The 101,254-nt window shown below is 40.7% G+C and overlaps 1 protein-coding gene across 1 annotated transcript; it reads right to left on the bottom strand.

Annotated features, from left to right (window-relative positions):
- Nucleotides 1-5,025: 5,025 nt before the first annotated feature.
- Nucleotides 5,026-74,599, bottom strand: prss56 (serine protease 56). The gene is made up of 18 exons (XM_060834444.1): nt 74,426-74,599; nt 73,756-73,891; nt 61,316-61,474; nt 56,688-56,882; nt 56,339-56,392; nt 46,145-46,331; nt 45,030-45,138; nt 41,284-41,443; nt 37,544-37,686; nt 32,026-32,185; nt 29,133-29,321; nt 20,462-20,632; nt 18,002-18,095; nt 14,375-14,534; nt 13,922-14,060; nt 12,308-12,397; nt 8,412-8,518; nt 5,026-5,199 (listed from the first exon to the last, which is right to left on the bottom strand). The coding sequence occupies exons 1-18, from the start codon at nt 74,597-74,599 to the stop codon at nt 5,026-5,028; spliced, it is 2,601 nt and encodes an 866-aa protein (XP_060690427.1).
- Between the last annotated feature and the right edge of the window lie 26,655 nt (nt 74,600-101,254).

Genomic DNA, 101,254 nt, shown 5'->3' with positions numbered 1-101,254 from the left:
CTAAAACTCAGGGCCAGACCATACAGGAGGGATGTTAAGAAGTATTTCTACACACAACACTATTGTTTACAGGGCACCCAGCCAGGTCCAATCTCTCTCACACTTCAGCCCTTATCCCCTCACTTGCATCCTGCAACAGCAATAGGTTCCCCCTTGTCCTCACCTACCATCACCACTCCAGCATCCACTTCCAGAGGGTCATTAGCTGCCATTTCTGCCACCTCCAGTGAGGTGCTACTACCAGACACACATTTTCCTTCTGTCCTTTCTCAGCCTTCTCCAAGGACCATTCCCATCGTGGGAGCCTGGTCCACTCTTCCTTCATTCCCAACAAACCCCCACAGCCTCACGGCACCTTCCCCTGAAACTGCTAAAGCTGTAAAACCTGCCCATTTGCTTCCTCCTTCCTCAGTATCCTAGAGCCCAAATTCACCTTCCAAGTGAAGCAGCGTTTTAGCTGCATTTCACACAATCTAGTCTACTGAATGTGGTCTCCTCCACACTGGGGAAATGAACATAGACCTATGTTCTCTGTCCCTGAGCTTCCAGTTGCCTGCGACTTCAACACACCACCTTTATTCCCTGGCCAACATCTCTGTCTCAGGCTTGCTGCAGTGTTCCAACGTTTCTCAGCAAAGCTGGAAAAACAGCACCTCATTTCCACTTGGGGACCTTACAGCCTTCTGGACTCAATACTGAGTTCAGTAACTTTCAGGCTTGAGGTTTCCCATGTCCTTAGCCCAACACCCACACATCAGGTCTTGTTGACACAGCCTGCTATTATATACAAACCATTGTTAGCCACTAACAGTCCCCATCAATAGTTACCTTTTCTAGCCAGATTGTTATCTACTCTCTGTCCAACTGTTCTCCCCTTTCTTTGGGCTCCATCCCCACCTATCATTTACTCCCTAACCTTCCACCCCACCCCAACTCCCCTCCACACTGCCCTACCTTCTGCACATAAACTGACATTTTCCTAGCTACCATCTGTTCTGAGGAAGGGTCACTTAACCCAAAATGTTAACTCTGACTTCTCTCCATGGATGCTGCTAGACCTGAGCTTTTCCAGCCATTTCTGGTTTTGCTTCTAAACACAGGATAGTAGAGATTTGGAACTCTTTTCCACTAATGGTAGTTGATGCCGCGTCACCTGTTAATTTTAAATCTGAGATAGCTAACTGATTGTTAAGCAAAAGTATTTGTGGTTTGTATGTATGGGGAATGAATTGCCATAGGAAGTGGTAAATGCAGGTACACGTACATAATTTAAAAGACATTTGGACAGATGCTTGAATAGGAAAGGTTTAGAGGGCCATATACCAGCAGATTGAGTCTGTTTAGTTTGAGAAACTGATTGTTCAGTCCAACTTGTCCATGCCAATCTGTTTCATGCTGTATGACTTTATTAGGGACCTGGGCCAAAAACAGGTGTATGGAATTAGGCTGCAGATCAGACATGATCTCAATGAATTGTAATACAGGATCAAGGGGCTGAATGGCCCACTGCTGATCCTTTGTTCCGAAATGAAGATAAAATAAAATAGCATTAGATTATTAATGTACTTTAATAACAGTCTTTCAGCTATGGGACAAACAGACTGAATTCTATCAAAGTGAAGACAGTAATAGGTACAAACGCGAGTTTTCTCCCGCAATAGCATTTTCCCCTCATGACTAATTAGATATACAGAGAAAACAACAAAGTCAAGAAAGAGATGGATTAGATTTTTTTTGTATCTGATGGCAGGATTTGTATCAATTGGAAAATAATCATAGAACCATAGAATCCCTATAGTGCAGATAGATAATGGGGATCCTGATCACATCTCAGATCAGCTAGATCTGAAATAAAAAAAGTAAATTACATTCACAATTTAATCCTGGTTGTACATTAGTAGAAATATAAACAAAACTTTCATGAAAATTCTTGATTTCAAGATTCCAGTGCCCATACTGTGCGCAGTCTTCTACATTTCCTTGCAGGAATGTTTGTAAAACCAAACTTATCCAAATATGTGTTGTCATATCCTTTATACATGCCATTTAATGTGATGACATATGCAGCGTGATGGATTTTCTCCGAGATGGAAAATAAAATGCATGTTGCTTCTTTAAGTTGCTTCCCTATTTCAGTCTTTGAAATCTGCATCCCCACTTAATCAGAATGAAATAACTACACAGAAGCTGGTATCCCATCACAACGTCACCCGTATTTACTTATGCACAGATCACTGGCTGCAGCCAGCCAGCTTGAAGTTGTCCCCTGAACTGAGGAGATTCTCACCTGGTCATATTTTTTTCCAGCCAGCTCAGAGTCAGTCCTCAACTGAGGAGATTCTCATCTGGTTCTATTAGTCAGTCAAGGCTTTCCAGATTTGGCCAATCAATGACCTTGCATTCGATAATGTCAATCTGGTTCCAATCACTACACAGATCCTCCAAATTATGGAGTTCCTAGAATAAATGTTCTACCTGTACTCCATAAATTCTGAAGAACAAGCAGTCTTGTCCACCACTAAATCTGGCTTGACTGTCAATCATCAGTGCACCTCATTCTTCTTGATCAAATTCAACTACTCCAGAGTCAATAGAGTAGAGAATAAATGAGAATCTGTAACTCCTGTTCTGAATGAAAAGCTCTCTAACTTCCTTCACAGCTGAAGAAACTTTTTCAATATCCAAATCTGGAGCTAAACTTTCAGATAACATTCCTACTATGCTGCAAAGTGATTTGTTTGCCTATTGCCTCCTCTGTAAGGCATCTTGGATATGGTTCCCATGACACAAAGCTATATAAATGCAAGTCAGTGGCAAAATGAGATGGCGGCATTATTTTAAAGAATAATCAAGTTTGGTCTGGGTGAAATTGAAGGTCAATTAAATTATCAAATCTGAGGACATTTGCTTTACTAACCCCTTTATTTTCAGTTATGATGCCTTTTCAGCACAAATGTAAAGAAATTGCATCAAATACATTGAACAAACAATAAATAAGTGTCTTCACAGCAATACCATCATAGCAGCAGTGATTCTGTCATGTTGCACTTCAATCTATTAACAAAAGAATGGATAAGTACCATTTATACATATTTATATATACAGGTTTTTTTTTACAAAAGACGGAAATGCTTTGAGAAACATTGACCTGCGCTTCCCAGCATGTGCTGACTATTGCATTTAGTACTTCAAAATTTCTGAAAGTAGCAAGAATTTAGCAGCTTTCTAAGAAAATAAAAAGTAAACAAACCATAAACTGGGACTAATTTTCTGGCAAAACCAAGCTATAATCCAGGGCTGTTTTGAGGATTGAAGTTGACTTGTTTTATGGATTGTATTTGTTGAGGAAGCTTAAATATATACATCCTTTTGAGTTAATGATCTGATGTTTTACAGTCTACTTCGATTGGATATGTTACCTGTGAGCATCAGAAATCTATGGAGCAACTGACTGATTTTCACATGCATGAATGTGGTTGCCAGTTTAAGGTGTGAAGAGGGAGTCTACTTGATGCAATTTTCAGGTGTAAATGCAGATGGAGAAGCAACATGACCATGGACTATTTCAATCGTCGTGTGTGTGTGTGTGTGTGTGTGTGTGTGTGTGTGTGTGTGTGTGTGTGTGTGTGTGTGTGTGTGTGTGTGTGTGTGTGTGTGTGTCTGTCCGCCATCCTGCGGTGAAGGAAGACAACTTCCAAACACACCCCAAAAGGTCTACTTTTCTGCCTGAGATCAACACAAGTGAATAATTTTTAACCCAACATTAACGTTACTATATTGTACTTGAATGCATTTTGACTTATTAACCTCATCAACTAACTGTAAATATACAAGAAGTTATATTTGTACAATGTAGATAGCCCAAAATATCTGAAAAATTAGTAATGTCAGAATTTGTGGGTTGTAAGCATTTACAATTTAAAGTAGCAGGTAGTTTTTTTTCACCATTTGTAATCAATAATTTGAAGTTTGTCAAAAACTTAGGGTTATTCTACAGAATGAGGTTGATTAACCATTTTGGAAACATACTACAAAAGATCCCCTATCGTCTTCGAAGTCACCAAGTTTAACCGACTATTTTCCACACTATTTCTTGTCTTTAAGCACAAATGCAGGGAAAATATATTAATCACAAATTTACTCCACACAATGAAGTTATGTTTCTCATATCAAGGTGACCAAGTTTGTAATAGTACTTGTTTTAGGAAAACTAACAATACTGAAGACATATTAATTTCTTCCTTTCTCTTAATTCTTCCCACAAGATATCTGTAGTGACAAATAATTGTACAGATGATGTATTTTGTATTGAACACAATTGGTGTTCCAGCAAAATAACTTCTGATGGCTACCCAATGGGTTTTGTTGGGTGGTAGACTAGCTCAATTGGCTGGATAGCTGCCTTTCAATGTAGAATGATGCTAATGGCCTAGGTTTAATTCTTATACCATCTGAAGCTATCATAAAGGACTCTCATTCTCAACATCTCCCCTTACCTGAAGTAATGGCCCTCAGGTTAAATTCACCACCAGCTGTCACTCTCAAATGAGAAGGCAGGACTATGGTGGCTTTTCTTTCAGTTGACATTTTTCATAACTTATCAGGACCAAAAACGAGATATTTAAGATATTCCATTTTTGAATTTTGGTCAACAGCATAAATAACTTTACTCCTTCAGGTTCCAAAACTGAGTCTGTGTTACTGAGAAGTTCTAAAATCTTTGAAAAAATAATCCAAACATTTCAATTTAATACGAAACCTGTTGGTACATTGTTTTTGACCACACAGCAGTCACTGCATTTGAAAGTAATTCTGTGAAAGGCCTTGTAATGTTTCATGGAAGTTTTAATTCCTTCCTCATTTTCCAACTGCTAAAAGTTGTGGAGGTGCTGCAACCAAAACAATGTAGTAAATTCTCCCTACATTGTTGAATTTTTCATATTACTGGAAACATGCGCGTATGTGTTAACATCAGAATCCCAACAAGAGAAACAGAGTTGCAAATACCCCATTCATTGCACTGCACTATGTTCGTAAAGCATCCAAGCCCTGGCCAATAACCCATGCCATGCTTCTGTAAAAGGAGTCATTCTCCAATCCAATCAGACTGTTAAAGGTTGTAGGCCGATCTCCAACCATAGCTTTCACCCGTGCCTTAAACAGCCCTTTCTCATTTTTAGAAGCCATGTCTACCAGAACCTGGACAAGAACACAAATGCAACAAGTAAAGTTCCATTGAGCAAAAAAATTGCATTTATCAACCGCTATTTAATTAATATAAAATTGACTGAGAGAACCATATCTATTATCCACAAGAATCTATGCCAGATGATTAGTGTCTAATTCAGTCTAGGATTGTAGAAATATCAGACAAAGCTAAATTACTAGAAAAGAGAAACAATAACACAGGAGAGTACACACGCACATTTGTCACTCCGTAAAAAAGCTACAAATGGCAATGGAAAAGTGCCAGATGATGAGCAAGAAGAAATCATGTTGATAGAAGAAAAAGCAAGGGATCTGAGAGGAAGGTAACCTCTGAAAAGGAGTGGGTATAAGGGAAAGTATATTTGATTGTTTTGAGCTTGTTATAAGAGATGAAAGACAAAATGATGAATATATAAACTAACAGAATGTACAGTGAGAGTAATTATAATTCACTCGATGCCATGATACAATACAGCACCATGTGTCAGTATTTAAATACATGTTTTGTTGCATTAGACAACGTTTGCTTTTAATTTTTTCATTAGACGTGAGTGTAGCTAGGAAGGCCAGCATTTATTGCCCATTCCTAATACAGAGGAACCTCTATTTATCCAAAAGAGATGAGCTGGCACTGTTTCGTTCAGATCATCGATTTATTTGGTTAATCGATTCAATGCCTTTGCTCTGGGGCTCAGAGTTTTCTGTAAAGTCTGCTCCCTGTTCAGACTAGGCAGCAGCACACCGCGCGTGAGCCCTTGCCCCCAATCCCATCCAACACTGCCCCTCTGACTGCCCCCCCTCCAACACCGACCCCCACCCCACCCCCGCCCCGTCCAACACCACCCCCGCCCGCCCCAAATCTTTCCAACACTGACCCCACCCCCCAATCCCATCTGCTCCCCAACCCGTCAAACATAGACCCTGCTGCTACTACTGCCTTTTGGAAGGTGAGTCGGCAAATAGCGTGTATATACACACACACACGCACAATTTACTGCAACATTTTGACAGGTTCCACCATTGCCCTGTACAGGACAATGTTGAGAGATTATCTGGGGAAGGGGTGGTTTAGGGTACACCCCTGTGTAGAATTCCAGGGAATGTGTGAGGAGAGAAAGAGGGTGGGAGGTCCGTCATTTAGAGACGGAGCCTGTGCTCCCATCAATCTAGGATTGTTCTTGGCAGCATTGAGTGCACTTTTAATCACTGTAACCTAAAGACGCGTCTTTGATGTAATGTTTCTGACGGGACCTCAAGATCTCCTTCAGATAATCCAATATTTGAATAATCGAGATTCCACTGTACTCCTTAAAGAAGGTGATAATGAGTTGCCTTCCTTAACAGCTACCGTCTGAGGTATTGATATATGCAGAACTGTGAGGAAGGGTTCCAGGATTTTGACCCAGTGACATGGTGAGGTGACATATTTTCTAGGTCATGAAGGGTTGTGATTTGCAAAGGAAATTGTAGGTTATGGTTTTCCCACCACAACGTTATAGATGGTAGAATTCATAGATTTGGGAGATGAATTGCAATAGTGCACCTTGTGGATGGCACACACTGTGGCCATTGTGCATCAGTAATGGAGTAGGTGAATGCTTAAATGAGGGATTGGGTGCAAGTAAAGCAGAATGGCTTTCATAGATGGTGTCCAGCTTCTTGAGTGAGAGCTATGATGTCATAGAGCATAGTGCTGGAAAAGCACAGCAGGTTAGGGAGCATTTGAGGAGCAGGAGGGTTGACATTTTGGGCATAAGCCCTTCATCAGGAATGAGGCTTGTGTGCCAAGGGGACTGAGAGATAAATGGGAGGGTGAGTGGGGCTGGGGGAGAGATATCTGGGAATGTAATAGGTAGATGAAGGTGGGGGTGAAAGTGATAAGTTGGAGAGGAGGGTGATGCAGATAGGTCGGAAGAAAGATGGACAGGCAGGACGGTTCAAGAGGCCGATGCTGAGTGGGGAGGTTGAGATTGGGATAAAGTGGGGGGATGGGAAACGGGGAATCTAGTGGTGAAATCCACATTGATCCTGTGTGATTGGAGGGTCACGATGCAAGATGAGGCGTTCTTTCTCCAAACATCAGGTGGTTAGGGTTTGGCAATGGAGGAGGCCTAGGACATGCCTGTTTTTGGCAGGGTGGGAGGGGGAGTTAGAGTTTAGCTACAGGGTGGTGGGATTGTTGGTGTGGGTGTTCCAGAGATGTTCTCTAAAGCAATCTGCAAATTGGCGTCCTGAATCCCCAAAGTAGAGGAGACCACATTGGTTGCAACGGATGCAGTAGATGACGTGTATGGGAATACAGTAAATTTCTGTCGATGTTGAAGGATCGTTTTGGATCTTGGATAAAGGTGAGGGGAGAGGTATGGTTGAGGTTTTGGGGAGGGCTTTCATTTGCTGTAGGGTTCACAGGCTGTCCATTTATACTGCTCTTGGCCCTACAAATGTAAATGAAAATTTACCTGCAGGAATCCTCTTCAGTTGATACTGGATGGAGTGTGTAAGGTACACTAGACCCAGTAACAGAAAAGACTTTATATAGAAAATCAGAGGATGTCCAAAAATACTTCACAATCAAGTGCTTTTCAAGTGTATTTACTGATGTAATTTAAGAACATAGCTGCCAATCTAAACACATGGCAGTGCCAGAATTAACAATTTAATGGTGACTATAACATCAGTTATAGTTAGTTGAAGAATAAGTTTAGCTCAGGATATTGGATGTAACATCTTTACTGTTATTTTGAATAATATCATAGAATCTTTTATTTTTGTTTGAGGGGACCTTGCTCTGACATCCCTTGTGGAAGATGCTACCTTCAACAATGCAGCAGTACCTCCGTACCACAGTCTCTGGAGTTGGAATTGAACCCAGAACACCTGGCTCAGTGGAGAAAGTGACCAATGTCTGATGAACAGTATCATGCTGGAATGCTAATCAAGACCTTACATATGTCACAGGAATTAAGCTTACCCACTGTAAACCTACCACTTTACTTAGATGGGTGCTTAAATCGTAAGCCCTGAGAAGACATGGAGAGCCATGCATTTGGCAGAAAATAGGCTGTAATTTATATCCCTCCATGTTCAAGGAGTTCTTTACCATTTCACATTAACAGGAAAAACTCATATGAATATTTCAAATTTTAATTTGTGCGTATAAATCCTGTCAATGAAAGCTTTTATGCATTAAAATTGATACATACCTCTTGAAATCTCATTGACAATTTCTCTGTTGGTATAGATAGAATCCATTTATATTCATCCATCAATAAACTGACATTGAACAGTGATTCATTGATGCTCTGACAACCTAAACAGTGAGAAAATTAAAATGATTATTCTTTGTTACTGACTCAAATGGGAGAGCTACACCAATTATCTCTAGTGAAAAAGTGAGAGGGAAACTAATGGTGTTAAAGGCTAATAAGTCCCTTGGACCTATGGGATGCATCCTAGGATCCTTGAAATCCTGATATTCTGGAAAAGACACAGAATTGACAACCTGCTAATGGAACACTTTTATTTAGAAAGGGAAGAAGACTAGTTATCTTAGAGTCTATTATAAAGAATGTGATGATTAGAAATGTGATGATTAGAAATGCTCAATATGATAAAGTAGAATCAATGTGGCTTCATGAGAGAGGTTACATGCCTAACAAAGTTGCTGGAATTCTTTTGAGATAACAAGAATGATGGATGAAGGAGAAACCATACATCTAATACATTAAGATTTTCACTCCCTTCATAAGATGCCACACATTAGGCAACTTAATATGATAAGAGTTCATAATGTTGTAGATAGTATATTAGCATGGATAAAGGATTGGCTAACTAATAGAAGACAGAGTTGAGATGAGAGAGCTATTTTGAGGATGACAATTTGTAACTGGTGGTGTGCCACTGGGGTTGGTGCTGAAGTCACAATCACTTACAAATAGAATAGGAAATGACATAAGTAGATGGGAAGGCCAGTGGTGAGGATGACCAAAATAGTCTGAAGGATATAGATAGGTTAAGTGAGTGGGCAAATACTTGGCCGGTGAAATATATTGTGGGAAAATGCCAAGTAATGTCCATTGTCAGGAATAGAGAAGCTGAATATTATTTACATTAAGAAAGGTGGCAGAAAGCAATAGAACAGACGGATTTGAGTCCTTTCCCATGAATCACAAAGAACTTGCATCCAATTTTAGCTGATATTAGGGAAAGCAAATGAAATGTTGACATTTATTGCAAATGGAATGGAGTTTAAAGGTAGGGAGGTTGTGCTGAAACTTACCCATCTTACCCCAGTTCCAACCTTCCAGCTCAGCACCGTCCCCATGAGCTGTCCTACCTGCCTATCTCCCTTCCCACCTAATCCGCTCCACCCTCCCCTCTGACCTATCACCTCCATCCCCACCCCAATCACCTATTGTACTCTTTGCTACCTTCTCCCCAGCCCACTCCCCCCCACCCCCACCCCCACCCCCCATTTATTTCTCCACCCTGGAGGCTTCCTGCCTCTATTCCTGATGAAGGGCTTTTGCCCAAAATGTCGATTTTCCTGCTCCTCGGATGCTGCCTGACCTGCTGTGCTTTTCCAGTACCACTCTGATCTAAACCCAGGTTTTGCTGAAACTATAAAGGTAAAGTCACCATAGTCCCAGAGGACCATCAGGCTAATATCTTATCAGAGAAAGACGACTGCTGGTAAGTTTAACCTGAGGGTTACCCCACCTCAGGCAAAGGGCAAGGTTGAGAAGATGGAACCTTCATGGTGAATTCAGTTGGTATGGGAACTGATGTTGTGCTGTTTGGTGTCAATCTGCATCACGAACTAGCCATTATACAGGCTACTGGTCAGAACAAAGCTGGAATAGTGTGAACAGTTTAGGGACCCCTATCTGAGTATTGGATACGGTTCAGAGAAAGTTCACAGGGCTGATACAGATGGTCCTGTGAGGACAGGTTGAGTAGATTGGGCCTGGCTTGATGGAATGTAAAAGAATGAGAGAAGTCATTATTGATTCTTAGGGAACTTGACAGGGTAAATGTAGAAATGTTGTTTTCTCTTGTGGGAGAGTCTAGCATCAGAGGGCATAATCTCAGAATAATGGGTTGGACATTTAAGACAGCGATGAGGGGGAGTTTCTTCTCTCACAGATTTGTGAATCTGTGGAATTCTGTTGAGGCTGGGTCATTAAATATATTCAAGGTTGAGATAGATGGATTTTCAATTAGTAAAGTAACTAGGAGTTCTGGAGAAAAGGCAGGAAAGTGGGTTTGAGGATTATCAGCTATGATCCCATTGAGTGATGGAGCAGACCCAATGACTGAACTGAATTGTCTCCTCCAGCTCCTACAACTTCTGATCTGCTAGCTGCACCCATTCTTGCAGAAATGACACATTTATCTGGTTGGTCAACCAACATCTGTTACGAATCACAAAAAATATTGTGAACTATCAGCAGTTCTTGGTAGTTACTAAATTCCACAGAATGTGCAAAACTGGATCAATTATTTGGTCTAATTGGTCTGTGCAGAGTTTATGCTTCACGCAAGCCTCTGCTCACTCTTTTTCATCTAAATTTATCAATTAAAACCTGCTTTTCTTTAACACCTCACTTGTTTATTTATTTTCACTTTACATGTAAATAATCTATTCATCTTAGTTAATGCTGAATTATGGAAAGAAATCTATTGTTTTAAATCAGTTCATTTAAGTGACTGGCTCAGAAATTCCAATGGGCAGTAACAGCTGGAGCAGCCTGGAATGGCATTGCATGTTAAAACCAAGCAGAATTTCCTTTGCAGCTGACTCCGAAGAAAATTGAATTTTCCAATGATTAATTCCCTTACATCGATAATCATCTGAAATAGCCCGTCATTGTTGAAGGTTCCAGAGGGCTCTGGCAATTAAGCTTAACAATAACCCAGGAAAAGGCAGAGGATTTAAAACTTGACTAACTTATGGGTAACTGCTAAAGAGGTCACTGACACACCATTAATGCTCCTCTAAATGTTATCCTTCCCTACGTCCAACCACCATTGTGCCTGATTCAATCCTTTTGGAGCCAATGTTTTCCCAGCCTGACTCAGGTGGGCCCAATCATCACATCACCCCACCAACCACCACCCCCCCGCCTACCCCCCCCCCACACTCACCCCCACCACCGCCCATCCTCTTCCATTGATCCAACTCCACTGAATCCAGTTGCTACCAACCCTCCCGGCCTGACCATGCTTAGTCCGATTTCCAATGTACCCATCCAACCCGACTTTCCTCAGCTAACCTCTCACTACCCTCGATCCCAACCTGACCCACTGATTCAATAACCTTCTGCCCCTGAACCTGGCCCTAACCCAACCACCACTGGCCCACTGATCTGACCCGACAAGATTGGCACCTACTGCCGTTGACTCAACTGACCCATCCAGTTCAGCCGTCTGGTCTTGCCACTTTTATTGCCAATATATAATCTTTTTATTCACAGCATTGGCCTTTGGCTGTGTGCAGAATTTGTCTTTAGCATGCACAATGATTAGAGGTGTTAAATGGAAAATAACTGTTTAATTCTAAGAATTCTGAGGATGTAGACATAACTGGCAAGGCAATATGGTTCATGTTGATGATATCACAATATCATTTATTTTTAAGAATTTTTGGGATTTTAATCCAACAAAGATAAAAGGATGGTGGAATCCCAGTGGTGTGTGACTTGGAGTAAACATGATGATGACATTTCCATTCACCTTATCAAGGGAAGATGGATAGGCTGTGTGAAGTGGTCACTGGCTGACACTTGTGAGCCACAATGTTCTCTAGGATTTAGGTATTGGATTAGAAAGGACTTTAAAACAAATAAATTCAAATATCCTTGCATTTTAGGGGTTAATTAGTTGTGCCTCCCTCTCAGTTAAGTACAAAATCCATACTTAAGTTCATATTTAATGTTGTTCTCCAGTTTATGTCTAACTTTGATGCTAATCTCACAACTCAGACCCAAGCAAAGATTACATTCAGATTTGAATTTCAGTGAAAGCACCTTTTCCTCTAAGTGATGATTCCTTTCAAAATTTGCTGACATGTTTGTTTGTATACAAATTGACAACTCACCGTTGGCCTTCAAAAACACTCCAGCGTCTGGTACAACATTTAAATCATCTTGTTTCTTCACCCTCAAGTCATTTTTAGATGAATTCAGTCCTATTAAAAATAGTTGCTTTCAGTTATATTTCTTTTATAAGCATTTCTGAAGTGTTTTCAGAAATAATGAAGCCATGGCTTTTATTTCAAGTCAGCAAATGAGTTGAATTTAACTATACTAAACTTGCTAATCCTTTTGCTTTCATATCATTTCCCTTCTGCAGTTTAAAGGACAGAGAAGTGACCACAACCTTTCTTTATACAGTCTCTTTCTTTGTTCAAAAGACAAGTGGATGGAGACCACTCTGGTTGGGAGAGGAGGCCAAACAACCCATACTGTCCTCCAGCTGAAGAGAGGGATGACTAACTTCATCACATCTGAGAACACAGATGAGACAAAGATAGTCTCCTTATTCTTCTGGTTAAAATTTCTCACTCTGTTGCAACTAGGTAACAGGTTGGTGTGCTGCAAAGGGTAAAGGGTTAATTCTATCTTCCCTGTAAGGATAACCACTGAGTATATGCAAACGGAAGCATGTCATCATAATGCCAAATTACATGGAACTGAAACTCTGGTCTGTAGGGCATCAGAGGCATAATGCCCAATACCATACCTTGTAAATGCCTTTGTTTAATAAAGTCTTTTGAAGTTCACTAATACGTGTGCAAACCTCTTGCATGTTATATTAAAACAAGGTGTCAAATCTAAGTGGACAGTCCTGATACCTCACTCTGAAGAAGAGTCACATTTGACCTTTTCAAATTAATTTTTGGGAAGTGGGTGTTGCTGGCTAGGACAGCCTTTTTTGCCCACCTTAATTGTTCTGGAGAAAGTGGTAGTGAGCAGTCTTATTGGGCTGCTTTACCCACAGCGTTTGTAAGGAAGGGATTTTGACACAATAATAGTGAACCACTATAGTCCAAGTCAGGATGCTGTAAGGTTTGGTGGAACTTGTAGGTGTTGGTATTCCCATAATGATGATGACACAAAATGTTAAGTCTGTTTCTCTGTCTTCCCAAATATAAGCAGATCAACAGATAGAAAATCCTTTATCTGAAATGCTCGGACCAGCTGTTTTTCGGAATTTGGAATTTTTCAGTTTTCAGAATAAGTGAGTTTAATGGTGAAATTTTAAAAATCTGACTGGAGAAGCAAACTCCTAAGTAAGAATGTACTTGGCCATGCCCCCCCTCCACCCCACCCCCCCACACACACACATCTAAGCGACACGCATAGAGTGGGTGTCGACTTGGGTTAACTGTTTGCTTGCCAAACAACCTTGTTAATGAGAAAAAAACTTCAGAAAAACCTTCGGATTTCCAAGCTTTTTGGTTTTTGCATGTTCAGATTAAGGATCTTCTACCTGTACTAACTTTTCCCAGCATGTGCAGTTTTAATTTCTGATTTCTCATTTGCCATATTCAAACTTGTTTCCTTCTGCCTAACAATAAGACAGACTGATAAATTCACAAACCATCTTATCTTTATGTGGACGCGGCAATCTCACAAAAGAGAAAGAATGTAAACGTAGAGTTGTGAATTAAGTTCAACAACTAGTGTGACTGGAAGTTTTTAAAACATACCATTATCCTTCAAAAGTGTTGGAGACAAACTCTCTGCTTCATATGGAGTTTTCTGCATGTAGGATAGTATCTCATCTATCTCAGGCTGGGAACTCAAGCTCCTCAACAGACTTTGAAGATCTCCTTTCAGTGATTCCATCTGTTTTTTGGAATTTTAAAATAAAATATTGGCAAACATCTTTCACAAACATCTTGTGATGAATAACCACTCCATTTACCACTTAAAAGGAATAATGAAGAGTTAGGAAATAATTGAGGGAAAAGAAAAGGAAATGGGATGAGGAAAGCCAACACTAGCAGTGCCAAGGCAGACATATTCATCTTGCATGCTATAAACTTAGCCTCTATAAAATTTACAATGTTGCCAGATACTGGCTGTACTCTACACTTGTAGAATTATTTGTGTTCAATACTAATACTGCAATGGAACTATGAAATTCCTGGCTACTATACCTGGAAAAACAGTTGCCCTTCTTTTCTGCCTGTATTGTCCCGTTCTCTGTCCTCATCAGTGAAATCTATGTTCTCAGTAAAATATTTGATCCAATTGTCCAAATCAGGTCCAATACCTTTGAACAAGTTTTGAACGTCTATTGTTCCCATTTCTACAGTTCTTGAAAAGAGAGGAATTCAGGTAAATGTGTGTTTGCTTTAGCCAATAGTTACTAAATAAAAATAGTGAACAGTCTTCTACTTTATGCCACTAGACAACATAGAAATTACTTACATATAACAAAAGTAAAACTTGCATAAGTTGTTGTGTACACAGCATTTTCTGCATAGGAAAATGACATATTCATTGTAAATGAATTCCATGCAGGCAATTTTGGGAGAGCAATCTTTGATCATTGTTCTATGTATAAGTTAAAACTTTTTGTAGGAGGTTGTGATTCATCGGATTGCAAGTTCTAGATGCAAGCAAAGAAACTCCAGCTCATAGTGTTACGGTCATTGCTAAGCAATGGGTGGAGCTGACTTCCAACTGGCAGGGTAGTCCATTGTGCCAGTTCTTATAAGGTCAATGAAGTCAGTAAGTGAAATTCAGTCTGGAGCTGATATCTCTCTTTCTCACCCAAAATGGGTGGCCTTTGTCCCTGCTTTGGATGTCTGCCACTATTCTGGAGATGCTGGCCTCAACAGGGTTACTGGCATTACTACTGCGACATTGTTACATAGAACATTACAGCTCAGTTATGTTCTATGTAATAATGTGCCCTCGATGTTGCGTCAATCTGTGAAACCAATCTGAAGCCCATCTAACTTACACTATTCCATTTTCATCCATATGTTTATCCCATGACCATTTAAATGCCCTTAACATTGGCAAGTCTACTACTGTTGTAGGCAGTGCATTCCACGACCCGACTAGTCTCTGACATCTGTCCTATATCTATCACTCCCAGTTTAAAGCTATGTCCCCCTCCATGCTTGTCATCACCATCCGAAGATAAAGGCTTTCACTGTCCACCCGATCTAACCCTCTGATTATCTTACATGTCTCAATTAAGCCACTTCTCAATCTCCTTCTCTCCAATGAAAACAGCCTCAAGTCCCTCAGCCTTTCGTCATAAGACCTTCCCTCCATACCAGGCAGCATCCCAGTCAAGCTCCTCTGAAATCTTTCCAACGTTTCCACATCCTTCCTGTAATGTTGTGACCAGAATTGTACGCAATACTCCAAGTGCGGCCACATCAGAGTTTTGTACAGCTGCAACATTGACCTCATGGCTCTGAAACTCAATCCCTCTACCAATAAAAGCTGACACACCATATGCCTTTTTAAAAACCCTATCAACCTGGTTGGCAACTTTCAGGGATCTACGTACATGGACACCAAGATCTCTCTGCTCATCTACACTGCCAAGAATCTTACAATTAGCCCAGTACTCTGCATTCCTTTGTTCCTTCCAGAATGAATCACCTCACACTTTTCTGCATTAAACTCCATTTGCCACCTCTCAGCCCAGCTCTACAGCTTATCTATGTCTCTTTGTAATCTGCAGCATCCTTCAGCATTATCCACAACTCTATTGACCTTAGTGTCATCTGCAAATTTATTAACCCATCTTTCTATGCCCTCATCCAGGTCATTTATTAAATGACAAACAGCAGTGACTCCAAAACAGATCCTTGCAGTATGCCACTAGTAACTGAACTCCAGAATGAACATTTTCCATCAACCACCACCTTCAGTCTTCTTTTAGCTAGCCAATTTCTGATCCAAACCACTGAATCACCCTCAATCCCATGCCTCCATATTTTGTGCAACAGCCTACTATGGGAAACCTTATCAAACGCCTTACTGCAATCCATATATACCTCATCAACCATTTTACCCTCATCCACCTTTTTTAGTCACCTCCTCAACGAACTCAATAAGGTTTGTGAGGCATGACATACCTTCAAAAAAACCGTGTTGACTATGCCTAATCAACCTCTACATTTAGAGCACAGTGGCATAGCCCAGTACGTGCAGATCTATTCCACCTTTGGGACATATGTTGTCAGTAATTGACATCACCATTTGCACGTTCACAGGCAGCCAGTTCAATGGCCATTTGTACATTTTGAGCTATTCACTCTATTTATAAAATTAGAAATCTGTGGTTTATTATAAATAAACAAAGAATCTATAAAACCATATCATATGTCCCAATAACTCAGATAAATGGTTCTCAGAGATATGATTTAGCATAGTTAATGTAAACTGGCAATAGTATAGTACAATCAACACTACTAACACAAATCACTGAAAGAAATGACTATTGTGTCTGCCTTACAGAAAATAGCTCCACAAGGCTGGAAAACTTCAGCCCAAATAATGGAACAAATATCAAAAGCATCAACAGTTTTTCCCTCCACAAAACTGCCAATCCTACTAAATATTTTAACATCTTCCACTTTTATTTCAGATTTCCAGCAGCCACAGACCCAGGTTGACTGCAGAGAGATGGAAGAAAGCTTGGTTCCACAAGTCTGACCTTTAAAAATGGCTGCCTAGACATTGGATGTTTGGTAGGGTGGTGGGAGGGGCAGGGGAAGTTGGGGATGAGGGCCCCAGAGGTTTGAAGGCTGGCTACATGGCAGACCTAGCTTGGGAATCGTGCCCTGTGTCTTAAGTTTTGAAATAAAGAATAAAACATGAAACATCCCTCCAATCCTCTTTCTTTACATTACTAACATTCTTCATACCCTATCGATGTCAACACTTACCTCCATATGCCCCCATTTGCTCCAAAGCATGGTGTCAGTCATGCCAAAGTATTCCCCCTAAAGAGCCACAATGGGCGCCATGCTCTCAAGGCCAGGCCGTGCATCCACCCACCTTGTGCTGCCCCTCATACCCTCCATGCCAAGGTACCTCTCTCCCCAACCATCCACATCCCACACCCCACATATATTCTATGTCAATTTATGCTCCTCCATTCACCAGTTGAGATCTGTATATCAACTTAGTTCTAAATTACGGCAACCCATGGCCCCCATCTAGTACATTTACCATCCATAAACTAAATAATGCCTTATAACAATGTGAAAAGGAATGTTTTCACCTGGTAATGAATTGTGATTGATATATCAAAAGTATTTTGAAGCTAGGCAATATCACAGATTTCACCTCTGTTGTTTTTGCTGAGCTCAGTGAAAGTAACAATAGGAAACTACAACTTTCTAGACAATGAGGCAGGAAGTGTACCTGTGACACTGTTAGTTTTGCTATCCAATCACTTCTGTTGGAAAGTTAGTTTGTGTGAACATCATAAAAGGACATAAAAACATCACAACTTAAATCTACCAAAGGCCATGTGAATCGTTGAACCTACTCCTCTCAATAAAATCAATGCTGACCTATTTCATCTCTCCTTTCTCACCTTATCCCTATGTCCCTTGATCCTTCTGGAATCCAACAAGATCAGAATCAATCCATATAATCCAACAAGATCAGGCTTTGTTAGGATGCCCTACATCATTAAATAACTTACTGAATATGCAGTCTAAATTCAAACATGCAGAAATACTGTTGGGCCATTTGAGATGGTTTGGGAAGGGAAAGGAATTTAAGTAGTAGAAAAATGTGCTCACCTGTTGCTGATATTCTGCTGAATATTTGACTCTAAATTAGTTTCCAGCGACCGTCCATGTCTTTCTTCTAACAGATCATTTGTTTGTATCCATTCTTTTAATTATTTAAAATGTATATATTAATTAACAAATCAAACTTGAAGCATAATTTCACTTTATAAACTTTATAACTTGGTAACTGTGATTTGAAACTAGATTGTATATCTTATGGTGGCGTAGTAACAATGAGCTATTACAAATAAGAACCTAATTCTTTAGCTCAGCCAAAGCACTGATGGAATGGCTACTGGTTATAATTATAGCAAAGGTCCTTTCAGATCATACAGAAGTTTCTGGGCTCTAATTTATTTATTAGCCATCCAACTCTGGGCAGTTGGAGGACAAAGTTCCTTTTTAAAATTATTCCAAATATTGGGACAGGGAGGAGAAAATGATTGGCTAATTATCAGTTCAACTTACTTGGAGTGTTTAACATTTCAATCCTTGACTTTACTATCCAATATTGGCTCCCAAATGCATGGGAAGCCTTTGAACCTAGCATTGTGTAATGACACTGGTGGGAAATACATTTGTTACATATTCTCATTGTTTCCACTGGCCTTTTCAAAATGGCCTTTCTGTGCATGCCTCTGATGTTATAGAATCTCTACAATGTAGAAGCAGGCAATTTGGCCCAACAAGTTCACACCAACCCTCCAAAGAGTAACTCACTGAGACCCATTCCTCTGCCCTACTATTCTACATTTACCCCTGATTAATGCAGCGAACCCACACATCCCTGAACACTATGGGCAATTTAGCATGGCCAATTCACCTAACCTGCACATATTTGGACTGTGGGAGGAAACCAGAGCACCCAGAGGAAATCCACGCAGACATGGAGAGAATGTGCAAACTCCACACAGACAGTCGCCTGAGGCTGGAATAGAACCCGAGTCCCTGGCGCAGTGAGTCAGCAGTGCTAACCACTGTGCCACCATGAGCTCTTATTTTAAAGTTTGGATTTTGGTGTATCTGAACATCCTGCTGTGGAGAGAAAGGATGCTTCATTAATATATTTATATCATGTTCTCACAATGTATTTGGGATTGCAGTTTGAACTTTGTCATTACTGTACATAGTGTCCAATGAAATCCAACAATGAAAGGGAATATAATGTGCACCTTTTTTGATCCAAGGGAACAGCATTTCTTGTCATATGCCCTTCAGACATTTCTGATCTTCCACACCCCTGCTCACCAATAAAGTCATAAGAAATAGGAGCAGGAATAGGCCATAAATATTGCTTCACCATTCAATAAGATTACAGCTGATCTGATTGTGGCTTTAACTCCACTTTCCTGCTTGTGTCCATTAACTTGATGATCAGAAATCTCTCCATTTCAGCTTTGACTATCTTCCTTGATGCAGTCTCCACTGTTCTCTGGGGAAGATAATTCTAAAGATTAACAAGTCTTTGAGAGAAAAACTTCTCCTCATCTCAGTCTTAAATGGGAACCCCCTTATTTTTAAATTGTGTCTCTAGTTCATCTCAAAATCTACTGCACTGAGCCCACTTAGAAGCTTATATTTTTCATTATGGTCATCTCTCAGTTTTCTAAGCTCCAATGATTATAAAACCAACCAGCTCAGCCTTTCCTCAAATGAAAACTCCTTTATCTGAGGGATCAGCCTCCTCTGAACTGCTTCTAATACTCCTCGCTCCTCAGGCAAGGAAACCAAAACTGTACACGAGATATAAGACGTGTCTCAAATATCATGCACAATTATAAGAAGACCTTCCTATTTTTAGACTCTGTCTTCCTTATTAGAAAGGTCAACTTTCCATTTATCTTCCTAATTACTTGTTGAACCTGCACACTGACTTCTTGCAGTATGTGTTCCAAGTCATATTTTCCCACCAGCTCTAATCGACACACTCACACTACCAAACATGACAGGGAACTTCCCTCCAGCCCTCCAAGTGGCATGGCATCCTTCCTCTCCTGCTGTCAATGCGTTGTTTCCCTGGACAAACTCACCAATTGCTACATTAAGGGATATCCCTAATGAAAGGCAGAATTGCAATTATATTGTGCCTTTTGTGACCCATGACATCCCAAAATTCGTCACAGCCAATTAAATACTTATGAAGTGTATTCTCTGTTATAACACAAGAAATACATCATCCAACTAATTCAACATCGCTAGGGAAAACTTCTGGAACACTCTCCCTAACAGCATCATCTGTACGCACACCACATTCACTGCGCTCGTTCAGAATGTTGGCCTACCACCACCTTCTCAAGGGAAATTAGGAACAGATAATAAATGCTGGTCTAGTGAGCATACCTACATCCAATGAATGATTAGTATAAGTATCAGAGAAGCTCTTCTGTTTGTGCAATTAATGTGCAAAATCTGAATTAAAACAAAGATTAACTTTGATAACCCACACAATCCCATCACTTCATTGTATACCTTTCTTATGATTTGCTAAGTGCTGTCCTTGGGTTGGAAAAATGTTTGTGTAAATGTTCTCCATGAATTTTGGAACTGTCTCTGTGAAGAAGGAGAAACTGTCTCGAATGCGGATAAATTCTTCCACTGGGTGAAGCAGGTCCAGCAGTTTCTGCAAAAATGTCCTGAGTTCTGAAATAAATAAAGTTGAATGAATTGAATACTGCAAGAGGACTAAAGCTAACAATAATTTAAAATAGGTACCTATTTCTTTTCATGACTATATTCTTTTCCAAAAATGTACTTTATTCATAAAATTTTTGAAAGTACATTAATAGACATTTTGAATTGAAAATTACAGAAAGTGCAACAGAAAAGAAAGTACCTTCGCTATTATTGTCAAAAGTCAATAACATTGCCAGAAATATGCAGAGGCTGCTATTCAAATTCTCGTGTTACAACCCAAGTATGTTAGAATGTCTCCGTTATGTTTGCTGACATTAAAGTCAATTCATGAAAGCCTTCTCATAATCTAAATTCTTAGTGTTATAAATACAATGAAATGTAGTCTTGACATACATAAAGGATTGCACCCCTTAATAAACTGTGCCGATGATAAATGTCATGACCATAGGTCAAAATCCCAAAATACCATGGACATTTTAAATTTTTAATTCCAAAATATGTGTAGATATGGGAATTAAGTAGCTGTCTGAAGAGATACATACATAGAATGTCACAAGAATATGTGAAGCTCCACTAAAATGGCCACAGTATTAATCTGTTTTCACAATCACTTCAATGATTGATCCATACATCTGCTTTTCATAACTTTATCCTTTTGGACTTACCTCTTATTTCTAATCTGCATGTATGTGTGTTGCATTACTAATTATTTTTGTGGGATGTGTGAATAAACAAGGAGGCCAGTTCACCCGGGAGCCTAACCATTTGGGGCATGCTGTCTGGAACCATAACACATTGGGCAACCTCACCCATCCCAGTCTGGAAGCAACAACCATCATCATATTTGATTTCACTTGGAAGCCATCTTATTTCATTATGTCAATTAGCACATGTCGAATTAAGTGGCTATAAGGTCTGGGTCCATTCAGAAATGCCAATTTATATTCTCAACGACTCTCAAATCAAAGGGTCATGTCATTAGGTAAGAACTGTGACCCAGTACACTTCCATCAGGGGCTGAATATTCAATTACAAATCACATTAGTACATAATCCAGACATGCAACAATTAAACCACAAGGGTTGTGTAAAGATTTGTAGCTTGGGTGTTGGTTGCCGTGGTTGTGGGTGTGCTTGCTGAGTTGAGAAGTTGATTTGCAGATGTTTTGTCCCCTGTCTAGGTGATATCCTCACTGCTCTGGCACGCCCTGTAGAGTGCTGCCATACTGCGCCTTCTGGAATTTATTTGGTTCCATTCCTGCTGCTTCCAGTTGCTGGTTCCCATTGTTTGTTGTAGTGGCCGGTATATTGGGTCTATATCCAAGTGTTTGTGGATGGAGTGCATGGATGAGTGCCATGCTTCTAGAAATTCTCTGTCTGCCCTCTGTTTGGCTTTTCCTGTGAATGTTGTGTGGTCAAATTTGTGGTCCTTTTCATCTGTGTCTATACTACTAAGGACGGCTGGTCAGGCCGTTCAGTGGCTAGTTGGTGTTTGTGGATGCGTTTTGCTAGTTGTCTGCCTATTTGTCCTAGATAGTGTTTCGTTGAGTCTTAGCATGGAATTTTATAAATTACATTTGTCTTGCACATGATGGGTTTAGGGTTTTTTGAACTGGTGAGTTGCTGTCTGAGCTTGGCTGTCAGTTCATGGGTTGTCATGAATCTGAGTGGTCAGAGAAGTCTGGCTGTCAGTCCCAGAATGTTTTTTATGTAAGTAGAATGGTTAGAACGTTGGGTCGTGGCAAGCTCTTGTCATGTTGTTTGTCTGGTAGGCATCTACAGATGAAGTTGCGGGGATATCAGTTCTTGGTGAACACTCTGCAGAGGTATTCTTCTTCTCTTCGCAAGTTGGGAGTGCTGCAGTGTGTTGTGGCCCTTTTGAACAGGGTCCTAATGCAGCTTCTCTCAACCACCCAAACATACACTCCAATCACTTGGATTCATGACAGCTCATAATCTGACAGCCAAACTCAGACAACAACTCACCACAACTCACCCTGTATGCATCATGTGCAAGATAAATATAATCTGTGTGATCTTGCACTCAGCAGGACATAAAGAAGAATGCTAAATTTCAAACAATCACATTACATTATATTACAAGAGCTCAAGTACAGTCTGCACTCTGCCTTTTATGATAAGTTGAATGAACATGTTGCCACTGCATAGTACAGTGAAAAATATGAATAGTAGATGCAATTATCAATCTGAAAAATGTCTACCACACAATTGAGCAAAGTCAAGTATAAATTTCAGTGTCAGTGCAATACCAAATACATTGACCCTAATTCCAATGTTTGGTTAACTGAATAAAGTAGGCTCCTGCCCCACTGAACTCATCGCTGCATATCTTGACATAGTCCTGTCCCCCTTAGTCCAAGAACTCCTCACCTACGTTCAGGACACCATCCACGCCCTCCACCTCCTCCATGATTTCCTCTTCCCCGGCCCCCAATGCCTTATCTTCACCATGGACATCCAGTCCCTATACACCTCCATCCCCCATCACGAAGGCCTCAAAGCCCTCCGCTTCTTCCTTTCCCACCGAACCAACCAGTACCCTTCCACTGACACCCTCCTTTGACTGACTGAATTGGTCCTCGCTCTGAACAACTTCTCTTTCCAATCTTCCCACTTCCTCCAAACCAAAGGAGTAGCCATAGGCACCTGCATGGGCCCCAGCTATGCCTGCCTCTTCGTCGGATATGTGGAACAGTCCATCTTCCACAGCTACACTGGTAGCACCCCCCACCTTTTCCTCCACTACATCGATGACTGTATCAGCGCTACCTCGTGCTTCCAAGAGGAGGTTGAACAGTTCATCCACTTTACCAACACCTTCCACCCCGACCTCAAGTTTACCTAGACTGTCTCAGACTCCTCCCTCCCCTTCCTAGACCTCTCCATTTCTATCTCGGACGACCGACTCAACACGGACGTTTATTATAAACCGACTGACTCCCACAGCTACCTAGATTACACCACCTCCCACCCTACCCCCTGTAATAACGCCATCCCATATTCCCAGTTCCTTCATCTCCGCCGCATCTGCTCCCAGGATGACCAATTCCAACACTAAACAACACAGATGGCCTCCTTCTTCAAAGACCGCAATTTCCCCTCAGACGTGGTTGACGATGCTATCGACCACATATCCTCTACTTCCTGCTCCTCTGCCCTTGAACCCCGCCTCTCTAATCGCCACCAGGACAGAACCCCACTGGTCCTCACCTACCACCCCACCAACCTTCAGATACATCGTATCATCCTTTGTTATTTCCGCCACCTCCAAATGGACCCCACCACCAGGGATATATTTCCCTCCCCTCCCCTATCAGCATTCCGGAAAGATCACTCCCTCCGCGACTCTCTTGTCAGGTCTACACCCCCCACCAACCCAACCTCCACTCCCGGCACCTTCCCCTGCAACCGCAAGAAATGCGAAATTTGTGCCCACACCTCCCCCTTCACTTCCCTCCAAGGCCCAAAGGATCCTTCCATATTCACCTGCACCTCCACACACATCATTTACTGCATCTGCTGCACCAGATGTGGCATCCTATACATTGGGGAGACAGGCCGCCTACTTGCGGAACATTTCAGAGAACACCTCTGGGACACCCGGACCAACCAACCCAACCGCCTGTGGCTGAACATTTTAACTCCACCTTCCACTCTGTCAAGGACATGCAGGTCCTTGGCCTCCTCCATCGCCAGACCATGGCAACACGACGCCTGGAGGAAAAGCGCTTCATCTTCCGCTTAGGAACCCTCTAACCACAAGGGATGAATGCAGATTTCTCCACTTTCCTCATTTCCCCTCCCCCCACCTTTTCTCAGTCCCAACCCTCGGATTCAGCACCACCTTCTTGACCTGCAATCTTTTTCCTGACCTCTCTGCCATCACCCCCTCTCCGGCCTATCACCCTCACCTTAACCTCCTTCCACCTATTGCAATCCCAAAGCCCCTCCCCCAAGTCCCTCCTCCCTACCTTTTATCTTAGCCTGCTTGGCACACCCTCCTCACTCCTGAAGAAGGGCTTATGCCCGAAGCGCGATTTTCCTGCTCCTTTGATGCTCTCTGACCTGCTGCTCTTTTCCAGCAACACATTTTTCAGTTCATAACTGAATAAAGTAAACAATCAATTTCTACTTGCAAGCCCAAGACAAAATGTCTACTGTTGGAGGTGATTCCCCAAAAGAACAACACTTGCTTTCTCCATGATAATACTTTGGTCAATCAATGTCACCCTGTTAAACAATCAGCACCCTTGTTCTCTAGTATAAATTGTCATGACTGTTTGAAATTTGCCATTCTTGAGTTTGTCCTAAGTGTTAAATCAAAAGCCTCAGCAAAAAGTCTCTCTTTTCAGCCAGTGTTAAACTAGAAAAGAAGTTTTCAGTTAGAGGCAACCATCCTCATTAAAGTATTTAAATAACCAACCTGGAAGCAAGGTTGGTTGTCTGACAGCTGACCAACTTCTGACAAACTCAGACGTGGGTAGTTTTGGTTACTCATTCAAAGTCATGGACATCATGGGCTGGGCAAGCATTTATTGCACTCCTAATTGCCCTCAAGAAAATGGTGGTGATGCGCCTCCTTGAACCATTGCAGTCCATTTGGTGCAGCGACCACCCAGCTGCTGTTGGGAAGAGAATTTTAGGATTTGATCCTGCAACACTTAAAGAATGGTGATATATTTCCAAGGTTGAAGGTGAATGTCTGGAAGAGTAACTTGTCAGTGGTAAGGTTGCTATCTATCTCCTGTCTTTATCCTCCTAGATGGTTGCTGTCAAAGATTTGGATGGTGTTGTCCAAGGAGTTTTGGCAAACTTCTGCAGAGCATTTTGTAAATGGTACATACTGCTGCTACTGTGTGAAGGTGGTGGAGGGAATGGATGTTTGTGGATATGGTGCCAATTAAGTGGGCTTCAAGATGCCAAGCTTCTTGAATGTTGTTGGAGCTGTTCTCATCCAGGCAAGTGGGAAATATTCCACAATATTCCTAACTTGTGGTTTGTAGATGGTTGACAGGCTTTTGGAAGTCAAGAGGTGAGGCACCTGCTGCAGGATTCCTAGCCTCTGATCTTCTCTTGTAGTCGCAATATTTGGTATTCGATTTGAGACTTTCAAAATGTTAACATCTGATCTGATCCCAACACACAAATTTATACGATGAAAATTTTCTCCCTAGAGACAGCCAGGTTGTAGAACTAGATTGTTGCATTGTAAATCCAGGTGGTTGATTCCTCATAATCAGTGGGCAGAGTTCAAGTTGAATATGCTATACATGGACCGGATTAACAAAAGATTTGTATGCAGGAGTAAATATGATTAACTACATTCACATAGACTCATAGAGTCATAGAGATGTACAACATGGAAACAGACCCTTCAGTCCAACTTGTCCATGCCGACAAGATATCCCAACCCAATCTAGTCCCACCTGCCAGCACCTGGCCCATATCCCTCCAAACCCTTTCTTTTCATATACCCATCCAGATGCTTTTTAAATGTTGCAATTGTACTAGCTGCCACCACTTCCTCTGGCAGCTCATTCCATACTTGTATCACCCTCTGAGTGAAAAAGTTGACCCTTAAGTCTCTTTTATATCCTTCCTCTCTCACCCTAAACCCATGCCCTCTAGTTCTGGGCTATCTCACCCCAAGGAAAAGACTGTGTCTATTTATCCTGTCCATGCCCTTCATGATTTTATAAATCTCTATAAGGTTACCCCTCAGCCTCTGACATTCCAGGGAAACAGCCCTAGCCTATTCAACCTCTCCCTGTAGCTCAAATCCTCCAACCAGGTAACATCCTTGTAAATCATTTCTGAATCCTTTCAGGTTTCACACCATCTTTCCAATAGGAGGGAGAATAGAATTGCATGCAATATTCCAACAGTGGCTTAACCAATGTCCTGTACAGCCGCAACATGACCTCCCAACTCTTGTACTCAATACTCTGACCAATAAAGGAAAACATACCAAATGCCTTCTTCAGTATCCTATCTATCTGTAACACCACTTTCAAGGAGCTATGAATCTGCATTCCAAGGTCTCTTTGTTCAGCAACACTCCCTAGGACCTTACCATTAAGTGTATAAGTCCTGCTAAGATTTGCTTTCCCAAAATGCAGCACCTCACATTTATCTAAATTAAACTCCATCTGCCACTTCTCAGCCCATTGGCCCATCTGATCAATATCCTGTTGTAATCTGAAGTAACCTTCTTCGCTGTCCACTACACCTCCAATTTTGATGTCATCGGCAAACTTACCAACTATACCTCTTCTGCTCATATCCAAATCATTTATATAAATGATGAAAAGTAGTGGACCCTGAACCAATCCTTGTGGCACTCTACTGCTCACAGGCCTCCAGTCTGAAAAACAACCCTCCACTACCTTTCAGCCAGTTCTGCATCCAAATGGCGAGTTCTCCCTGTATTCCATGAGATCTAACCTTGCTAATCAGTCTCCCATGGGGAACCTTGTCGAACGCCTTACTGAAGTCCATATAGATCACATCTACTACTCTGCCTTCATGAATCCTTTTTGTTACTTCTTCAAAAAGCTCAATCAAGTTTGTGAGACATGATATCCCACACATGAAGCCATGTTGATTATCCCTAATCAGTCCTTGCCTTTCTAAATCCTGTCCCTCAGGATTCCCTCCAATAACTTGCCCACCACCAATGTCTGGCTCACTGGTCTGTAGTTCCCTGGCTTGTCCTTACCACCTATCTTAAACAGTGGCACAACGTTAGTCAACCTCCAGTCTTCCGGCATCTCACCTGTGACTATCAATGATACAAATATCTCAGTAAAAAGCCCAGCAATCACCTCCTTAGCTTCCCACAGAATTCTAGGGTACACCTGATCAGGTCCTGGGGATTTATCCACTTTTATCTGTTTCAAGACATCCAGCACTTCCTCCTGTATAATATGGACATTTTTCAAGATCTCACCATCTATTTCCCTACATTCTACATCTTCCATGTTCTTTTCCACAGTAAATACTGAAGCAAAGTACTTGTTTAGTATCTCCCCCATCTCCTGGGGCTCCACACAAAGGCCGCCTTGCTGATCTTTGATTGGCCCTATTCTCTCCCCAGCTACTCTTTTGTCCTTAATGTAATTGTAAAAACCCTTTGAATTCTCCTTAATTCTATATGCCAAAGCTATTTCATGTCCCCTTTTTGCTCTCCTGATTTCTCTCTTAAGTATACTCCTACTGCCTTTATACTCTTCCAAGGATTCCCTCGATCTGTCCTGTCTATACCTGACATATGCTTCCTTCTGTTTCTTAACCAAACCCTCAATTTCTTTAGTCATCCAGCATTCCCTATACCTACCTGCCTTTTCTTTCACCCTAACAGGAGTATACTTGCTCTGGATTCTCGTTATCTCATTTCTGAAGGCTTCCCATTTTCCAGCTGTCCTTTGACCTGCGAACATCTGCGCCCAATCAGCTTTTGAAAGTTCTTGCCTAGTACCGTGAAAATTGGCCTTCCTCATACTGTGCTTTGTTAAATCCATAATAAAAGAGTGAAGTTGGCCAGGATGCTTTGACTTTCACATTGAAGGTAGATTATTAACAGTAAATATATAAAGGAATTTTATTCTAACTACCTGGGCAGTAATCGAGTGGAACATATTTATTTATTTATTACAAATGTAAAGTTCCTATATTCTTACCAGGCCATTGAGCTGTTCTCTTATTAGAGACATGTGACTCGTAGTGGTTTAACTTGAGTGTCACTATGCCTCAGGCAGATTATGAAAGAGAATCCTTCATTTTGACCTCAGCTGGTACAGAATCTATTGGCTTCAATGGAATAATTGAATTTGATGGGTTGAAAATCAGATAGATTCTGTCTTGAGTGATTGCTCCATTTCACCAGTTTATGGCTCAAGTTATAAAGATGAAAATTGACCTGATCATAGAATCATAAGCAGCTAAGGAAGACATTTGGCTTATTATTGTTGCACCAGCTGTTTGGCATAGCCATCTAATTCTTCCCTTGCCCCATTCCGTCTTGATAGCTGAAACAAAAAGATCTTTCCCTTCATTGTATTTATTCAATTTTCTTTTGAATGCTTATGTTTTCTATCATACCCTTTCAACTAAATTACAGATCAAAGCAATTTGCTGCATTTAAAAAAATTCCTTACATTTCCTTTTGCTCTTAGTCGATCATACTCAATCACTCTCCACTGGTTATTTCCAGTTCTGGAATTAGAAACAATTTCTCCTTATATATTGCCTCAAAACCTTTCATAATGTTGAGCATGTCTGTCAAACCGCCTCTCAACTATCCCAGCTTCAAGGAGAACAATCCAGCTTCTCCAGGATCTCCATATACCTGCAAATGTTCTAAGTGTCATTGTCCTCTGTAAACTTTGATCTCCTCAATCATCCCTCCCACTCATCGGAAAATATCAAAATACACCCATGTTCCAGCTTGCCTTTTTTTAAAAAGTTAAATGCAGAAACCTGCTTACCACAATTTTTCATTTTCACTTTGCATCTTTCCTCAATGTATCGGCTGCAAGCTGTTGTTTTTGATAAAGGTGGGCAGAACCTCCGATAGAATGCACAGAGTCGGGTAACTTCAGATTTTCGCTGTGCATTCTGCATCTCCAAGAGTTTTTGAAAGTCAAAGCAGGTTGGCTCTCGACTTCCAGGAGATTCTGGAAGGACACCAGACAGGACATTAATTTACTGAAATAATCCCTATTGGGGCAGGAGCATACCATTAGCAGAACCTTCTACCACTGCAAAGTATAATAATCTTGCAATTATTTGTTTTCTGTTAGAACTGGATCTTGAACCAGCACAGAAATCATTTTTACTCACAATTGTTTCTTTCCTAAATTGTAATACTCAGTTGGAAAAGAGTTGCAGCTTGATGAAATTAATCCCTGAGTTTTGCAGTTTTCATATTTCTTAAAACTATCCACATATCAAAACTCATTTCATGTTAATATCAGTTTTTTTAAAAAACTCTGTATTGTAAAACATAGGAATTATAGAATGTTCTGAAATATGCTCTGGCAGTTTTGAGAGGTATAGAAATTGACCTCTGGTGGTCACGGTAATGTGTCTTAGCTATTCTGTCTGATAGACGTACATTAAGTGCAGGTTATTCACTGTACTAGCTCACTTACTTTCCAGTGGCAAGGCAAGAATATAAGAGGCCAGTTCAGTTAGCTTTTGGTCTTTTGCTGAAGTCATGCTTTAGTGTTTTACAGGCAAAAGGCAAACACTCACTGAAGATTACAGGACAGTTCTCTTCAGATGTGAGCAGAAGTTTAAGTATTGCCTAATTCATCATTAGATGACGATACAGACTAAATACCTAACAAAGTGGAAATGTCATGTAGAACTAAGCAGAATTCTCCTCCCAATGGTTGTGATTCAGACAGTTGCCAGAGCAACCAATGAACAGTAAACAAAACAATGTTGCATCAGCTCCTAAGCTCTTGGCTACAATTTCTAATTGTATTCTCTTTCCCTTCTACAGCAGATATGCAGTATGCGCACATTAATATGAAACTATTATAACCTACAATAGTTCTCTGATTGCACAGCTTGGCTTTGTACATTTATACACTTTAATCTTCAGTATTTCCAGCTCCAGTCAGTACATTAATGATTTTTTGACAACCGCCCCTTCAGACCAGTCCACTCTCCCAACATTACAATCTCTTAGCCCTGCCTCTTTTACAAACACATCGCACTTCTAATATTAGCAGCAAAAGCAACATTGGCCAATTCAGACAACAAGCTGCCAGATTCAAGTAAGGTGGGAGGAAGGGTAGAATGGAAGAAGAAATGAGTATCAATAAAGAAATTAAAGTAGAAATAATTTGGATGGAAAGAAAAGGTGATTGTGGATGGCAGAAAGAAAATGTTTGGGACAATGGATATCAATGAGGTTCAATACTTGGAAATAAAAGTGAAATATATGAAGAGAGAGAAGTTGCAAATAGAAGGGGAGAAAATAGGCAGTACAAAAGATACAAAAGAAGACGAAAATGGATATTGGTGAAGAAGAATAGATGTAATGAAGGAGTGAGGAGAAGGTAGGGGGGAATAAAAATAATGCTAATGATGGGATTTTTGATAGAAATAGAAGAAAGAAAATAGTTGCATATAAAAAATGAGAAGGCAGTTAAAGTAAAAGCGAAGAATGCAGAATGAACTTAGGGAAAGAATAGTAATGTCAATATTGCTAGGAGTAGGAGAGAAATGTCAGTTTGAACTGAAGAGAGAGAGTTGTATCTTCCACAGAGTGTAAGGAAGATGAGAGCAAGGTTGAACAGAGTGTGGAAAAAGTTGTCATTTTGAATGGAGTATGTGGAAGAAGTGTTGAGGAGGTTTAGCAAGGAGATGGTGAGCTTGAACAGTTTATGGGAAAGAAGATTGCCATCTTGTATGGAAGAAGATGAAAACCAACTGAAACCTGGTTGTAGGATGAAGTATAAAATTGAGTTGAAGGACAACAGGGAGAAATTTGCCGATATGAATTCAAACATTTGAAGAGGAGTGAAATACAAGTGGGTGGTTGCAATGTTCCCTTTAAGCTGTGCAGATGCCCATTGCAGCATTGATTTCTGGTTCTGGAGATCGATGTCACACACAGGCCTTGGAGGCTCGCACAGCTGGTAAGAAAATTTGAGGGAACGGTGGTTAGTTGGGACAGAGCACTGGAGCAGTAAGGGAATGATGGGGGAACTTGGATGTGAGAGGCTGTCTGTTATAGAAACCTCTAGGATATTATAATTTGCTTGTTTAGTTGAAATTCCAAACATAATTAGATTAAATATGAAATCTAACAGCACCTAAAATGAATCAGAATGAATCAAATTAATGTAAACATAGAGGAGCATGCCATCAGATTTTCCTAGAAATATATTGCTTGTTTGTACACTGAAAATTCAGTTTTCTCATTTCAGGTTTTCATGTCTTGCTGTCTTTTTGCTTTATTGCAATTTGAGGAATATTGGGTATACTATATATAAAATTACTTTACATTTATCAGCTTGTAATCAGGTTATTCTTGTCAGTTTTCTGAGAGATGCTGTCAACATTTTGAAACTCTTGGCTACCTTCAGATGTTTTTCTAGGCTGACATTGAATCGATTTTTAGAGTACAGAATGAAGCTAAGTGGCCAAGTATGTTTGTACTGACTTTGAAAAAGCTATCCAATTAGCCCTACTCTCAGTCTTTCCCAAAGGCCTGCATCATTTCTCCTTTTATAGCACGGTGACTTCTTCCTTATGTCATTGGAACAGTATATTCATCAGAAGCAACCTTTTCCATAGCTCACAAAAGAGTTTAGATTAGAATAATTGTAAAAGAAGCTTGTGATATAATATAAAGATATTTACTTTTTATTTCATTGTTGATCCAGTTTATAAAACTTGGTACCCTGGAGTAGACCCCTGGTTTTCCTGGCTGTCCACAGCCATCACCCCAGGATGTAATCCCATACAGATAACACTGATTAGATACAGGATCTATGCAGGTCAGTGGTCCTCCAGAGTCTCCCTATAAAAGGACAAGACAACAGTATACATTATTCAAGCATTAATAATTCTTAAAGATTTACAAATAATCTTTGTTCAAATCAAGCTTTTCCCTCCTTTCCACTTCTAAAGATAAATTATTTCTCAAGCTACAATTATCTTCCAATCCCATGGCTTGCCCACGTTATTTGTTTTGGAGCCCAGACAGCAATTGTCAGGAGTCTATTTAAGTTTTAGTTTAACATGGAACTGTCCTTTAATTATCTTTAAAGATGTGCATAGTTCCAGGAAAAGCTGCAGTTGTGTAGCCAGGAGCACTGTTTGCTGTCCCAAATGAGAGCTGCTAGTATCAGTTCTGGTGGTGATTTTGGCAATTCGTTATGAACAGCTAACTCAGTAGGGAACAGAAATCCATCCTGAATCTTTATGGTCTGTATGACTCAGCTGGTCACCAAACCTGAAAAATGTAGAGAAAACTCAATCTTGTCATCTATTCACGACAATAATATTTTTAACAGTAAATTTATGCCAAGTATATACTATTTTAACAACATAATTTACATCATTATTCTGTTCTTAGAAATAATATGACTTGATGTTGAGCATCACATTCAATTCAATTTATTTTCCAATTACTCTACTGCACAATTTAAATTGTGATGGATTTTACGTTTGATGCTTTGCAATATAAAATTTTATTGGATGGGAGCCCATTGTGAGAATTTGGATGCAAAGCCTGCTGAATTCCTTTTATATCCATTGCAAACAAATTTCTCCCATGTTATTAGACAAGATTTGTGACTTCTACCACTAAGAAAAACAACAGCAGCAATCCCATGGAATGTCAGCACTTCCAAACTTCCCACTATCCTGATTTTGATATACACCCTCATGTCTTCCTTAAAGCTGGGTCAAAATTACAGGGCAACCCCTTCTCTTCCCAACACAATTGTGGGAGCACTAACACAAAAGGACTACAGTGATTCTTGGAGAAGGCCCAGAACTACATTTCTGTAATCACTGACAACAGCAGTAAAAGTACGAGGTTGCCAGCAACACCTATATCCTGACAGTAAGTGTTTGAAATTAGAATGCTCTTGCCCAAGTGTCTGACTTTCACAGCATGAAACTTGAACACTAGGTTGTGAAATGTGGTCTCAAAGTGTTACATTTTTGGGTTAGTTTCTGTAGTATTGTTTCAGATTCCAATATCTCAGCTCTTTCTAAGCAAATCTTTGCCCACTATGTTTTCAAATATGTCTTTACCTTGCAATTGTGCGCAGTTTTCAACTCAATGCAAACTGAAATTGATTATGAGGTTTATTGAACTTTGTAATGTAGCAGTCTGCTGCTGACTAGACAGGGAGCCTTTCTGGCTCCTTAATATCTCACCGCAGGTTTGTTGACTGCTCTGGTGAATTGCCCAATTTATGAAATTAAAATTAAATTTGATCAGGATAAACAAAATTGAATATGTTTCTTCATTAATTAAAAACAAAGACTGAACAAACAGATACGAACTAAAATTCATAAAAAAATTGAGGTGAATGAGATTGCCCATCTCTTAAATGTGTTACATTGTTGAATACAATTTTTTTTTGCGCATTAAAGCATACTAGGCCATTATTTGAAATGTGGTGCTCGAAAAGCATAACAGGTCAGGCAGCATCCGAGGAGCAGGAGAATCGACGTTTCGGGCATGAGCCCTTCATCAGGAAAGGCTTATGAAGGGCTTTAGCCCAAAACATCGATTCTCCTGCTCCTTGGATGCTGCCTGACCTGCTGTGTTTTTCCCGCACCACACTCTCGAGTCTGATCTCCAGCATCTGCAGTCCTCACTTTCTCCCATTATCTGTGAATGAAGGCTATGGCTCATTGTATGACTTCACAGCCTAAGCCTGAAGCCTCAATCACTGGGAAACATTAGAAAATGATGGGCACAATTTGCCCCTCCGCAGATTGAGATTGGTGTGAGTGCAATGATTTATTCAGGCAAGTGTGCAAAAGTCAGATTTTTGCTTTCAAGTCAAGCTTTCACAATTAAGCCCTCCCTCATCATATGGAGAGATCAGTGTCTTGTCATTAGGTTGCAAGAAGACTGTATACATATTCTTGCATCTCATAATTAGCCTTCTCACCAAAGTTAAATTCTGCTTCCCAATTAACTGCTGCCCACTTGAGATTATGGTGCTTCAGAAATTCAAGTGCAAAACCAAGCATATACTTAGTGTTTTTCGCTCGCTGCCTCCTGGATGTTGCTGCAAAAATGGTTCTTGCATTAAAGATGTTTGAGTCATATTCCATGGTGGATACTGCAGAGTTGTTCCATATCCTGAGACTTTTCCTGATGCACCTTACATCCTCAATCACCCTGCAGTGCAACAACTACAATGAGGCCTGAGCAAACTCTCACTGACAACTTTTCCAGTACAATGGGCTGCAAAGTGTGCACCTGTTTCCTCCACTTAGCTCCACAATAATGATAAATTCATTAGAGTTTACCATTGCCCACCTCACTGCCTAACGTTCTAACATTCCTCTGAGAACCCCAGGCACATGACAGACCTTGCCTTCCTTGAGCCAGTAGATACATGACAGATTCCATTGTTGTCTCATAGGGTGTGTGTGCGGCATTCAATGATTGGGCATTTTAAAGTCTGGTTCCTCCACAAGACTATTATTACACTCATTGTCCCTGAGATTCATCTGTAGTGCCTTGACTGCAATCCCCACCAAATAGGTGCGTGGCTCCCTGATGGATGAGTCGATCTCTAGTCGCCCACTTTGCTGTTTAGGACAGAGGTTCCAATATGTGGCAGTTATAATAAAATCCTCCTTTTTCTGGTTGAAGTTGCTCCATATATTTCAATTTGGAGAACCTTATCTTGTCCAATTTAGACAATAAACCCAGAATAGATGGTAAAATACAGCAAATAAATATATATTTACAAATTTGTTTATTCTGCACAATGATTGAACACCAACATTTAAAAGGCATCTGGATGGATATATGAATAGGAAGGATTTAGAGGAATAAGGGCCAAGTGCTGGCAAATGGGACTAGATTAGTTTAGAATATCTGGTCGGCATGGATGAGTTGGACTGGAGGGTCTGTTTCTGTACTGTACATCCCTATGACTCTATGCCCTTGATGCAACCTCTGAAGTTTGTTTGACTCCTTGAGAAGATGGTCCACTTGGAGTGAGATTGGAACTAAGCACCCATGGCTAAAATGATGGTGGGCAAACTCGGGTGCATATCTAACAACCACTGAACATTCTACTGGCTCTGGGTCTCCCTTTCAATGGAGGCAGCCAAGTATTGGAGTCACTACAAAAGTGAGAATGTGGACTATCTTTCAGTCCAGCCTGCCAAGGGTCTGTGCCACACTTGCCCTGTCTCTTCCTGCACATTTTAGATTAGAGTGGTGCTGGAAAAGCACAGCAGGTCAGGCAGCATCCGAGGAGCAGGAAAATCAACGTTTCGGGCAAAAGCCCTTCATCAGGAATAGAGGTCCCCACATGTCCTTAAAGGCTGGAACCTGGATCCTGCACATTGTCAGTCATGGATATATAAAGAGGCATTTTAAATCAGGAGGCTGAGCAAATGCCTGGTCTTCGACAGTGTCAGAGACCATGGATATTTATTCCACCACAGGCCGTGGATAGCTGTCAGTGATGTGCTCACCAGTTTGTTTAATCTAGGTAGATTATACATAGAAGTGACAGTCTGAGTTGCTGGCATTTGCATATGAATGTCATCCCAGTGCATCCTTGAGGGTTCACAGGCTTCCTCCTCTGAGGTGAACCTGGCACTGAGAGGCTCAGGCAATGGTCTTTTACACATTGAGAATTCCTGGGTGTTACTTGTGCCTGTACAAGAGAATGCAAAGTATTAGTTAGTGAAGATACAGAATTGCTTAGGCACAGCAAAGTATTTGCCTTTGTGTTCATCCAAGAAGAGCAGAGCATGACCTTGCTTACTTGATTGTTGACCCATTGGTATCTTCTCATTTCAACAGGAAAGGTTCTGGTCTTTCTTCGACAGCCCAACAGCTCTTTACTCAAACTTGATAACTGGTGACCCCACCATCTTCTTCCAGTCTAGGCTCCTTTGGCCTGATTGCGGGCCAGCTATTCCAGCAAGGAAAGATAAGAAGTATGATCGACTGTGATGGGAATGGGTGCAAGAGCCAGTTGTGAGAATATGTAATCATGTGACGTGATGAGCCATCTGTTGGAAGCATTATGGGCAGGAAGGGTTCATAGTTTGAGAAGATTGAATGAGTATGAACCCTTGAGAGGACTTCTGTGATGCTAAGGCTTGTAGGCTATGGCCATTTGTGAGATGCCTGTGCAGTGGCAGAGTTAGACTAAGTGATGCCCTGTAGGTGTGAGGTAACAGAGATGGTGCCACATACTTTTGTGTAGCACAGGAGATCATTAACTTTCTTGTGGTAATGTTTTCCAACCCTTTTATTGGGCCGGTAGCACTGACCCACGCTGCAATCTCAGCCCAGCTTGGATGGATCTGATGGAATGGCTTTCTAATGTGGTCACCCAGAAAGAAAGCATCCCTTCTGTTAGTGACACCATCAAGCTACATCCTCCAGCTTTGATGAAGCAGGAGGCTGGCTTAGATTTCTTAGGATACATCTCTGGGCAGACTGAGGGGAAATTCCTGGCTTGCAGCAGTGGTGTCTGAAGTGGTGTCCAACTGGCATCTGAATCTTCGACCCACCTTGCTCACCATGTGACTTGGCAAGTAATTCACGAAGCACCTTACTTGCACCTGTGCATTCCCAGTAGTTTCAATCCATTAATCGATCCTGGGGAGCTTGCCCTTTATTTGCTGATACATGCTCCCAATAACCAAAGTTCCCAGTCTGGACAGTATTTTATCCAATCAACCTTCTTTTTTGAATCCTCTTTATATTTTGACAAAAACCTGGACTTGCACATATACGTAAATCTGTATTAATTAGAAAAGATTCTTCAATGTTAAACAAGACCACTTGGCCGATTTTTTGTGCGTTACCACTAACATCACATTCGAATTATCCATTTTAATCCCATTTAACTCTTTAACAGTCAGGTTTAAAAAATGTTAATGCAATGAAAAGTGTGGTTACATCCTTTTCACCTTCCACTGTCACATGTGAACCAACCTTTTTGATATTTTAACTAAAACTACGAGATGTTGGAAAAATCTCAACAGATCAGGCAGCATCATTGGAAAAACAAAGTTTATGCTTCAGATTGATGAACTATTAGTGTGACTTCTGTCTCCACAGGCACTGCCTGACCTGCTGAGTACTTCCAGTGCTTTTGATTTTATTGCACATTTCCAGCATCCTGTATTTTGATGGTTGACAGCTTACCTGGCAGGAATCTACATTGCCGGATAGATACCCAGCACAGAACATTTGGTTGGTGACCAACTCCTTCCCCAATGCAGATTTACACGTACTCTGACCCAGCAAAGGCACTTTTGCTTCTACCAGCACATCTGCATATGGTCCATCTGTTTATGTGAATAAAAGAGGACCAAATTCAACAAACATTTTTAACGTTTCATTCCTGGAGTGTTGTCAATCCAGGTGCACAATTTTCCTGAAGTTAGTTGTAAGTACAAAACTTGAATATTTTAAAAAAATAGAGATTGTTTGCACTCACAAAGACAAATGCAAGAATATCAAATTTCAAATGATCACAATAACTCATACAGCAGGAGAAAATGGTGTTGATTAGAGGAGACATTACTATGGAGATAAAAATGGGAACTATGTGTTCTCATAACTCATGGGTAATTCAGAAAAGGCACAAGGGTTAAACATTCTTCCTTAATTTGCAGAGAATGAGTCCCAGTGTATTCAACAAATGTTGCCCAAGTACAGATTTACATCTAATAGGCGACCTTTTGCTTTCGGTTTTGTGAAATGGTCTGGTTGAGTATTGTACATGCCTACCACTGAAGAAACATTCCATTTGATTTAATCAAACAATCAATCATCCATTAAGATGTACATTCTTAGTACCTAGCATTATCCTGTCACTGAAATTCATATATATGGTCTGGCTCTATTGTGTGTTTAGCAAAACATTTTTTTGGTCTGATGGTAGTATTCTGGTAATGGAACATTGATTCAAGTAACATTTGCATCGCAGCAGCATGGAACATCTTGCATAATCTTTTGGAAAGTTTGGAGTTTTTTTGCCTTTCCAGGCAAATTGAGATGACTGAATACACATCAAAAGAAGCAACCTTTTGGTCCATTGCAAATTTGTATAATTTCACAGCAAACAATGGTGTGATCAGGACAGTGATCTGCAGGATAGCTTTGATGTGCCAGAATTCTGCATCAGGCTGACAAGGAGAGCAAATGGTGTTTTTGTTTTAACAAGATTGTGAATAAGACCAGTCTTATAGCAAATAGAGTTATAATTTAAAATAATCCATTGAGTTTATAACAGGCTCATTTATACTTTCTGGAAACATAATGTGCAAGGAGCCAAGGCTGAGGGTTGACCTTATAGCAGTTTATAAAATCATGAGGGGCATGGATAGGATAAATAGAGATGGGGTAGGGGAGTTCTAACTAGAGGCCATAGGTTTACGGTGAGAAGGAAAACATATAAAAGAGACCTAAGGGGCAACTTTTTCATGCAGAGGGTGGTACATTTATGGAATGAGCTGCCAGAAGAAGTGATGGAGACAAGTACAATTGCAACATTTAAAAGGCATCTGGATGGGTATATGAATGGGAAGGGTTTGGAGGGATATGGGCCAGGTGCTGGCAGGTGGGATTGGATTGGGTTGGAATATCTGGTTAGCATGGATGAGTTGGACCGAAGGGTCTGTTTCCATGCTGTACACCTCTGTGACTCTATGACTCTATTTGGGAAGCAAAGATAATATGCTCAAGCTTTCTGCCTTTACTGAATTGCATAAACTTGGGAATCCTATGGTTCCTTGTTGCTTTCTCCATGGCAACATCTCAGCCAATTAGATTCAATTTGCCATCCAGTCAGTGTCAGTTTCTCCTCCAACATATATTGTGGTCATTTGAAATTTGCCATTCTTGCATGCATCCTGAAGAGTATGTGACAAAAAGTATTGGCAATGTTTTTTTTAGAAATTTTCCTTCAGTTCATGGCACTTTTAATATATAACCAACTTTAATGATGTCAAGGATTCACATATTTTTGTAATCAGAACACACATTTAAGCAAACAAATATTTCCAATGAGTAGGTGGGTTGGGAGAAGGAGGAAGGTGGGCGTTCAAAGTTACACTACAACTGACATATAGGGGGAAAAATGAGGAAGGGGGCAGAAAGCAGATCAACAGTCTTTATTTGAATACCACTCTTAAAATTATGTTATAACGTACAAATCCTTATAGCACTTATAAACATATAAACATTTGAACCAGAGGAAGGTGTAAGCCAGTCAGCTCCTTAACCCTGCTCCGCTATTCAATAAGATTACGATTGATCTGATTACTCCATATTCCTAGTTAAAAACAAGGCCTGCAGATGCTGGAAACCAGAGTCTAGATTAGAGTGGTGCTGGAAAAACACAGCAGGTCAGGCAGCATCTGAGGAGCAGGAAAATTGATGTTTCAGGCAAAAACCTCCATATTCCTGCCTACTTATAACAACCTGTCATCCATTGCTTAATAAACATCTATCTACCTCAGCCTAAAATATATCCATAGACTCTGCTTAAACTGCCTTTTGAGGAATAAAGTTCCAAAGGTAGATTTATGTCCTAATCTGTCTTAAATGTGTGACACTTTATTTTATAACAGTAACCTTTAGTTCTAGACTTTCCCACAAAACAAGACATCCTTTCCATTAGCATCCTGTCAAACTTCTCAAGATCTTATGTTTCATTCAAGTCTTCTAAAATCTAATTGATACAAGCCCAGCCTCTCCAATCTTTCCTCATAAGACAACTTGCCTTCCCAGCCTTACTCCAATAAATCTTCTCTGAACTGTTTCTAATGCATTTCCATCCATTTTTAAATAAGGTGATAATATTTTACACAGTGCTTAAGATGTGGTCTCACAAAGCCCTGTACAATTAAAGCATGACTTTCCAAATTTTGTATTCAGTTCCATTTGCAATAAATAATAACATTCTAGGTTATTATTTATCCTAGATGTCCTAATAATAACATTCTAGGTTATTATCTGGATGTCCTAATTACTTTCTGTATCTGCACGCTAGCCCTTTGTAATTTATGCACAAGGAAATCCAGAACCCTTTACATCCCACAGCTATGCAATCTCTCTCTATGTTGATAATATGCTTTTTTATTCTTCTTGTCAAATTGGATAATTTCACATTTTATCACATTATATTTCATTTGCCAAATCTTTACCTACTCACATGACCTCACAAATCCTGTTGTAGTACCCTTATATCTTCTGCACAACTTACTTTTCTATTTATTTTTAGATATTTAGAGAATTAAACAACTACACCTTCAGTATCTTCATCCAAATTGTTTATGTAAATTCTAAAAGCTGAGGCCACAGCGTGGATCCTTGCAGCACCCACTTATTATATCTTGCCAACTATAAAATGACCCATTTACACCTACACTTTGTTTCCTGCTAGCCAGTCTCATGCCAATTTGCTGCCTTCAACACCATGAACTTTTATTTTCAACAATAATTTTTGATGCAGCAAAAGTATGATTTGTAAGTGGGTGTACCATTGTGGATAAAAATTAATATAAAAAATGTCCTTTCACAACGACAAACAAATGACTGACGCAGGTACTACATGGATGGGATTGTGATAACTAAGAATAAACATTTGAACAGATCCAGTGGTATTTGTAATTTCAGTGCTTAACAGAATGATTTTGAAATAACAATGAACACAGCAAATATGTTATTAAATGCAATTGTTGAATCAGTACAGCACAAGAAGAATAAACTCGTAAGTCCTTAGATGTTTACATGGCACAAGGAGGCCATTTGGGCCATTGCATCTGTACTGTTCTACAAAAGTCAGACTACACTAATCCCATTTTCCAGCAGTGATTATGATAAGAATTAAACCAAAAGCAGTCTGTCAACAATTTGATCTTGCTTTTCCATCTTACCTTCATAAAGTGACCCCCAGCCAGCAATGTAACACATTGTCCCAGGAGGAAGCTCTCCTACACTTTCTGGCAAACACACAAAGTTCACATTCTCTGATATGGTTATAGGTTCTGTCAGTTCCAGGAGGGCAATGTCATTGTTGAATGTCCTTTGATTAAACTAGAATAAATAAACATATAACATTGAATATTTGTGATGAATCTCACTCTGAATTCAGCATTTTCCATGAACGTGAACTGTTTCCTCACATTCTGAGTTAGCTTTAATGCTATTAATCTTAATCCAGACATTGTGAAAGGAGTTTCAATTGCCCAATGGGAGAAAACATGGGAGCAGTATGCTTTGAAAATTACCCTCCTGGCTGGCACGTCTATGCCCTGACATCTCTGGAATGCTTTAGAATTTTCAAAGCAAGGTAATTGGTGAAGTCAGAAATCTACTTGACTTCAATTAATGTTCCATGTAAGTTATTTGTTAATGGGTTGTGAAGATGTAGAAGACATTTTTCAATGTGTAAAACATCAAACTTGAACGATATGGTGAACAGCAATACACAGTTGTTGGGTTCAATGAATTAGGAAACCTTTTGAGGTGGAAGATTACTACATTTGTTTTTCAGAAGGTCATAGATAATAGAGGATATGATATGGTTATTATTATGGAATCATGTGTGATGGATAATGAGTGAATATTTCAAGTTTCTGGGAATAATCAAGGACAGTCAATATAATGTTTTCAAAGCAAGTTTCGCTGGTGAGCATCTATGCTCCGCTCATATATGTCACCTCAATGTGAATGGGTTGAACAGTCATGAAAAGTCCAAACTTACTTTCATTTTTAAATTCCAATTCAGATATGCCATCCTAGACCTTTTATGAGAATATGAGAAAGTAACAACATGAGAAAAAGGAGCAGGGAAGACCATACATCTCATTTAGCTTATTCAATCAATCAATAAGAACATGGATGATTTTGAGATTTAACTCCAGTGTTCTCCCTATTGCCCATATCTCTTGATTCCCAATGAGACCAGAAAGCTGTCTTTATTTGCCTTCGATATATTTGTAATGAAGCATTCAATTTGCTTGAGTACAGATTCAATACGATTTGCATCCTTTCCAGTGAAGAAACTTGCTCTCATATCATTCCTCAATGATTGGCCCCCTGGTTTGGTACCTGTCCTGTCAAGGTGCTTCATAAGATCACCTTTTACTCTTCTAAACCCCAGAGAATAACAACCAAATTTACTGAACCTTTCATCATAGGACAACTGTCACATCCTATGAACCAATTTGTTGAGCTTTTGCTGCACTGCCTCTGGTAAGTGTTATTCCTCCTTTCATTATGGACAGCAAAACTGCACACATTTTTCAGGTAATGGTCTCAGTAAACCTTTGTGTCATTCTGAAAAGACTTTCTATTCTTGCATTGCAATTCCCTCTTAATAAAGGCCAATTCTTTGATTCCTTGCCAGAGTTACATCTAACTCTATCTGAAAATCAACATTTACAAGTTCAGGCTTTTAAAAATCACTTTCCTTGCTTTGAAACCAAAGTGGATAGCTTCACATGTTCCCACATTTTATTCCATCTGTCTCATATCCACCTATTTAAATTGTTATTTTTTGTGCCCTTCACACAGCTTGTGCCTCCACTTAGCTTTGTATCATTATTACATCACTCTCCATTTCTTAGTTTAAGCATTTAATATAAATTTAACAAAGGCCTCAGCACCAATCCATACAGCACTCTATTGGTCACAAGTTTCCAACTTGAAAATGCCCCATTTATCTCTACTTTCTATTTCCTGTTTGTGAACCAATCCTCTATTCATGGATAACTCCCAACTCCACAAACCTTACCCTGAGTATTAATATTTTGTGTGGTACCTTATCAAATGCCTTCTGAAAGTCCACATTTGCTACATCTATTGGTTCCCCTTTATCTTACTGGTTACATCCTTGCAAAACTAATAAACTTGTCAAACTGATTTCTCTACCATAAAACCATGTTGACTTATTTTAACTAAAGTATGCTCTTCTAAGTGTATTGTTAAGACATCAAATTCCAACACATTCCCAATGATTGACATCAGTGCTAAGGGGCCCATAGTTCCTTTCTGTCTTTGAACAGTGGTATTACTTTTACTAACTTGTAATCTGCTGTAAGTGCTCCAGAATCTAAGGATTTTTGGAAGTCATAGCTATTGCGTCCACCATCTCAGCATCCACCACTTATAGAAACCTAGGGTAAAGGGCCTGAGGTCCTGGGGATTTGCTGGCTTTGAGTCCATTAAGTTTCCCCAGGTTCGTTGTTCTGTAAATTGTAATCATGGAGAACTTTATTTTGTGCAATGGGAATACTTTTAACAATTATAGGCCTAAAGCCCACTTTTCAAACAGCTGGGAGACACTGGTTGTGAGTACATTGCTTTTACCTACCTAATCCTCATTTCTGTATCCTGTTCAGCAGCCTTCAGTATTTTCTCGATACTGAATGGTAGTGATATAGTCAATCAGTGATAGTTGTAAGCATTCTACTCCAAATGCTTAATGCACATCAGTAACATATGGATAGTCAATCAAATAAGACTTAAAAAGAAACATACACACATAGTGTAATTATTTTGCAAAGTCTTCTTCTCAACTTTTCAAAGGGCCTTTTTTGTACTAACATGGCTGATCTTCCTCTCTCTGTGTATATAATGTGTTGCTATTTAAAACTTATAGTATGCATGCTTGGCAATGAAAAAAGCTTTTATTATTCATTACATGTCCACAAATCAAGCACCATCACTTTGATAATGTTGTTTCTCTTAGAATAAAGCCTCAAAGGTCCCTAATTGTGCCATGCTTTTCTTTATAATGTTTCCTTTTAACGTCTTATCACTAATTCAAATTCTGCATGCAGTGCATTTTATTTCCCCAATTCCTTTTAACTTAATTAACAACTGAAATTTTCCATTAAATTGGTCAGATTGGTCACTTTCTTTACAGTTAAAAAACTCAGGGATCCTCGAGTGGATAGGATAAATAGACAAGGTCTTTTCCCTGGGGTGGGCGAGTCCAAACTAGAGGGCATAGGTTTAGGGTAAGAGGGAAAAGATTTAAAAGAGACCTAAGGGGCAACTTTTTCATGCAGAGGGTGATGCATGTGTGGAATATGCTGCCAAATGAAGTGGTAGAGGCTGGTACAATTGCAACATTTAAAAGGCATCTGGATGGATATATGAATAGGAAAGGTTTGGAGGAATATGGGCTGGGTACTGGCAATTGGGAGTAGATTAAGTTGGGATATCTGGTTGGTTGGCATGGACAAGTTGGACTGAAGGGTCTGTTTCCGTACTGGGTGTCTCTATGACTCCATGACACTAAGAGGCTATATTTGCAAATCTGCTTTCAAAGCTCTGTGTCTTCTGACTACCAGAATACAACCTATCCAGCAGAAAGAAACCCTGCCCATTAATTTCTCCAGCTGAAATTTCACCTTAATAGCCTCGTAAAGGCCGCTTTATCAAATACATTATGGAAGTAATGACGGATGTAGGGCTACAATCATTTGACAACTTAATGAAGGTTTCAAAATATTCAACCAAATTAGTGACACAGAACCTGCATTTCCAAAAACCATCCTGCTATTCCCAATTACCTCTTCTCCATGTCTGACTAGAGGCTTTCCTACCAAATATTGAATAAACGTTCAAGTCAATAAAATTCAGGGTGCAAACTTTGAATGAACCACTTTACCTTGGGGTGTGTGATAATCCGGTTGATTTGCAAAGTTTTTTCCTCAGTATCTTGCTTTTTCAAGTCATATTCACCAATGACTACTTGCCAGTAATTCTCATTTCTGTTCCTGAATGAAAAAGCAAACAAAAGACTTGCATTTATGTTTCACCTTTCACAATCTTGGGATATCCCAACTACATGACAGACAATGGAGAACTTATTAAGTTTGGACATATCATAGAACAAATGGATATATACGTTATTGAACAGAATAGGGCTCTTTTTGCTGTAGTTTAAGAATAGGAGAAATGCCCTTATGGAAATATATGGCCTTCCTAGAAGGGTTGACAATATAGATACTAAGGCACTTTACCTTGCTGGAGAGTCGAGAAAAAAGGGATAAGGAGACAGCAGGTTAGAACTGTGATGTGGGGATATCAGTGGGTTGTTAACCTTGGGAATTGTCTACCTCAGTGAGAGATGAATGTTCAGACATTAAATATTCTCTAAATCTCAGGACTCATTTAGATGCCACATGCAAAATCAACAAGAAGCAACTGATGTATTCCAGAGACTGCCCTCTAAGATTGATCTGTCATGACAAAGATGTCCTATGACAAGAAAAACATGGAGACATTGTGCCTTGGCAGCCACAATATTTATTATGTATCCATAGCAGGATAGCTTCAAAAAAGTGTAAACTTGTCTTTTTGATCCCTAATCTACTTGTTTACTGGGTTGGCCTGGTAAGTAATTTATTGTCCCATGTCATTCATGGCTCCAAGTAAAACAGGAGTGGGGTCACATTTCTTTCACGTGCATATATTAAAAAGGATCCCTGTTGGCTTTGTCTGGGTTCTTGCTGCTTGTTGAACACAGTAGTTTAAGCTAGGACCAAGTCAACTCCTGGGGACTCCAGGATGGGTAAGTAACTTCGGAAATTTCCATTGGACGGGTAACTGTGCCAGCCAGACCATCTCCCCATGTAAACTTGCTAATGTCATTAAACTGGTAAATGACATTAATCAACTTACAAAGTTACAAGGATATCAATAAATAATAGTTCTTTATCAGCTTTTGATTCATATTAAATTTATTTCTGGTTGTTCTCATAGCATCAGTAACAATCTCACCCTGTGAAGCAATGTGCTGCTGTAATAATCCATGAATGCTGCACCAACACGCCTCCACACATCACATTCCCATTCAGTTTTAACAATACCAGCCATGGCCAACTCCCAGGAGCTGCTCTGTTCCCACCAACAATCCTCCCCATGGCAACAGTGTGATTAGTCGTCGTTGCTTTCTGACCACAAGTGACTGAAAGGAAGAGAATACTTCCATAAACATATCAAACATGCTGCATCCTAATACAAAAATTACCCCATCCCCACCTCACCTAAAAAAGCCCAACAGTGTAAAGGAATTGTAGCTTACTTCCTCCCATAGATTATGGAAACCCATTTTTATATGCTGGTTTCATGTTGTTTTATTGGTTCTGTTATCTTTACACCATAGTGAGGTAAATGCATCCAGTTGAAGCTATTGTCATCTTATAACATCAACAGAAACACTTCAGATCATTAAGGAAACTAAGTGAATGTTACTAGATACTGACTGGGTCCTGCAGCAAGTGCAAATTACTGCAGATGCAGGAATCTGTACTGAAAACAACAAATGCTGGAGATCACAGCAGGTCAGACAGCATCCATGGGGAGAGAGCGAGCTAATGTTTCGAGTATAGATGACTGCATAAGAGCTGAAGTGAAGTGTATAGGGGACAGCATATTTGCTACATTTAGTGGGCAGGGGTGGGGTACATAGTGCTGGGGGAGAAAAGATGTTGCTAGTTCAGATTAAGTGATCAGAATGCAAGAATGGCAGACAATGGTGTGTCTAACTACTAGACTTGAAAGAACAGACAAGCGAAAGTGAGAACTGCAGATGCTGGAGATGGTGCTAGAAAAGCAAAGCAGGTCAGGCAGCATCTGAGAAGCAGGAGAATCGATTTTTCAGGCAAAAGCCATTCTTCAGGAATGAGGCTGGGAGCCTCAGGGGTGGAGAGATAAATGGGAGGGGGTGGGTCTAGGAGGAAGGTAACTGAGATGCAATAGGTGGATGGAGGTGGGGGTAAAGGTGATAGGTAGGAGGGGAGGGTGGTGCAGATAGGTGAGAAGGAAGATGGACAGATGGGACAGGTCATGAGGACAGTGCTGAGCTGGAAGGTTGGAACTGGGGTAAGGTGGAGGGAGGGGAAATGACGAAATTGGTGAAGTCCAAATTGATGCTGAAAATGTGTTGCTGGTTAAAGCACAGCAGGTCAGGCAGCATCCAAGGAACAGGAAATTCGACGTTTCGGGCCAGAGCCCTTCATCAGGAAAGGGGTGGGCTCTGGCCTGAAACGTCGAATTTCCTGTTCCTTGGATGCTGCCTGACCTGCTGTGCTTTAACCAGCAACACATTTTCAGCTCTGATCTCCAGCATCTGCAGACCTCACTTTTTACTCGAAGTCCAAATTGATGCCCTGGGGTGGAAGTGTTCCGAGATGGAAGGTGAGGCGTTCTTCTTCCAGATGTTGGGTGGTGAGGGAGTGGCAATGGAGGAGGCCCAGGACCTGCATGTCCTCGGCAGAGTGGGAGGGGGAGTTGAAGTGTTTGGCCATGGGGCGGTGGGGTTGGTTGGTGTGGGTTTCCCCTAAAAGCTAAAAGAAAGGGAAGAAGTGGGAGTTGGTTCAGAATTTGTAGAAGCTGAACTCAATATTAAGTCGAGAAGACTATAAAGTGCCTAATTTGAAGATGAGATGCTGTTCCTCCAGTTTGTGCAATGATTCACTGGAACACTGGCATGCCGAGGACAGACAAGTAAAGAAACAAAAAAAAACTGCAGATTCTAAAATCCAAAGTTGACAAGCAGGAGGCTGGAAGTACACAGCAAACCAGGCAGGATCAGGAGGTGGAGACATTGACATTTTGGATGTAACCCTTTTTCCTCAGTGGGCATGTGAGCCCACTCTGTGTTAAAATGACCGGCTACGGGAAGTTCAGGGTCATGATTGTGCACAGACAGGAGGTGTTCTGAAAAGTGGTAACTTTATAGCCTTCTGGACTTAATATTGAGTTCAACATCTACAAATTGTAAACCAACTCCCATTTCTTTCTTTTCTTTTAGCTTTACTTGTTACATTATTTGTCACCATATCTTCCCTCCCCTCCCCCACATGAGTAGGACTGTCTGTTCTTTCAAGTCTGGCAATTTGACACATTATTGTTCTGCTATTCTCACATTTTGATCACATTAATCTAAACTATTAACATCCTTTCTCCCCAGTACTCTACACCCACTCACAACCCCTAACAAGAGCATAAATGCTGCTGTCTCCACGTTTAACTTCAGCTCTGACACAGAGTCATCTAGACTCAAAACGTTAGCTACCTCTCTCTCTATGGATGCTGTGATCACCTGCTATGATCTCCAGCATTTGTTGTTTTTAGTACGGGCCCTGCAACAGTCCTTCTCTCCTGAAGAGTTTTCAGACTAACAATATTAATAGGATATTATAGCTGAAACCAACTTGTTTAATTTAAACATTATCAGCACACAGAATCCTAACTTAAGAATTCTAGGATATTGTTATCTATTTGTGGGTTGTTGAGGATTAAGTGTGTTTTAATGTTTGCTTATGAATATTTGTAATAAGAATCAATTCTAGATTACATTATATTCATGAGTATGTGTTATAGAATTAGTAGCAATTAAAGATACTCATAGCCTGACAATTCTATTTTAAATGGACATACAATCTTCCAATGCACTCGTGAAAATACTAGATATTCCAAAAAAAAGTCACAATTTAGTGTGATTACTTGGTAGGATGATTCAACAGCGAGATGAGATTTTCCATTAGAGAGCAGTGAGAGGCATATTTGCATGTATTAGCATGTATTAAACTCTCATTATTATCTAATCTCACCTCATTAATATGCAGTTTCTCATTCTCCCACCCACCAGATAGAAATTAAAAGGCAACAGTTCCCAACATAAAAGTTGGACCAGTTACTTGGCAAATCCAGCTCACCACTTGCTTCCCCGATATCCATCCTGGACACCAGACATCAGCATCTCAAGGCATGGTCCTAGGGCAATGATTGCATACACTACCATCCATGATTTGGAGATGCCGGTGTTGGACTGGGGTGTGCAAAGTTAAAAATCACACAACACCAGGTTATAGTGCAACAGGTTTAATTGGAAGCACACTAGCTTTCAGAGCGATGCTCCTTCATCAGGTGATTGTGGAGGGCTCAATCGTAACATAGAATTTATAGCAAAAATTTATAGTGTGATGTAACTGAAATCATACATTGAAAAATTGATTGTCTGTTAAGCCTTTCATCTGTTAGAATACAGTGATAGTTTCACTTCTTTCATGTGTAAATCACAAAACCTTTTTTAAAAAAATTTGCATTCTCGGGATTGCTGTTAACAATGGTGATAGCGAGACAATATGATGAAGGTGTTGGCCCCCTGTGTTCTCTGTCTATGCCATGATGTTTAGATTGATTCTAATCGAAAAAATGAGATAACAGAGTTTTACATAAATTCATGCAGTTTTCGAGCTCAGAGTTCTACATGAATGCATGCAGTTTTTGAGCAAAGTACAATGTAACTCTGCAAGTACAAATTCACCCCACAAAATATATGTGTGCATGTGGGTCTTTGTCTGTCTGTGTGTGTATATCTGTCTGGGGTGGGGGTTGTGAGTGTGAGAAAGTGTATGTGTGTGTGTGTAGTGAGTGCAGAGTGTCTTAAGTCTGTGAGGGGGTGCATGTGTGAGTGTGGGAGTGTATGTGTCTATAAGAGTGTGTGCGGGTATCCATGTGTATGTGAGAGTATGTGTGTGTAGGAATATCTGTGTGTGTGTGTAGTGCAATGATCACCTGTAATGTGACATGAACCCAAGGTCTCGGTTGAGGCCCTCCCTATGGGTACCAAACTTAGCTATCAGCCTCTGCTCGGCCACTTTTCTCTGCTGCCTGTCCCGAAGTCCACCTTGAAGGATGGTCACTCGAAGGTCCGAGGCTGAATGTCCTGGACCACTGAAGTGTTCCCCAACTGGGAGGGAACCCTCCTGTCTGTTGATTGTTGTGCGGTGCCCATTCATCCGTTGTCGTAGCCTTTGCTCGGTTTCCCCAATGTACCATGCCTCCGGGCATCCTTGCCTGCAACGTATAAGATAGACAACGTTGGCTGAGTCACATTAGTACCTGCCATGTACAAGGTGGAAGGTGTTCCCACGCGTAATGGTGGTATCTATGTCCACAATCTGACACGTCTTGCAGCGTCCACCGTGACAGGGTTATATGGAGTTGTCCTGAGAGCCGGGCAGTTTGCTACAGACAATTATCTGTTTGAGGTTTCGCGGTTGTTTAAAGGCAAGTAGTGGAGGTGTGGGGAAGATCTTGGTGAGGTGCTCATCCTCATTGATAATGCGTTGCAGGTCATGAAGAACATGGCGTAATTTTTCAGCTCCTGGGAAATACTGAACAACGAAGGGTACCCTGTCAGTTGCAGCATATGTCTGTCTCCTGAGGAGGTCATTACGGTTCCTTGCTGTTGCACGTTGGAACTGGCGGTCGATGTGTTGAGCATCGTACCCCGTTCTTGTGAGGGCATCCCTGAGTACTTCCAGGTGTCCATCACGTTCCTCCTCATCTGAGCAGATCCGGTGTATGTGTAGGGCTTGTCCATAGGGAATGACTGTTTTAATATGTTTTGGGTGGAAGCTGGAGAAGTGTAGCATTGTGAGGTTGTCTGTGGGTTTGCGGTAAAGTGTGGTGCTGAGGTATCCATCCTTGATGGAGATGCACGTGTCCAAGAATGAGACAGATAGTCGAGAGTAGACCATGGTGAGTTTGATGGTGGGATGAAACTTGTTGATGTCACTGTGTAGTTTTATCAGTGACTCCTTGCCTTGGGTCCAGAGGAAGAAAATGTCATCAATGTACCTGGTGTACAATGTTGGTTGGAGATCCTGCATAGAGAAGAAATCTTGTTTGAACCTGTGCATAAAAATGTTGGCATATTGGGGTGCAAATTTGATCCCCATGGCTGTTCTGTGTGTCTGGATGAAGAATTGGTTCTCAAAGGTGACGACGTTATGATTGAGGATAAAGCGGATGAGCTGTAGGATGGTGTTTGGAGACCGGCAGTTGTTGGTGTCGAGTACTGAGGCTGTTGCCATGATGCTATCACTGTGGGGGATGCTGGTGTAGAGTGCGGAAACGTCCATTGTGACGAGGAATGTTCCCGGTTCGACTGGTCCGTGAGTGCTGAGTTTCTGTAAGAAATCCGTAGTGTCGCAACAGAAGCTGGAGATCCCCTATACAATAGGTTTCAAGATGCCTTCCACATAGCCGGAGAGATTCTCACGTAGGGTCCCATTGCCCTTTCACGATGGGACGTCCCGATGTGTTGGCTTTGTGTACCTTTGGAAGGCAGTAGAAGTCGCCTACTTGAGAAGTACATGGGATGAGGGCACATAGAGAACTCTGAAGGACTGGATCCAAAGTTTTGATCGGTGTGTTTAATTCTCGGGTGTGTTCTTTGGTCGGATCAGCTGGTGGTTGCCTGTGGTGTTCCTGGTTGTTCAGTTGTCGGTACACTTCCTTGCAGTAATCTGTTCTATTCTGAATGACAATGGCTCCTCCTTTATCTGCTGGTTTGATGACAATGTTGTCATTGGTTTTGAGAGCCTGGATGGCATTGCGTTGTGAACAGGTGATGTTTTGCTCTACCTTGTGGGTACGGCTGATGAATCTGGCATTTATATATTTCCTGACAGTTTGAGCATACATGTCAAGCCCAGGGCAGCGGCCCTCCAGTGGGGTCATTGTTGACACCTTCTTTGGTTGCTCCCCTACAGATCCCTGTGATGACTGTCGGTTGGATTCGGTTGGAGGAATTGAGCTATAGGGAGAGGCTGAATAGACTGAGCTATTTTCCCTGGAGCATTGGAAGCTGAGGGTGGGGGGGGGGTGACCTTTTAGAAGTTTATAAAATCATGAGGGGCATAGTTAGGGGTAATAGCCAAGGTCTTTTTCCCAGGCTAGTAGTGTCCAAACCTAGAGGACATAGTTTTAATGTGAGAGGGGAAAGATTTGAAAAAGACTTAGGGAGCAATTTGTTCATGAAGAGGGTATTGTTGCAAGTATGGAATGAGCTGCCAGAGGAAATGGCAGAGGCTGGTACAGTTACAAAATTTAAAAGGGATCTGGGTGAGTTTATGAACAGGAAGGGTTTAGAGGGATATGAGCCAATGCTGGCCAACAGAACTAGATTAATTTAGGATATCTGGTTGGTGTGGAGACTTTCCATGCTGTGCAGCTGTATGACTCTATGACCAGGGTGCACCTCAGAAGTGTTCATCAGCTCACTCCCTTTGTGCCTACTTTGATGCTCGCAGCATTCCTGCCTTGCCTTATCTTACCTTTTTGCACTTTGCCCTCTCAGTCAGGCCTTAAGTGCCCACAATTGTTCTGACTTGTCTTGCATTTTACAGTGGAAGCCAGGTAGCTTCAAGGGACAATTACATCAAATTACTCACACAGAACACGGTGAAAACATTGCACCCTGTACGGGAAATGTAAACAGTGTCCCTATGGGGTGTAAATGCTGCACAGAAGCTACCTTGACCATTTCATTGGTTATTGCAGCTAGTCATCTCTGTGAAATAATCACAGATATTTGAGGACCATAATGCAAAACTCTCATAGGCTGCACAGGGGCACAGAACTGATTTCCTCTCATGATTTAGAGACGGTAAACGTTTGCTATAAATTCTGTGTCTTACAATTTTGTACTCCACAGACACCTGATGAAGGAGCAGCGCTCTGAAAGCTAGGGCTTCCAATTAAACCCATTGGACTATAATCTGGTGTTGTGTGATTTTTAACTTTGATTTCCTCTCAAATTGAGTCGTAGTATTTGCCAACCTGCCCTTATATACAACGATGCCTTTCTTGAGTGACGTGAGGCTGGGAGGAGAATGTGTCATTACTCATGCAACATTGACAATGTCTGTTCACAATATCCTATGACATAAATAATGCTGCATTCAGCAAAGTAAGGTCTTATGTCAAAGTTCCATGAAAAAGCTTTGCATGGTCCTCTTTGTTGAAATGCTGCATGTCTCACTGTTGGAATATATTAATTTGTCATTTCTGTGTGATGTGAATGCTGACAGCATGCTGGGCTGTTTACAACTGGAGCAGGCTACGTGAGGGTATGATAGAGGTGGACGGACTGGGAGACAGGTAGCAGCCTTCCATGGAGGAAGGTAAAGACACTGTGCAGTAGGAACATCATTTTCTACCTGAATAAAAGTGAATGTTTTGAACCTTTTCAGCATGTGATGGTCCCACATTGAGAAATGAGAAGGTGCTGGGCTTCACTGGACATCAGGAAAGGGTAACACTAACTTAGTCACGATTGTAGACATTTTTACAATCTTGTCATGCATAGTATAACATACTTCTGGAGCAGTTGGGATTTGAACCAGGGATTTCTATCCCAAATATAGGGATACTGCTCCTAGGCCACAAGACAATGTAGACATGACTATAAAATGGGATCAGGCTAAGTACAGGTAGGCTGTGCCACTTGGTCCTTAAATAGCAATAGAAGTATGAATGTGCACTTGTATGTGCAACAAAGAGTCAACTGTGCTACCTCTGTGCCCTGAGGAAGCATCGGCTTGTGGTCATTCTCCCACCACATGCACAATGAATGGTACCTCTGGACTGCCAACATCTGACCAGGTAACAGCTGAGGTTTAAAGATGGCATTAGCACAAGAGATCCTGGAATATCCTGTCAGTAGCGAAAACACGTGGCCACAGTTAGTAGAAGAATACCATTGAGGTAATGAGATGAGTTTAGGAAGGTAGTGTGAAAGAACTTGCTGAGCCTTGTGAAAGAAACCCTTCATGAAACCCACCAACATTGACACTCTGGTAAGACTCAGCTACTGTGTAATCACAGATTATGGCTGTCCTAGTCTGAGTGTGTGTGCTATTTTTATTTCATTCTACCTTTAAAAAATTTGAATTTTGTCTCTATTATAAAGAAATAGTCTGCAATTGTTTATTGTAAGATCTTATGAAAGACAGATGTTCTTTGGTGGATCACAATAATCTCTCTTTTTTTTTAATAAATCGAGGAAATGCCCCGATATGTAAAAGGTCATGTGCAATCACACCTCCCTAACTGCCTGCTTTGCTGTCTGACAGTGTGCTCCCAGCAACATTTCAAATTCTCATATTGCTTAGATTCAGCTTTAAATTGAACATGTTGATTGCTGGATTAATTTGGTGATTTTTCTTTACAATACAACATCAGTAACCAACTAATCATTATCTTAGATGGCTGGCTGTGAGGCGATCAGTGGAGAGAGGCAGTAAATAATTGAAATGACTAATGTTGATGTTTATTTCATGGGTTTGGAATGCAATGAGGTGGTATAATGTTAATTGCACAAAGCTCCAGTTGGATCTTATCTGCAGAACTGAGTTCAGTTCTGGAAAACCTACCTCGGCTCTTGAGGGAAAGCAGCATAGGTTCAACAGTATTATACTGGGCCTAAAAGAATAAAATTATGGAGACACTTTTCATGGACAACATTCATATTCCCTTGAATATAAAAGAATAAAAGGTGATCAAATTAAAGTGATGAAGATGAAAAAAGAAATTAATGGAGCAAATAGAGAGTAAATTCTTCCTCTGGTGGTAGAACCCAGAACATGGCATAATATGAACACCAGAGCTATGTTGTTAAGGTTCACAACAGGAAATATTTCTGCCCAAAAAGTGCTGTAAGACCATGGGATTCTCTCCCCCAGAGAAGGTAGGTCATTTGAAAATTGCAAAGCTGAATTTGATCTTTCTGGGCAGCACGGTGGCTCAGTGGTTAGCACTGCTGCCTCACAGCGCCAGGGACCCAGGTTTCATTCCCGCCTCGGTCGACTGTGTGTAGGGTTTGCATATTCCCCCTGTGTCTGTGTGGGTTACCTCCGAGTGCTCCGGTTTCCTCCCACAATCCAAAGATGTGCAGTTTAGGTGAATTAGCCTGGCTAAATTGTCCATAGTCAGGATAAATATAGGGTAGAGGAATTGGTCTGGGTGGGTTACTCCTCGGAAGGTCGATGTGGACTTGTTGGGCCGAAGGGCCTGTTTCTATACTGTAGGGAATCTAATTTAATCTAAAAGAAGTATAATAGGGGACCAGGGTGGTTGAGTAAAGATACAGATCAGCTATGATCTGAATGAGTGGTAGAACAGGCTTAAGGAATGGAATGTTCTTACTTATCACTTAGTAACAAGGAGCCATTCTCTCTCTTTCACACTTTTAGTTACACCCTTTTTATATCTCTTTCTCTGCTCTATTAATCAGGCATTTGTCATTTGTAATGGGCCTCTGTACTGTCTGTTTTCTTGGTCCTTCTCTGCCTTTTCAAAACTATTAAAACAATTTTCCAACACTTTTCAGTTTTGAAGAAGTGATGTGAGGAACAACACTAACTCCGTTTCACTCTCCACAGACACTGCCAAACCTTGCTGAATTTCTCCAGCATTCTGAGTATTTATTTTAGACTTCTAGCATCCACGGTATTTTGTCTTTAAGTGGAATGGTCTACTCCAGTTGCTATGTTCCGCAGGATATTATAACTTAAATCATACAGAGAGTAGTTGTGAAGGCAACCCATTCACATCTAATTAGTTTTGAGACTTTGTTTAATACTTCCCATATTTTGAAGAAGTATAATTATTTGCTTTTTATTACTGAAAACATTGTTTTATTGTGCTGCTGTTTCTTTCTCTATTTGTTATGATTACATTTGTACCTTCATTTACATGCTAAGCAATTTTTAATAGATTGTTTTTCAGATCAATAACATAATAAAGATATGGGCAAAGATATAAGTTTTGGTATTTCAGGAAAACAGATATCCATTTTACCAGGATTTCCATTGCAATGTGACGTATGATTTAATAGGCTACAAGATTAATTGCTGCCATATTCCTGAACTGATGTGGAAGTGTTTGTGTTGGACTACTGGTGTGGACAGGTTCAGAAGTCACATGACACCAGGTTATAGTTCAATAGGTTTATTTAAAATCACAAGCTTTTGTAGCGCTGTTCCTTCATAACCTGATGAAGCAGCAGTGCTCAGAAAGTTTGTGATTTTAAATGACCCTATTGGTCTATTATCTGGTGTGACTTCTGACCTATTCCTGCATTGTGATTCCAAATATTCAGAAGTCAGTTCTTACCTTTCCTTTCTGATTTTAACATGGAATTCAGGCTCTTCATGTTGTCTGTCTGACCTGTAAAAAAAACAGTCACACTATAACGTTTGTTATAATTGATTGTCTCTAGTACTTACTGACCACTGTGTATTCTTTTATTTAAACTGCTTTCTCATCATCTCATCTGTGTAGAAATGGTCACAAATGCAACATAGAGTTTATTCACCAGAACAAATATTGATTTATATTGTAAGTACGAGAAGTCTCAGTATAAGTGGGATACATGTCTTCTATCCAAGCAGATCCAAACCACCCCTCCAAATGCCTGGCATAGTGATACTGGTGCAAACTGAATTTTTAGGTTCATACATACTGCACTGAAGTATCCGGGCATGACAGCGTTCTTCCATCTGTTTCAGACAGCTCACTTTACGATACCCTCCTTTTGGACAGTACGTCTGATAATACCAACAGGCCTTACTCAGCTCCCATTGACGCTCAGACTCAGGTTCCGCCAATTTTGCTCTTAAAATAGTCTCACAGTTGGGCTCAGAGGTAGGCATGACTCCTGAAACAAAAAATAAATAAAAACCAAGAACCAATGATGGTAGAAGATGACATTGTAATTACCAATATCAGTAAAACTGAGGCAAATTAAAATTGATATTATTCAAGAATATTGTCAAAACTGTTCTTCAGCCTATTATGTAGTAGATATGATACGGAGTTTTACGTTCTTAATCAGAAATTTCTTGCAATTATCTCCTTTCAAACATGGTGCTAATCCACTGCTAAATGCTGTACAGAAATTGGCTAGTCAGAAAGTTGTCTCTACCACCTAAACGTTTGGTTAAGAGTTATGAAGTTAAAATGGTTTTTGCAGAGAAAGAAGTACCGATTTAAATATCAATTCCACGGTCACCATTCCTGACCACAATGTCATTTGTAACTGATATTTCAGTCATGTTAATGGAATGGTGCTCCAGCAGCTTTAAAAAGTTCCCAAAACCACTTGTGCACAAGTCATATGAAGACATGGGCGTATCTAAAAGCCCTACTGTGTAAGACAATCTCTGTTTCCAGGGTAAGGAAATTAGGAGCCAACCAAACTGCTATAGGATACAGGGGGAGATGTTGATAAGTGGTAATGTCATGGGACTATTAACTCAGAAGCCTGGGGTGATGTTCTGGGGATCTGAGTTTGAATTCCATCATGGCTGATGGTGAAATTTGCATTCAATTTTTAAAAATCTGAATTCTTTTTTAGAAGCTAACAGAATTGTAAACTTGCTTGTTTTATAAAGCCACATCCAATTCATTCATGTCCTTTAGGGAAGGGAATAAGTAATGCTGGAAATCTTAAAAAACAAAAGAGTAGATAAATCTCTTGGAACCTGATCAAGTGCATCCTAGGGCATTGTGGGAAACTAGGGAAGACATTGCAGGGCCCCTAGCAGAGAAATTTGTATCATCTATGAGGTGCCACAAGGCTGGATATTGGCTAATACTGTAGCTTTATTAAAGAAAGGCTGCAAAGAGAAGCCTGGGAAACATAGACTGGTGAGTTTGACATCAGTGGTGGGTAAGTTGTTGGAGGAGATTCTTGAGAGACAAAATTTACATGCATTTGGAGAGGCAAAAACATTAGGGATAGTCAGCTTAGCTTTGTGCATGGGAAATCATGTTTCACAAACTTGATTGAATTTTTTTGAGGAAGTAATCAAGAAAAGAGATGAGGGCAGAGTGGTGGACATTGTCTACATGGGCTTTAGTAAGGCCTTTGACAAGGTTCCATAAGGTAGACTGGTTAGTAAAGTTAGGAGAAAGTGAGGACTGCAGATGCTGGAGATCAGCAATGAAGAATGTGGCTCTGGAAAAGCACACTCCCCACTTTTGGTGCCATACTTTAGCCACCAGATACTCAGAGGAAGAATACCTCATCTTGCGCTTTTGGACTCTCCAGCCACATGGGATCAATGTGGATTGCACCAGTTTCCGCATTTCCCCTCCCCCCACCTTATCCCAGATCCAACCTTCGAATTCGGCACTGCCCTCATGAACTGTCCTACCTGCCCATCTCCCTTCCTACCTATCTGCTTCACCCTCCTCTCCGACCTATTACCTTCACCTTGACCTTCATCTAACTATCACAATCCCAGCTACTCCCCCCTCAACACCCCCCACAACACACACACACACACACACACACACACACACACACACACACACACACACACACACACACCCCCATCCCTCTCCTATTTATCTCTCAGTCTGCTTAGGCCATCCTCTCATTCCTGATGAAGAGCTAATGCTCGAAACATCGACCCTCCTGCTCCTTGGATGTTGCCTGATCTTCAACTCTGGTTAGTAAAGTTAGATCACATAGGATTCAGGGAGAGCTTGCTGATTGGATACACAATTGGCTTGACAGTCGGAGGCAGAGGGTGGTGCTCAAGAGTTGTTTTTCAAACTGGAGGCCTGCAACCAGCAGCATTCCAGATGGAACGGTGATGGGTCCACTGCTGTTTGTCATTTATCCAAATGATTTGGTTGAGAATATAGGAAGCATGGTTAGTAAGTTTGTGGATGACATCAAAATTGGCTTGACCAATTGGGCCAATGGACCAAGGAGTGGCAAATGGAGTTTCATTTAAATAAATGTGAGGTGCTACATTTTGGTAAGGCAAACAATGGTAAGACATACACAATAAATGGCAAGGCACTGTAAAATGTTGTTGAACAGAGAGACCTCGGGGGATCAGGTACATAGTTCTTTGAAGTTTGTATCACATGTAGACATGACAGTTAAGAAGGCATTTAGCATGCTCGCCTTCACTGCTCTGACTGGGAGTGCTGTGTGCAGTTCTGGTTGCCCTGTTATAGGAAGGATATTATTTGGAGAGGATGCAGAAAAGATTTACAAGGTTGTTACCAGGATTTGAGTTAGAAGGAGTGGCTGGAGAATAAGAACAAATAACAAAAGAGAAATCAAGCACAGGAAGTGTGCCAATCATCATGCGCTAACTAAACTGAAAAACAAGCCATCTGCCCTTATTTGATCTGTATCCCACTCTTCACTCCCTATTCATGTAACCATCCAGATGCCTCTTAAATGTCACCGTGAGTTGTTTCACCATCTCTTCTGGCAGTGCATTCCAGGCTCCTACCACTCTGTGCGTGAAAAACTTCTTTCACACATCTCCCTTAAATATTCCCCCATTCACCTTGAACCTGTGATTAGATTAGATTTAGATTAGATTAGATTACTTACAGTATGGAAACAGGCCCTTCGGCTCAACAAGTCCACACCGACCCGCCGAAGCGCAACCCACCCATACCCCTACATTTACCCCTTACCTAACACTACGGGCGATTTAGTTTGGCCAATTCACCTGACCCGCACATCTTTGGACTGTGGGAGGAAACCGGAGCACCCGGAGGAAACCCACGCAGACACGGCGAGAACGTGCAAACTCCACACAGTCAGTCGCCTGTGTCGGGAATTGAACCCGGGTCTCAGGCGCTGTGAGGCAGCAGTGCTAACCACTGTGCCCACTTGTAATTGAAACTTCAATCTTGTGAAAAAGCCTCTGACTATTCACTTTATCTATGTATGTCATAATTTTGTATATCTCTATCAGGTCTCCTCCCAGTCGCTGTCTTTCCAGTGAAAATGATCCTAGTCTTTTTAACCTTTCCTTATAGCCAAAGCCCTCGAGACCAGGGAGTCAGTGCATTCAACATTTAATAGTGACATGTGCTTCAGGTTCATTGAAACTGAGAGGAAGTTTACCAGGCCACGGATGTGGTAGTGGCTGGGAAAGCTTTACAAAATGCCTGGGACAGGTATGCTGATGCCTTCTCATTCCCACTTTCCAGCAGCTGTCTGCACATACTGTCAGAAACCCTGCAGTGATGGCAGGAATTCAATTGAGCAAACCGTGGAATATTCATGGTGTTACACGGGAAGCCAGAGAGGCAGGAGAGGGTGAATATTATATGTGGAAAACAGTAAGTCTTTGATCATCCCCAAGCAGAGGCTGGGCAATGCGTGACAAACCCTTGCAGATTTTTTTGTCATGAATAGCGCTCAGGGTGAAGAAACTGTTGTCAGTTCCTTCATCTTTAACTCATACCCATTAATTTCACTTTGCTCTCTTATGCACCACACACTTCAACAGCAACTTCACAATGAAGACTATTGTTCAATAGCCTAATCATCCTGCTGCCCTCTTCAACCTGCCTGCCATTCTGAAATGCATTGCCTTTCCAGAGCTGGGATCTTAATCAGGTATCTTACAGAAGATGAAACTGGAAGCCTCACTACTTTCGGCTCTGCTTATGAAACTGGAAATTTAGCTGCATTTCTTTTAAAAATCAAGGTTGAAAAATTCAGACCCTATTTCATATTTAAACAAGGCTTACTTCTCATACTGTCACTGAGAAACCTGCACAAGCAGGGTGATTGAGAAATTGTTCTATGACCTTTTTGAGCTGTCAGCAAGATAATCAACAGATTGCAGTTTGGGCTCAAGAGGGCGATATTGCTCTGACACTGTGCCCCTGCTCAGTCCATTGTGTGTGCATGATGCTGGAAATCCAGCTCAGCTCTGTGCAGGGGCATGCCGCCCTCAATGAGTCATTCACTGTGGCACTTGGCAGGCTGTTTTATCTGAGGGAGCATCTTCATAATCTGAGCATGTCCTTATCCAGTATTTATGTTCATATGCGTGCAGCATATTTTAATTGTAAACGATCTCTGATCCATTCCTTGTGCTGTAAACTGGACACTGATGCAAATCAGAGTCCCTCCTACAGTCACAGCCAAGATCACCTTAGTTCAGAACATAGCACTCACTTAGTTTAAAAGCACAAAAGCTTCATGCCTTCAGTTTGTTTTATATAAATTCATTCTTCATTAATTTTATTTTTCGTTCATATTCAGGAACCTCCTCAGACTGTTTCATGATTCGATTGGGAGTGAAAAGTTCCACCTACCACACTGAGTAGTTCTATCTCCACAGTTGTTAAACAGACACGCTGGGCAGTGATTGCATTCTTCCAAGTGGCGATTCCTGTTCCTGAGCACTTCATCTAACTTCAATAAAGCATTTTTCAGGGCTGCTTCCAAAATTATTGTGCCTTTATTGGACAATTCTACAGAAACACAGGGAAAAAAAGACATTTATTCTAAAGCAAAATAATCTGTTTTGTTTCAAGATTTTAAAAAAAAGGTTTTGGCAGGCTATGTGAATTACTCCACTGTACTATCCTATGTTGCAACACTGCAAGAGGACTTCATAAACTATAAAATGTTTGGAGCATCCGAGATCATGGAAGGCACTGCAAATCCAAACCATTTTTTACTTTTTATTTTGATATTGTTTTACACAATTTGTGCTTTAAAACTGAAAGCCTAATATTTTTCAATATATAACAAGACTCAAGAAGGTTCTGGAAGCTTGGTCATTGAACATGTTCAAGAAAGAGATCAATAGATTTTTAGACACTAACGATATCAAAGAATGTGGTGATAGCTCAGGATAATGTCATTGAGTTAGATGATGCAGCAGGTGCAAAAGGCTGAATTGCCTACTCCCACTCCTATGTTCAAAATACTCAACAACTAATGTCACTTGGGGTATCATTAACTCATAAAAATGGTTTTGTGTTGCACCAAAGCTTACTTTAAACATTTTCAAGGTTAAACTGGTGTTACACAATCCATTCAACATGTCTCTAAACCAGTCTTAAATACCTTTGAACTTTGAACTATTCAAAACATGGGAGTGTGTGTGGGGTGGGGTAGGGGTAAGGTTGATCCACACCAGGATCATGGAATGGGATCGTAGCAAATTGCCAGCTGACATTTCACATCAACCTGTTATTCTGCTGAAGTTCATGGAACTGCTGTTCAAACACATTTTCTTGTCTTGCGATAACATTTACATGGTTTGAAATTTAAAATCTTTGCAATAGTTTTTAGGTCAATGAAAACAGAAATTGGAATGGTGAAAAGTCAAGTAGCAATTGACTACAAGCCTGCATTTGTTCTTATATTTGTTAGTTTCACCTCTGAGATATTTTCAGATGAAGAACTCCTACTATTCCATAACAGACATGGTTAATATTTCCTTTAGCCTAGCTGACCTCAAACAACATGTTATCTGTCTGCTGTACAATACACAACACAAATCAGAATCATTCCTAATAATGAGGAATTTATAACTCAGGGACAGAATGTGTGAATTACTTTTGATTAAGTGATGTTTTAGTTAAAGATTGACATGTAATTCTCTGTAATAATCTGAAAAACTGCAGATATCAAGTGTGGTCCTGAGTCTTAATGTCATTGGGAAATGTTGACACTTTGTACTGCACAAGAATAGATCAGCACCTTCCTTCATTCATAAATGTCTCAGGTATTTAAGGGCTTGAATGTTATTGTTTCCTTTTATGTTTTAAAAATAATAGCATCTTCACATTGGTTCCAAGCAATAAGGACTCAAGTTTTCAATAACTTCATTTTTTCCTCACACTTACAGCAATTCACCTCTAAATATCTGACTGGAAGGTGATGCATTGATGCATACAGTCATGTATAAGTGTTTTGAAATGTTAGCTGGGTTTCCACATTTACAGTATTAATTTGTATCTACTGAATTGCTTGTGTTTTCAGTTAATGAGTACTGGCAGCAATATTATGCACGCTCACATATTTTTCATGTATGTTGATTTCTAAATGAATATATATACGTATACCTGTATAAATAGTCGACAAGAATTCTTGTACACAGCAGTTATAAGTAAAGTTTCTTTTATAAAAGCACAGAATAATTTACATGTCAACATGTCTCTGCACTGTCACAAAGTAAAGGATTACCTCACCTTCCAAGGCGCTGGGTGGCAGTTTATATACATCTCTGTTCAGTGGAGCAGCCAAGCTAAGATCCGCAGCTAGAAAGAAATACAACAACATCCTCCTCAAAAACCTTCGTGAAGGGTTTGATTCCTTCAGATTGATTTTTAATAACTTTTGAGATTCTAGTTCCTTCCTACTGGTAAATGATTCTTATTATTTGTTGCTGAAGCTTACTTTGCACTGGTTTAGATGGTAGTAGGGACTGCAGAGTTTTATATATACATATAGGCTGAGGGGGAGCAGGAGTTTCCCATGAATTACAGACAAACAATTGAATTCATTACTGCAGAGAGTGGAGTTTGTAGAGCTGGCTGATTGTGGGGTGTCTGTCCTCCTTTGAATAGATGCATTGTGCTCAGAACACAACCCAAACGGCAGCATCAAAGCTAAACTAATGATCAAGAGGCTGGGCGCTCGCATTGATCATTTTCATGCTTTTGTCTTCGAGAATAAAATATTGTCAGTTTGGATCGCTTTTGTCCAGGGGAATATTCTGCCAGAAAAATTAAGGCGAACAAATCATTAAGCATGCTAGCCTGATCTGAAACACACATATATAATTCATTACAAGCGGTCAACTGTTTTAAAGAGGCACTTCAAATGAACACTAGAAACGTTTCTTATTCCAAACTTTATGTAATCACCAAAACATAATAGAAGAACCAACTGGCCATTTTTGTGGTAATCACAGACGGCTTTGAAGAATAAATTGTGTCATTGAATTAGACTGCTTAAACTTTATAGTATTAAGACTCTGGTAAATCATTGAACAAAAAAGATTTTAATCTTATACTTGTTAAGCAACGTTTAGTAATACGTAGAATACTGATCAAAAATGATTGCAGGTGAGGAACATCTCAGCTTTAATTGAGTTTTACATGTACAAAAGTTACTTCAAATATTTTGTAGTGTTGTTCATAATAACTTTCTATTCCCTACTCATTTGGTTCTTTATTAAAGCTAAGATGTTAAATGAATACTTTGCATCTGCGTTTATCAGAGAGGGATATCTGACCCAGGCCATGGTGGCTGAGGAAAAACCTCACTAGAAAGAATCAAGATTTGTAATGTTGAATTGTTGGATAGACTATTGGTACTTAAAGTTGAAAGGCACCAGGTTTGATGAGATGCATGAAGGAGTTTTAAAGAAGTGAGTGAAACTTATAGTTTACTGAGCATAATCTCAGTTTTCACTAGACTCAGGGGAGGTGCCGGAAGCCTGCAACATTCAAAACATTGTGGCCCTGTTCACAAAAGTTTTCTCCGCTAAGCCAAGCAATTACACACCAGTAAGTTCAACTTCAGTAGTGGTGAAGTTTTTTTTAAAAAACAGTTATTCTGGATAGAATTAGCAGTCACACAGAACTAGATGGGTTGATCAGGAAGAGTCTGCATGGATTTGTAAAGGGGAAAGTTGGATTAACTTGGAGATTTTTGAAAGGTAACATAAATGTCTGATGAGGGTTGATGTGGTGTACAAAGCCTTCTGGAGCAGTTTGGTACAGTGATACACAATAAACATGTAAGGAAAGCTTTTGGTGAGGGAATAAAATTGGAACTGCAATATGGATACAAAATTGGCTGGGTTGGGAATCTGAGAGTAATGGTCAATAGATATTTTTCAAACTAGAAGAAGGTTTGTGGTACAGTATTTGGAACCTTGCCAATCCAGAGATATTAAAGATCTAGATCTAGGTGTGCAGGGGACAGTATCGAAGTTTGAAGATGACACAAAACTTAGAATTGTAAACTAGGAGGAGGATAGTGTAGAACTTCAAAAAGGACATAAGCTAGTTAATGAAGTTGGCAAATAGTTGGGAGGTGGGGTTCAATGTAGAGATGATGCACTTTGGTAAGAAGAACATTGAAAGACAGTATAAAACAGGGGCTGGAATTCCAAAGGTTGGACAGGAGCTGAGGGACCTGGGTGTGTAAATGCACAGGTCACTGATAGTGGCAGGACAGTTTGAGAGAACAATTCAAAAGTTTTATTAACAAGAGCATTCAAACAAGACCAAGAGATGATGTTGAACTTGTACCAAACACTTGTTAGACCTCAGCTGGAGTATTGTGTACAGTCGTGGGCACTAAGTTATATTAACAATGTAGGGAGTGTGAAAACTATTTACAAGAATGGTTCCAGGGATAATAAGTTTCAGTTATGAGGATGGATTCAAGAAGTTAAGACTGTTCTTCTTGGAGAGGAGGAGGTTAAAATGAGATCTGATTGAGGTTTTCATGATTGTGAGTGGGTTTGATAGTGTAGATAGGGAGATGTTGTTCCCACTCAAAAAAGGGTCAAGAACCAAAGGGCACAGGTTTACACTGAGTTGCAAAAGAAGCTAATGTGATATGACGCAAACCATTTTCAAACAGTGAGTTGTTAGGGATAGAACATATTGCCAAAGGTATGGTGGAGGCAGAGTTAATTGAAGCATTCAAGAGAGTATTGGATGACTAGTTGGATTCAAATAATTGCAATGGTATGGAGAAAAGGCAGGAGATTGGCTACAGATAATAACATTCACCGAAGAGCCAGTACAGGCATGATGGGCTAAATGGTCCTCTTCTGCACTGACAATTCTGTGATTATGTACAAGTGCACTCTAGCAATCCTAACACTTTGTAGACATTTTACCTGGGATTCACACCAGCCACATCATCAATGTATACACAATGAGCTGACCTGTGATTTTCTTTTGTGCAGATTGTACAGGTGCACCACATCTCACATTGATGCAAATATGGTGCCGTTTATCACAAGGAAATTCAGAACCCATGTGTCAGCAAATTTCTCAATCATAGTAGCAGCCCAGCTGAGATTTACACAGCAACTTCAGTGTACAGATATTCTAATGACACAATTTACCACAGGAGAGAGCAACAAGTCAGTGCACAAAGAAATAACTGCAATTTTAGATAACTAATTTACAAACCAGAAGAACGAATGCTGTATTTTGTGTAATACTTTACTCTTTGGCTATGCATTGTAGGATCATATCCTAGGTCTTGTAAGCAAATCATGACAATAACCAGGACCACAGATTTTGGCTCTATGAGCCTTTAAAAAAACAATTGTGGTTGTAGCACTAAGTTGAAGTTAATGCTCAGCTCAGTGAGCCAAGTAGATTGACTAAATAATTATAAGACATGCCCTATCAGTTTTCAGATGGCAGTTCTGCCAGAGAAAAATATTATATTTTTGTTTCAAGTTTTATAGTCTCTCTGTTAAGAAGCGTATTTTTAGTAGGGTACTTAAAATATTCATTGTTTTAGGCTGTAAAAAGTGTGTACAACTATAATCATAACCTCAACCATCCATCCTGGAAATTGATTTCTAGCTTTGTAATTCGGCATTCTTCATTTGTCTTGATGAGTGTCAGATGAAGAGCATTGTCAACATATCTCTCCCTTGACACCTGTCAAAAATAACAAAACTATCCTTTTCCTGTTTAAGAAGTCTTTGTGAGGAAACTGAATGATACAATAGAACTCTTTCAATTCTCAAACTGTTCTGCAGTCAGTTCAGATTGAAGGGATAGAAGTATCTCCTATATATACAGATGCTGAAAGTTTTTGGAGTGCTGACAATGGAATGCAAGCTCAAATGAATTGTTTACAGGCTGGTTGGTTGCTAACATACTCCTTGCATACCAATTAAAGTTGAATTCTACCACCTGTATTTCTTTCCCAACAGCAGCATCTATCAAATTGTGACGCAATATTGCATAGATTTCAAAATGGCATTCTACCTTTGTCTAGCTATCACAGGCGACACTATTCAGATATGTTATTACAATCTGGAACTGGTGAGACTCAAACCCAGATCATCTGGCCCACATTACCACTGTTGCCATAAGAGCCCTACTGTCTAGATTGTATTCTTATGTGGGTTACTATTACATTATGAAATTAGTTGACTGGCTGACTACCAATTGTATGTACAAAGAATAAGATGGAACCTTTTATATTAATGTGTCATGTTATAATGGCATTGAGTTGTCTTTAAGGTATATTGCCTACTTGAGATCTGTGCAATAATAAAATATCCCTCTTTATCCCTTTGAAGAAAAGGAAACCTGCTGTGGTAAATATATATTAGGATGCACATCGTTACATTATCTTTTATACATTAAGATAACACGTTGATGGACATGCATGTGGAGTTAATCCACGTATAACTTGGATAACTCAGTTATTTAATGTCATTCTGTGGTTTGAAAGGATTTGAATCTTACTCTCAATGTCTGGTTGCTGACTGGTATGATCCTTTCAGTTTCAGAGTCATCATCTTGCATGATGGACACTTGTTCATGTCCAAATTGGATGTGCTCAATGTTTCACTGGAGGATTTGACCACTGTTCATGACAACATTGACCTGAGCTGGACAACAGCATTGTGCTTTTTTGTTTGCTCTATCAATCTTGCCTGCCATCTTCTGTGATCTGTGCACATCTACATCCATGTTGTTTTACTCCTCTACACACTTCAGAACTGATTCCCTATTTTGTATTGACCTCTATTCAGACAAAGGGAGATAATTTTAAATAGAATGTATGATCACTTTTATTTGGATTATTAAAACAACTTATGACAGTTTTACCTTAATACTGCTGTAGAATATTTCAGATAATATTCTGCCGAATTAGGATAAAGAAATGTATATGGCTGGCACAGTAAGCCAACAAGTATAAGGTGACAAAATGGCAGCACCAGATCAGAGACATGCTGCACATCCTGCCTATTTCTCCTTTTTTTAAATTTAAATTTAGCATATATTCAATATCTTCTTTTAAATTTTGTACCATTGATTTTTTTCGAAAATAAAGTTATTACTTGTTCAGTCTGTAATTGTTAACTTTTAATACCTTTGCCATACAATTGGTGGATATTCATCTCCAGTGTAGTTACCAGATATTTTATTCCAGGTTTTAATTTTAAACTCTACTGGTAAACAGGTGGACTTCAGGACAGGCAGCAAAGGAAAGTGGCCAAGCAGAGGCTGACAGCTAAGTTCGGTACCCATAGGGAGGGCCTCAACCGGGACCTTGGGTTCATGTCACATTACAGGTGATCACCATTGCACTACACACACACACGCACACACACAGAGAGATATTCCTACACACATACACCCTCACATACACACGAACACAGGTACACACAGACACGCACACAGACACCCACACACACCCTTATGGACACACACACACTCCCACACTCACACATGCACCCGCTCACAGACTTAAGACACTCTGCACCCACTATACACAGCTGAAAATGTGTTGCTGGAAAAGCGCAGCAGGTCAGGCAGCATCCAAGGAACAGGAGATTTGACGTTTCGGGCATAAGCCCTTCTTCAGGAATCGGGCTTATGCCCGAAACGTCGAATCTCCTGTTCCTTAGATGCTGCCTGACCTGCTGCGCTTTTCCAGCAACACATTTTCAGCTCTGATCTCCAGCATCTGCAGACCTCACTTTCTCCTCGAAGATTTTTACCCACTATACACACACACACACACACACACACACACACACACACACACACACACACACACACACACACACACACTTTCTCACACTCACAATCCCCAACCCAGACAGACACACACACAGACAGACAAAGACTCACATGCACACATATATTTTGTGGGGTGAATTTGTACTTGCAGAGTTACATTGCACATTGCTCAAAAACTGCATGCATTCATGTAGAACTCTGTTATCTCACTTTTTAGATTAGAATCAATCTAAACATCAGGTCATAGACAGAGAACACAGGGGGGCAACACCTTCAACATATTGTCTAGCTATCACCATTGTTAAAGCAAACCCGAGAATGCAACTTTAAAAAAAGGTTTTGTGATTTATACATGAAAGAAGTGAAACTATCATTGTATTCTAACAGATGGAAGGCTTAACAGACAATCAATTTTTCAATGTATAATTTCAGTTACATCACACTGCAAATTTTTGCTATAAATTCTGTGTTACGATCGAGCCCTCCACAAGCACCTGATGGAGTGTCGCTCCGAAAGCTAGTGTGCTTCCAATTAAACCTGTTGGACTGTAACCTGGTGTTGTGTGATTTTTTAGGAGAAAGTGAGGACTGCAGATGCTGGAGATCAGAGCTGAAAATGTTCTCTTTCCAATCCTCCCACTTCCTCCAAACCAAAGAAGTAGTCATGGGTACCCGCATGGGCCCCAGCTATGCCTGCCTCTTCGTAGGATATATGGAACAGTCCATCTTCCGCAGCTACACTGGCACCACCTCCCACCTTTTCCTCCGCTGACTGTATGACTGTATCAGCGCTGCCTTGTGCTCCCATGAGGAGGTTGAACAGCTCATTCTCTTTACCAACACCTTCCACCCCGACCTCAAATTTACCTGGACCGTCTCAGACTCCTCCCTCCCCTTCCTAGACCTCTCCATTTCTATCTCGGGCGACCGAATCAACACGGACATTTACTATAAACCGACCGACTCCCACAGCTACCTAGACTACACCTCCTTCCACCCTGCCCCCTGTAAAAACGCTATCCCATATTTCCAATTCCTTCGTCTCCACTGCATCTGCTCCCAGGAGGATCAGTTCCAATACCAAATGACCCTGATGGCCTCCTTCTTCAAAGACCGCAATTTTCCCCTAGACGTGATCGACGATGCTCTCCACCGCATCTCCTCCACTTCCCGCTCCTCCGCCCTTGAGTCCCACCCCTCCAATAGCCACCAGGATAGAACCCCACTGGTCCTCACCTACCACCCCACCAACCTCCATATACATCACATCATCCGTTGTCATTTCCGCCACCTCCAAACGGACCCCACCAACAGGGATATATTTCCCTCCCCTCCCCTATCAGCATTCCGAAAAGACCACTCCCTCTGTGACTCCCTTGTCGGGTCCATACCCCCCCCACCTCCCAACCTCCACTCCCAGCACCTTCCCCTGCAACCGCAAGATATGCAAATCTTGCGCCCACACCTCCCCCTTACTTCCCAAGGGATCCTTCTATATCCACCACAAATTCACCTGCACCTCCACACACATCATTTACTGCATCCACCGCACCCGATGTGGCTTCCTCTATATTGGGGAGACATGCCGCCTACTTGTGGAATGTTTCAAACACCACTGGGACACCCGCACAACCAACCCAACCACCCTGTGGCTCAACACTTCAACTCCCCCTCCCACTCCACCAAGGACATGCAGGTCCTTGGCCTCCTCTATCGCCAGACCATAGCAACACAACACCTGGAGGAAAAGCGCCTCATCTTCCGCCTAGGAACCCTCCAACCACAAGGGATGAACTCAGATTTCTCCAGTTTCCTCATTTCCCCTTCCCCCATCTTGTCTCAGTCCCAACCCTCGAACTCAGCACCACCTTCCTAACCTGCAATCTTCTTCCTGACCTCTCTTCCCCCACCCCTACTCTGGCCTATCACCCTCACCTTAACCTCCTTCCACCTATCGCATTTTCAACGCCCCTCCCCCAAGTGCCTCCTCCCTACCTTTTATCTTAGCCTGCTTGGCACACTTTCCTCATTCCTGCAGAAGAGCTCATCCCCAAAATGTCGATTCTCCTACTCCTTGGATGCTGCCTGACCTGCTCCACTTTCTCGGCAACACATTTTCAGTTGTGTGATTTTTAACTGGTAAACAGAGTGGTGTTGACCACTTTGCTGACTATATGGCCAACTGTTACAATGATCAGTTTATCTTCCTTCACTCTTAATTAGACTGAGATAAACAGAGCACCAGCATGTGCTTAAAATGAAATTTCTCATTGAGGGAGAACAGTGAAAGAGAAAGTTGTGCTGTAATCCAGAAATTTGCAGAAGCTTTCACAGACTGTTCTATTCAGCATATTGATCTGATAACATAAACTTATCATAAATATTATCATATGTTATAATGCTGAAGGCATGGGTAGTAGCACTCTCTGATTATTTGGTGTATTTTTCAAAGGGTCCAAGTGTATGTTGAATGAAGGTGCACGTTAATAATTCAGTGTCCTTGCACCCTTGAAAGGACTGAAAATGTTGCTGTTCACATACCCAAATTCCTATAATGTATTCTCACAGGGAAATCCTTTGTTTGTGGGCATTTTAAAATCTTCCCCACTGTGAAAATTTGTGTCAGGCAGGGGTTTCTTAATATTTGGGATTTTCTTCGTTAGAAATCATTCTGGAATTTATATTGTTGCTAAGCAATACTGAGTTATATAATTAAAACCCCACTGGCTTATTTGCAATGTTAATCCCAAAAATATTTACCAGTATTTAACAATTCATCATCAGTACTAGACACAGTCAAATAATATTTCTTTTTATCATATGATCAACGTATGTCTGTGAAATTTTCAGTTTCAATATGTTTACAATGTGTTACTAGGAAATATTCCACAGCTGAAGCTCATTCTTCATTCAATGAAAGTGCAGAAATTTCTTTAATACAAACATTTTTATCTCTATTTACTTTTCATTTAACAGAATTCTTTTTCAGTTATTAAGAGTGGAGAGTTGTAGTTTACACATCTCAAAACTTAGTGTGCAGTCCCAATACACATGCGACATGTATCTTAAGGATGGAATTTTATTTTCACCAGATGGACAATACCTTGGCAAAGCAAAATAGCCATCTTTTATGTGCTTTTCATTTTCTACAAAAACCAGCCACAGAAAAGATACTGGTCAGGGAGAGGCCATTCAGCCCATCATGCCTAAGCCATCTGAATGAAATAGCTATCAATTCTAATCTCACTTGCCAGCACCCAATCTGTAGCCTCACAGGTTACAGTGCATCAGATGCAGATTTGGTTTCTTTCCAAAGGAGTTGAAGGTTTCACCTCATCGATCAAACTGGGCAGCAAATTCCAGACATGAACCACCCTCTGGATGAAACTGTTTTTCTTCATGCCCCCTGTAAACCTTCTACCAAGACCTTAAATCTGGTAATTGAACTCTCTGCTGAGGGAAAACAGTTTGTCCTGCCCACTCTCTCTGAGCTCCTTGCTATTTTGTATACCTCAATTAAGTAACCCCTCAGTTTTCTCTGTTCAACTCTATCCAATTGCTCTTCATAGCATTTTCAAGTCTTATACTGTCTTTAAAGCAATTATGTTCCTCTTGACCAGAACTGTAGACAAAACTCCACTGGTCTAACCGGTGTCTTATATTGTTCCAGCAACACTTCTCTACCAGTCCCATAGAGATGTCTGGACATGCACATGAAGGGCTCTCATTGCATTCATATCCTTCCAATATCCTCCCACTTATTCTGTATTCCCCAGCTTTGTTTGTCCACTTCAAATGCATAAACTCACAATTCATCAGATTGAAATCCATTTTCCACTTTGCCGCCCATTCAACCAAACCATTGACATCATCCTGTGGTCAAACGGATCTATAATGCAAGGGCAATCTGCATCTCTTTCTGGGTATGTAAACAAAAATTGAAATCGTTATTGCAGTTCTACAAAGAAAGCTATTTTTTTGTTTCATAGCTATCGTGGCCAAGAGAAGGAATCCAACATATAAGACAGAATTCCTCAAAAGTATTTAGATATCCATATCTATATATCATAAAATGTTACCTGTAAAGATTAATGGGAAATGGAAAGTAAGTAGGTCAATGCTGTTGAGATACAGATCAGCCCATGTAACAGAGGATGAAATAGACTGTTTCTATGTTCCCACAGAGGAATTATATGTCAATAAAGCATCGTGTCAATAATGTTAGCTACTAATGTGCCAGGTTGTACTACAGCCAACCCATTTAACATTGAGGTACATCCAGATACATAGCAGACATGATTGAACCCTGGGTCAGACGGGTACCTTTAACCAGAGCTATCCAGGCTGAGGCATAGATTTTTCTGTCACACAGGAACCAGGACATGGTAATAAAGAAGGAGAGGTGGGTTTAGGGGATGGGGGAGAATAAAGGGATGAGGATGAAGAGTAGTCTGGCTGAAGAACCAGGGGAAGCCGGTTTTGATATAAATGGTCAAGTTTCTGATCCAGTGCAGCTAATTTTCTTCAAGGCATTACACGCAGGCTAAAGCACCAAGGGCTGTCAATAAGTAGATCTCAGCAATGGTTGAAGCAGTTCACCAAACCCATCAGCTGTAGACAGCAATTTACATTTGGAATACTGTACATCCAAAAGGATGGATCACATTCTCAGTCAGATCTTAGTCACTGACTGGTCACCATAAGTCAAGGAACATCCATATTTTCATAAACTATGACCCATAACCTTTCATGCAGATTATCCATTATAGCAAGTATTTACTTTGTTAACTTCACCAGCCTTATTTTGAATCTTAGCTTTACAAGGTTTGCATCTGACACCTGTACAGTAGAACTAGATTGCAATCTTTTCGCTGGTATAATTACAGCAATCTTCCTTACATCCAGTCTAGCTTTTGCCCACTTATGCCCAATGGTAGAGATTAATGTAGAGCAGGAACTCTAAGCTTCAATTATGATTGTCCATGAGCTGCTACCTGTCACAATGGGAATAAATGCCTCTTCACCCTCTTCTGCCTCTTCCTGTGAGGTCAAAGTGGCTCTTCCTCCTTTTCCAATCCCTCTCAGGGGAGTGGAGGTGGATCTTGGCTCTGGGAACCTCCAGTAAAAAATCTAGACAAATTAGGGGGCAGTATGTATGATCATTGTAAATAGATCTTTGCAACAAACCATTTGAAGCTTGTGAATATAGGTTTTTGGAACAAAGAAGAAGGAAAGTTAAGGATATGTAAATAAATTGGAGTAACCACATACCTCTATGTGAAATACCCTCTCCTCTATCTCTGGCCACACCTTCTCTAGTCCAATCTCAATCACAGCCAGCACTACCATTACAAGGAGAGTGATGTCATGCAGTTGAGCTTCCCCTCCCTCCAGTCAGAGCTTATATATGCCTGTTACATGTTGTTTTGTTCTGAATGAGAAAGGTGGTGATTATAATGAATGTTATTGTAGATGTATGCGATGTCTCACATAGTTCAAGATCATTATGAACTATGTGATGCATGCTTCAGAAGGTTGTATTGGTGTGAGGTGTGTAAATTTGAGAATAGAATTAGAAATTGAAAGAAGTGTGTTGGAGTTGTGATAGAGGTGGTGGTGCATTGAAGTATATTTGTGAGATGGGATATTATCTGAACTACTCACGTCAAATTGTTGCATTTTTGGCTGTGCTGGTGACATATCTTCAGGGCAGGGTCTATGATCTCCATAGTTATTTCTTTCTACATCAACTACATTATTTGCCTCTGTGGTCTTCTGTTCCTCTGAACCTCCTCCATCTAAGAACCTCCTCCTCATCCTCTTCCAGTCCTGAGCCATCCTGATATATGACATTGTCTGTCAGACAGGACAGTTCATACCATCAATGATAGTGTTTATAGGAAGGCTACATATACTGGAAAAAGGTGCAGAACTGCAGCAAAGAAGATGGAGAAGAGGGTTGGTGCAATAACACAACCTGATTTGGCCAAGTATTCCCTGAGATAGAGTCTGTGGTGGTTTCACTGGGAGGATCATTGATTGTATTCCTTTATGAATGGGGAAAAACAGTGACAAATATCTGAGGGCAGTGACATTCAAGAAGGATACTGTGATGAAAGATGTGTGACTTATATATCTTAACATCATTTTCTTTTGGAGTTTAGATTTTAAACTAGTGGCATAAGGATGTTGTTCTCTTTTTGTGAACGCGTTAATAATTTACTAGGTCAATCTTTCTGGATTTTAAACCAGGATATGCCTCTTTGAGTGTTAATATGTTTTTTTGTATGTAACATCCACTGACACTAATGATCTGATTATAAATTCTGACTGCATATGCTTATCTCTGACTTTTTTAAATGCACATTTGCATACACATGTGCAATATCAAGCCAATTTTAAAACTTTAAAATATCTACTTTGATCACAGTGTTTTTTTTTAATCTATCTCCCTTCTCATTTTTCTTTCATTTTTAAGGGTTTGATAGTTTATTTCAAATTATTTCAGAAATGTTGCCACTATGCAAGCACTGGATGTCAGCCAATGCAGCCTTGTTTGTATTGTGGGGTTTGAAGACAGGAGAAAGAAAGCATCAAAAGACATGAACTTGCTTTTGGGTTTAGAATAGCTGAAGATTTAAAAGAGAGAGAACTCAGAGATTAGAAAGCTCTTGGCTAGCTCAAAGGATACCTAATGTAGTTAGATGTGCGTATAGGCTGTCCAAAACAAAAGGAGATTGCTCAGAACAGTTAAGGAAATAAGTCACCTGATGAAAGAATGTGGTTTGTGGAAACTTTCAGGCCAGGAGTGTTAGAAGTCTGCTTCAGCAACTCAAAGCTGAGAAAGTCTTAAATCTCAGTTGTTTGGGGATTCAAAGAAGAGACTTTGCATCTCACAAAACAGGAACTGGAAGGAAGCAAGTAGCTAAATTAAGCCTATAGATTTGACAGAGAAGAGAAATTTTTCTGTTTTATGAATAACTGAAATGATGGCATTGCAGAGACTTTGTATTGTCATGTGTTTTGAAGTCTTTCAACCTGTATTACATTTAGATAGCTTGGTTTGATTATTTTATTTTTAATTCTCTTCCGCAATGTAATTCCGTTTTATTGTTAAAACCAAATCTGTAGCCTTGTACATTTGTGTTTCAGTGATAGACCGCCACATTAAATCATTAAATTAAGAAAAACAAAATATGCCATGCCAGATTTCACTCTGGGACCTGACTTGTCCAGTATTAACATCAGTTCAGATTATAACAAAAATCTGTATGTCTTCAAGGTCATGAAATTGAAAAAGGCCAAAATTCTGTAGCTGGTGCAGTTCCTTGCATTTTTCATGGATTTACTATGGTTTGTCATATCTGTGGTGCCTCTCAAAGGCTGAAGTACTGTACTGCACCTCTGAAAGGAGCTCTTCAGCACCTAGGAGGGGTTTATGGAGGGCTACTTGTGCAATGATCATACTTGTAGAACTCAGCTGGGATACGCCTATGTAGTTATTGCAATAAGATTGTCACCGCAATGATAACATTCCTTCAGCAAAATACCCACAGGCCTTGAGGTAAACTACAGAAAAGATGGGAATTTTTCAACTTACATCGGCTTCAATTCAAACTTAAAACCATTCCAACATCAGTCATTGAGCTTCATTTTGCAAGTGATGCTCAGACGATGCACACTCAGAAACTCAGTTCCGGGTCCAAGTCAACTCCTTCTCCCAAGCATATAAGAAAATAGACCTTTCACTGAACACCTACAAAATTAAACATTCTCTTCTAAGCAGTTTCCATGGCATAACAACCCTCCATTTAATAAGATCAATGGTGGGATCCAGGAAAATATGGCTCACTTTCCATAACTTGGAAATCTCCCTGTAATGAAGCCAGACTTGTCTATAAACTTTTCTTCTCCTCCAAAGTGCAAACTCAACCTTTGGCCAACTGACAAAAAGACTATCTGAGGAACAGGATCTCAAACCAGAGACTAATGCCATGGTTTACTAGGCAGCAGTGAATCCAATGCTCCTAGATCTTTCAGTGATTTGAACAACCTAGAGCAGACACCCCAAAGCATTAAGAAGTATTTCCAGCATTGCCTTGTTGAGATCCTCCAAATCTGATGACAAGAAATACAATCAAATATTATCCTCTTCTGAGCTAACATGGCCAGCATAGTTTCTTAGTAACGGTGGGCGGCACGGTGGCACAGTGGTTAGCACTGCTGCCTCACAGCACCAGAGACCCGGGTTCAATTCCCGCCTCAGGCGACTGACTGTGTGGAGTTTGCACGTTCTCCCCGTGTCTGCGTGGGTTTCCTCCGGGTGCTCTGGTTTCCTCCCACAGTCCAAAGATGTGTGGGTCAGGTGAATTGGCCATGCTAAATTGCCCATAGTGTTAGGTAAGGGGTAAATGTAGGGGTATGGGTGGGTTGCGCTTCGGCGGGTCGGTGTGGACTTGTTGGGCCGAAGGGCCTGTTTCCACACTGTAAGTAATCTAATCAGAAGCAGGAGTAGGCCATTTGACCCATCGAGCCTGCTCTTCCATTCATTATGATCATGGCAGATTGATGCATATCACAGCTCCTCCTACCTGCATTATGTGTATAACCCTTAATTCCCCTACCATGCAAAAACCCACCCAACTGCATCTTGAATATATTTAATAAAGTTGCCTCCATTGCTTCGTTGGGCAGAGAATTCCATAGATTCACAATTCTCTGGGAAAAGCAGTTCCTCCTCATCTTTGTCCTAAATCTACTCCTGCTAACCTTGAGGCCATGTCCCTGTTCCTAGTCTCACCCACCGGTGGAAACAACTTGCCTGCCCCTCTCATTCTTCTAAATTCTACTGAGTACAGTCCCAGGCAGCTCAACTTCTCCTCATTGGGTAACCCCCTCATCTCCGGAATCAACTTGGTGAACCTCCTCTGCACCAGCTCCAAAACCAGTATATCCTTCCTCAATTAAGGAGACCAGAACTAAGCACAATACTCCATGTACAGTCTCACCAACACCTTGTACAATTGCAGCAGAACCTCCCGGCTGTTCTTAAATTCCATCCCTCTCGCAATGAAAGTCAATATTCCTTTTTCCTTCCTGATTGCCTGCAGCACCTGCAAATCAACTTTTCACAATTCATGTATGAGCACTCCTAAATCTTTCTTCACAACAGCATGCTGCAATTTTTCACCACTTAAATAGTACTCTGACCTATTATTTTTACATCCAAAGTGGATACCTCACATTTACCTTCATTGTATTCCATCTGCCAGACCCTTGCCCACTCACTTAACCTTTCTAAATAGAGTCATAGAGACATAGAGACGTACAGCATGGAAACAGACCTTTCGGTCCAACCCGTCCATGCCGACAAGATATTCCAACCCAATCTAGTCCCACCTGCCAGCACCCGGCCCATATCCCTCCAAACCCTTCCTATTCATATATCCATCCAAATGCCTCTTAAATGTTGCAATTGTACCAGCCTTCACCACATCCTCTGGCAGCTCATTCCATACACGTACTACCCTCTGTGTGAAAAAGTTGCCCCTTCGGTCTCTTCTATATCTTTCCCCTCTCACCCTAAACCTATGCCCTCTAATTCTGGACTCCCCCACCCCAAGGAAAAGACTTTGTCTATTTATCCTATCCATGCCCCTCATAATTTTGTAAACCTCTAGAAGGTCACCCCTCAGCCTCCGATGTGCCAGGAAAAACAGCCCCAACCTGTTCAGCCTCTCCCTGTAGCTCAGATCCTCCAACCCTGGCAACATCCTTGTAAATCTTTTCTGAACCCTTTCAAGTTTCACAACATCTTTCCGATAGGAAGGAGACCAGAATTGCACGCAATATTCCAACAGTGGCTTAACCAATGTCCTGTACAGCCGCAACATGACCTCCTAACTCTTGTACTCAATACTCTGACCAATAAAGGAAAGCATACCAAACACCTTCTTCACTATCCTATCTACCTGCGACTCCACTTTCAAGGAGCTATGAACCTGCACTCCAAGGTCTCTTTGTTCAGCAACACTCCCTAGGACCTTACCATTAAGTGTATAACTCCTGCTAAGATTTGCTTTCCCAAAATGCAGCACCTCGCATTTATCTGAATTAAACTCCATCTGCCACTTCTCAGCCCTTTGGTCATCTGGTCCAGATCTTGTTGTAATCTGAGGTAACCCTCTTCGCTGTTCACTACACCTCCAAGTTTGGTGTAATCTGCAAACTTACTAACTGTACCTCTTATGCTCGCATCCAAATCATTTATGTAAATGACAACAAGTAGAGGGTCCAGCACCGATTCTTGTGGCAGTCCAGTCTGAAAAACAACCCTCCACTACCACCCTCTGTCTTCTACCTTTGAGCCACTTCTGTATCCAAATGGCTAGTTCTCTCTATATTCCATGAGATTTAACCTTGCTAATCAGTCCCCCATGGGGAACCTTATCGAACGCCTTACTGAAGTCCATATATAACTCACACCTACTGCTCTGTCCTCATCAGTCTTCTTTGTTACTTCTTCAAAAAACTCAATCAAGTTTGTGAGACATGATTTCCTGCACACAAAGCCATGTTGAGTATCCCAAATCAGTCCTTGCCTTTTCAAATACATGTACATCCTGTCCGTCAGGATTCCCTCCAACAACTTGCCTACCACCGAGGTCAGGCTCACTGATCTATAGTTCCCTGGCTTGTCTTTACCGCCCTTCTTAAACAGCGGTCTGTCTGCAGATCCTCCACATCCTCTGCACAGTTTGCCCTTCCACTCAATTTAGTGTCATCAGCAAATTTGGATACATTACACTAGGTCGCCTCTTCCAAATCATTTATATATATTGTGAACATTTGAGGGCCTAACACCAACCCCTGCGGCACCCCGTTCACCACTGATCTCCAATCAGAGAAACACCCATTTATCCCAACTTTCTGCTTTCTATGGTCAACCAGTCCTCTATCTACGCTAGTGCATTCCCTGCAACTCCATGCATTCTTATGTTATGGATGAGTCTTTTATGTGGCATCTTATCGAACGTCTTCTGGAAATCCAAGTATACAACATCCACCTGTCCCCCACCTTCCACCATGCTTGTTACTTTCTCAAAGAGCTTCAGTAAGTTTGTCAAACACGACTTTCCCGTTCTGAATCAATAGACAATAGACAATAGGTGTAGGAGTAGGCCATTCAGCCCTTTGAGCCTACACCGCCATTCAATATGATCATGGCTGATCATTCCTAATTGTATCCTCTTCCTGCCTTATCTCCATAACCCTAGATTCCACTATCTTTGAGAGCTCTATCCAACTCTTTCTTGAATGAATCCAGAGACTGGGCCTCCACTGCCGTCTGGGCAAAGCATTTCACACAGCCACCACTCTCTGGGTGAAGAAGTTTCTCCTCATCTCTGTCCTAAATGGTCTACCCCGTATTTTTAAGCTGTGTCCTCTGGTTCTGCACTCACCCATCAGCGGAAACATGTTTCCCGCTGCCAGAGTGTCCAATCCTTTCATAATCTTATATGTCTCAATCAGATCCCCTCTCAGTCTTCTAAACTCAAGGGTACACATGCCCAGTTGCTTCAGTCTTTCAGTGTAAGGTAATCCCGCCATTCCAGGAATTGACCTCGTGAACCTACGCTGCACTCCCTCAATAGCCAGAATGTCTTTCCTCAAATTTGGAGACTAGAACTGCACACAGTACTCCAGGTGTGGTCTCACCATGGCCCTGTACAGCTGCAGAAGCACCTCTTCACTTCTATATTCAATTCCTCTTGTTATGAAGGCCAGCATGCTATTAGCCTTCTTCACTACCTGCTGTACCTGCATGCTTGCCTTCATTGACTGGTGTACAAGAACACCCAGATCTCTCTGTACTGCCCCTTTACCTAAATTGATTCCATTGAGGTAGTAATCTGCCTTCCTGTTCTTGCCACCAAAGTGGATAACTATACATTTATCCACATTAAACTGCATCTGCCATGCATCTGCCCACTCACCTAACTTGTCCAGGTCACCCTGTAATCTCCTAACATCCTCATCACATTTCATCCTGCCACCCAGCTTTGTATCATCAGCAAATTTGCTAATGTTATTGCTGATGCCATCTTCGATATCATTAATATATATTGTAAAAAGTTGTGGTCCCAGCACGGATCCCTGCGGTACCCCACTGGTCACTGCCTGCCATTCCGAAATGGAGTCTTTGTTTCCTATCAGCCAAGCAATTTTCAATCCAATCTAGTACTTTGCCCCCAATACCATGTGCCCTAATTTTACTCACTAACCTCCTATGTGGGACTTTATCAAAAGCTTTCTGAAAGTCTAGGAACACTACATCTACTGGATCTCCCTTGTCCATCTTCAGAGTTACATCCTCAAAAAATTCAAGAAGATTAGTCAAGCATGATTTCCCTTCATAAATCCATGCTGACTCTGTCCTATCCTGTTACTACTATCCAGATGTGCCGTAATTACATCCTTTATAATAGACTCCAGCATCTTTCCCACCACTGAGGTCAGAGTAACTGGTCTATAATTTCCTGCTTTCTCTCTCCCATCTTTCTTAAAACGTGGTATAACATTAGCCACCCTCCAATCCTCAGGAACCGACCCCGAATCTATCAAACTCTGGAAAATAATCACCAACGCATCCACGATTTCCCGAGCCACCTTCTTCAGTACCCTGGAATGTAGACCATCAGGCCCCGGAGACTTATCAACCTTCAGACCTAACAGTCTCTCCAACACCAAATCCTGGCAAATATAGATTCCCTTACGTTCAGGTCCTTCAGCCACTGTTACCTCAGGGAGATTGCTTGTGTCTTCCCCAGTGAACAAAGATCTGAAGTACCCATCTAATTCTTCTGCCATTTTTTTGTTTCCCGTAATATATTCCCCTGTTTCTGTCTTCAAGGGCCCAATTTTAGTCCTAACCATTTTTTTGCCTTGCACATACTTAAAAAAGCTTTTACTATCCTCCTTTATATTATTGGCCAGTTTACCTTCGTACCTCATTTTTCCTCTGCGTATTTCCTTCTTAGTAATCCTCTGTTGCTCTTTAAAAGCTTCCCAGTCCTCAGTTTTCCCACTTATTTTTGCTATGTTATACTTTTTCTCTTTTAACTTTATATGTTTCTTAACTTCCCTTGTCAGCCACAGCCACCCTCCTCCTGGGATCCTTCTTCCTTTTAGGAAATAACTGATCCTACAACTTCTGCATTATACACAGAAATATCCGCCATTGTTCCTCCACAATCATCCCTGCTAAGGTATTGCACCATTGAACTTTGGCCAGCTCGTCCCTCATAGCTCCATAGTTTCCTTTATTCGACAGAAGTACTGTCACTTCCGACTGTACCCTCTCCCTCTCAAATTGCAAATTGAAGCTTAATGTATTATGGTCACTACTTCCCAATGGCTCCTTCACTTCGAGGTCTCTGACCAATTCTGGTTCGCTACACAATACCAGATCCAGAATTGCCTTCTTCCTGGTCGGCTCCAGCACCAGCTGCTCTAAGAATCCATTTCTGAGACACTCCACAAAGTCTCTTTCTCGAGGTCCAATACCATCCTGATTCTCCCAGTCTATCTGCATATTTAAATCCACCATAACAACTGTAGTAACATCTTTGCGACAGGCCAATTTCAGCTCCTGATTCATCCTACATTCGACATCCAGACTACTGTTTGGGTGTCTGTAGATGACTCCCAAGAGGGTCTTTTTACCTTTAGTATTTTGCAGCTTTATCTACACTGATCTACATCCCCTGACTCTAGGTTCACCCCGCGCAAGGGACTGAATATCCTCCCTTACCAACAAGGCCACCCCACCCCCTCTGTCCGTCAGTCTGTCCTTACGATAGCACGTGTAGCCTTGAATATTCATTTCCCAGGCCATGTCCACTTGAAGCCACGTCTCAGTTATCCCCACAATATTGTATCTGCCAATTTCCAAAAGAGCCTCAAGCTCATCCATCTTATGTCTAATGCTTCGTGCATTCATATACAGTATTTTAAATTTGTTACTGCTCTCACCCTTCCCATCAACCCCTATTTCACTCAACCTTACAGCATGATCACTTTCCGAGTTTTCTGCCTCATTGATACAGTTGTCTTTCTTGACTTCTCTTGTTCTAATTTTCCCTTCAATTTCCTTTTTAAACATCCAGTTTGTCCCCTCCCCCCCGCTACTTAGTTTAAATGTAGCGGTGTTGCCATAGAAAACCTGCCTGCCAGAATGCTGGTCCCTAACCTATTAAGGTGCAAACCATCTCTCTTGTAGAATTTATGCTTATCACAAAATATACCCCAGTGATCCAAGAACTTAAATCCTTGCTTCCTGCACCAGTTCCCCAACCACACATTCAAGTCCATTATCTCCCTGTTTCTGGCCTCACCAGCCCGAGGAACTGGAAGCAAACCAGAGATAACCACCTTGGACGTCCTGCTTTTCAGCCTTCTTCCTAGTTCTCCGAAGTCCCGCTGTAGTATGTTCCTCCTCTTCTTCCCGACATCATTTGTGCCGACATGTACCACCACCTCTGGCTTTCCACCCTCGTCCTTGAGGATTTCCCGCACTCTGTCCGCGATGTCTTTCACCCTGGCACCAGGAAGGCAACACACCATCCTTAAATCCCGTCTGCTGCCACAAAAACCCCGGTCAGTTCCTCTCACGATGGAGTCCCCTATTACCTTGGCTCTGTGCGATATCCGACTCTTCCGCTACATGCTGTGTCTGCCTGATGGAACCCTTTCCATCCAGACATCTCACTATTTCTTCTTTAAAGATAGTTTCCAGCACTTTCCTGACTACACATGTTAAGCTAACTGGGCTATAGTTACCTGCTTTTTGCCTACACCCTTTTTTAAACATTGGTATGACATTCACTGTCTTCCAGTCCACCGGGATCTACCCAGAGTCCAGTGAATTTTGGTAAATCACTACTAATGCATCTACTATAATTTCTACCATTTCTTTCAGCACACTGGGATGCATTCCATCAGGATCAGGGTACTTATCTACCTTTTGAACCTTAAGTTTGCTCAACACTACCCTTTTAATGATAACAATTGAATTGAGATCCTCACTTCCCATTGTATCCTTAACATTTTTAATAGCATATCCTTCTTTGGCATGTTAGACACATCTTCCACTGTGAAGACTGACACAAAATAGTTATTCAAGGCCTCGGCCTTTCAGTATTACTCAATATTAATTCTCCTTTCTCATCCTGCAATGGACTACATCCACTTAAGCCACTCTTTCCCATTTTAATTTTTATAAAAGCTTTTCCTATCTGGTTTTTATATTCTGTGCTAGTGTGCTTTCATTATCTCTTTCCTTTCTTTATTGCTTGCTTCGTGGTTCTTTGTTGCTTTTTAAAGTTGTCCCAGTCTTTCTGTTTCCCACTATAATTTGGCTACTTGTAAGCCTGGGATTTTATTTGGATACCTCCCTGTGTTTCCTTTGTTATCTAAGGCTGACTCTTCCTACCCTTGCTATCCCTGTTTTTGACCAGAATATACTTTCCTTGAGCACTGTGAAAAATCTCCCTTGACTGTTCCACCACGTAACTTGTGTTCCCTGTCTAAGTTAGCCAACTCCTTCCTTATCCCATTATAATTTCCCTTGTTCAAGCATAATGACCTAGTTTTAGATGATACTAATTCACCCTGCATTTTTATCCAAAATTCGATCATACTGTGACCACTCTTTCTGAGTGTTTATTACTCTGTTGCACAGAACCTACTGTTTATATTATGATCAGGTGACCCATGACCTCCAAGATTGATACAGAAATATTGATTTTCTTTTCATTCGAAGCCAAGTTGAAACCGAGCTGGAATCTGAGCAATTTGCAAACTGCAGAGGTGATCACAGTAACCATGTATCCATGCTTTGGACAACCAACTGCCTGTCGAAACCAGACAGATCTGGAACTGCCTGACCAGGTGCTAATGGCTACATTGTTTACCCCTCCAGTGAACATGCTTTGTTAGAAGAATACAACATAGACTTGGTGGCACCCAGTTCAATAGGAGGCCAGAGGCACAGCATGACAAGGTCAGCACTTGACAGTTCAAGGTTCAAAATTATGTTCTGCAATCTCCCAGCATGGAAAGTAGTCACTTCATTGGATCTTCCTGCTCCCACCTGATGCTGGCATTGGACGCAGTCCACAGAATCTTAGAGAAGGTCATGAAGATGGGCATATAAGGGGCAACATGGAGATCCAGCTGGTTCTTACTTTGCACCTTCTGCAATGGTGTCTCCAGAGAACCCTTTTGATTGGTAGCTGAGCATCTACAATTCCTTGTGCCTCATGGCGAGCACGGTGGCACAGTGGTTAGCACTGCTGCCTCACAGCGCCAGAGACCCGGGTTCAATTCCCACCTCAGGTGACTGACTGTGTGAAGTTTGCACATTCTCCCGTGCCTGCGTGGGTTTCCTCTGGGGTGTCCGGTTTCCTCCCACTGTCCAAAAATGTGCAGGTTAGGTGAATTGGTCGTGCTAAATTGCCCGTAGTGTTAGGAGAAGGGGTAATGTAGGAGCATAGGCCTGGGTGGGTTGCGCTTCGGCGGGTCAGTGTGGAATTGTTGGGCCGATGGGCCTGTTTCCACACTGTAATTAATCTAATCTAATCATCAGACTGACCAGACCCAGAGAGACTACCTCAGTGAGATGTCCCAAAGACCGGAACCAGCTCTAGACGAGTGTAGATTCTGAAACATCAGCCAACACTCAACGATTCAGGGACAACCTTAATGATGCATATTATTGTCTTTTCAGGCCAACAGTTCGAATACAGAGATAGTGACCTAAGGATTGGGTGTAGCGAATCTTCAGAAGCGCGTGTCAGAAGTAGACAACTAATGTGGATTTGAGGCTGTTTACTTAGAGATTTAAGACATCTTACTGAAGAGTTCTGTAAAAAAATCAATAAAGCTTAATTAAAGTAAAATAGTCTCGGAGAAAGTGAGGACTGCAGTTGCTGGAGATCAGAGCTGAAAATGTGTTGCTGGAAAAGCACAGCAGGTCAGGCAGCATCCAAGGAGCAGGAGAATCGATGTTTCGAGCATGAGCCCTTCTTCATTCCTGAAGGAATTCCTGAAGAAGGGCTCATGCCTGAAATGTCGATTCTCCCGCTCCTTGGATGCTGCCTGACCTGCTGCGCTTTTCCAGCAACACATTTTTAACTCTAAATTAAAATAGTGGAATTGATAAATGCTGTTTTTCCTTGGTAAAGTGTTCAATAAAGTTGTCCCCTGACTCTTAATGCTTTTGTCCATCTCACCATATAACGTGACTAAGTTAAAAAGGATTACTGCAAACTGGCCAAGGTTAGTCAGAGTACATTACCCACCTTTCACTTTACAACAAAATGCCTGATAAGAGATTTGTGGAGCACAGTGAGATACTTCACAGATATTCTCAAAGCATCCCTGAAGAAATGAAACCTCCCTGTTGACTCTTGGTTGGAGAATTCTTGGTTTATGGCTGACCAAAATGGAGAAGATTCATTTTTTGAAAGCACTCACAGGATGTGGGCCTTGCTGGTTGGGTCAACATTTGTTAACCATCCTCAGTGCCCTTGAGAAGGCCGTGGTGAGTTGACCTCTTGAGTGCCTCTGTAGTCTATGTGCTGTAGGTTGACCCACAATGCTGTTAGGGAGGGAATTCCAGGATTTTGACTCAGCGACAGAGAAGAACGGTAATATAATTCCAAGACTGGATAGTACATGGCTTGGAAAGGAACTTACAGGTTGTTTTCATGCTCTGCTGCCCTTGTCCTTCCAGATTAGAGTGGTCATGGGTTTGGAAGGTGCTAAACAAGGAGCCTTGATGAAGTTCTGCTGTGCATGTGTAGATGAAACACACTGCTGCTACTGAACATTAGTGGTAGAGGGAGTGAATGTTTGTAGGCAGCGCTGATCAAGCTTGCTGCTTTGTCCTGGATGGTGTCAAACTTCTTGGGCATTGTTGGAGTTTCAGTCATTCAGGCAGAGGTAGATTTCACTGGGAATCTGCAAAGGCAAACCTGAAAAGGATTCACCTGCCTGACCTTTTGAGCACTATCTGCCAAGAATGTGGCAGAGTGTCCACATTGTGTTCGGACTTATTAGCCATTTCAGAATCCACTGAACCAGGATGGCAGCAAGTCACTATCATCTCCAAGGAACCAAGAAAGAGAAGAAACATACTTCCCAGGAAGATTGCACTTTACTGATAAATGTTTCAGTCTCCAATTTACCATCTTCGGGCACATAGCAATCATAGCAGTCACCAATTAGCTTCAAGATCACAAGCTTTAAGCAAAAATGTAAACAGACATGATGTATGGGCAAAGCACCTACTCCATGTTTTAACATTTCCAACCTTCCCCAAAACAGTATTTAGAACAGTTAAGAAGATTAAGGGGAGATTTAATAGAAACTTACAAAATAATACATGGCTTGGAAAGGGTGGGCGCAAGGAAATTGTTTCCATTAGGCGAGGAGACTAGGACCTGTGGACACAGCCTTAGAATTAGAGGGGGTCAATTCAGAACAGAAATGCGGAGACATTTCTTCAGCCAGAGAGTGGTGGACCTGTGGAATTCATTGCCGCAGAGTGCAGTGGAGGCCGGGATGCTAAATGTCTTTAAGGCAGAGATTGATAGATTCTTGATGTCACGAGGTATTAAGGGCTACGGGGAGAATGCTGGTAAGTGGAGTTGAAATGCCCATCAGCCATGATTGAATGGCGGAGTGGACTCGATGGGCCGAATGGCCTTACTTCCACTCCTACGTCTCATGGTCTTATGGTCTGATAGTATTAACACATGTGGTTGGAAAAGAATAGCTGAGCCATTGTTGAAGGCACATAGTATAACTCTCAAGTCTCATGATTTCAACAAAGAGGAACCTTACATTAATAGATTAATAAATTAAACTTATCTTGACAAAAGGCCTCCAGTCCTAAAGAATTATCAAAGCCAAGGGCTTAGAGACAAGACACAAAGCTAGTGAGATAAATTCAGCACCAGGAAATCAAAGCTGGTTAATTTAAGAAGCTAAGATGAACATCCAGAGCATCAGAATAATCATAACCATATGAAACCCATTAGGATTGATGTGTGTCAAGGGTTAAACAAGGATTCTGGTGGGGCAGTGGTGCTATTCCTGTCTTTGAGTGAGACCTGGGTTCAAGGTTCACTTGCTCCAGAGGTGTGTAATAATATCACTGAATGTATTAATTAGAATAAATAGAAGGTTGATTAAAGAAAGAAAATTAAGAAAGGGATAAGAATTGCTTTGCATTTTAATGGAAAATAGCCAAAAATTACAATTAATTTGATAGAATGTACCCATTGCGGAGAATTGCTCAACAGCCGCCAGACCAAAAACAGGAAAATCATGCTAAGGCGTTTTTTTTAATAACTTTCCTGCCATGTTGTCTCACATATTCTAACTCCAATACAATTCCCCTGGTCTGGCATTCTCCATTCATGGTTGAGCTCACAGCATCAGCTCCAGTTTATCTATCAAAGAGCCCTTAAACAATGTACAGCCACTCCAGCTAATATCAAATACAAAGAGGCCCTCTGTGTCAAAGCATTCGTCAATGCAGAATATTCAGCTTGGGATGTCGTGCACACTCCCTGGTAATTAAAGATGATATGAAAAGAATCATCGTCTACACTAATTTAAGAGAGTTGTTGGCTGATGTCACCATATTGTGTTGTAATATTGTAATTGTAATCTTTGTTTATTGTGCTAAGCCTAAAGTAATCATTCTCAGAGACAAAACTGTATTGTAGAATTTTATGTACTGCAAAAGTTCACAAAGTTTTATTCAGAACACAAACACATTCCTGAAGAAGGGCGTATGCCTGAAACGTCGATTCTTCTTCTCCTTTGATGCTGCCTGACCTGCTGCGCTTTTCCAGCAACACATTTTTAAGCTCTGATCCCCAGCATCTGCAGTCCTCACATTCTCCTACATTCCATGAAGCACTATTTCAGTTTTTGCCATATTAACTGTTTACATCTCCTTCAACAGATAAAGAGTTATTGTTAAAAGCTTCTAAACATCCTTTCAGTGAAGATATATTTTTAAGTACTTTTTCATCTCTCAGAATATGAGGTCATTTATATATTGATAAAAAAAGTATGTCAAGATTGCATTTCAAATTTTGTAAACATAGATACAAGTGCGAATGCAAGGAAAATTAAACATTTATTTTACTTAAGTTGCATGAGGATAATCTTTCTGAAGAGATTTTGACCCACTATGTTCATTAAAACAACAAACTCCTTAAACATAAAACAAATAAAAATAATTTGGCAAATTTTCAATTGCACAAACAACTATATTTGTTTTAGTTAAGGTTCATTATTGCTATTTCTATAAGTACATAATTATGATAACTTGAATGAGGAATCACTAGTATCATTCAACTCTCCAATCAGCTTTCCCAAACAGTTGCACTTGTTTGACTGTGGCCAGGACATACAGTATCAGTTAATTAATTAATCACTTTGACTATCTTAAAATCTTGCATCCTCACAATTACATGAGAAAGTTTGTTCTGTTCAGAGCCTCTTTATTTTAATAAATGTCTTTGAGAAGGGAGAACTGTGAGGTTATACAATTTAAGGATTTTTAAAATTGCTTTCAAGCAATAGGAAATTATACATGGATGAGGAAGCTCAGCTGATTGACACATGTTGAATTCATTGAATCTTACATGGTTCAACATGGCAGCAAAAAGTGCCATTTAGCAATCATCTTAATGTTCAAATATTAAAGATGAAACAAATAGTGACACTCTTTGAAAAATGTGATGTGGACTTGCTATGGATTACAAGGAAAGAGAGTTCACCAAGGGAGATCACAGAGAAAAAAAAGTGAAATACTAAAGATTGGAGAGGTTCAGCTATATTTTCTAGATTCCTAGTTTAACATAGAGACAGGACGTGTGTAAGGATATATTAAAAGGACTACAGAAGCACCATAAAATTCAAATAATAAAACTGAAGAGATCAAAGGAATTTGTTAAAATCATACACACTCAAAAAATAATTTCTCCAGCACTAAATTCTGACAAAAGGACATTGTTCTATATAGGCGTGTTTTGTTTTAGGCATGGTATGACCTCATTGATCTATTGTGACCTTGAACCTTTCATCTCACAGTTTGTTCCATTAAACAGCCACTAATGACTTATAGTCACATAAAATAAACTCAGAATGTGTTATAAACCTATTCAGAGAAGATGATTACAAAACGACATATGGTTTCACTTCAATAACACATGCAGTTACAGTCTACAATGTTACTGTCAGTGAAATAAAAGTTTACTTTCTAACCGTGAAGTAAAATATTATTGTTATGCCATGCTAAATGTGATATTTTAAAAGCTGAAAGCTAAAAAGACTTTTCTTCAGTGTATGAAGTTTTAACTCAGTTAATAACAACAAAAAGAGCTTAGATAAGAATTATTCTAACTAAGCAGCATTTGTTTTCTTTGAAAGGTCAAGTTCCTGTTCAAGAAGTACTGTTATCTAGTTAAACTTTACACAATTTGCTGAGCTTGTAAACATAGTGCATGAAATACTGTCATTGTTTGTGTCATGGAATCATCCTGAAAATCACAAATCAGTTTTGTAAGAATATGTTTTATTATTTTACAAATATAATCAAGTGCTTCATATTGCTGAAAAATCATCTGAAAAATGATTACACTGGAAAAGATAAATAAAAGCAAAATGAAAAATCACTTTCCTGTTTGCTCTCCTCTGTCTAAACCAACATTCTTCCCTCAAAGCCAACATATCTGGCTACTCATCTTATTTACTTTTTATGAAACACTGAAGCTAAAAGAGGTCGCATTTGTTAACTATTTTTCATCAATTCACCCAAGAAAAACAACAATGTTCCATTGTATTACATATCACAGCTGAAATTGTAATGAGTCTTAACGAAATTTTGTGTGTTCTAATATGCCTAACATATAACAACTTCAGAAGATAGTTTCAAAATGTAAGAAATGTTATGCATAAACTCTTGGCCTGCAGTTCTGTAGGTTTTTATAATTACTTGCTCTTTACTAATATCACACATTTTGAAGAATTTATCTCTGGGATGTAAATTTATTTCAAAGGTTCAAATAAAGTTCAGTATTAATTCAATCTGTGACTGTAAACTCTGTTTCATACAGTTTAACACTGATCAGGTAACTGACAACTGTCCATATTATTTTAATTAGCACAGAACCAGAATAATGTAGTCTAATCAGGCCCAACTTTCTCATGGTTGGTTTAAACCTCAGACTGCACCCTTTCAAAGAAATAATTGCAATATTTTCCCAGCAGGAGACAGGTGGCTGACGCATATTCACATGGGGCTTTTGGTTCCATACACAGTCATCACATCATGGCTTTAGAATTGGTATGAAGAGATGCTGTGGTACATATCAGTATGGGTGAATGAGCAACTAAATCATTTTACCTCACTGATAAGTAATCAACTCTTTTCAACTGATCGAATTAAGACTTGATTGTCAAATTATAATGAAATAAGCTTGGATTAAAATGCAAACAAAAGTTTAATACCCATGTCTTGCAATACAGTAAGACGTATATCTTATTTATTATGAAGTATATCAAGTCAGGAATAGTTTCTAAATTATTTTTACCAGATATTTTTAATTGTTGTAGCAGATAAATTTTTGAAATTTGGAAACTATATATCAGCTTCAACAATTAAAAATATCTGGTAAAAAGAAATATTTAATTGTCTAGATATTATTTATATACATACAATCATTCCCAAGATTATAAAGAGAATGTGATCTTTGCAGAAGGTGTAGTAGGTGCAGGGACAGATGCACTTCGGAGTTCATGTGCACAAATTCTTGAAGTTGAAAGGTCATACTGAAATCAAAAAGTATGGTGTTGGAAAAGCACAGCAGGTCAGGCAGCATTAAAGGAGCACGAGAATTGACGTTTTGGGCATAAACCCTTTATCAGGAATGTTGGGGGGTTGGGGAAGGAGGATGAGAGATAAATAGGAGAGTGGGGTTGGGGCTGCAGAGAAGGTAGCTAGGAAGGTGATAGGTAGATAGAGGTAGGAGTGATAGGTCGGAGGGAAGGGTGAAGCAGATAGGTGGGAAGGAAGATGAACAGGTAGGATCATTCTAGAGCGTGGTGCCAAGTTGGAGGATTGGATCTGGGATGAGGTAGGGGAGGGGAGACAAGGAAACTGGTGAAATCAATGTTGATGCATATTGAAGCATTAGTTAACAACTTACGTGGGATGTTGGTCTTCATAAAGATGCTGAGTAGAAAAGAAAGAAAATTACACTGAATTTTTATCATGCCCTATTTAGGCCATAATTAGGGTATTGCCTCCAGTGATCAGTCCCACATTTTGGGAGGATGTAGACGTCCTTGAGATTTTTAAGAAATTCGATCATTCATGGGTGTCACTGGCTAGGCCAGCATTTATTGTCCATCCCTAATTGTCCATAGGGCAGTTAAGAGTCAACCACATTGTTTTGATCTGGAGTCACATGTCGGGCAAACCAGGTAAGGATGGCAGCTTCCTTTCCTAAAGGACATCAGTGGATTCATAGTCACCATTAGACTCTTAATTACAGATTCTTTAAAAATTGAATTAAAATTCACCATCTGCCATGGTGGGATTTGAACATGAGTTCCTGGAACAGGGAGGATTTGTCAGAATGCTTCCAGGGGTGAGTAATTTTAGGTACAAAGTCTTATTGGAGAAATGGATGTTGTACAACATCCATGGAACAAATGCTGAAGAGATTTGTCAGAGATATACAAGACAATGACAGCCTTAGGCTCGTTGATTAGGGTATAACTGATGGTTCCTGATGAAAGGCTAATGCCCGAAACATTGATTCACCTGCTCCTCGGATACTGCCTGACCTGCTGTGCTTTTCCAGCATCACACTCTCAATAAGGGATGGTATGAAGAATACTACACACAGATTTAAGGTTTTGAGCAAGAGATACAGGGACCCAAGCATATGGGGAACAAGTAGCTAGAACTTATAGGATCAAGGGTGGTGGAAGCATAGGCAATGAATGATTTCAAAAGAAAATTAAATGGTTCATAAAGGAAATTGACTTGCAGAGCAGCTGAGCAAGACTAACTGAATTGCTCTACAGAGAATCACTGTGGACTTTGGGCCAAATGGCCTCTTTCTGACATACTGTAAGGACTCTATGACTGTAAGAGATAGAATGTTAAAGTAAACATAGAATTTGCTGTAAATATTCAGCTGGTTTAGCAACATCTGAGGACATGGAAATGTATGACCTTTCAGATTTATGACCTTTCATCAGAAACTCTGATAAAATCGCTTCAAACTGAAACCTCCGGCAAGATCCTCAAAATGAGGATCAAATGAGAGTCCTGATCCTACTCTCTGTTGAGAACAGTCACCCTGCAGTGAGTTTCCCTGAATTTGTCAATGAATGGGCACTGTGGCAAATGGGATTTTGAAGTTGGAGGGCCATTACAATGCCCATCTCTATGGAAGGAGCTGCATGCACTACTTTGGGTAAGGATTTAAAGCTTCACAATCAAAACCAAAGTTGCTAGGAAACCATTGTGGAAGGAGAACCTTGCACAGTGTGTGCTGTGGTTGCAGTGGTAGCTAAATAGACATGAAGGGCTGTAAGTCTGTCAAGAGGGCTGACACACTGATCTCTAGAGGGTTTGTTTGTTCCTGACTCAGCAGGAGGCCCGCAGGCCTTAAATGGCCTATTCTTAATTTCCTACCTACCTGTTGTAGATTTTCTTTTCTTCCAACTATAGGAGGAGGATTGGGAGAAGTGATGGACGCTGACACACTGGCACAAAATTATTCATTCGCTAGTCTCTGTTCTTACCTAGGTGAAAGTAAGCACTGCAGATGCTGGAAATCAGAGTCTAGATTAAAGTGGTGCTGGAAAAGCACAGCAGGTCAGACAGCATCCAAGGAGCAGGAAAATCGACGTTTCGGTCCTGGTGAAGGGATTTTGCCCAAAACATCAATTTTCCTGATCCTCAGATGCTGCTTGACCTGCTGTGCTTTTCCAGCATCACTCTAATCTAGACTCTGTTCTTACCTGTTGACTCTATTTTTCTGTCCACAAACCTGCTGAGTATTTTCTACTTCTTTATTTCAGATTTTCTGCCTTGGCAGTATTTTGCTTCTGTACAGGCAGAGATTCACCCAAACTGGAAACCACCATCCCTTGCAACATGAAGACAGAGAATTTTAATTTCCAGGCCCCATCTAATCTGGTTATGTTGTCACCAGTCCTAATCAAAAGTTCACTGTATCTTGCTATTGTTCTTTGAAATCCATCCATTAGCTTTTGATATATATATAATTATATAATTTGCAGATGAGCTGTTTAGTTTCTAGTTTAACTTCAGGATGCTGATAGTGGGAGACTCCTCAGTGATGAAATACCACTGAATGTCAAAGGGAAATGATTAGGTTCTCTCGCTGGAGATGGTAGTTGCCTAGCACTTATGTGTCATGAATGTTACTTGTCATCCAGGCCTGGATTTTGTCCAGATCTTGTTATATTTGAGCATGGACTGCTTCAGTAATTGAGGAGACCCGTATCATGCTGAACATTGTGCAATCACTGGTAAACATCACCACTTCTGAACTTATGATGGAGGGATGTTCAGTCATGAAGCAGCTGAAGATGGTTGGGCCTAGGATATTGACCTAAAGAACTTTGCAGCAATGTTCTGGAGCTGAGGTGACTGACCTCCAAGAATCATAACCATCTTCACATTTGCCAGGTATGATTCCAACCAGCAGAGACTTTCTCCTGATTCCCATCAATTTCAACTCCATGAGGCTCCTTCATGCCACATTTGGCCAAATGCAACCTTGATGTCAAATGCTGTCACTCTCTCTTCATTAATCACATGCCATAAAAAAAGCATAATAATCAGCTGACAACTCACTAAGGTTCAGATCAAAGATTTGCACACTGAGCAGATATGATCTTCTGTTGAATGCTCTTCACTTCCATCCCCAACCCTTCTATTATTTCTTCCAGTAATTTGACTGGCTCTGCAAAGCTTCTCTTCATTCTCCAAGCATTGCTGCATTCTGAGGGGAATGTAAACCATGTCTTCATTGTGCAGAACATTTGAAAATCAATTCTCACCATCTCCAACTGTTAATAGATCCTTGAAAAAGTCCAGAATCAGAATATGTCTTAAATCCCATTGATTATATACAAACATCCAAATGGGGAGCGGGTGTAGGCCACTCAACCCTTGAAACCTTTTCAACATAATCATGGCTGACCTGATTACTCCACAGTAACCTTTCAGTAACTTGCCTTTCAATAATCTGTCTACCCGTGCTCTGAAAATATTTAATGACTCTGTTTCCATTGCATTTTTGAGGAGGAGAGTCAGAAATTCTGGCATTGATCTGATAATGTAGAAATTGCTCAGCTATGTCCTGTGCACAAACAGCAGGATAGATCCAACCCAATCACTCTCCTATCAGTCTCCACTCAAACATCAGTAAAGTGATAGAAGGGGTCATCAATAGAGCTATTGAGTGCCTTTTTAAAAAATTCATTCATAAGTTGAGGCTAGGCCAGCATTTATTGCCCATCCCTAATTGCCCAGAGGGCAGTTAAGAGTCAACAATATTGCTGTGGGTCTGGTGTCACATGTAGCCCAGAGCAGGTAAGGATGGTAGTTTCCTTCTCTAAGGGATATTAGTGAACCAGATGGGTTTTTTCCAATGTTTGACAATGGATTTGTCATCATTAAACTCTTAATTCCAAATTTTTATTGAATTTAAATTCCACTACCTGCATGGCAGGATTCAAACACAGGATCTCATTATTGCTGATCTTGTTTGACAATGAACTGCTCATGGATTCCATCGTGGCCACTCTATTTCTGACTTTATTACAGCCTTTGTCCAAATATGGACAAAAACATCTAAGTTCCAAAGGTGAAGAGAGAGTGACAGCATTTGACATCAAGGTTGCATTTGGCCAAATGTGGCATGAAGGAGCCTCATGGAGTTGAAATTGATGGGAATCAGGAGAAAGTCTCTGCTGGTTGGAATCATACCTGGCAAATGTGAAGATGGTTATGATTCTTGGAGGTCAGTCACCTCAGCTCCAGAACATTGCTGCAGAGTTCTTTAGGTCAATATCCTAGGCCCAACCATCTTCAGCTGCTTCATGACTGAACATCCCTCCATCATAAGTTCAGAAGTGGTGATGTTCACCAGTGATTGCACAATGTTCAGCATGATACGGGTCTCCTCAATTACTGAAGCAGTCCATGCTCAAATATAACAAGATCTGGACAAAATCCAGGCCTGGATGACAAGTAACATTCATGACACATAAGTGCTAGGCAACTACCATCTCCAGCGAGAGAACCTAGTCATTTCCCTTTGACATTTCATCACTGAGGAGTCTCCCACTATCAGCATCCTAAAGTTAAACTAGAAACTAAACAGGACTAGCTATATAAATACTGTGGCTACAGTAAAATGGGTCTGAGGCTAGGAATCCTGCAATGAGTACTTCACCTCCTGACACCCAAATGCCTGTCCACCATCTGCAAGGCACAAGTCAGTTGTGATAGAATACTGACCACTTCTCTGGATGGGTGCAACTCCTGCAATACACAAGAAGCTTGACACCATCCAGGACAAATCAGCACACTAGATTTAAAAGATATCCATAAAGAATCATTCCCTCCACCACCGATGCTGAGTAGCTGCATTGCAGAAATCTACCAAAGCTGCTGAGACAACACTTTCCAAACCGATGGCTACTTGCATCTAGAAGGATAGCAGCTACATGGGAATACCACCATCCGCACATTCCCCTCCAAGCTGCTCACCATCCTGACTCAGGATTGTATTGCCATTCCTTCACTGTCACTGGGTCAAGTTCCTGGATCTCCCTCCCTAACAGCATTGTGGTTCTACTTACAACAAATGAATGGCAGTGGTTCAAAAAGGCAGCTCACCACCATTTTCTCTAGAGTAACTAGGGATGGACAATAAATGCTGTCCCAGTGAATGATACCTACATCTCATGAAATAATTTTACAATGACTCACCGTTCTCTGTCAGAAAATAATTCTCTTTATCTTTGTCTTAATGGCCAACCCATTAGTTTTAAAGTGTGACGTCTATCTCTAGGTTCACTGTATCTTGCTATTATTCTTTGAAATCCATCCATTAGCTTTTGATATATATATAATTATATAATTTGCAGATGAGCTGTGACAACCTTCAGTGTTAGTGGCAATTAACCTCAGTCAAATAAAAAAATTTCAATCTATTAACTTAAAAGTCACTTCTTTTGGATACGTGAAAGGAAAACATACAAATACCAAACTTGAAATAAAATAAGAAGTGTTTGCAATCCTGGTGAAAGATCTCAAAAAACAATGTAACTCCCTTTTCAGAACTTGTTTTGATCCACTTTGAATATCCATCATTCTCTATTTGTCTGGAACCCCTTACTTGTGAAACAATATTGAATTATCACTGTTTCACTTCAGTATCATGTTCATTCCAGATGATGCATATTCTTTGACCCTGAAATCTGTTGACTACCTCTGACACCTTTGCGGCCTCTCTCGAAAGGTCACCACCGACATGGAGATCAGTGGAGAATACAGAGCCTCCTAAAGACTCTGCAGCCAGTGTTTGACAACAAAGGCCTCTGCAAGTCAACAAACATCAAATTCTACAAGAAACTTCCAACTCCTCACCACTGTGCTACTTGGAAATCTTGACTGTGTGCTAGCAACTCATAAGAACACTAGGAAAATTCAATTAGTGATGCCTCTGCTGCATCCTTTTCCTTTCCGGGGAGGCCCGTCAAATAAATGATGGTCTTCTTCTTGAAGCTAGCGTAAAAGAATTCAAGCAAAACTGCAGGAAAATCATATTCAATGGAGTGGACACCGTACTCCACTGGTCAAAGACTGCCTCCCTGACAAGATCCTGTTTTCTCAACTCTCAAATGGGCAACATTCAATTTTGAGACACAACAGTTTAGCAATCTGGCAGAGCGCCCCAAGGAAAAGGAATGAAAATGAAGCAAACCCTGCATTCTAGAACCCTCAGTGAAGTCCTGCCCCACATGCCCAAAGATCAGTGAAGGTAAAGAACCATTTACTTCAGTCAAATGAAGACCTATGGTCAAAACTTGTAATCCTCCAAAAGAGGGACAATCAACACGGTTCTTTGAAAAATAATTATTTTGAAGAGTTGGTTAGTTGCCTTTTTTCTGCATTCATGAAATGTCTCAGAGGTGTAGAAAGGCATGAGAACACATCCAGGAATGATTGAGAAAATAAGTAAACTGGAATTTTAACTGCATCTGAATGTAAATGGTTAGATTAGTGACTAAGTCTGCCCACTAGATGGCACCAGTTACTGCAATAAGTTCACTCAGTATTTACAGAGAGAACAATTTGGAAATGCCGGCATTGGACTGGGTTGTACAAAGTTAAAGATCACACAACATCACGTTATAGTTCAACAGGTTTATTTGGAAGTACCAACTTTTGGAGCACTGCTCCTTCATCAGGTGGTTGGTGGAGCAGCATTCCAAAAGCTAATGCTTCCAAATAAACCTGATGGACCATAACCTGGTGTTGTTTGATTTTTAACTTTACAAAGAGAACCAATGACTTAATATACAAAATTTCTTCAAAGGTACTTCTGTGCCACCACTGTACTTATTCAGATGTGCTGAAAAGCCTCTATTTCCACGTATATGAGTCTCTGTCACTACACCTGTAGAGAATGTATGGTCATGGAGGAGACACTGCTTTGAGGAAATTTGTGGTTAATGCTCCAGATAACCCTTGAGAACAAGACAGACCAATAGTGGAAAATAATAGGCTGTTTTCCCTCCTCTTTCATTGCTGGACTCTTTACACCGTCCACACCATCATGGATCTCTTTCTTCAAGGAAAAGTTTACAGCTTCTGTTGACTCAAACTAGAAAACCATCATCCACAGTGACATTCACAAAAGGTCAGCACTCAATATGCCCCAGTTCCCTTTCATGATGTTTCCCTACAAACACACTTCCTGGCATCAAGACCCCCAAACATGCTCCAGCTGCATCTTCAGCAGCTCTCTGTGTGAGATGTTGCAGATACTCCAAAATTCCTAGTTAACCTGCAGCCATTCTTTCTCTACACATCAGCACACAAGATGTAAGATGGGAGGAGCATATCACCTCACTGAAATATCATTCATGGGCCACAAATGTGATACCCATATCCAAGGAAAATAAAACAAACTCCCCAGTCAAAGCTGCATCCTTGATGGACTTATCGAATTTAAGGGGCATTCATCATACAGTCTGTTTGCACAGGACAACTCTAAATATTTTTAATCAACTTGTTCAGAGTTTTTAGTAGACACTTCTGGAGGAGGTGGGACTTGAAGATGGACCTCCCATCTCTGAGGAAGGAACACTACCATTGCACCACAAGACTCCTCAACAGGTCTGCTGTATACCTACCACAATTAGTTCCTGGAACTGCTTTGGGTGAATGTGTCTCAGGCATAAGTCACACAACCATGGCCAGGAAGCTTTTCGGTATGATATTGCATTTCCATCCAAACACTTCCACTTTCCCTCCCTCTCTCTGTCCTGTTTAATGCAGCTATCACCTTGTAAAAAAGCTTTGAAATGTCTCTCTGCAAGTTAGATGAACCACAGGCAGCATGTTTATTATTTTACACTGAACACATCAAGATAACAGCAAAAATCTTTATTTAAAGCATTTGGCACAAGCTGATTGTGTTATGCGAGATATCGAGGCAGCCATGCCTGTAACGAGATGCAGTGTTATTTTGTCAATCTGAAATCACAATTGCCAAGGAATAATAACTAAAATGATAGGAGTATCAGTTCTTGACAGATTAGTAAAAATAACAATAACTGGGATGAATGGATAAGATGACGGGTGATAGACTGCAGTTCTCAATGACTGGAGACTGGAGGACGACACAAAAAAAACTTGGGAGAGGATTCAAAAGAACAATCAAGAAAAGCACCTTCAAAGACTTGGGTTGGGGCTCTGGAGAGGGCTCAAGAAGGGGTGCAGTGATGGTTGAATGAGTGCTCAGAAAATGTTTAGTAGAGGGACGGAGAGAGCTCACGCTCAGGAAGAAACAGGCAATGGCTAGTACCCATGTTTTACTGTTTCTGTCAGTCGACTGATCAGCATCAGGACTTACAGTGCATTTACGTAGCATCTTTAATATATGAAATCTCTCAAGGGATTTCACTGATATATAAATCCTCCTACCAAAAGTAAGGGAACATATAATGCAACAATTAATTAAACTGACAATTGATTCAAAAACCCTATTTAAAAATATTTTCTTACCAGACTAGAAATGTATTTCTCTTCAAGCAACCAGTGGTTGTAAATTGTGGATAATAACCTCATGTACCTTGTTAAAAAGTCACAAAACAGTAATTCAGCTGAAGAACAAGTTAACATCCTCCTGGGTGCAGAAGATTAGTCAGCATAAAATTGCTTGTTGCTTCCCTCGATAACTACATTTGACTTCTGCTTCACTAAATAAAGAAAGCTGCCATTTGTTGTCTTGGCTAAAGATCATGTCTTTTGTTTGAGGTAAACCTAATTTCTTGGCTGAAACGGTCACACTGACTTCACGGTTGAAGAAGGCCAGTCTTTACCAACTTCCTGCTTGAAATGCTGCACCCAGACTCCCTTTTGGGTTTGGTCCTATTCTGTTTTCTTGACCATAAAATGGCTAATCCTGTAAATGTGCCAAACTGTAGCTCCGATGACAACCATCTATTATAGCCCATTAAATGAGATTACATTTAGCTTTCATGAGTTGCAATTTTTTAAAAAACTTTATCTTAACCCCAAGAAGTTCACAGAAAGGAGATTGGAATCTGCCCTCCTGAAAGTCAGTTGAAAAGTAATCTTTTCCTGTTACCTTGATGGGAGAAAGATCATGTGGAGGCAAACATGTAGGCAGAAGAAAAGGTAAGAAGCATAAAATAAGAGAAATTACTTCATATTCTGTAATGTTCCCTTGTACAGTTGTTTCATGAACATCAGATCATTTAATCAAAATATTGTCTTATCTTTGGTAAAATACCACCATCTGTTCCCATGACAGCTCATAGGGTCATAGAGTCATAGAGATGTATAGAATGGAAACAGACCCTTCGGTCCAATCTGTCCATGCCGACCAGATATCCCAACCCAATCTAGTCCCACCTGCCAACACCCGTCTCATATCTCTCCAAACCCTTCCTATTCATATACCCATCCAATTGCCTCTTAAATGTTGCAATTGTACCAGCCTCCACCACTTCCTCTGACAGCTCATTACATACCTGTACCACCCTCTGCGTAAAAAAGTTGCCCCTTAGGTCTCTTTTATATCTTTCCCCTCTCAC

The sequence above is a fragment of the Hemiscyllium ocellatum genome, chromosome 13, assembly GCF_020745735.1.
Source record: "Hemiscyllium ocellatum isolate sHemOce1 chromosome 13, sHemOce1.pat.X.cur, whole genome shotgun sequence".
Taxonomy (NCBI): domain Eukaryota; kingdom Metazoa; phylum Chordata; class Chondrichthyes; order Orectolobiformes; family Hemiscylliidae; genus Hemiscyllium; species Hemiscyllium ocellatum.
This window is presented reverse-complemented; position numbering and strand designations above follow the sequence as displayed.

Bases quoted from the DNA above. Each gene is read 5' to 3' on its own strand.
- prss56 (XM_060834444.1), bottom strand. From the start codon at position 74,599: ATGGCTCAGGACTGGAAGAGGATGAGGAGGAGGTTCTTAGATGGAGGA. The intron at 14,535-18,001 runs GTGAGCACATTT...TCTCTTTTCAAG, and splicing joins CAGCAGAATATCAGCAACAG to AACTGTAGAAATGGGAACAA. The intron at 14,061-14,374 runs GTATAGTAGCCA...TCCAAAAAACAG, and splicing joins AAGGGCAACTGTTTTTCCAG to ATGGAATCACTGAAAGGAGA.